General features: G+C 44.9%; 1 protein-coding gene across 4 annotated transcripts; it reads right to left on the bottom strand.

Moving 5' to 3' along the window:
• Positions 1–90363: 90363 nt before the first annotated feature.
• LOC136526405 (alpha-mannosidase-like) lies at positions 90364–137631 on the bottom strand. 4 transcript variants are annotated; one of them, XM_066519079.1, is made up of 30 exons: positions 137488–137625; positions 137177–137388; positions 137020–137103; positions 131632–131720; positions 131366–131540; positions 131061–131180; positions 130834–130920; positions 130666–130737; positions 130447–130560; positions 102623–102723; positions 102442–102535; positions 102168–102335; positions 101992–102075; positions 101669–101734; positions 101540–101596; positions 101106–101325; positions 100580–100716; positions 99824–99892; positions 99682–99741; positions 94108–94179; positions 93279–93326; positions 93044–93163; positions 92803–92868; positions 92121–92233; positions 91617–91701; positions 91400–91510; positions 91228–91323; positions 91093–91140; positions 90784–90852; positions 90364–90666 (listed from the first exon to the last, which is right to left on the bottom strand). In XM_066519079.1, exons 2-30 carry the CDS (start codon positions 137345–137347, stop codon positions 90478–90480), a joined length of 2985 nt encoding a protein of 994 aa, XP_066375176.1. In that variant the 5' UTR covers positions 137348–137388; positions 137488–137625; the 3' UTR covers positions 90364–90477. The 4 variants fall into 4 exon arrangements, with proteins under 4 accessions (XP_066375176.1, XP_066375173.1, XP_066375181.1 ...); XM_066519076.1 differs by having other exon boundaries at positions 137177–137631; XM_066519084.1 differs by lacking the exons at positions 137177–137388; positions 137488–137625 and adding an exon at positions 133553–133698 and having other exon boundaries at positions 137020–137076.
• Between the last annotated feature and the right edge of the window lie 6548 nt (positions 137632–144179).

Genomic DNA, 144179 nt, shown 5'->3' with positions numbered 1-144179 from the left:
GGGCAAGGAAGTATCACCAGAACTCCTCACATTACCACCACCCACTCGAGATTCACCGCTCCCATCGCATATCAAACCACACCTCATGGGGGTGCCTCACGGCTAAAACCCCAACCTGCCATCCACAACATCCAAACATCCATCACACATCAAATAACAAGGAATATATGTAATTACAATGGAGTAAAATGTAAGCAAGCAGATAGGCATATATCAGTGCAAGCGCGAAGCTCGGTAATCATGGTGAAGTCATTTCAATCAAGGCAAACAGGCTCAGGCAATAGCATGCATCACATATTCTAGTAAATAAATAAGTGTAAAGCGCTAGTAGTTCTACTTTGCAATGCCTAATAGAATTCTCTAAGTAAAAGGTGTTGCCATGACACCTATGATGTTGAGGTAGTAGTGGTACAAGTCTCTGTTAGTCGGTGTAGTCGATTGGCACGGACCTCCACCTCTAGGGTCAGCTCCACTCCATAGGTCCTCCTCTAGAGCTGATGCACGTCCTAACCTATATCCCTATAAACTACGAGTTATCACAAAGAGCCAAAAGAACGAAGAAGAACCAAATTCACTCATACATGGCTATGAACCTATGGCTTTGGTGGGCGCATGGTCGCTCTGGGTCTAGGTTAGGTGCAATGGTGAGACTAGGTTCATCATGGACACTAGGTTGATGGGCTCCTTATGTTGGCATTAGGTTCTCAGGGCTATAAGGGTTGGACAGCCGAAGCTAAATCAAGCTAGGTTCGGTAAAGGCAAAGCTGTCAAGTGGAGGTATGTCTAAGCCAAGGGCTAGGAATTAGGTTGGTCCTGGCATCACCACACTCGAAGACTGAGCTAGGTTGCATGGGTTAGTAGGTCGGGACTCTACTCGGTCATATTGTGGCTGAGTCTTGGTGGTGCACGTGTAGGCTGGCTTGATGACAGGGTTGTTCATGATCAACTCAGCTCCAACAACAGGACAAGCAAGGTCATGGGTACTCAGATATCATGACAAGACCAACAAAGGGCCTTAGGATTGGCTCAGCTCAGCTCAAGCTAAGTGAGTGCGATTGTGCTTGGTGTGGCTACATGGGCCAAAGGCTCACTTTGGGTAAGGGCGACAACATAGTCCCATTGGTTTGAGTCTACTATGTAAGTGCATAAAGCAGCGTCCACATGTTCGTCAGATGTGTACTCGAGTGGTCAGTGGTCTGACCAATCACCCAGAGGTGCTTCCAATGCCGATTAAGGATTCTTGGAGGGCACAACATGGAGATCACATAGCAAGATGGTCATGTGCGATGTGTAGCTCAACAGGTGGTGGTCGTGCGACTGTAGACTCACAACACTCCACAGAGGCGATAGCAGATGGGGCAAGGGTGGTGGATTAGGGCTTAGCACAACCATGACCAACAACAACCATCATGGTGGCATGACACCATGCACGGTGAGGCCACGAGTGTGTTCTATGGTTACATGGGGTGTGCAAGGCAGTTCCCATGGTCACAAGTCAAGCAATGCTAGTTTCCATAAGGCACAGCGAAGGCCACTCGACAACAAGGGCTTAGATAGCTAAGGCTTTGCACACCCGCATCCTTTAGTGTCAAGAGAGAACAGTGCACGCCATGTGCTCAATGAAATGCCCAAGGGGCTTGCTGAGAGTGCTCACCGAGAGTGCTTGGCTTGCATGCTCGACAACTAGTCTAGTGGTGTTATGCCATGCAAGGTTGCTAGTGGAGGTGTCTCATGCGCGGCATGGTCCACGGCAAACCATGGTTGTGGTTCAGGGCTAGGAGGACACAAGGGCATGGTTGGCTAGGATCAAGCCATGCAAAAGACATGACTTCAATGTAGGGCCTTAGTGGTGATGATGGTTGATAGCATCCCCATCATGGCTCTGGCAACAGTCGGTGGCCAAGGCTTGACAGAGCTCTAACAGTGATAGAGGCCATAGTGGTGGTCCAACAGCATCATGGCTAGATCCATAGGTAGCTAGCAGTGGGTGCTATGGTTAAGAGAGCATGCCAGCAGTTGTACTCACTATGGATGAAGTCCTTTGGCTTATCTCTAGCTCTAGAGGTGGCCAAGGTATGTGCATATGGTGTTACTATGTCACCCTAGGCTTGATGGTCGTGCATGCATCGTGGTGGTTCTAAGGTGCGCCAGTGGCTCTCCATTGTTGGCCCTAGGATCTAGGGGTGTGTTCGAGTAGGATAGGGTTCATAGGGTAGGTCCTAGGTAGAGGTCAGGGTTCAACGAAGTGGGAAGGATGACTCATCATGGCAACTGCCATTACCATGGTGTTCATGCACAACATGTAGATGTTCTTGGGCCATGCAACTCGATGTGGCCCTGTCTATGTTAGTGAGGTCATGATGAGGGGCTTGCGAGTGCATGGGCCAAAGCCAGTGTCTACACGTGTTTGAGGAAACTAGGGTCAAGCCTTAGCTTTGAATGCACAAGCAACCAACGCATGACCATGGTCATGCATGGCACTATAATAGGACGAGCCTTTTGGCATCATGCATGTGTTCATGGCATAGGGAGACGGCGTGGCTATGGCTGTGAAGAGCAACTATCGAGTGGGCTTGTGATTTGGCCTAGTTATGCGGATGTCTTGCATTTGGCGGTAAGGCTTGCCATGGCAACAAGTTATGTTGGTAAGGCTATGCATTGTCACAAAGTTCCAGCTTGTTGAACATCCATGAGTAGGCAGTAGACATGATGTCACGTACTTGTAGCCCAAAGGCATAGCTCGAAGATTGGCACCCGCAGGGTAGACCGATAGTGAGGCAAAAGGGTTGGCTTGGACAAGATTCAGAGTTCATGGCAACAATGGCATGGAAGGCAACAAGGCAACGCTATTGGCTTAGGGTATTGGTCTCGCATGGGCTCAACTAAGGTTCAAAAAGTGATGGTTTATCCTGCTTGCGGTGCTTGGCCTTTGCCAGTTCACAGGCATGCGAGGTTCAGGCTCAAACCAGAAGTGATGGGGAGGGCCACATAGTGTCTATGGATTGCTCAACAAAATGCCAAGGCATCCGTATGCGCAAGGTGGCACCTTTGGGCACACAACAGTGGCAAGCCAAGGTCTTGGCCAGTCTATAGTGGTGCACTGTGGTGTGTGTGGGGTTCGAGTGGAGCTGAAACATACCATTGTATGCCTCCCAAGTGGGAAGGCGAGGGTCGGCATATCATAGGATAGCGAGGGTGGGCTAGGTGTCATGGACAACCTCCGAGAGTTCGGTCATGGCTATAGGCTAGGTGGTGGCATCCTTGGTGCACTCGGGTTCATGGTGGCCACAACCGTGTGGGCTAGGTCTCACACAAGTAGCAGTGGGTGGTATAGGTGACCTATGGTTGTGCCACGAACATCAAGTCAAGGTGCTCGACAGTGCGGTAAGAACATGCTCATGCCGGTGTTGTCTAACGCATGAGTGCCATAGACAGACATAGCGAGCGCAAGGTTCATGTGCGGCGTGTCTACTAGTGCCGATAGCACGTGGTCAATGACGTCCCTATAGCAAAACATGGCTCAAAGGCTAGACACATGGAGGGCACATCAAGGCCATATCGCTAGGGCTCGACACTGCTAGGCCAGGTCTAGGTCATTGATGTCATGGTAGGCAGGGTGCTCGATAGAGGACCTCGTCGTGGGTGCCCAGTTGAGGATGAGCTAGTGTCCAGGATGACCTTGGAGCATGGTTACATCATGGTTGTGGCTGGGGCTTTGACGTGGGGTCATGGCTCGACGTCGTGGACCTAGAGTAGGGGCGCATCGATGCAAGCTTGATAGGATCGAGGTGGTGCATAGCCATGCAGGTCATGGTGAGGACATGACGTTCATCATCGTAGGATTCTAGTAGCCATGGTGGCAAGGCAGGGGTTCAATAGGGCATAGTTGTCGGCATTGTGGGCTCAGCTCAGCTACTGATGGTGAGGTGCCCACCGGCGTTAGCTTGGCCTTCAACGGAGAGGAGTAGGGGAGGGATGGGGAAGGCATGGAGGTGGTAGTAGGGAACAGAGGAAGGCACGGTGGCTGCTCCAGTTCTTATAGGAGGTGGGCTAGGGTTCCTCACCATCGGACAGCGGGTGCCTTAGCGTTTGTACTGCTATCCCCATGGTGTGGACGTCGAGGGCACGGATGGGACAGGCATGGTGGTGGCTCTTTAGGGAGCGGGTGCATTCGCCATAGGGTTCTCTAGGGCAGCGGATGCTGGGTCAGTAGGCCGCGACTTGGGCCAGTGGGGGCTTCACATTCGCTGGGCCTATAGGCGTGGGATGGGCTAGGCAAAAGGGGTAGGGCAAGCTGGGCCAAGGGAGAGGGCTCTAGAAGGGCTAGGCTAGGTGGTCTGCTCAGTGTGCGAGCTAGGCCAAGTGACTAGGGAGCTGGCTATCTAGGCTTCTAGTTTTGCCTTGGGCCAAAAGAAGTGAAGGGGGATATGATAAGGGCTAGGTTGGCTAGGAGGTTCGGCCCAAGGGTGAGAGAGGGTTGCTTTTACTATTCCTTCTAATGGATTTTCTATTTCTTCAACAACTATTTGGCCCTACAATCAAATAATAAACACCCAAAAAGAACCAACTCAAGGCACTTTAATATGCAACTAAATTATATGAGTGCATTATGTTATATTGAGAAGTCTCTTTGAAACAAGGGGAGGGAATAGATTTAGGGTTTTTATTTTAGATTTAAATCAAAATCATGTGAGAGTTGACATGTTGAATTCGAGTGGAGCTGGAATTCCACAAATGTTTATTTGACTTTGAAATATTTTGTTTTGAAAGTACCTCTTGTAATGTTGTTGACTTGGTCAACACCATGATAAGTGGCTTGTTGCAAAAATGATTTTTAAATTGGGGTTTTTGAACATAGGGTACGAAGGGAAAAGTTTGATTAGGTTTGACCTAGCGACTATATGCTACACACATTGCAAGAAAAATTATAAAAAGTTCATATTTTTGGGTTGCAACAAAATCCAGGGTGTTACAGTCGACAGTGTTCACTATGAAGTCTTTCAAAAGTTTGTCTAACAAGTTAGGGCCGCTAGGTTTCCATTTGGCAAGGCAATATAGAGCCACCCTTCCTAATGGCACATTCTACGTAGGCTATACACATAGGGACAGAGGCCACACTATACTCAGCTCAACAAGCCCCAAGCCCCTTTTGCGCCCTTTTGGGTAACCACTAACAAGCTAGAAAAGGTCTTCATACTGAACTAAATCCAGAGCCATGTAGCCCCCTCATAGTTGTACTGTAAGTCCCGGATGATCGCATATAGATAAGTGTTGAATGGTCACTAGCACCAATTATAACCTATCAACATAACCTGCATATATGCTAAATTCCATTCACCAAACATAGGTATAGAGGTTTAAACTAACAAATTCCATGAGTTTTGGTCAATCTATGTTTTCAACATGGTTTATCTAGATTACCATCAAGGAGGACCTATTTGTCAAAGTAAATCATGTTTTTTCATGGTGTAAACAACTCCAGAAGGTTCCAAAGGACACTAGAGGACTCTCCACCGACGATGACCATGAGAGGCTGACATGGGGTCCGACCGGCCCCACCTACAGGCCGGTCGGCCTGTGGGACCCATGGGTCAGCCCCTCCTGGCTATGTCAGTTTCCCACCGCCTTAAAGATCACATCTACACCATTTATTCAAGTCGGTTTGATCCAAGGGTCTAGAATTGACGCTAGCCCATATATATACAACCTTGGACTCCCACCCTAGAGCCATCCTTAAAACCCTAATTCATATCTTCAGGATCAAACCAGCTGTCAAGAGAAGATTAGTCCTCCAAAGGATCTAGCCTTATAAATAGAAATAGTGAGATGGAGAGTGAGGGAAGAGTTTGGAGGAGGTGCCGGCCTATCGGTGCCCTCTCTATGGGTTGTACCTTGGTGGATCCAAGTTCTATTTGATCTTGCTTCTGAGATTTCTCTGGTAATCAACTTCTGATTTAAGTAAGTATCTTGTTTTTATTATTCTTCAGGTTCATGATTCTTTTGAGTGCTTTTATTCCTGTTCTAGAGGGAGTAAAGTATTAATTGTAAGTGTAAGAGTGGTGCTTAGACTTGGGTTAATCATGGATTCACCCTACATTTCGGATCGGTGGTAGCTCGCAAGGGTGACTCTTATAGCCTCAGTTGAATCCTTTGTAGTCCACCTCTTGTTTTTGTAGGCCAAGTAAGACCTGGTTACTACGAAAAGCATCCTCTGCTGGTGTCTTTCCTTAAATAATGTCCCTAGTTGAATAGTAGAAGATATAGCTTACCCAAGTTAGAACTAGAGAACCTTAGTAATCCTCTCTACGCTCCTATTCATCCTAACCTTGTTGCTACCCCTAGTTAAGTTAGACCATAGTTAGTCTCACACATTTCCCTATGGATACTGATACTTGGAATACTTCTGGGTGAAAGCTATAGCGGTATCCGTGCGCTTCGGATTTATCTGTGTGCAGTTAATAAATACCAACAAGCTTTCTGGCGCCGTTGCTGGGGAAACATGTTGTTGAATTAACTATGAACCTAGCTTAACTTTGTATCTTTTATCTTTTATCTTTTTTCCTTTTCACTATGAATTCCACTCCTATCTATCAATATGCTATACCCACGAGCACAAGCCTAAAGCCACCAAAATCTTTAGAGCCTATCCTAACACCTGGCTATGAGCTACACTCGTGTTTTATAAAATTAATTCAGGAACAATCCTTCTTGGGAGAAGGCGATGAAAACACATACTCACACCTATGAGAGTTTGATAGACCTGCGCATGCCTGTGTATCATGGGCATGTCTGATGAAACCTTAAGATGGAAGTTGTTTCCATTCTCTTTAACGGGAAGAGCTAAACAATAGTATAGTCGAATCCGTAGGAAGTATGCAAGGAGAGTGGAAAACGTTATGCTCTAAATTTTGTTTACTGTTTCTTTCCCATCTCTAGAGTGGTTAGCCTTTGAAAAGAGGTTCTAAATTTTAGACAACTAGAAAAAGAATCTCTTGCCACATCATGGGATCGTTTTAATGAACTCATCATCACTGGCCTGGACCTTTCCATTCAAGACCCGGTACTTCTTCAATAGTTTTATATGGGTCTTAGCTAGGATTCTGCGCAAAACCTTGACCAAGCCTCTAGAGGGGCTTTCCTACATTTGTCTGTTAGTGAAGCAAGACTATGCTTGATAGAATTAGTGGAAAGACTCCCTACACTAGCATTCATAATGAACTCCCCGAGGAAGAGAAGGAATCATCTCTCGAACAAGAAGAAGAAGTTTTGATAGCCAAATCACAACCACTCCAATCCCAAGATTTAGCTGTCAATCCTGAACCATCACTACCCCAAAATCCTCCAAGGGAAGAAGAAATTCAACCTTTTGAAATTTCTTGTGAGGATGATCTTTTTTATGCTGATTTTGGGAAAAGCTTAAACTTTCTGCAAAAGAGACCTTCAAGTGAATATAATTTAAATCCTCTCAAGAAGGGGTCTCTTAGAAAGCGTCCTTATTCCCATGTGGGACATTAGGAAAAACCCAATGATGGAATGACAAGTGATGTCATAGAAGGAGATCTAAGCCATGTAGAAGCCAATCCTATCTTCTCCCCTTCTATGCCCACAACCGATATAAGTTTTGAACCCATCTCTAAACCCGTCCTTGACCTCGATGATTCCTCTTATGCTCTTTCCCCTGAAACTCATGATGATCCTAGAAATCCACCAAGACACTCAAAGCATAGGAGTCATGAAGGCCACAAGGAAGACTAAGAAGAGAAACAACACTGGCTGGAGGATATTAAGAACTTGTGTGTCGTTGCCATTGAATGGATGGATGATGCCTTGGACAAGATCAACCCAAGAGTCACTAATCTAAGGGAAATCTTGGACAATAAAATGACCAATGGATGACATAGGCATGCATTGATGGAGACAATGTTTTTGCCTATAGACATTATGAAGAAACAACCTTGGAGTCTAAAAAGGAAGATGGCATCGATGAGCATGGAAGTTATTTCATGAACATCTCATCAAATCCATGCGCACATGGGAAATCTCCTAAATCAATTGGTCTCTCTAACATTGCCACACACGAGATCTTAAATCCCCTTGTGCTTCATATTCACAAATTTTTTGAAAGGGTGGTTGTAGATGCAAATGTTTATCATAAATATTGCAAATCTTGTTGGCATGAATCTTGAGATAGGTATACAAAGGTTGGTGTTGGAGGGGAAACCGCTTCACGAACATAGCATGATTCAAAGGTTTCCCAAGGACGAGCTTTTTCCCCAAAATAAGCACTTACATGAGATAACATGAGCTTTCACTATTTGTTGTAATGCCCTTATGAAATGAGAACATAAATATAATAGTGAAAATATTCCTTCAGGTATTTTTGTCATTAATGATTCCAGATTTGAAGCAAAAAGAATGAAGGATGATAACACAAGGTATGTCCAACCAATCATAATGCAACATTTAATCACATCCATCCAAACTTGATTTTACTACAAAATTCAAGCTAGGGGATAGACTTCTCTAAAAACATCTCTTGCCATGTTGCTAAATTTATCTTGGTTGTCTCTACCTTTAAACCACTCTTAGTTTGCTAAATAACAATCATGCTCTTTCATCTCTATTTGAATAAATGTCTATAATGCTTTCATGCTACATTTGTTTGCTATACTATGCTTAAGGTTTGAAGTATGTTCATACATCTTTTAAATTAAGCATGGTGCTTAGTTTAGGAGTGTTGATCCTACTTTAGAAGGCTTTTTAAATTAAGCATGGTGCTTAGGTTAAAATGCTTTCCTAGATTAAATTAGATATGGCGTCTAGTTTAATTCTTGAACCAAGAGTGTGTTTTAGTAGATACTAGATATTTTGTTAGACTAACCCCTGTAGGAAACCCTCAATTCAATTTGGGTAAGTCATGAGATGAAGCAAGGCACATGATGAACTCCAATAATTTTGTAAAAAGAAAACACAGCTCATTCATCATGGAGGGAGGAACTCAAGTCTACAGCTGTAAACATGCAACTTGTCGCATCCTCACCTCCTGGATCAGATGATGCAAAGAAAAGCTAAATGCAAGGAGAGGCCTTGATCAACGGACCTAATAAGCCCTCACCAACATGAGATAATTTGTGAAAATAAATCATTGAGGTATAAAACAAAAAGTGAGGCGGAAGGTCCAACAAAGTGGCGAGATCGAAGAGTAGAAAGATGGCATAACAAAAGGATAAGAAAGGAAGGGTGCAATCTAGGCAACAAGAATCTCATAACTGTGAGGCTAGCCGAACAAGGAAAACTTCAAGCAAAAAGGGAAGGACCGTCATGAGTCATCTACCATTTGCCATGTGGTGTCATCACGCTTCAATAACAAAGGTAACATCCTAAGGTAAATGGTCTTTATTTAAAAGAGTTTCTCCTTGATTCTAATAGGTACATAAACAAGGAATAAACATATTTGAGTTACAACTCCATTACTTGATCCAACCTAATTAACTCAACATGTTTAGTTCTTTAAGCTTGTTCCTAACACCACTTTCTTAATCTCATAGTTTTAACCAAATGAGCTAAAAAGTTGCACACCTTATCTCTGGGAGATGATACTCATAATCATATAACATTAATACATTAAGTAAAGATAGACAATCCTTCCATAGATTAAGAAACTCAACCCTTTTGGCCAAAAGTACTTAAATGCTACATTTATGATCAATCTTCTGATCTTATCACCTATGATATAATTGAACATAGCACATAACATCAACTTCATCTTGTTCAAAGTTCCTAAGGATAGAGAAGAATAAAATAGGTTTTGATTCTATTGGTGTTTTCCCACCAATAGAGCCCATGCACTTGATCTCTACCTTGTCTTATGAGCAGGACACACTTCAAGCAAAGTGTGGGGAAAATTGATTACCTCATTTCTACAAGTGAAAGTCCTAAACCTATCAAACCAAAAATCTAAACTCAAAAACAAGATGGATTTGGCGGAAGAAGGTGACATCACCATTAGAAGCGTCATCACAAGAATCCTCATCTTCAAAGCGAACCGAGGTATTCAATTAATGAACTTCATAAGGAGAAGCACTGCTATGTATCTAGGTAAGTATGCTTTGCCTTTTGTTTTAGTTTTAGTTTCTTTTAAATAGTTAAAAAATGATAAATGAAAAACAAAATAAAAATTTATCTTTGCTTTAGTCAAAATGTGTGATCTAGTAAAATTGAAAACAAAACAAAAAGTGTGTCTAGTTTGCTATAATTTGTTTTTAAGAACTAAATAAAATAAAAAGGACTCAGAATAATCTCATAAATAGAAATGATGAATAGTTGCTCTGTTGTAATTCATTTTAAGTACCTAGTTTTCAGCCTTGAATTCTCCTGGGTTTTGGATACGATTGTTTTGATATAAGGATTTACTCTAAACTTGAAACTTGTGGGTAGCATATGCTTGATCTAAGTCCAGGTAATTGACGGATATGACATGAGAAGGTCTGAGCTACTATTTATCTTGTTCCTAGTGACATTATAGTTCTGGAGATTTACTTTTTAAAAAACACAAAAATGCTACATGATGAGTTCATGTGTGACAAAGCTTGAATTCCCACTAGATCCATACATGTTATTTATGCTAGGAAAACTTCCACATATATGTTGCTTGCTTTTGCATTAAGTTTTGTCAAGCTTTGTTGACCCTTATGAGAGTTTGTCATGCTCTTAAAATCAAGATCACGTACACACCACCCAAAAAGTGTTTTACTCCTACACTGGAAGTTAACACAAAAACATGCTTGAGTTTTTCTTCCACCAAATAAATGCTCCAAGTACTTATTGCTAGCTCTCAAAAGTTTTGTTGCAAGAAAGAGGCATGGGGCTATGCAAAAGTTATTCATAAAAAAGGGAAAAGAAAAAAAGGATTGAAAAAAATGGACACAAAAGTGTCCAAGATATTAAAAACAATGGGTACTTAGATGCTCACCTGAAAAAAAGAGAAAAAGGAGATGAATAAGATAGCCCCTGTTCTCTAGCAGATGTTTCCAAGTTTCAAAAGAGAGATAAGTCTTGAAGGGGGAAAGTAGAATTAGGTTAGCCACTATATATATTCACCATATACATCTATACACGTGCACATCTTGATTTGATTGTATGACTCAACTCTCTTTGGATCCGTTGTTTGACTTTACAATACATGCATTGCAAGTATGCTCTAGCTTTCTCCCTACCTATAAACTCCACATAAGCCTTAGTGGTAGGAAGTGAAAAAGGCATAACATCATTATTGCCTTGGTGAGAATCCATAAATACCACATATATTGAGAGACTTGAGAGTGTCATATAATAGAATCTCTAAGTTTTATTTTTAAAACTTATAAAAACTCTGGAACAATGTTAGAATAAAGAACTTGAGACATAGTGCTTGACTTGATCATTCTATCTTTCAATTGCTCATGACCCAAGTGAAGGCTAAGAAGCCCCAAAGTTGAAGGTAATATGGGTGAGTTTGAAAGTTAGATCAGTTTATTCTAATCCAGAGGAGAATTCTTGATTGAACGCAAGTGTACTTTTGAGGCGTGAAAGCATAGTAGCAACTCTTGATCCATTGCTAAGTTTAGCTTTGCTCAGGGGCTAGCAAAGGGTAAGCTTGGGGGAGCTTGTTGACGGTCACTAGCACCAATTATAAACTATCAACATAACATGCAAATATGCTTAATTCCATCACCAAATATAGGTATAGGGGTTTAAACTAATAAATTCCACGAGTTTTGGTGAATCTATGGTTTCAACAGGGTTTATCCAGAAAATTGTCAAGGTGGACCTATTGTCAAAGTAAATCACGCTATTCCATGGCATAAATAACTCCAGAAGGTTCTAGAGGACACCAGAGGACTCTCCACCGAAGATGACCGTGAGAGGCTAACATGGGGGGCCGCCCAGCCCCACCTACAAGCCAGTTGGCCTATTGGGCCCATGGGTCAGCCCCTCCTCGCTACATTGATTTACCACCACCTTAAAGATTGCATCTACACTGTTTATTCAAGTTGGTTTGATCTGAGGGTCCATAATTGATGCTACCCTCTCTATATATAGCCCTGGACCCCCCCTCCTTGGAGCCATCCCTGAAATCCTGATTCATATCTTTAGGATCGAGCCAGCTATCAAGAGAAGATTAGTCCTCCATAGGATCTAGTCTTATAAATACAAATAGTGAGATGGAGAGTGAGGGAAGAGTTTGGAGGAGGTGCCGGCCTGTCGGTGCTCTCTCTATGGCTTGTACCTTGGTGGATCCAAGTTCTATTTGAGCTTCCTTCTGAGACTTCTCTGGTAACCAATTTCTGATTTAAGTAAGCATCTTGTTTATATTGTTCTTCAGGTTTACGATTCTTTTGAGTGCTTTATTACTGTTCTAAAGGGAGTAAAGTATTAATCTTAAGTGTAAGCATAGTGCTTAGACTTATGATAATCGTGGATGCACCCTACATTCCGGATCAGTGGTAGCTCGTAAGGGTGACTGTTATAGCCTCGTTGAATCCTTTGTAGTCCAGCTCCCGTTTGTAGGCCAAGTAGCTCCCGGTTACTATGGAAAGCATCCTCTGCTGGTGTCTTTCCTTAAGTAATATTTCCGGTTGAATAGTAGAAGACATTACCCAATTCATAACTAGAGAACCTTAGTAATCCTCTCTACGCTCCTATTCATCCTAACCTTATTGCTACCCCTAGTTAAGTTAGACCATAGTTAGTCTGATACGTTTCCCTGTGGATACGATACTTGAAATACTTTCAGGTGAAAGCTACAGCGGTATCTGTACACTTACGGATTTATCTGTGAGTTGGTAAATACCAACAATAAGTCCATAGGGAGAGATATCTAGAACATCACAAAAACTATGCTCTAGCCCCCTTGTTTCTTATTGCTAAAAAGCATCTTTTAATGTTTATTGCATAATCCATTAATCAAGTTACAAGATCATGGTTATTTAATTGAGCACAAGCAAAAATATACCCAATGCAATTATGCCGTAAGTAGCAAGGGACAAGGTAAAAAAACTAGGAAATCCTTAAAAGTAATCATGGGGGACACGTGCTGATTAAAATATGATTAATGTGAATATGACAACAAGGATGATCCCATGCTATACTTGTCTTTTACACTTGCTTTACAACTAATGGTCAACTCCTCCTAGAACCATCAATCTTCTATTCTTTCAATCTCCAGCGCTTATGGACAACTCTTCTATTCGCATATCGTAGCACACCAACAAACATACAAGCAAACAAATAAAGACAACTAAGAGCAGTACACCACACGAGATAAAACTATGCACTAAAAGAAAGCTAGGTGCTACGGTCATAAGATCACTAGAAACGCCAATAAAGGAACCGTTGTTAAAAAGAAATGACTACCATGAGTTTTATATTTAAAAAACAACTACAAGCTTAATTTTTATTAACTAAAAAACTATGTGACTAATATTAATACAGATTTTAATCAAAACATATTTAAATTCAAAGGTCAAGTTAAAGCTAATCATGTTTTATTTATAAACATGCATGTATCATTTAATCAAATTAAACTATAACTTTGCAAAAGAAAAGTGCATCCGATAGCATCTACTCGAACTGTATATGACGTGGGTTTAGCTGGACAAATTATAATTTAAAATCACATTGATGATAGCGATTAAATCATATAAATATTTATATGTATAAAATATCAGAGTTCAACACCTATTTTGCTTTTAATTAGAAACTAGTTGCATGTATATTAATCAAATTGATATTTGACTTAATAAAGTCATAAATATGTGATATGAAGAACGTTAGTACTATCTCGCCTAGCGCGTCGCTACAAAACTAATGCTATGAGGATGACTTGGAATGGAGGCAATATTGATATAAGCGAACGTGAGAGCGGACATCTGGGAGCAAAAGGAACAGACGGAAAGGCTCACCGGCGATTGTCGACGGCAGAAATTAATAACGCTCGGTGGCGACCAAATTGACGTCGACTGATCTTGGAGAAGGTGGACAACAGACAGGTCTCACCTCCCACAGCAACGAATGCGGCATCATGGAGAAGCTCTGCGTGGCTGTGGCTTCCACGGCCATAAAAGGGCATCGGCAGCCAGTGAAGACGTGCACGTTGACGCCACGGCGACGCAAGACAGGAAACTTGGTGACAGGACATATGCTGGTGAAGAATTTCCATAGTTTAGTAAAGATGTGTTTGAACGGAGGATCCATAGGGCATGATTCCTAGCTGACCGAATAAACTAGTGCTGAAGGAACTTTTGCAGAATTACCATAGCATGCCTAGCATGGCTTCCTTCATGCATGGCCGGCTGCTGCACAATGTCCAGAAGACATGCATCGTGATCTTGCATCCTTCATAGCGGCTGGGGCTGATGAGATCTGCATCCTCAACAATGAGGAGCAGTTATTTCAGACTTGCCATCAAGGTACAAGCAACGTACCAGAGATAGGAAGAACGTACAGGAGGAGATTGGCTGCATAAGTGGTTCTTTCGATTTTGAAGAAGACGACTAGTGCTCCTGGAAGCTTGGATGGTTTTGGATGCTGGTGAGGAAACGCCAGCAGTGAACCACGGCGATTAGCGGAGTCAGACTCAGCTGCGAGGCTCTGTCAGAAGATGATGCAAAGCGGCGACAGGGCCAAGCAGATGGCTACTCGATTTTCTTGCCGGAGGTGTCCGACGACGAGAGTCCAGGGCTGCCAGCGAGGGGGCTCGGTCAAACTTGACGAAGACGGAGGTGATGAGGAAGAGAGCGACGGCGGCTGGAAAGTTGGTGTCGAGGAGATCACCGGCATATATGTATTGCTCAGATTTGAGATAAGTGGAAAAATGAGATATTTATTATTTACGGAATTAAATATTTTCACGAATAAAATAATTCAGAAAAGTCTAAAATTATTATTTAAGCCGTGAAAAATACTCCGAAACCTCCAAAAATTCAGAGAAAATTCGCAGAGATGATTTGGAACATGAGAAACTCAAATAAAGTATTTAGAGCTCGTAAAAAGATATCTTGGAGCATAAAAAATTAGATTATGCTCGTAGGAAGGTGGGAAAAGTTCCAGAAAAGGCAGAAAAATTCCCGAAGCTTATCACTACTACAGAATAGCACTTCACTACCGGTTCAAAACATCCCCATCACTGCCGAATTTTGAACCGGCACAATCATACCGGCAGTGATGAGGGTTAGCTATCACTGTCGGTTTCTATAAACCGGCACTGTTCTTCAACTTCACTGCCGGTCCTTTACACGACCCGACAGAGTTCAGTTCCACCAACACTGCAGGTTCATGAGACTACCCGACAGTGTAACCTCGAACATCACTGTTGGTTTATGTTTTTAGCCCGCAGTGTTGTTGTAACCATCACTGCTGGTTTGTGACAAGACACGACAGTGATGGCTAAGCCAACGCTGCCGGTTTGTAGCTCAAGCCGGTAGTATCATCTTGGCCATCACTGTCGGTTTGTTGCTAACAGGCAGTGATGGCCCATTCGTATTTTATTGTTTTATAATTTATTTTAATTTATATTTTTTCATGGAATCAAGTTTCGCTTTATATACACTATGTAGACGACAGATCCATCAATATTAACATTATAAATGTTACGGTTATAGTTCAAATATTCTTATCAAGATCTTGATCCCCCAAAATAAAAAAGAAATTATTCGATAAGATGAAGCATGCTTCTCAGACTTCTTACAATAATCTAGTGAGCCGCTCTGGGACCATACTGGTCCTTGAACTTCATAGATTGTGCAATAGAAAATACTCCATCTTTTTCCAATACCTCAGGAGAAGTTGAATTTTGCCACCTCCGATTGCAGTGCGACGATCTCCATGTCTAACAGTCTTTCGTGGTTGTATTTCTTGCGCTGTCGTTCAAAAAAGATGATATCCACAGAGGAATCAGAAAGTCATTTTGTTGAATTATTAACAGACATGAATGAAATGGGCATTATACACACCAACCTATCTGCTTCTTTCAATTTTTCACCGATGTAGCGAAGCATTGCCCACATTACATAAACCCGCATTCATTGTTTTCCGCCGGCTATTTTAGGTACTTCCCCTCCATTTCGACAACCTTGAGTGGGACCTACGTCCCACCGATATGTCTTCTTCGAGCACTGTGCAACATTAAAAGGAGAAATATTAGAAAAGCGGTATGTGTGATTAGAAAATAATATGTTATTAGAATCACTTACTATTTCAGCACGGCCACCAGTGCATCTAGATGATGAAATGGTTTTTTCTTCAAGTCCCACACCTCGATCAGATTTTTAGCAAGATTGACACAAATAAAGTTGAAATGGTTGCCGCAATCACAGAATCCTAATTATCGAATAATCTTAACAAAAAAAGAAGCATAATATTAAAAGCCGACAACACATACTCGCAGTTGTAGGCTAGAAGTATGTGGGTTTTATTCTTCATCTTGAATTCATCGAAAACAGCAATCAATCTCTCTTTCAGGTCCTCCACGTCACATCCATGGAGGCTTAAACATGTCTTCTCATTGACTCGCAACGGGTCTAAGAAGCCTATGTTATTCCATTTGCTTTTTAGTATGCAAAATTTTGCTATACACCTACATAAAATCATGGAAAGTGCTTAAAAGTTAACAATTTATGTCTCGAGAGAGTAGTTAATTGTAATATCGTGCGTGTAGGGTACTTACATAGTCCACAATATCAAAATTTGTGAATCGAGGGAGCGTTTCTGGTATAGCTGGAACAAGCACTCCCACTCGACAGCGAACTTCTCTTCTTCAGGATAATGAAAAACATGTGGTGAATGAATAATAACCTCAAAACCAAAGTCCTCCATCTCGGCTGCTTGAGCCATGTAATATTCATGCAATTGGAGCATATATGTTGTCAAATTTTTATACTCGTCTTCGAGAACAAAAAGATTGCCCCTTTTATACTTCATTGTCGGTGTTCTCATCCCTTGTACATCATAATAGATGTTCACGGCCTCTTCTATGGTTAATTTGGGGTTGTCTTCGACGTACTTCTATATCTTCCTTAAATATTCATTGTGTATTTCTTTGGCTCTTATTGTAGTGTACTGATTCCGTGTTTGCCTTTGAATTCGGACTTCAACAAACACTGAGGCAGTGAGGCACAGAGATTCAATAAACTAACACAATCTTCCTTCGAGATGTGTGCTATAAATTTTTCTTTCATCAAGTTTGTAACGCTGCCACTAAATGGACCTTTTTTTGTTGGTCCACTTTGGGAGCATTAGCGACTGAATCCAATGACCTTTCCTTCAATTGCGAGGATGCCTTTGATCTTGTTTTGGGCTGAGGTGGAGGAGGAGGAGGAGGAGGATGATGACAAAAATTCTGTTTTCCCACGGCTAATGAAGATGGAGGAGGAGTCTTCTCTTTTCTCGGGGCTGATGAAGATGGAGTCGGGTGTGGAGGAATAGAAGGAGACATCTGTCTTCTCAGGGGATGATGGCAAGGGATGAGGAGGGGAGTGATCTCTGTTGGGAGATGGTGAGTGATCATCGTGGGTGGGCGAAGACTCGCAGTCGTCCTCATCATCAGAGGACAATTAGGTGGTCAAGCTTAATAAAGCGCTTATGCTAGGCCACTTGATAGCCCTTGTTATGACTAAGTTTTGGCATGTCTTCAGCTACGAGGTACTCAATGTGTATCTTGTTATACTTTTTATTAAGTATTCTGTCAATAGTGACACGAGCGTACCCCTATGGAATTGGGCAGCCATTAATGGTCCCGTCTCTAGTAGGCTAGGCCTGGCTGAGCACCACCTTGTCCTTTGTCCATTCCTAATGGATGTACAGCTTGACATTGATGGGTTCAGTGATGCCATCCACCGGATGAGGCACATTCGCATCTTCTTCATTCGAGCGGGGTCGATCCGCAAGCTGTTGCGACCCCTCAACTCTGGGCTAAAGGCAGTACGAGTAGGGTTTTGTGGTACTCCTAACGCCTTGTACAGCAAATTTTTATGGTACTCCTAACCTCTTCTACAAGCAAAATTTGCTGGACCACTACTTCAATAGTCGCCTTCAATCCGTGTGTCCATTCTATCTTCCATCTCTTTTAGTCGCCTCAAACACTCTGCCTCCTATTCTGCTCTACCCCTCGAGCGGCTCTAGTAAGTGTGAGATTCTTTGGGGAATGCTAGTTTCCAAGGAACAACACCAGTTCCTCTAGTGCGACCAGTGTGCTCCTTGGTTCTGAGTGCTTGGGTGAGATGTCTTTCTCCCTATTAGAAGTGCAAGTCCCTTGCCTCACCTCCTCAGTTACCTAGGAGATCCTCTGGATGAGTTCACTCATGGGTGGATTTAGTGGAGCTAAAGCTCCCATCCTCGGCATGGCATACATTCCTACCCATACAGTATATTACCGATCTTGGCTCCCAATGGGCGGTCTCAACTTGAACGCCTTCCTTAGCAAGGCGATCCATCTTTTCAAGTTCTGCTTCAAATTCTGGCATCTTTTTGGCGTAGCCACGAGAATCGAGATGATGAGGATTCGTCCCTTCCTGTGAGTTCTTCCTTATTCTTCCTGCTCAGTTCTAAGTACTCCTCAGATAACCTATATTCCTTGAAATCCTGCCAGAAGTCCTATGCTTGCTAAACTATCCACCAGTCGAAATCTGGCTCTTTATTTTGGAGGATAAAATGCTTGTACAATGTCCCATTGAAATTCTTGAAGCCTGTCCCCATGATTGCTTTTCCTTTTTTCTTGACTACCTCCTTGTCATACTTTATTGGGATAGTGAAATACTCTGGGATCTTGATATCCCATATGTAATCCTTCTCACTTTCAGGAACCCTCCATGGGTCATTATCTTTCCCAATCCACTTCCTGTACCTAATCGGGATGAAGTCCCTTATAAGTAACCAGAGGATAGTCTTGTATTTCGACAAAACTATAGGCAGTGAGAGTGGATCCCTAAATTCATCAAACTCAGTGATGTGCCAGTGTGCATTACTACTAACAGGAAGCTTTGACATGCCTCAGCTTAGATCTAGCCTTCCTGCTACCCAAACCCTTTGGCTCCTCGGCTGGCAGGAGGCTCCTGCTAGAGAGCTCCAAGTAAGCTATGACCCTCTCAATTGATTAGCGTGTGTGTCTACATAGTCACATGATACTAAAGTTACCTAGCCATCTTGGTCATTTTGACCTAGCTCGAGCAGGCTAGACAGGAGTCCATGGCTGCTCATTCTCACCATACTGATTGACACTGTCACTGTTTGTTGGATCATGCTGGCTCTCCTATCCCAGCAATATCAGCCAGCTTCTTATTGTCGATCTGTTCTTCGGTGATGGGGTAACAGGCGACGACGAGTCATGGCTGTGACACGATCATGGTTAGTTTTGGCTACGGACAACTACTAATAGCATATGTTCATATTATATATATATAATATGTTTAATGCAAAGTCTAATAATAAGTCCACATACAACAAAGTCTAATAATAGCATATGTTCACCTAGAACAAATTCATTGTTTGATTGACCACATACAACAAAGTCCACCTACTATTCTATGAAACTAAGCCTACATCAACTTCCAAATAAGAAAAGCAATGACCATAGCCATAAATAAAAGCATGACATCTTTCCAAGACCAAGGAGCAATTCTCCTAATCTTCACATCTCTGACGGGTGGCTTCTCTTCAATCTCCAGTGCCGATGGATGGCCATGGTTTGCATTCATTGGACCATAGTAGGCCAGTTGCCCATGGTTTGCAAGGTAGGCCAGATGACTATAGTAGGCCCTCAAAGCTTCAGCTTCTGTGTTGTATTTTTTGAGCAAATTACCAGGGTAGCGATTGACTTGAGCATAGCTATCTTCCTAGGTTCGATAAATTCTAGGCACATGACCAACATGCACTACATACCATGCCATGGTTGCCTATACATTTAAGTAAATTAGGTTGTCATTCAAACATGAAGTATCAGAATATTAAGTTCACATACAGCTAATGAACAAATATTATCTAGATAAAGAGGCATGGAGCAAGCTACATTGTGAGAGGAGGTACTTGCAGCATCTAACAAATTAAATTGTTCTTCATGATTTTAGCATGAAAAAGCTTGTCCAACACTGGTTGAGATGGTTTGGACATGTCCAACGAAGACCTCCAGAGGCACCAATGTATAGTGGAATCCTAAGCTAGGATAGTAACATGAAGAGAGACAGAGGAAGACCGAAGCTGACTTGGGTAGAGGCAATAAAAGGAGACTTGAAAGGATGGAATATACCCAAAGACTTAGCCTTAGATAGGAGTGCTTGGAAAATAGCTAGTCACATACCTGGACCTTGATTGCTTCTACTGGGTTATATAGGAACCATGGAGTGGACCATGCTACCATAGTTCTAGCAAATATCACACTAAAAGTGGAGTTACCAAATACCAAGCACATACCACTCAACATGGCCAATTTAAACAGTTGCTTCCTAAAGGCAAGATCATGCTATCAAGTTAAGTTGCCAAGCAAAAACTAGGCACTCTTAAACATTGCAATACCACAATAAGAATGGCGTTTATGTGTAGAGTAATTGTGCCATCTTATTGAACCCTCATATCTGAATGATAAATTATACAACATGATTATAAGTATATGACAGTGAATGTACAGAGTTTAACCACATTAGGTACTTTTGCTAGTACTCCTGCAATGGATTGGCCTAATGTTTTTTCCCCGCTAGGTAACTGCAGTTCTTCTCATAAGTTGGCTCTCAAAAAAATTTAATACTAGCAAAGCAGGCATAAAGGTATTGATCAAGCTTCTAGATAATTTTATACAGGATTGACATTCCCATACTTTATAGGACTTTCTAAGCATTTTTTGGCCCCTACCGTTCTAAACTCAAACTTTTCTAATGCATCCAAATTTACTTCAACTACAAACAGGTTATAGTCGCTACACCACTAGCTATAGCTACAGTGCTCGTTCAGTAGCTCATTACTAACAAACTAAATAGAGCTAACAAAAAATAGCAATGAGAGTGACACATTATGGGTAGTGAGCCATGCACTCATCGTGGGGGGTGGGGAAGCAGATGTTTGTGTGCTCCTAAAGGCCTTAGCGGTGGGAGTGTAAGCATGGTGGAGGAGGGGCATGGCCAGCATCGTGGATGAGGAACGAGGGCACGGATGGCACTGGTGCTCTAGCGTGGGGCGATGGACGGCATCATGGGCACTGGCGCAGGACTAACTAGGGATGCATCGAGGGGACGCACGGCATCGATGTCGAAGAAGAGGAGCGTGGGGCTAGGAACGGTGACACGGGGGCAGGTGGACGGGTGCACGAGGGGTGGTGGTGCCCATTAGCGCAGGGTGGTGCTCCGGTGGCGTGGGGGGAGGGGTTGGCATGGGGTTGAAATGACTTTGTAAAATTTGTCCCCATGCCTTGCTTTTATCCCAATGGTTCATCACTGTCTATTGCAAGGTCTAAACCAACAGTGATGAGGCAACATCATTACCGGGCCATTCCTGGACCCGATAGTGATGGGGGTGTAGCGGTTACGGGTTAAATAGAATATCTTTTCCCTTTCTTTCAAAATCCTCTGACCAGCTCAACGGTTAAGACCGCGCAATATAGCCCTTGAGACCCGTGTTCGAGTCCCAGGTGGCCCAATTTTTTGGTTTAATTTTATAAATTAGTCAGCGCTCCGAAAGATCAAAAAGAAAAAATAAAATTAGCCTTGACAGACCTCCTATACTAGCGTCGTCCACAGTTATTTAAGGAAAACATACCCACAGTTATTTGAGTAAGCATCGTCCAAATCTCGGGGCCGAGATTCATTTTAAGGGGGTGTAGAATTGTAACACCCTAAAATTTGCATAATTTGAAATAGGAGAGAATGATTCATTATGCATTTTTGTGGGCATTTGAATTTAGGAAAATAATAATTTTATTAAATTAAAATCAAATATAGGTCAATGACCATGAGTGTGCATTCATGCTGCTGCATAATCTTTTCGTATTGCTTGATTTGAAATCAAATTCCAGGTTGAATTGAATTTGCATTCAAAATTGATTTTGAAATTGTTTTGGAAAAATTGGAAAATGAATTCTCCTTTCTCCCCTTCATTTCGGCCTGGATGGCCTGCTTCTGCTCGTGGCCCGCTTCTCCCACTGGCCCACTCGTGCCCTTGTTCTTCTAGCGCTGGCTTTCTCCCGCACAACTCCTTCACGTGGCCCAGCCGAGCGCCGACCTAGGTCGCGCTAGTGCCCCGCGCCTCCCTTCCCACAGCAGCCCAGCAAGAGCTGGCCCTAGCTTCGCCTGCCGTGCTGCGTCTCCACCTGCTGATGAGCTCAGGCCACCAGTCAGGCGCTCCTCCTTCCTCTCGCTCGTAGCCGGCTAGGGACATCACGGCAACACCACCGTGTCCGGCTCTACTACGCCCTGCGCCATGCCTCTCAAGTAATCTTTGCCTCATAAAGAGCCGACTGATCCCGCTCCTGCCTCCCTATCCCTTCTCATAGCAAGCTTTCACCCTCGCATCGTGCCACATCATGCCAACCCTAGCGGCGCCGCCATCACCGCCGCCTCGCCGAGCACCACGCCATCCCCATTATCTTAGCGCCGCGGTAAGAAACCTAGATGAGTTCGCATCAGCTCTCCTCTTGTTTCTGGTGTTTTTCAGTTTGTTTTCTCGTGGACCATAGGTCCTTAACCGCACACTCCGGTGAGCTCATTGCCGCTTGGCAATGGCACCGTCGTGCCTGTTCTTCTGGCTGGCCACCTGCCGTCACCTTCTCCGCTTGGTCTGGTTTGGCGTGTTAGATCGAGATCCAACGGCCGGTATTCAATGATACCCTTTCGGTCGGCCATTATGCAAAAAGGTCCCTTGGGTTTTTAATTATAGAACCTATTGTCCCTAGCATCTTTCTAGATTCCAGTTTTCTTTTTCTGAAAGCGTACTTTGGTTTGGTTAGATTGAAAATACGTTTTCAGCTATTTACAGTTTCGCCACTCAACTTGTTTTAGCCATAAAATCTCTATTTAACTCTGATTTGATCCGTTCAAGTTGCATTAGGTTCATAATTAAGTAATCTACATGTTTATACAGCTGTTAAGTAGGTTTTCAACTTTTAAAATTTGAGGTTAGATTTAATCTATTATTTTACTATAGGAAATCTTGTTTAATTCATAACTTCTTCGTTTTAGCTCCGATTTTTGTGATCTTTGCGTCTGTGCATTCGTAGTGAGATGTAGATTCATTTTCCAAACTTTTCATCTTGAAATTATGCTATTGGTGTACTATTCTAATCTATAGCTTTTGTTTGCTATGCATGATTGCTCCTGGATGCTTGTATGTTGCTGTGATTATCGAATATAGACGAGCAATTCGTGGGAGATCAAGGGTACAATTTTGACGAGCAGGACCAGCAGGAGTACTTTGCTTAAGGAAAGTATAGCATGGGATTATCCTTGTTTCCTATTCACTTTAATTCATTAAATTCATGTTGCATGTGTCACCTTGATAGGAATTCCTTAGAATTGAACTTATACCGTGTCACCTACGGGATATGCTTTGGGTAGCTTTGCTAGTGCTCAATTAAACCATGATCTTGTAACTTGACTAATGGTATATGCAATAAACATTAAAATATGACTTTTTAGCAACTTGGAAATAGGGGGCTGGATTATTTAGCTACTTTCTAAATGCTTTAGATTCCTCTCCCTAAGGACTTATCTATAAGTGATCATCCGGGACTTATAGTATAGCTGTGAGGGCTACATGACTCTGGCTTTAGCTCAGTATGAGGACCTTTCCTATTTTGTTAGAGGTTACCTTTATGGTGCAAGAGGGGTGTGTTCCGGGTTGGATATAGTGTGGCCTCTGTCTGTCAGTGTATAGGTTGCGCGTCATTGTGCTTGTCGGAAGGGGAGCTCTACATTCGTAGGCCACATAAACCTAGCGGCCCTAACTTGTTAGATCAACCTTTGAAAGGCTTCATAGTGACCCCTACCTGCTCACCTTGGAAGTGTTTTGGGAGTAATTAACCCAGGCATATGGGCATCACGACTCACAGTGAAAGTGTAAAACTGGTATATCAGCCATGCTCACGGTCATGACAGGCCTTGGAACATTTACGGAATAGATGAACACTAAGTACTACCTGTTTATGCTATTCATTATTCATGTTTACATTGATCATGTGTTTTGCATTAGGAATTGAAACAACTTGTTGGTACTCTTAAGCTAAAATTGTGACAACTAAAAGCTGAATGTTGTTAAACCTGTGTCAAGCCTTTTGAGCCTCATGAACCCTATGTTACACTTGTTGAGTAAGACATGTACTTATGCTTGTTTATTTTCATTATTTGGATAAAATTTTTGGAAGGGTAACAGATGGCTATGGGTATGATGATTTTCCTGAGGACTTCTAGACTTGTGGTCAACTAGTCGACATCCCTGTGAAATGGAGCTTCCAGCGAGAGATCTTTTCTTACTTTCGCTACATTTATGTGATAACTCTATCTTATTCGTGATGTAATAAATACTTGTGATGATACTATTGATAATTTGTTGGGTTATGTGTGTGACTGATCTCTAGGCGCACATAAGATTTTGCACTCCATTTCCTCCTTAAAATTGGGTGTGACATGAACCAATGCCTGCTCTAGGACAGGAAATTGCCCAGAGCACACCAGGTAGGCCAAGCATGGAGGATGCCATGTCTCTTTGGACATACAGTCCAGAGCGCACTACAACGGATGGCTCTGTGAACCTCGCGGCAGTCTCCAATCTTTGGCGTTGCTCTATCTTCAATAGCATTCTTCTAGTACCTCTTGTGTGCACCATTTTGGTGGACTATGATGCATAACAATATTTGTACATGGAGGGCTTTCTCCTATAGAGAGGCCATGTATGTGGAAACTAGCAAGCAGAGAATGATCTGGAGAAATAAACAGCAAACAAACAGACAACATATTTGCTGGTTGGTTTCTAGGCTGATAAGACCGGCTGATGCTGGTTTGTTGTGAGAGGAAAAGACTGTATTATGGCTGATAAGCCCTGGATGAAACCAACAAGCTGTGGAGATGCTCCCTAGCTGGGCACCATTTTATAGGCTAGCTGTCATGGTTGGTGGGAGTAGTGCTCGTTAAAGGAGGATTTATGTTAGGAAACATTTTGTTATCATTTTTATAGCTTAAGTTGAGGTTCATTTAATTCTGTAAAAATATAAAAAAAAGTTTGCCGCACCTGGGATTCGAACCAAGGGTGCGAGCTTCACACTAGCTGGCTTTTACCGCTATGCTATGATAGGGAGTACGTCAAGGTATGTTTTCTTTTTTGTTTTATCCTCTAAATAGGAGTTAATTAATTCAAGGTCTAGATTATAGGGCCTTAACCGCTGTGATAATATTAGGGATTACATTAGTTTGGGTTATGTTTTTTCTTTTATCCACTTAGTGCATGTAAATACATATAATTTATTGTAAAATAATACAAATATTTGTCTCTCGATTATTTAATTCCATTATAATTAATTAATGGTCAATAATTATCAAATAATAGTGTTTCTGAACATCATCTCAATATTTGATTACATAGTCAATTATTTAATTTTAGAGAAGTGCACAAAATATAAATTAGATTACATAGTTGGTGAACAACGTCCGAATAATGATTACATAGTTAACAATAATCTAACTATCCTTAAGTGCATCAACAATGAGGGCCTCATTGTGATCAAGCCGTACGTAAGCAGGTTCGTCACCCACTTGAAGAATAGGTAGGGGTACGTTCACCCCGACTGGAGGCATTTCCTGATAGCCCCTGTAGTCTTCTTCGTCTATCACTCCATTGACACCGATAATCTTCCTTTTCCCTTCTAGGACTACTTTTAGCCTTCCTTTTGTCTTGTTGCCCCTTGCTTAGAAGACTTGCATAACATCTCATGCAAGGATGAAGGGGTCGTCTCCGTATGCGGTCTTAGTGAGACCATATTATAGGTATGTCTACTATAGGTTTAGTATTTTTCCTAGCTATAGCATGTCAACACAAGACCAGCAAAATTAGAATCACAATTTTATCTCTTTCCTAGCTCAAGTTATGCATTTTACAAGATATAAACTACAATAAAAGCACTTATATTGCTCAATTTAATTCTCCTAGAAAAATACCCTAAGCAAGAGATTTCATATTTTAATCAAATAGTACTCTTCATGATGAATCCAATAAAATTTGGTTCACATCATTTGGATACTCCTAGCTCAAGATATAAATTTTGCAACTTAGTATTCAAATCTATGAAAAATAAACAAAAACAACTAAACCCTAAATGCTAGGTGCACCCGGTCTATACACCTCTCTGTGACTGACGCACAGGTCCCGCAGTCAACCTAGCCCCACATGACAGCAAAATAGAATAGAGGCAGCACTTTGACCGGTGAGAACTCACCGAGGCGAGGTCACCAGCGTCGAAGTCACCGCCGTTGTGTTCCCCATCATCACGTGCATCTACTGGTACCCTAGGTTTGGTCGGAGGATCATCAGAGCTACCTCGATGGTGATCATGGTGGCTCGGTGATGGTGTGCGGTGGTGCTCCAGCCATCACTAGCGATGACATGGCAAGGCAAGCATGGCTACAACATCCATGAACCCTAGCGAAGCTCTATGGCGTGAATCAAGACACTGTAAAGCAGTGGTGTGGCTTGGCCACGTGCATGGCGGTAGGGGAGATCCTAGAGGAGAACATGCCGATGAACCAGCGTCTTCGACACATGAGGTGAGATTGGTAACCTCTCGTCATGATGATGATCTGTTCAGACTTGCCTATAAGGTTGTTGTAAATGCCAGACTTCATCCTCTTCCTAGGTCTAGCAAGCCCTCTGATACTGCATCTTCCATGCTAGTTTCATCGTCGGATTCTTCATACTCGTATAATGGCAATGATGCCTAGCGCTTCTTCCGAGAATGGAGGATGGCTCAGAATCGTTATTCTGAGGTGACTTGGGAGAACGGTCAACTCAAGATTCATCTCGGGGTCTCTTAGGCTGCTCTTCATGCGGCTGAGGAGGAGGCCACCACCGTCCGAGCATGGCTAGTTTAGTCTGATGCCATGGTGGTGGGTAAGATGAATTCTAGGAATGCCTCATTCCAATTTCCATTGTCTTTATCTTGATATTCTTTTTGTTCCTATGATTGCCAACCCTGACAGTGTAGTTGGAATATCTCCAACTTGCAGCGAACGTGGCCGTGGACACCATCAATGCTCGGGGTTCCCCCATTGATGCTCATCTCCAAGACATCCCAGCCCACGTTCAGGAGATTTCCCTCCATGGCGTTCATCACGGTGCGGCGGTGGCGCTGACCGTGGCGCAATTCCAAACTAGGTACGAGCTCCATGCCATGGAGACTGGTTTCCCAATGGGCGATGTCCTTGAGGAACATGAGGACCTGCTCGAAGAATTTATTATGGCAGTGGAGGCCATAGTAGACATCACATCCACTTAGGATGTGGTGAACAAGGTCTTCGATTAGATTGTATCTAGGGTAATCCGATGAACAAAGACTCCTGTTGTTTTCATGAATGTGTCTCAGCGCAATGCCCTTGTGTATGACTATTTTTGTTTTTATTCTTTGCTCTGGAGGCGATACATATCGTATCAGCTTTCATGTCTTTTAAGTTTCTTCATTTTTTGAACTAAAGGTGATACCTTTCTGGTACTAGCTATTAGAGCCGACAACCAAACGAATAGGCTATCAAGTGTTGATCAAATGTTAGTCCTTTAAATATTTTGTCGTGGAACTTTTCATATCAGGGGTTAAACGATTGATCAACCTAGAGCAAGCATTTCATTAAGTGCAACAAAACTTCGTTTAAGAAATCCATCGATTCTAATCCGCACTTAGGATTCCATTTAGCATTCATACGTCGGCCTAAACCCATACTCAGAACTAAAGCTTATTTTTCCTTAATCCAATGGCCGACGTGAATACAAGACTATTCACTAAAACAAACTCTTAGAGCCGATCGCTTTCATCGGCTATTGGCTTTCATTGCTAATTTTAATGAAGCCTCCTTCCCATAACTTGCTAGAAAAAGCACTCGAAGTCTCCTAGTTCCCAAAAGATTGGATCGGCTATTGCGATGCTCACAGATTCATCAGGATGAACCACCTCGACATCATCTCCATGCCACTGAATCAAACACTGATGCATGGTTGATGGTACACAACAGTTCGCATGAATCCAATCATGACCAAAGAGCAAACTGCACAACCCTTTTCCATCGACGACGAAGAATGTGGTGAGCAAAGTCTTACTCCCGATTGTTAGTTCGACGTTTATTGCCCCCGGGGTCTTAGATGCATTACCTCCAAAATCCTTAAGCATCATGTCAGTCTCCATTAGATCTCCTAGTCCTTTGCTAAGTTTATGAAAAGTGGTGTAAGGCATAAGATTGATAGAAGCGCCTCTGTCCACCAACATCTTGTTCATCGGCTTCCTATCGACAAAACCTTTCATATATAAAGCCTTTAAGTGCCAATGCTTGACTGATTTATCAAATATTGCTTGTTGTACAACTGTCAACTTGGCAACTATCTCCTCATACTCTGACTCATCGAAATCTAAATTAACTTCTTGATCTGCTGGAGCTCTGAATTCTGATGGCAACATAAAAGCCATTTGGATATTAGCTAATCGTTGCTTTCTATCGGTTGTTTGCTTAGTACGCCATACTTGAGGTTTACTGGATACCTGAGCCTATTCCAACTCTTTATTCCTTAAGCATTGCACCCTTCTCTTCTAGCTTCTTGTCAAACCTTCTAGACACCATTGGCCTTCCTGCCAAATATATTTTCTCTTATTGCCTTCTTCTCCATAATCAGCACAGTCTTGGTCAACAACTCTTTTTCCCAATCGATTATGATTACTTTCATTTTTTAAGCGCCGATCCATGTTGTTATGATAATATGCATTTTGAGCATGGATAGACCGGTGGTTGGTTTGAGATTGCCTAAACTCCCAATATTGATTGCTACATTCTGGACAGTCATGTCTGGTAGGCAACTTCAAACCTTCATTCTAGCAATATCTAAAGAAAGGACAATTCTTATGTGATTCATCTTGTTTCCTTTCATACCTCTCTTTCTCTAGTTGACGCTGGTATTCTTGATCCTTTAACCAATGCTGATAATCCTTTTCCTTTCTGTTGCTACCACTTATTCAACAGGATCCAAGATGTAACTCGTGGCTTTGTCACCCCATCTTTTGACATTTCCCCCTGCTCATATCGGCTCTTTTGCTTAGCGTTATGTCTCTTAATTTCCCTATATTTGTCGGTCGATATTTGCATATTGGGATCGACTGTTCTAGCTTCTCTTGATTTAGGTCGATGTTAGGACCTTAGCTTTTCCTTTGATTAGCTGGCATCAAACATGTTTTGATCTCCTAGGAAAGGATTATCATCAACCTTCATTTTTCGAGGCGTATCAAATTTGAGCCTTCCTTGCTGAATAGCCCTCTATATATGATGCCGAAAGATTCTACATTCATTAGTGGAATGATAAGTGGCGTTAGGGAACTTGCAGAACTTCTTATTCTTCAACTGATCTAGGGGCAATGTAACATGGCCATCGAGCAACTTGATCTGCCCCTTCTCAAGAAAGAAATCGAAGAGCTTGTCTGATTTGGTGACATCAAAGTCATAGCTCTCCTCGACTCCTCTTCCCCAAGGATTTGGCACCATTACTATCTTTTTGCCCCAATTCCATTCAGCCATAGCAACCTCTTCCTCTTCATCTTCATAGCCATCATCAACTGAGTATGGATTATAAGTGCTGCCACTCGTTGAGCCAATTGACCCAAGTTGTCAAATTCTTGTCTCGGTAGCTTTTCTTTCCACATTGGTAGCATTCCTTGAATGGCTAAAGCAACTAGTTGATCATCATCCAAGTTTAAGGAGAAGCATAAGTTCCTAGTTTCTTAGAACCTTGAAGAAATTCAGTGCCCAATTCATTAGTCTTCTGCCTTATAGTTATCAAATCGGTTATCTTCTTTTCCCCAATTCTAGTGTAAAAATATGTATGAAACTTCTTCTCCTAGGTAAGCCCAATTGGCAATGGAATTGACTGGTAGTGATGAAAACCAAATGAAGGCTAGCCCTAATAGGGACAAGGAGAAGAAACAAACTCGATGGGCATCCTCAACTGATGCTTCACCCAATTGTGTAAGATACTGACTGACATGTTCTATCGTGCTTGTACTGTCTTGGCCAGTGAACTTAGCGAACTCTAGGAGCCTATAATTTGTGGGAAGAGCAACCAAATCATACCATTCTAGATATGGGCATTTGTACAAGAAAGTCAGCCCTTTTGGCTTTAGACCAGACTGATTCCTCATCATCTCGGTCACCTTCAGCAGCAACTCATCAGCATTTGAATTTGGATTTCTCTACACCTGCTGACCCATCTATGGATTAAAATCCCATGTGCCTTGGTACCCTAGATTTGGAATCATGTGAAGGGTGTTATAATCTATGCCATAGTGATACCCTTGTGGAATCTCTATCTGCTGGGTTCTTTGCTGGCTTGCTGCTTGAAGTCTTTGATTATAGACATAAGGATCTATATCTCTATGGATCCTTTAAATTGAGGGTGCTATTTTTTGAGCCAACAATGGTATGCAGCCTGATGTGCCAAAATTGATCACCTAGTTCTGACCTTGCCCTGCCAGCTGTTGCACATACTGTATAGACGGTCTAGGATTATACTATATCTGATTCATAGTAGTACCTTGAGCTTGTTTAGATGACCCCTAAACTGCCTAGACATCACCATTACCAACTGGTGCTGCTTCTTAATGGTTGGTACCGACTTGATTAGTCCCTTGGGCCGATAGATCTAGAATGTTGTAATAAGCCAGCCCAATTTGACCAACTGGAAACCCATGAATCGCTTCTTTCATGGCGTTGTGAAATATGTCCAAGAAAGCTTCAGTTATGGCTTGATATGGCATCACGAACAGATTTGTCTACAACTTCCGTAAAGAAACGCCTATCATTCAACTTAGTTGTATCTGTCTGCCATGTGTAATAGAACTCTTGATAGTGGAAATTTCTAAACAATTATGTTGTCACGTGTTTTGGTGTAGGACAACAAATACTTGTTCTGAAACTCTTATGTATCTTTGTTGATGACACCTTTATCTCCATTAGGTAGATCTTCATAATGTATCATAAGGATGTCATTGTTGTTGTGAACCGCCATGACGATTGTGGGGCTCGCACCGAGCATGCCAGAAACATGTGTCGACATAGGAATTTTGTCCCGTGCCGAGGACACACGAGCAAGCCAAAAGGGTCCGCTCGATGGACCTAGAGATCCGCCTAGCTTCAGCGCAGGGATGGTTAATCCTATGCGCTCCTCCCAAGATGTGCCAGTCAATTTGACCCTTCAATTGACAAGGAGAGAAAGTTTATCAGTAATTTAGGGTGGATCGTGCCGGTGTTGCCAGACAGTCCCGAATGTGCGACTTTGAGAGCCAATATGAAAGGAGATTCAAGTAAATAATCAATTCCTAGCATATTCATAAGAATAAATCAGTTAAAGCTCATGGGGTTGTATAAGAAGAATCGGTTATCATTCAGAATGAATATCATTATTTAGACAAATATTAGTCAATGGCAATAAGATGTCAATAATAATTAGTTTATACTGAAGCCAATGACTGCAAGTAACCAAACTCCTTTATAAAAGAAACAGTTCATCATCATTCAACCATTTAATAGAGATAAATCTAATGAACATATTAGATCTCATCTATCGCTATAACTAGTGGGGCATGAGGCAGAATCATGCAGGCCAGTAGAAACAACAATAGACTCGATGACCCTAACTTATTACTAATATTAGTGGGCCATGAGGCAGAATCATCTAGGTCATAATACAATAATAAGATCATGGGGCTAACACATCTTTCAACCTATCGCTACTTCCACGATCTTGTGATGTGAACTATTCGTGAAAGCGCTCGATATCGGCTAAAATAGCTGATTCAGGCATAGCGCACAGTTAAGGTCACGCCCTCTCAGGAATAGATCTACCAAATAACGATCCCCACTCTACGGTGCTAATAGTGGGGTGTGAGGTAGAATCACATAGGCCATGATAACAGGACCATGGAATAGTTTTCGCTAGCCAATAGATCTACTCAAAATCAAACATGCCTTAACCGCACGTTATGCACGATCAAGATTGATGTAAAACAGCCGATAAAACATAACTCATCATTTAAAGTGCAAATTAGATCAGTTTAGATTAACAAATGATGGGTTAAAAAAGATATAAGGTCGATCTAGATCAATCCCAATCGGGCGAAGTGATATTGCTGTAATTAAATAAATAATGGAAGCAATAAGCAATATCAGTAACTTAATGAATCTATCCGAAGGAACGCCACCCTTAGATAGAGCCGATAACTTGACCTTAATCTAGTTCGAGCAGTGGAGGTTGACTGGATCGATGCAGCCATACCTGAACTAGACAAGAGTTGATAACTAACTCATACCAGAGTCACAGTGGAGGTCGACCAGATTGATGCAGCCGTATGAATAGAGGTATAAGCCATGATGGTACTTATAGACAAGCAGTGGAGGTTGACCAAATCGATGCAGTCGTACTTGCTGAAGAACTCGCTGAGATCTACTCTACTTCTACTCCTAAGGGGTGGCCTGAGCCAGAAAAAGTAAATAACTGGTATTTGATTGATTGTGTATCTTTTACAATAGCCGGGCTTTGATATTTATACCCGGAGCCTACGAATCCTACTCAAGTATGACTTGGCACAATCTTTGGTATGAAGAAAACATTCCTAATTTAAGATAACTTGAACTCTAATCTTTCCCTTTTTGTAGAGTACAACATGTCTTGTCCTGGCGCCTTTTGTAGCCTTTGTCGTTATCTACTTGCTCTATCTGAAGAAAGTCGATTCTAGTTTTGCATTCGAATCAGCTGATACTAGCCTGCACGTGACTGATTCCTCGATGACATGATCTTGGGAGCTTCTAAGTCCCTGTGACTCTTCTCCCAAATTTTGGTGTAAACAGCAGGTGATGTCCTCATCACACCCCATGCAAGTATACTATCTGAGCTATGTAGATTTTTGCATACTGATGCGGTCGATAGTTGGTTCTCACAGGAATGAAGTGCGCAGACTTGGTCAGGTGGTCTACAATTACACATATTGAGTCGAAAACCCTTCTAAGTTGTCGGGAGTCCAACAATAAAATCCATGCTGATTTTCTCCCACTTCTATCCTGGAATAGATAAAGGTTGCAGTAATCCACCAAATTTCAAATGAATAGCCTTGACTCTACTACAATTATCACACCTAGCGACATAGGCAAGCGATCTCTTTCTTCATCTTGGTCCACTAAAAATGGGTCTTCAAGTCTTGGTACATCTTGCTACTGCCCCAATGGATAGACAACTTGGATGAATGCGCCTCATCTAGAATTTGATTTCTAAGTCCTTGGTCTTTTGGTACCACTAGTCGGTCCTTAAACCATAGCACACCTCTTTCATCCAACCTAAAATTCTTGGTTTCCTATTCTTTCATCTTTCTCTTGATGTGGAACACACCCACATCTGTCTTCTATGGTTCTATGATTTTGCTCTCAAGTGAGCAACTGACAGTGATATTGTGCAACACAATAGGATGTAACAAATTAAATCCATCTTCCAACAAGGCTTCCAAGGTGTTACAATGAGATTTCTAACTAAGTGCATCTGCTACAACATTAGCTTTTCCTGGATGGTAGTGCACTTCCAATTACGTTGTCTCATGGTCAGCTCTAGTTGAGTGAAGATGTATTTGAGACTTTTGTGGTCAGTGTATATGTGACATATGTTTCCCAACAAATAATGTCTCCATATCTTCAATGCATGAACAACTGTGGTGAGCTATAAATCATGGGTGGGATAGTTGACTTCATGCTTTCTCAATTGTCATGAAGCATAGGCAATAACTCAGCCTTCTTGCATGAGTACACACCCCAAACCTATACCTGATGCATCACAAAACACATCAAAAGGCTTTTCAATGTCGGGTTGTGCTAAAACCAGAGCTGTAGTTAACAAGGTCCTTAGGGTGTGAAAAGCAACTTCACACTCTGGCATCCAATTAAACTTCTCATCCTTCTAGAGTAGTCTAGTCATGGGCTTAGCTATCTTGGAAAAATCAGGAATGAAACGACGATAGTAGCCTTCCAATCCATAACCTCTTGTACTTTAGTTGGGTCTTTAGATATTCCATTTTTAGATAAGATATGACCCAATAAAAATACTTTGCTCAACCAGAATTCACACTTGCTAAATTTGGCATATAATTGATGCTCTCTAAATCTAGACAAGACAACTCTTAGATGCTCTGCATGATCTGCTTCATTCTTCGAGTAAATCAAGATATCATCGATAAATATGACCATGAGCTTGTCGAGCTCAGGCATGAATACCGAATTCATCAAATACATGAAGTAGACAGGAGCATTTGTTAGTCCAAAAGAATGACCAAATACTCATACAGGCCATACCTAGTGGAGAAAGCTATTTTAGATACATCCTCTGGCCTGATCTTAGTCTAATGATAGCTTGACCTCAAGTCAATCTTAGAGAATACCTTTGCTTTTACCAATTGATCGAACAGGATATCGATGCGAGGTAATGAATACTTATTCTTAATGGTTACAGCATTAAGCGACCTATAATCCACACACATCCACAAGGATTTGTCCTTCTTCTTTACAAATAAAGCTGGACAACCCCATGGAGATGAACTGGGTCGAATGAGACCTTTGTCCAATAGTTCCTATAGCTGAATTTTAAGTTTGGCTAACTCATTTGGTGGCATCCTATAGGGTCTTCTCAAGATAGGTGATGTACCCTGCACTAACTCGATCTTAAATTCCACATCCCTATCAGGCGGAAAACCCAGCAACTCATCTAGAAATACATCAGGAAATTCACAGACTACTGGAATATCGCATAGGGTAGTGGCTCGAATAGCACAAGATATGTTTTGAAGATCAATACTCTGGGGAAGTGGTACTAGAAAAGCACTACTCCCCTTTGGTTCTCTCAACATAATTGTTCTAGTGGTAGTGTTAATGAGAACTCCATGACCCCTCATCCAATTAATGCCCAAAATCACATCTATTGCTAGTCCTGGCAATATTATAATATCTATAGTGTACTCCCTCTCTTGTATAGAGATGAGCACATCTCTCACTAATTGATTAGTAGAAATAGTGGTCCTAGCTGAACTTATACTATAACCACCCTTGTCTACCTTAATTATCTTCCGATGATGCTTAGATGCAAATGTTTGGCTCATAAATGAATGAGAAGCTCCAAAATCAAATAAAACAATGGTAGGATGTTTGTTAACAAGAAACATACCGGTGGTCACAACTTATCCTACATGAATTTCTTCCATGGCTATATAATGCACATATCTAAGATGTTCTTTCGGATTGGCCTATTTCTGATTACCCTTGGTTTTGATTGCCATTCGTCTTGGGATGGGGCACTCCTTGGCCCAATGGCCCAACTGATTGCAGTTGAAGCATGGCTAGTTGTTCCTTGGTCCAGCTAAGCTTCCCTGGCCTGCATTGCCCTTAGGTATGACAATGGTGAATGCCCTACAAAATGTCTTCTGAGGGCGATTGGCTTGAGCTTTTGGCTGAGTAGGCCTATACTTAGGCGCTGGTGGACGAAATTGTGGCCTAGCCGCCACTAGAGCTCTAGCCTAAGATGATCTTGAGGCACCTGCCTTAGCTGCTCTTTTGCGGCCCTTTACTGCTGTGTGCAAGTTGTTCTGATTCTCCTGGGTTAAGGCATCACTAACAAACTCATTATAGGTGGCACACCTTGAGTTGGCCATGGTCTTCATCAGTTTCTGCCAAGGCCACTCTTGAAGCTCTCTATTTTCTTTTCCTCTATGTTGACAAACTCTAGGTGCATATCTAGATAGATTGTTAAAGGAATGCATATACTCAGGTAATGGTTTTGGTCCCTTGAGTAAGTCTCATGAACTTGGTAGCTTTCATGCGCATTCAGCCTCAAGGGAATGTGATGTCCCCAAAAGGCTAACTTGAACTGTTCCTAGGTGACCCCGTGCGTTGGTAGGTAGAGAGGACTAGAAAATGAGTCCACCATATCCCTAGCCGGTCCCTACAGTTGATGAGATGCATACTCGGCCTTCAGATGCTCTAGTTACCCTCAATAGACGAAACTTTTGCTCTATTGTGTTTAGCCACTCATCCGCATGGAGCGGTTCTTTGGCCTCTTTGAAGATAGGAGGCTTGGTGTCTTGGAAATCTTTGAATGAGCTATATTGGTTTGGTTCAGGCCCTTGATATTGCTGATGGACGTGAGTGATGTTCTGCGTAATGAGGCACAAGTGTATCCTCCATGGCTCTCTAATTACCCAGGAACTGTGCAAAGAATTCATTCACAGATGGTGATGGTGGTGGTGGTAAGTCACTATCATTGCCACCTTGGCTAGTGCCTGCCCTAGTGCGAGTGTGAGTCATCTGCAAAGTTGCAACAATAAGTGATTATTGGATGATGTCAAGAGATTGTAGATGAATTGTGTAATCATGCCAAATGGAAATTACTAGAGAGAATCTTAATTCATACAATAAAACAGAGGCACAATAATCCATTCTCACAACATAACATCACCAATTAGACCACTTAACATACTCAACGTGCTAATCATGCATGTCATATTCCACCAGTAAAACATAACTAGAATTTCGTCAAAGTTCAACCCATAATGACACAATATTCAAAGTGTCAATATTACATCGAAGTTACATCATGAGTACTGAAATTCAAACTACAAGTCCATTACACAAATAGCAGGGATACAACTAGCGCATTGACTAGTCCCTACATGGCTCCACTCTTCAACATGCTTGCTATCGAGGATCGCAGATAGTATCATCCTCATCCGATGGCACCACTTCTTCTTCCCAAACCATCATCTTCAACAAACATTTCTAGATCTTCTTCTTCTTCATCTAGGATCAGGTGTCATTGGTTGTTCAAATAATGCAGCTCATGCTAAAGAACCATCACCATGTGCTGGGTCTACGCAAGATGCTGGTGCAAGTCCCTTTTGACACGGTCCTGCTGTGCAGCTAAGGCTTCGACATTATTTCATGCTCCTTCTACCATGGTGGCATAGTTGTTTGCTTGGATTCACTGGCATGTAGCTATCAGTGCCTAGAGGCCTCCATCAGCTCCCACTAGTCCTACTAGCACTACCTTAATCATCAGCTCTTGCCACTTGGGCGGCAGCTCTCTGTTGATCGACCTATTCCATCTAAGTTTGGAGTTCTTCCAATGCTACATAAGCTGGTCGGTGTCCCATCGAGCCTCACTTGCTGCTTTTTCTGTGCTTGTGAACATGCTTCCTCAGCTTACACTGTGTAGCTTTGGACCTCATGAGCCCATCCATGCAAGTGGTATGGGCCTTCTGCCAGAAGTCCCGGGTATCCTGACGAATATAGAACATCTTCATCACGGCAAACATTGCACTCATAGCAAGACTAGAACTATCTGCCCGCTCATCCTGGTCTTGGATCAATGCATTGCGGTTGCGTTGTGCCTATACTGCTGTAGATGGATCCACCGGACAAAAAGTACCAGCAGCACTACCAGTAAGCTCATCCCTGTGTTGCTGACATATCTGGCTCAGCACCTCAAAAGCAACTACCTGGGCACCTTCCCAAGGAGTTTTTTCCTTTAGATTCTGCCTTCCACTCCTGCCACAGGGGTGCTTGGGCATGAGCTGGTATGGTTAGCTGCACCTCATACCATAGTTGTCCTTCTAGGTATACCTCATTCTAGGAATAGAGAGGCGGTTGGTATATCCCGCATAATATAGGACCCTACAAAGTAGGGCAGGGGTACCAAACATTTCTAGGAAAGTCTCACAGCTAGCTGATGCTGCCATCTGTTCCAACAAAATGGTGCAACTCTCATGAGAACAACATTATAATAGAAAAGTGTTGCTTAACCGAATAAGAAACTTATATGGGGAGGAACAATGCAAGAAGGTAATAAATGATTTATCATGATGCATGCGCGTTAGATACATCCTCACAAACTTAGGAAAATTAAAACTTATAATGGCATACATGGTGGCATACATGCGTTCTCTCATATATAACATAGCTAGTCGGGCTACATGTTTCGCTATTAATGTACCTGCATAAGAATTCCATTTTAGCCCAACCCCACAATTATATATGCAGAAATAAAATTCTAGGCTCTAAGTTGTAAGCTAAATACTTCCATATATGTATACCAATATATATACTTCTGTCTCAAAGCTACCCGAAAGTAAATACGTCCTATAAAAACATATAAATATGCATATACAGTCGTAGTCAAGCTAACCCACAATTAAATATCTCCGTATATATATGAGACATATATATACTTTAGTATCAAATCTAACTCTCCCCTTAGATCGCACGCTCACATCTTGCGGTCATGTCACTCATCATCTTACCTTAGGCATAGAGGCATTTGATCCATATATTACCACTCAAGTGAATGGCATCCATACAATAGCACGCCGTATGGATGACAAAAATAAAAAAACCCAAGTTAGTACTTAATTAGCCATCTGAAATCCTTAACTGGGCATAAAGAAAGTGATCACTAGGCACACTCTAGATTCAAACTTTATTTTTTTAAAACACCTATATATATAGCTATAAGTTGCTAAAAATGGTTTTGGAAACAAAAACCTTTGTTTTAAATACATATGTGGCAATTAATATTGAATCTTGCTCTGATACTAGCTATAGTAGAACTGTCTAATTTATAATAGCACAAGTATAATAGTAGCCCGCAAGCAATCGCACTGTCATACTTGAGCCCATATAAACCCGATAGTCCATCGAGTACCACGAAGGGACTCAATTCAACCAACATACAACCAAGATCGTACATGATTCAATATACATGTCACATGTTAATAAAATTCACAAATATAGTTCTATACATCAGAGTATGATTAAAAGTTATTACAAACCAAGTTTAGGTAAAATAGTAGCGGAAGCAAATAGAGTTTGAAACCAACAGTCTCCATCATTGTTCAAATATGGTGCCAGCTCATGATCACAATTCCACAATAGCATAAGAGAGGGACTAACGAAGAAACACCTTGCCTAGGGCCCTACTCTTCATCCACGTGCAGGACAGAAGCAGTTCTTATAGTAACCATGATACATCATATTATCTGCAACAATGGGAAAAAACCCTGAGTACAAGAAGGTACTCAGCTAGACTTGCTCAGTCATAAACCAAAAATAAAGTGACTCCAAGGATCATGCAAGGCTTTATAAGTGGAGCTAGCTTGACAATATTTTGCATAAAAAGACCACTAATTCAACTATACCTTTTATAATTCGGTCATCAAGTTAATTATAGATATTTATCTCTAGATTAGTGACTAACCTATGCTAAACATGTAGTATATTGTTAATGACAGCACAATAATAACCATAGCTATTTAATATTTAATTCTCAGAACCATTCCACTTGCCATTAACACTATGATAGAAGGAAGCTTAGTCAAGTTTCTCACTATCTAGGAGAGACGGCGATTCGAATCGATTTTAACCAGCTGGGAATTTATTCTAAACACAAACCTAGGAAGACCAGATCAACAGTCACCTTTGGAACAACTCAGGTCCATATTTCATGGGTTTGATCAGCAGTCGCACAATCAGGGACGACCAGCTGCCAGGACATTCAGGCCCAGCTTGCCCTCAGGCTCATGTCTGGCTCACCGCACATCCTTACTACCATCTAGAGTGCTTCACTCTTACACAATGGGGCCTGGCCTGAGTTGAGCTACTCGACTTCATGGTCGAAACGAGTTATCTAGGTAGCTAAGTGAGAGGCATGCGTTCAAAATGACCAAGGACCAACAACAGTACAGTCCTTAATCAGCATAGATGGAACCACATGAGTCAACCTACAACATAGACTCTAGTCTAGCCTCGATTTACAACATCCATGGTTCTTTTACTCGATAGCAAATATAGCCAACCAGTGGTTCAGTGCCCACCAATATCTCGCAGGTGACAGGAAATCACTCGACTTCTACCGATCTAAGCATAGCTAAGCATATATTCGATCCTAGACCTACACAGGGTTAAAGGTACATATTCTAGACAAGGTGTTTCTATGCATCAAGTGTTTCCAACCAACTATTATAACCTAATGCATCAAACATAAAAGACTCAAGTTATATTCTATAAAACATGGGAGCTTTAAAATACTCTAGGGCTTGCCTTTAATAAAGGAAGTTGGCCTGTGATCCGGGCACTCGAGTAGGTCCTCAAGAGCTTGATCCTTGCCTTCTGGAGCTATGGGCTGAGGTGCCTCCTGTTCTTTCTCCGGCTCTTCATCGAATTCCAATAGAGTTATCCCCTCGGATGATCCTATATGCATGAGCAGGAAATAAGATATCATGGATGCATATATAATGACATGTGTAATATGATATGATGTGATGAATGCATCCTCATAAGTGTTCTCAGCAGCATTGCATTAAGGTGATAACAAGTTATATTTTCTTTTACTGAGTAGGTGCATATCTCTTCTCTAGTAACTTAAAAAACTACTTATGTAAATTATTTTCTGGACTACAAGACAACAACCATTTGTTTTGACCATAAATGGAGTTATACACATCAAAATAATATGGTTGTGGAAATTCTAGAAAGATTATGAAATTGCCTACAACTTTATTTTAATCATCTTAATGTGATTCAGTAGTTATCTAGATCAAACAATTCAATCTTTAGATCTATCTAGAGAGCAAGCATTTCAGATAGCAGACTTCCGACCACCATAATTCTCAAACCATAAGGCATGTGACTATGAAAATTGAACACAAGGTATATAAGTAAGTTATCTATAACTTTGTTATTAACCATCTTTACAGAAAAGATTATTATCATCATGAAATCATCACCACAACAGAAACTACACATGCAGTCATCTAGTTGAATTATAAAGCAATAATTAACTAGTTGCCTATAAACAAATACTTCTAAGCCTCACTAACAGTATCAACAGATTATATGCATCACACACACCATAGAAAACATCATGGTTAAGCCTAACCAATTTATTTATATTGATTTATTAATTTCCTTAGATAATAAGGTGATTTACAGAGTAAATATTTCTAGTCCTCAATAAATTCTGAGAAAATTAAGCTACACATGACCCTAGTAGTCTACTGTACAAATTTCATTCTATTTGCATAAGTATAACTACCTCTACAAAAATGACTAAGTTACATATGCCTATTTTAGCAAAAAATAGTTTAGCATAGTGAAAAGTGTCAATCAATAGATTTAATATTTTTCTTACTTTCCTCCTAGCATGAGAATACTTTGTAAAAATTTGTATGATCATGTGTTATGTATTTTTACCCCAATTAATTTCACTAGAATCTAGCAATTAATTAAGATTAAATAGGAAGACCATATTACAAGTATGTCTACTATAGGTTTAGTATTTTTTCTAGCTAGAACATGTCAACACAAGACCAGAAAAATTGGAATCATAATTTTATCACTTTCCTAGCTCAAGTTATGTATTTTACAAGATACAAACTACTTTAAAAGCACTTATCTTGCTCAATTTAATTCTCCTAGAAAAATACCCTAAGAAGTAGATTTCATATTTTTATCATATAGTACTCTTCATGATGAATAAAATAAAATTTGGTTCACCTCATTTGGATACTCCTAGCTCTAGATATAATTTTTGCAAAATAGTATTCAAATATGTGAAAAATAAACAAAAACAACTAAACCCTAAATGCTAGGTGCACCCGGTCTATACACCCCGCTGTGACTGACACGTGGGTCCCATAATCAACTTGGCCCCACATGATAGCGAAATAGAATAGAGGTGGCGCTTTGACTGGTGAGAACTCACCGACGGCGAGGTCACCGTCATTGTGTTCACCATCATCATGTGCATCTACTGGTACCCTAGGTTTGCTCAGAGGATCACCGGAGCTACCTCGCCGGCGAGCATGGCGGCTCGATGGCAGTGCAGTGGTGGTGCTCCGGCCATCTCCGGTAACAACATAGCTAGGCGAGCGTGGCTACAACATCCATGAACCCTAGTGAAGCTCTACGATGCGGATCAAGACACTATGAAGCAGCGGTGAGGCTTGGCTGCATGCATGGCGGTGCGGTAGCATAAGCACATCGGTGGCGTGGTGATGTTCCAGCATGATGGCAGGTGGTAGCGGGGAACTAGGATACGGTGTGAGCACCTATGACCTAGGGCGATGGATGGACCGATAGAGAAGAAGGTAGGAGCTACGCTGGATAGGGCTGGCCATAGGCGAGCTTGGAGCTTGGCAGTGGTCGGCGATAGCCACGGGTGATGGCGACATGACCTGAGGCTATACCTAGGCTCGAAAGGTTGCAATGGTGAGTCAGTGAGGTAGAGCAAGGTATGACAGAGCTGTCGGTGCGAAGAGTCAAGCAATGGTGCGGCGGTGGTAGCGGCACAAGCATGGCAGAGGTCAGCGGCGATGGCGTGGCGCTTGGCTTCGCTCAGGTGCGACAAGAGCGAGAGCGAGGCGAGGTAGAGAGAGTGAGCGAGCACAACATGGCACCCTTTTTTGCCCGCTCTAGCCGAATCAATGGGTTCATCGCTGGTGGATGGCCTCCACGCAGTGGACGTGGCCTGGCGCCGGTCGGCCACGATGGCACGCAGCGCTCCGTTCAAATTCGGCCATTAGGCCAACTAAACAGCGTGACTTCACGCACCTATAACTCCTAATTCATGGCGAATTAGTGAAAACTTTGTTAATAGAATTTGTTGAGCTATGTGAGTACTACAACTTTACTTTAAGGAGCATGGTCCAATTCGAGCTAGTTTTCAAACTACAATGCTCCAAAGTAGGCTACTTTGAAACTAAAAACTAGTGAGCTCTATTTGACCATGTTAGACGCTGAATTAGCTCATGACTCTTAAATAAAGTTTGTTACCCATGATGTGAACTACAACTGTTATTTAGGTCACACAGCCATGCAAACAATCTGAGCTACTATTCAACTTTGGTCAAACTAGCATCATGAAAATAACATCACAAAGTAAACCAACACTTAGAAGCAAAATTGGCTTAAGTCATGAATATAAACATTGTTCCAAATATCATTCTAGATGTGTCTAAGGTATTTTTATGACCTCACAACCATCTCATGCATTGGTCATATATGATCACAAGCATAATTAAGTATATGAGCAACATCACATGTGATAAAGAGAAGGTAAATGAAATGAAACTTCATATGCTCATGCTCATGAATGCTTGTATGATGCTTGTGCTTATGAAATGCAAATGCCAAATGCAATGCTTAACACTAGGGTGTTACATTCAACTATGGCTGATGAAGGCCCATGACTGTCATGTTATTATGACTCAGCTACTCCCTGTTTCCCTATGTGGTATCCTCCCCCAAAAGGTCAGCGCCCCAATCATAAAGTTGTGCTCATTCTTCAACACGATCTCAAAAAAAGGTCATTGATATGTCCATGCTAGACCAACTGCAATGGGACATAGCCAAAACTCTTTGTAGGCTTGAGATGCATTTCTCATCGACTTACTTTGATATCTCAATGCATCTACTCGTCCATCTTGTTGACCAAATTAGAGCCCTTGGCCCAGTGTACCTACATTAGATGTTCCCTTTTGAACGGTTAATGAATGTTTTTAGGAGGTATGTTAGAAACAGATTCAGGCCAGGAGGGGCATGGTTGAAGGATGGTCAACGGAGGAGTCCATTGAGTTCTATACATACTATTTGGACATCAATAGGGTTAAAGTTCTAGAATCTCATTACGAGGAAAGACTAGGTGGCAAAGGAATGATTGGGGACAAAATCTATCATAGTAGACGACCTCATTTCTTTTAGGTAGGCATAGTTCATTGTTCTCCAACAAGCAGAGGATGTGATACCATACATTGACGAGCATAGGCAATCGCTACAAACTTTGTATCTGAGCAGGTCATAGGCTTGGCTAGATAAAAAAACATAAGGAGGAATTTGTCAACTGGTTGCGACTCCGCTTGATTGGAACAACATTGGGTAATCAGCTGGATATCTTAACTAAGGGACCTTCGAGTACATTGCTTAAATACCAAGGTATGAGATCAATGGATTTACATTTTACACAAAAAACAAGATGGAAAGACCACATACCAAAAAAGTGTTTTTCGTTTCGATGCTCACGACGAAAATGGCAACGTGTAGGTGACGTACTATGGTTTCATAGAGGAGATATGGGAGTTAGACTATGGTCGGTTGAAGGTAGCACTTTTTCGCTGCCAATGGGTCTAGTTTGAGGAAATCACCACCGATAGAGAAGGGTTCACTACCATTGATCTCACTAAGACCACATACAAAGATGACCCCTTCATCATTGCAAAAGATGTTATGCAAATCTTCTATGCTAGGGACAATAAGACAAAAGGAAAGCTAAAAGTAGTCCTAGAAGGAAAAAGGAAGATTATCGGTATCGATGGAGTGACGGACGAAGAAGACTACAGAGGCTATCAAGAAATGCCTCCATTCAGGGCAAACGTAACCCTACCTATCCTTGAAGAGGGTGACAAACCTGCTTACATCCGGCGTGATCACGATGAGGCCCTCATTGTTGGACCCACTATAAATAGTTAGATTATTATTAACTATATAATCATTTTTCAGACGTTGTATCAGTAATTCACACTGAATATCTAATTCATATTTTGTGCGCATCTCTATAATAAAATTATTGACTATGTAATCAAATATTGAGATGAAGTTCACAAACACTATTATTTTATAATTATAGACCATTAATTAATTATCATAGAATTAAATAATCAAGACATAACTTTTTGTCTTATTTTACAATAAATTAATTGTATTTACAAACAATAAATGAATAAAAGAAAAACAAAAGCAAACCTAATGAAATCACTACTCTAGCGTAGTGGTTAAGGCACCAGACTTCCAACATCGAGCCTCAGTTCAAACCTTAAGCGGGACAAATTTTTAGGTTTTTTTAGAATTAATTAGCTCTATGTTCAGAGAATAAAAGAAAAAACAAAATGAATCCTAACCCTAAGCCCCTAGGTTTGAATCCCAGGTGGTACAAATTTTTAGATTTTTTTAGAAGTAATTAACTCTCAGTTTAGAGAATAAAAGAAAAAAAACAATCCTAATGTAAACGCTATCGTAATGCTGAGTGTAAGGCACTAAACTATGTACCTCGAGACCCGGATTCGAATCCCAGTCATAGGATAATTTTTTATTTTATATTTCGAATTAGTTAACTTTCTATCCAGAGAATAAAAGAAAAAAAAATACCCGTAGGCACGAGAAATATTTTTTATTTTAAAAAAATATTTCTTTCAAATCCTAAGCGCGGCAAATATTTTTTATTTTTTTAAAAAATGGTTGCGACCGAATCCTAGATGTGGGACAATTTTTAAAAAAAGCCACGATAGTATGCATCCTCGCTGCAGCATGGCAGCATGCCAGGGCCGATCACTGTCGGTTTAGGTTAAAAACCGATGGTGATACAAGCTCTCACTGATGGTTCCCATAACCAGCACAGATGTGCACCTTCACTGCTGATTTTTGAATCAAAACTGAAAGTGATCTAAAGATGCTACTCATGGGCCAGCAATGCTCTCGCTGACCACCACAGCCGGAGCACTGCTCCCACCTACTCCTACAGTTTTACTTCAAAAAAAACTAACACAACTGCTAGCCTCTATAAAATGGCCCTCGGCCGGGAGCCTCCGTTCAGTCTCTCAAAGGCGTACCTCGTCAGCCATCTCCAACATTCTTTGGTGGCTATTTGATCCTAGTTGGGTGCTAGAAGAATGCTTATAAGATGGTTATCTTATAATGTGTTTGTATAATTCGATTGTAACATTAACTTAGACGGAAATAGGTTTTTATTATCGTATATTTATTTTTAGTGGCAGGTCTTTGTTATCGTATATGTAAATTTATTTTAAGGTTTTTGTTATTTTATATTATATTTTTGTAGCCAAAATATATATATATTTATGTTTGTCTTTTCAAATGGCAATGCATGTATGGATATTTTACATATATTGTGCCCTAATAATTAATTATCTAGCATTTTTGGGTGGATTACGGTGTTTTTGTATCCATATGAAATTATGCAATTGATATAAAATTTTTGGACATTATTTGAGCATTAAATAAAGATCACAGGTTTAATATTTTTTTGTAAGTAATGACCCTTATTGCAGCATGCATGTAATGCATTTATTAATGCATGCATAGAAATACGTGGTGTTTTTTTCATACAAAACGGACAGTGATAGGGTCACATCACTGTCGGTTTTATTATAAAACCAGCAGTGATGTACACCATTAGTGTTGGTTTTGTTTTAAAACCGGTAGTGATGTGTCTGCCCCCTATAAAAAAACTAGCAAGAACATACACACACGCACGCACCCTCATTTGACTCTCATTTCTCAGTTTCACATAGTCTCACTCTCACTCTTTTCACTCTACGTGATTTGGTCATAGCTCCTGATATTTCATTGCAGGGGGTATTATATATATGTTCTCCTCTTCCATATTCTAGCTATGTATATATACATTGATCTATATTTATTTAGTTTGCGACATTTTACTTAGCATATTTTATGTAATGCAATATATATTTTTATTCATATTTCTTTCATTTTATTAGGTATAATGCAATATATATTCCCCTCTTCCATAATCTAGCTATGTATATGCATCGATATATATTTACTTAGTTTACGACATTTTACTTGGCATATTTTATATAATGCAATATATATTTCTATTCATATTTCTTGAATTTTATTAGGTATAATGCAATATATATGTACTCCTCTTTCACATTCTAGCTATATGTTTATGCATTGATATATATTTATTTAGTTTGCTACATTTTACTTGGCATATTTTATATAATAAAATATATATTTATAGTCATATTTCCTGATTTTTTATTAGGTGGGATGAATGGACCTCCCCTACCACAAGAACCAGATTTCCACCCTGGCGATGATCCACTCGATCCTGATGTGGCCATTCCAAACCACCCACTTCCAGCTATCGTATGAAATATTTTCTAATATCTTATTTTTGGATGCTAATTAATTAATAATTATAGTATAATTTCCATAATAAGTGTTGTTTTGAAATATATATGGACTCATTCAAATAATATCATTGTTGCATATGTCATAGACGATAGCCCTGATAGAGTGGCTGCAAACAACACTTAGCTTGCTCATTGTGTTGGACATCGTTGAGAACACAACAATTGCTAATAATGGTCAAACTTGGACGTGTGAACTATGCTTCTACATCCCTTTGAGGTTACCATCAAGGCATCAGGAATTTATCCAGTGAACAGGATCATGGATGCCGTGCGGGAGAAGCGTCCAGTTCTCTGCCGTGCACAACTATTTGGAGGCACTTCAGCATATTTGCTATAAGGTGCCTGATTTCTCGCACTTCAAGATAGAAGCTTTGCGTGATGGTGATGTCCCCGTTTTGCAAGTAAGCGAATACTAGGTGAGCTACAACCAAATGGATGTGGTAAAGTCGATGTCACTGATACCTAAGTCATGGTTAGTTATTGTTGTTATTGTAATAACGATCTCTCATTTTTTTGTTTTACCTGTTTCTAAGTTTTGCTCCATAATAGTACCTATGCTGCATTGGGCTTGTCGGCCATTCTAGACCAAGCTATGGAGAGACTCAGGTATAACTAGGAGTACTATACTAGGAACCTCGGCTAGCACACTACTAAAGGATGTCAGTTCTACATAAGAATTACTAACAGGGCCAATGGTCGTTCAGTAGGTTAAATCTATGGACAACCATGTCACCAGTCTTTTGAGTTCATACGGGCATTGACCTTCATCGATAGATGTGGTTATAGAATCTGTGACATCAATTACTATGCTTGGATCCAAATGTATGGTATTGTGCATCCACCCCTCGTTAGTGTTTGTTTCGGTGTAATTTGTAAGGTTTAAGTTTAATTCGGCTTGTGTTTATCATGTAATTCATGTGTTGTGCAACAAGAATTCTAAATTCCGATGTCATATTGGTCTACAACTTTTTCCTAGGCTTGCACGTGCCATGGGTGAATGAAACACCAAGTTTGGGATTTTTCTAAGATGGTTTCATACTTTCTCTGGTTTAATTGAATTTCTGCGCGACATCATCGATTAATTAGAGGTTGAACTGAGCCTACCCCCAAAATGGTCCAGAATAGTGCCAAACTTTTCCATAGGGTCTTATGTGCCCTAGGGACCAATTTTAGGTCAAGGTGGATGCAAAATTCCAGTGTGTCCAACATGTAATTGGGCCTCTTTTGTCCTGTTTAGCACAAAGAAAAATATAATAATAAAGAAAATTATCAAAAAAAACCTTAAGATCCTGTGTGGGGCCATAATTTGGGTGTACATGCTTGTAAAAAAAATCAAGCTATTTGGACATAGGCGGTACATACCTGCTTCACAAACCCATATAAGTCGTCTCATGTTACAATGACTAAACACCAAGTGTCGGTGCAGAAAGTGACCAACAAGTAAATATTTCTAGTTTTGCCGTATATTGTGATCGGAGGTGGCCTAGTGCTCAATGACACAGGGTTTATACTAGTTCAGGTAATGTGCCCTACGTCCAGTTTGAGTCGGTCGATGGCTTTATTCCGGAGCCTAGGTGCTCGAAGTTTGTAGTGGGGTTATAAACGAGAAGGAGAAAGATGGGGGGTATAAGAGGCCTAGTCGGCTCTAGTCAGAAGGGTGGGGAGTGACAGGAGCTCTGCTATGAGCTAAGTGTTCAAGCGTGTGCTTAAGGTCTAAACTTGGCAGTTCTGTGGTTGTGAGCTAGTGAACTTGATCAATCTAATGAATCTAGAATCACTTGGTTGAACTTGAATCTTATGAGTCTCTTGGGAGAGAGAGTGTCCCCTTTTATAGATGAAGGCAAAGGCCTTACAAGTGAAAGGGAGAGAGTACGCATGCTTCTAAGCCTTGCTGCCCATGCCGGTGGGTACTAGATGATGGTAGGCGCTCACAATACTGTTGAATGTCAGATGCACGTGGGAGGTGGTGTTGTCTTCTTTGGGCATGGCAGACATCGGCACCTGCCACACTGTTGATACCTGAGGCATGCAAGGGGTTTTTACCATGTTCGTCTGGTACAAAGAAAGCCGGTGCCCACAACACTATTGATGCCCAAAGGCATGTGGGGGGACCTTACTATATGGGAGTTAATGGCGCCCACAATACTGTAGAGGAAAATGTCGGCGCCTACAACACAATTTGTCTTAGGGAGGTTGCAGAATACTGTTTCTATAGGTGTACAGGGTACGGTCCCTAGTATTGTGGTTTGACTTGTGCTCCTTGCCTTGCTTTCTCCGTTCGTTCCTCAGTCCCTTATGAGCGGGCATCCCTAGTTGGTTGGTCCTAGTCGGTTCTGATCATGCTAGTCGAAGACAAGCTATGAGCAGGGTTTTGGTGTATCCCCAGTCGGAGACGCGGGTCGGAGTCAGAACTAGTGCTTTTGGCCTGGCCTTTCAGTTGGAGAGGATGTCTGGAGGCAGACTAGAGATCTATGCCAGCCCTCTAGTCGGAGAGGTGGGCTAGAGTCAGAAAATGGGCATCGCTCCTCCTCGGCCAGACCTTCTGGTCAGTGATTGGATCGCCCTTCTAGCCTATTGTTCCGATACTTGGGCTAGCCCATGAGTTGCACGTTGTCTGCTTGGGCCAAGCCTTTGTTGGGAAGCCAGTCCATGAGGGCCCCCAATCGTTTTGGGCAGAATCATCTGGGGAATTTTTTGTCTTTGACGGCGGGTGCGCACGAGCACACCCGCGGGTGTAGCCCTCGAGCCCCTGGGTGATTCAGGCAGAATCATCCATGGGGTTTTTTGTGTTGCCAGCGGGGGAGGTTTTTTTGTTTTGTCAGCGGGTGCGTGTGAGCGCAGCCATGGGTGTAGCCCTAAGCCCCTAGGTAATTCAGGTAGAATCGTCTCAGGGTTTAGTGGGCATGCATGCGAGTTTTTTAGTCGAGACAGAATTATCAACCAAGGCGTCATTGCGCAGCTGAGGCATTTTAGTTTTTAGGGATCGGGCGAGTCGGAGTTGTGGATCCTAGGCATCAGGTGCACGCTGTGGGATCGGGCTAGTCAGAGTCATGGATCCTAGCATCGGTGCACACCGTGGGATCAAGGCAATTTTTGTTTAGGGGCCAAGCAAGACGGAGCTCGTGGATCCTGGCGTCGGTGCGCGCCGTGGGATCAGGCGAGTCAGACTTTATGGATCCTAGTGGGGCGAGTTAGGGTCATAGACCTAGGCTTTTAGTTAGTTAGTTTAGGGATCAGACGAGTTAGAGCTCGTGGATCCTGATGGGGTGAGTTTGGGGTCACAGACCTAGGCAGTAAGTTTTGGAGTGCAGTCAAAGCATAGCCGGATAAGACGAGTTTGGGGTCACAGACCCAGGTAGTTTTGGAGTGCAGTCAAAGCATAGCCGGATGGGACAAGTTCAGGGTTGAGGACCTAGGTAGTTTTGGAGTGCAGTCGAAGCATAGCTAGATGGGGCGAGTTTGGGGTCACAGACCCAGGTAGTTTTGGAGTGCAGTCAAAGCGTAGCCGGATGGGGCGAGTTTGGGGTCGTAGACCTAGGCATTTAGTGTCTTCAGCCCTTGAGCCCTGTTGGGCCTTAGTAGGGGTCGGTTTGAGTTATGTGCGTTACCCCGTCCTCAGTTTCTCACAACTAGGGGGCTGAGTTTTGTCGCTTGTCCTGATCGCTCGGGCTCGAGTGACACGCTCAGTGAGTTTGCTAACGGGTATGATCGAGTGGAATCTGGGTCCATTGTTCATGATGAGGTCGGCATAGCCCTCTTTTGACATTCTACTACTCCTTTACCTGCAACCCGGTAGATGCCTAGGTCATTCTGGAGATCGACCCGGGTGGCCTAATGGCCTCCCCTCGATGGAGATTCTATGGGCTTAACAGAGGTTTAGGATCAAATGAGAAGGTTGAGATGACCCTGTCTGCCATACTGGGCGAGGGCCGCAAGGGGCTCATCTGCGTTTTTCTCCCCTGGCTCCGTTGTTGCTCATGTTGAATGAGGCAACTGCCGCTTTTGATGCAACACGGAGCGTTGTGATGCATTTCGCTGCACGTGCGATGCCTAGTTCTTGAGCACCCAGGCGGTTCAGGGCCTAAATCATCTAGGGACTCAGGAGTATGGAATGAATGCGCATATGGATGTATGAAATGATTATAAAAATTAGAGGGGGTCGGTAGTGTTACCTTGATGACTCAAGTGATGGGGTTTGATGAGCTCTAGTCGGAAATGTCTGACCAGGACCCGTGCTCGTTGTTTGTGATAGAGTCAGCATGGCCTACATGGGGTGTCCCTTCACTCCCTTCCTGTCTCTCGGTGTGTTTTTCTGAGCCGTTCGATCGACTTAGGAAGCCTAATGGTCTCTCCTAGCGAAGATCCCGTTTTGGGTTTTCCATGTCCGCCCTAGGGATGCGCTCATCTACATTTTTCTCCCCTGGCTCTGTTGTTGCTCATGTTGAATGAGGCAACTGCCGCTTTGTGATGCAACACAGAGCGTTGTGATGCATTTCGCTGCACGTGCGATGCCTAGTTCTCGAGCACCCGGGTGGTTCAGGGCCTGAATCGTCTGGGGGCTCGGGAGTATGGAATGAATGCGCATATGGATGTATGAAATGATTATAAAGAAATAGAGGCGGTCGGTAGTGTTACCTTGATGACTCGAGTGATGGGGTTTGATGAGCTCTAGTCGGAAATGTCTGACTAGGACCCGTGCTCGTCATTTGTGATGGAGTCGGCATGGCCTACATGGGGTGTCCCTTCGCTCCCTTCCTGTCTCTCGGTGTGTTTTTCTGAGCCGTTCGATCAACTTAGGAAGCCCGATGGTCTCTCCTGGCAAAGATCCTGTTTTGGGTTTTTCCATGTTCGACCTAGGGATGCGGATGGCCACCTGCATGCGGTGGCACTTTGGTTCTTATGCCCATCATGTGGTAGTGGTGGGCCATGCCCAGGCCATGTCTTGTCTGATCAGGAGCCGTTCCATCGGGCAGGGCGCGTCTCATTGGTCAGGCGTGTTTTATCTGCATTAAATGGGAAAGAGAGAGGGTTTTTCGTTCTTCCATTTCGACTTTCCCGATCGGTGTGCCCTCCCCTAACTGCTGTAACCTTTTCCTTAAGTAGGAGAAGGGGGTAGGTTTTTGCCCTGTTCTTTTGCCTATTCCTCATCTGCCACGTCCTTTTCTTTTCCTTCTTGCCGAGAGCGTTCTTAAGAGCCACGGCGGTTTCTAGGAAAGAAAAAGGGAGAGAGTGAGGTAGAAGAGAAAAACTCACAAATCCTTTTGTGATCCTGAAGTGAAATGTTGGACTGGAGGTTGTCTACTGTGAGGGTGTCGAAGGGGTTTTTGCCGCCGAAGGAGGTGGCGCACTAGAGGGATCCTAAGAGGGAGGAGTTTCCACAACCTCGGCCTAGCAAGGTGGTTTCCTTTCTCACCTTCCATGAGCGTGGGTTAGGATACCCCACGCACTGGTTCCTATGTGGACTCCTTAATGAGTGGGGTCTAGAGCTACAGCACCTCAATCTGATGGGGGTGCTGCACATTGCTGGCTTCGCACTGTCTGTGAGGCTTTCCTCAGGATGGAGCCACACGCGGACTTCTTCCGGTGTCTGTTCTCTGGGAGAGCCTTGAAGGTGGGGAATCCACCCAAGGTCGCGCTGGTGGGGGGTTTCACCCTACAGAGAAAACCGAGCATGGGAGGCTCGTATCCCATGTACATCCTTTGTGACTCCATCTGGGGGTGGCATGGGGACGGCGGAGGTCACATCAGAGGTAACTCTCGTGGCCCCTCCTCCACCAAAATAGGTGGAAGAGGCAGAGGAGACCAAGCTCCCTGCTTCACCGGGTGTAGGGCTGCATGGCTCACCCTCGTGGTTGGAGCTGAAGGCGCTAGGGGGAGACATGGCTGGGACAGAGTCGGAATGCCCGGCGGTGGCCCACGCAACTAAGGTGGTGGATATCCTGTCCGACGACGAGGCGGATGACATGGTGGGGCTACCAGTGTCATCGTAGGAGCTGGCAGTGGTTCAGCCGGAGGCTGGGCCCTCTGGTGGGCTGTCGGATGGTGACCTAGAGTGGCCCTACCCCAAGGACTCGGCAAAGGTGTGGTTCGTCCTTCGGGATTCCTAGGAGTGTCAGCTCTAGGGCATCTTGGGGGGAAAGGACGTACGACGGTGTTCGAATTCACCAACCTGTCCTTGAAGCTCGAGGACGCCTAGGAGTGGGTTATGTCTGCCCAGCAGTTAGTCCAGGTTGACCTGTAGCTCACCATGGAGGTGAGTTTCCCTTATTTGTCCTTGACCTCTGAATCTCTTGTTGGTTGCCTCAACATGCTTGCTTTTCGTAGGGTCTAAAGGAGATGTCATCCCGCAAGCCCCGCTTGCTCCGGATGGAGCATGCCCGGGTGGCTGAGCTAGAGTCTGCCCGCCGTGAGTCTTAGGACTGGGCGGCCAAAGTGACCGTGGTGCGGGCGGAGGAGCAGCATGCAGCGGAGCGGGCGACCACCGCCGAGTAGGGGCTTGAGGCGGCGAAGGCCCGCCAGGCAGATGCCGAGATGGGGTTGCAGAAATCCTTGGCTGACACTGAGGCGGCACCCCAAAAATCCCTAGAGGCCCTCGAGTCAGAGTGGGATGCCTTGGTGTCGGAGCAAAACGTCCTAGAGTCAGCGTAAAAGGCCATAGAGTCGGAGGCGAAAGGCCCTATCAGAGGCAGACCGGGAAGTGCTCACCCTTCGGGGCCAGGTGATGGGGACGGAGGAGGCGAGCGCCCGGCTACGTGAGCAGGTGGCCCGGCAGGCGGAGGAGTTCTCCACCCTTGAGAACTTCTGCCTCGGTATGTACCTTTTCTGTTGTTCATCGTGTTGGTTTCTTCCTTCAGCCTATTTCTGAGCTTGTCGCCCTTCCTTCAGAGCTGGGTGGAAAGGTGAAGTCACTGGAGCGGGACCTAGAGATGGTCAAGGTGACTTTTGGGTAGAATGCAAAGGAGCTGGCCAAGTCCCATGAAGAGCGATGCGCTCTCGAGGGGGAACTTGACTAGATCCGTAATGTTGCCCAGCTTGTTGTCTCGGAGGTCTTCAGGTCGGCGCCAAGTACTAGCACGCCCGCCGTCCAACTGGCGGAGGTCTTGGGTGCGGTTTGGGACCTTATCACAAGTGGGTTGTTCTATGGAGGGTTGGGGGTGTTGACCTCGGTGGCAACGTACCACCCGAACCTAAACTTTGCCACTATCTACAGCAGGTATGCAGACGGCTTGAGCACGGAGGACATCTAATCGCTTGGGGAGAGCTTGCTACCGCACGCAAGGTTGGTGGTAGAGCAAGTCTCTGCGCAGTGGGTGATGGACGTCTACCATGAAGACATGGCTAGAAGCATGTGTCGGGGGGGATGTTGCCTAGCCTACGGATGACATGGAGCCTAGGTCAGAGGTGGACATCGCCCTATCATCGACCGAGCCGAATGTCATCCTGTCGTGGAGTGAGCAGCTCGTGCCTTCGCCAGTCGTATCGATAGCAGATGTCGCTAAGCCGCCCCAATAGCTTGTAAGGTATAAGTAGTTTAGTAGATGTAAAAAGATTAAGTTCGTGGGGGAGCCCCTGTGTAAACGTTCTTGTGTACTTAATGACTATAGTTGGTTTCGTTTATTGTGATGGAGTCACTCCATTTGGTGCAGCTTGTCCCTTTCGTTCCTTAGTTTTCCCTTAGCATAATTTTGTTTTTTATTCTTTCTTTCTCGTACTTGCCCATTCGTCCCATAGGCTGCAACCTTGGGAGCCCGTGGCATAGCCTGTGAGGTTTAGCTACTCGTAACCATAGGGAAAGGCGGGGTGCGATTGGTCGGAATGTTTTAAAGCAAAGCTACATAAGACAAATTAAAGGAATGAACTACCCTTTTGTTTGGGTAAGGAGTTTCAGCATATGATAGTAAACAAAAAAGAGAGGTAGTAGTGTACCCTTGTGGAGCCCCTAAGCGACCCATGTGGCAGAGCCACCCAAAATAGCGTACTTACAGAGGCGCTCGTCTACCACCAGACACTAAGCACCCCGAAAGCAAGCTACCGCGAGCGGTGTTCGTCGGGCGCACCCCGAGGGAGAACCCAAAAGATCCACATTTTTCCCAAGGATCCAATTATGAGAATGAGTTACAATACAAGTCCATTTCATACATCTAAGTTTCTCAAAAAGTACATTACTACAATACCAAATACCAGAGTGTGGAATGATAAACAGTGGAATTTAAAAAGATAACATCTAGCGATATGGGGCGAGGATTCCGTCTGAGCCCACCAGAAGGATCCTCCACACAAGGTACTCTTCAAGCATCACCTGCAACAGGGGTAAACAAACCCTGAGTACACAATGTACTCGCAAGACTTATCCGACTAGTGGGAATAATTTCCCGACTCCAAGGAATATGATAAGCTTTATGGCTTGCTGGTTTTCTTTAGTAGAAAGCAATACTAATAGTGAGTCCTTAGCTATGTATTATTATTATCATCTATATTAAGTTATCATCTAGCCAGTCTATATAAGCACCTATTCTACTTTCAAGCAGGAGTTGAGCAATCAATTCTGTTTCTTCTCCTTTCCACTTTCAGTTCTTACTATGGTGCTAAACATGAGACAAGCCACACCGGATCGCCCGGCGATTCGTGAATCAATATGCCCAGCTAGGTGCCCCGAAAACACACGCCCTACTTGTACCCCAGGCACAAGTAGGACTAACCCATCACCCTCCTATCCTGGGTGTCCAGGTCCCCATCCAAACTTGGACTCCAAGCCCCCACATCCTGAGTCCTGGACTCAGTGTGGTGCAAGGACCTCCACCACCTCCTCTTCCCATTAGTCGGTCCGGAAATAGCCGGATCTGCGACAAGAGAGCAACAAGTCTTCCCTACGCCCATACCCAAGTATGTGCTCGGGACAATAAATATGTGACTTGCCCACGATGCCTTATGCAATGACCGGTCCTTAATCGACATAGACAGGGAAAAAATGTAACCGAGCTATGCCCTGTTGGCCGCAGGACACAACCCTTTACACCCACCAATACCCAAACCATATCCCTACCCGGTCACCATTTACCTTTCCATCATTTTATAATGAGTGTTCATATTTTATTACCTATTTACGAGTAACGGCAAGTTACTCACGCTACCGATATCCTGAGCATAACAGCTACTCGACTTGTACTAGTAGGACTCATGGGTGGATATATTTATGCATGTAGTTTCCATGAAATGCCTGTAACTTAAATGCACATCACATATATATATTCAGTGATCATAAAAATATGGGTTATGCACCGGGGCTTGCCTTGGGCAGGCGCGGGGTCAGCAGGGTCAGCACCAACAGGCTCCTAGGCTTCCTCCTGTGCGAAGATCTCCTCATGTACTCCTCGATCACCTCGTCGTACTCCGGCTCACCGACGGGCACGAAATCTACTAGTTCGTGATCTACATGAAACGATGATGCAATGCTTAGTAATATAACAACAGCAATTATTAAAATAACAGTACATCAATTTAACTACTAAGCTAGTGCTACCGACCACGATGCTAAGCTATCTGATAACAAGTTTGAAATATGACATTCGTTATTGTTATAGCAACTACCGATATTCTTACTCCTAATGCTGACTTACGATATATTCGATAAAGCAAGGGTAATAACTACTTTATTTAGCAACTCATTCTACGGCTATCAAATTTACAGCAAGTACCTAATATCCTATTGAACCTACTATAAACCTTTCAAAACTAAAACTATTACCGATTTGCCACACGAATTCCTATAAATATTAATCTACATAATACCAAGCTTTCTAATTGGAATTTATGAGCCTATCATCATAACGGCTAACTATGAACTAACTACACTAACAAATAGAGGGCATTTTGTGAACCTAACAAACTTGGTTTCACTATTTTTGGACAACTACACAATTTACTACAATTTATCAAAGTTCAGCTTGAAAACTAAATTGAATAATCATTAACCAATTTACTGAAAACATGAACTGAATCTACTTCGCGGCCCATGGTCTGGCTTGGCCCAGCAACGCGCGGCGCAGCCCAGTAGGCGAGCGCGAGCGCAGCAGGCACACAGCAACGGGCGTGGCCCAGCGGCGAGCGGTAGTGCGGCCCAGCAGCGAGCGCACGGGCACGAGCGAGCGCATGGCAGGCACGCAGCAGCGGGCGGACACGAGTGCGCGGCGTGCAGGCGCGGCCCAGCGCGGCTGGGCACGGCCCAGCAGGTGGCACGGCGCACGCGGTGCAGGCAGGACGGCCCACGGTGGTAGTGCTGCAAGCACGCGGTGCAAGCACAGCAGCGAGCAGGCGGGCGTGAGCGCGGCTGGCCCAAGCGCGGATGCGAGTGCGCGGACGCTGTGGCGTATTTCTACCATATTCAACGATTTACTTTCCAACACGAAAATGGCCACAAAACATGTGTGACTTGGGGGTGACATCAGGATGATGTCAACAAGCTTATAATGCACCGCTGCTGCTCTATTTGCTTTGCTCTGCTCGGGCGTGGCTCCACTGGCCGTGGAGAGGATGCTATTGGGTAGTGGAGCTTAGAATGAGTGGGCAGAGCGATACACAGCTGGAGGAGAAGCTAGCAGCACGGTGGATTGCAATGGCAAGCTTTGGTTGTGCGGTATGTCAACGACGCAGACCACTTTGGTCTTATGGAGCCAGCGGAGCTACGATTCCAAATTTGAAACACAGTGAGGCGCTACGATCGGCGAGGTGATGTCAATCGAGCTGCTGGCTGTCTAGCGGAGCCAAGGATGCGACGAATTTGATTGGATTGCTGCAGTCATGATGAATTGAATGAAGGAGGTCCCACTGGTCATGGCTATAGCAAGGACATGGGCTCTGGCACGGCATGGCTTGGCACAGTCGTGGTCATCAACGCAACATGCCCATGCACAAAATGACGAAGGCAGCGATCGTTCCGTGCGCGTGCAGCCAAGGCGAGTCAATGGGAGAAGTACAGGCTTGGCGATGGGCGGCGTATACCACGACCAAGGTACCACGTGAAGCGACGGTGAGGCAGAGCTGATAGGACCCATGCGCAGTGTGCTTGCATGCGGTGGCAAGCAGCCAAGGCCTCTGTGGTGACCGCGGTCAGCGTTGGCTTGTCCAAAATAGGTGACGAGCACAATTTTAAAAGCGGTCGCAAAACTCTCTCCGAAGGTCCAAATGTCGAACCAATTCTTTTAGACGCAAGAAGGTACATAGGACTACCGACCCATGCCACGACACCATGCTACTTCTTAAGCCGATTTTTCTACAAAAATTACCAAAAGTGGCTTCGTCGACCCGTTTTTAAATTACGCGAAATGACTTAAACTTCGAACGGTTTCGCGTCGAATTCCAATTCTGACCTACTTGTTTCATTGTCGACTACTGAGTACATAGTAAAAATTTTATTAAAGTTCACATACACGGTCTACATCATTTTTATTCGATAAAAATTCGTTTAGAATACCAAACAACATAAAGCGACATGAAACTTAACATTTATTTCTTGTTTTGGGCAAATGTTTCAAATGCCGTATATTGATTTATACTCCAAATTACACACATGTACAAACAAGCATGATGCTCATGCAGCATTTTAGCAAACACAGTACAATGTAACACCAAGGGTGTTACAAATCTACCCCCCTAAAATAAAATCTCGACCCAAGATTTCATGTGCCTAGTGTGAGAAAGAGATAGGGAAATACATTTTTGGCGCAACAACTAACTATCCGAGCCAGCGAGAAGGTGGGGGTAATGCTCTAATATGTAGCTCTCTTGTTCCCAGGTGGCTTCGTCTTCTGAATGGTTTTGCCATTGCACCTTGTAGAATTTTATCACTCTGTTCCTAGTCACTCTCTCCTTCTCATCCAATATTTTGATAGGGTGCTCCACATAAGTTAAATCTGGCTAGAGGGGAAGTCCTTCTATTTCCACCGCTTCCTCAGGAACCCGCAAACACTTCTTCAGTTGTGATACATGAAACACATTGTGTACTGCAGATAGAATATCTGGAAGTTGTAGACGGTAAGCCACTGGACCACATTTCTCCAACACCCGATATGGACCCACATACCGAGGGGCTAGCTTGCCATGAATGCCAAACCGATGCACCCCTCTCATAGGAGACACCTTGAGATATACATAATCTCCAGCTGCAAACTCCAAGGGCCTTCTCCTCTTATCAGCATAAGTTTTCTATCGGCTTTGAGCTGCCTTCAAATGACTCCGAATGATGCTCACCTGATCCCAAGCCAATTGGATGAACTCAGGCCCAAAGTATCCGTGGTCTCCCACTTCAACCCAGTTGAGTGGCGTCCTACACTTTCTTCTGTATAGAGCTTCAAATGGCCCATGCAGATGCTCTCCTAATAGCTATTATTGTAAGAGAATTCAGCTAATTTCAGGCAGTCATCCCACTTCTCAGGAAAATAAATGGTACAAGCTCGCAACATGTCTTCGAGCACCTGGTTCACCCTTTCTATTTGACCATCAGTCTGGGGTAATAAGCTGAACTGCGAAGGAAACTTGTCCCAAGGCACTCCTGGAGTCGCTCCTAGAAATGAGACATAAAAACCAATCCCCTATCAGAGATGATAGTTAGAGGAACTCCATGTAGGGTCACAATCCGATCAAAGTATATCTCCGCATACTTCCCGGCAGTATATGCAGTCTTCACCGGAATAAAATGAGCCGATTTGGTGAGGCGGTCCACAATGACCCAGATAGAGTTATAACCTGTGGACGTGCGGGGTAAACCCACAAATGAAATCCATGGAAATATCCTCCCATTTCCAAACCGGAATGGGCAAGGGCTGCAAATATCCTAGGGTACGCATATGATCTGCTTTAACCCTGCCACAAGTGTCGCACTCCGTGACATGCCGGGTGATGTCCTACTTCATGTTAGACCACTAGTACAAGTGGCGCAGATCATGATACATCTTGTTACTGCCAGGATGAATAGACAACTTCGAATGGTGAGCTTCATTCAGAATTTTTCTTTTCAGCTCTTCATTGGATGGAACCACCAGTCTATCCTTGTATCTCACGACCCCCTGCTCATCAATGCTAAAATGAGGGCCACGCCCTTTAGCCATCAATTTCCTGATGTGAGGAATCTCTTCAGGGTCTTCCTTCTGCTCCAGCAATTCTGAGGTCAACGCAATATGACCTAACACCTCTGTGTGGTGGAGAGACAAAGGTATTTCCTCAACCTAATGTGACTTATGACTCAAAGCATCAGCTACCACATTGGCTTTCCCTAGATGATAATGGACTTCCAAATTATAATCCTTTATCAATTCTAACCATCTCCTTTGCCTCATGTTCAGCTCAGACTGAGTGAAAATATACTTGAGGCTCTTGTGGTCTATAAAGATATACACTTTGTTGCCCAACAGGTAATGCCTCCAAATCTTTAGAGCGTGGACCACAGCAGCCAGCTCTAAGTCATGAGTGGGGTAGTTCACCTCGTGCTTCTTCAGTTGGCGTGAAGCATAAGCTATCACACACCCCTCTTGCATAAGCACATAGCCCAACCCTATCTTCGAGGCATCACAGTATACATCAAAGGGCCTATCAATATCTGGTTGAGCCAACATAGGAGCAATGGTCAGAAAAGTCTTTAGAGACTGAAAAGCTTCTTCATAAGCTGGGCTCCAATCAAACTTAGCTTCTTTCTAGAGCAGCTTGGTTATGGGCTAGGATATCTTGGAGAAATCAGGAATGAAATGCCGATAGTATCTAGCTAGACCAAGGAACTGACGGATCTGGTGCACAGACTTGGGAGACTTCCAATCCAATACATCTTGCACCTTGTTGGGATCTACAGAAATGCCTTTAGGTGTCAACACATGCCCCAAGAACTGCACTCGATCTAACCAAAACTCGCACTTGCTGAACTTAGCATACAACTTGTGCTTCCTTAGTCGAGTTAGTACTATCCGGTGGTGTCGGGCATGCTCTTCATCATTCTTGGAATAGATCAAGATGTCATCAATGAAAACCACCACAAACTTATGTAGCTCTGGCATGAAAACTGAATTCATTAGGTACATGAAGAAGGCAGGAGCATTGGTAAGACCAAAAGACATCACCAGGTACTCATACAGCCCATACCTAGTAGAGAAGGCTGTCTTTGGTATATCATGTGGCCTGATCTTGATTTGATGATAGCCTGATTTGAGATCAATCTTCGAGAACACCTTGGCACCAGCTAATTGGTCGAACAAAGTATCTATGTAGGGCAAGGGATACTTGTTCTTAACTATTACCGCATTAAGGGGGCGGTAGTCCACACACATCCGCAAGGTACCATCCTTCTTCTTCACGAAAATAGCCGAGCAACCCCATGGTGAAGAACTCAGATGGATGAAGCCTTTGTCCATCAATTCTTCTAGTTGCTTCTTCATTTCTGCTAGTTCTCTCGGAGCCATGCGGTACGGGCGTCTGGAGATGGGAGCAGTACCAGGCTCAAGCTTAATGGAGAATTCTACCTCATGGTCTGGTGGCAATCCAGGAAGATCTTTAGGGAAAACATCTAGGGACTCACATACTACCGGAATGGAGGTAAGATCAGGAGCAGCTTCAGCATGGGCAGCAACAGGTAAGACTGGTTTTGAGGGTATAATAAGAGACATCCTATCCTCAGAAGAAGGAAGCCATAACTCCACACTTCTCCTCTTATACAATACTACCCCATACACCCGCAACCAGTTCATTCCAAGAATAGCATCAATGCCTTGCCCAGGCATTATCATGACTATAGATGGTAAGTGTGGGTGGCTAATACCAAACTTACTGTATCCATGCGGGTATTGATGAACATTTCTGAACCCGTAGTATGGATCTTATAGGCATACGGTATAGCCATAAGTGATAAGTTGTGCCGCTCTACAAACCCCATACTCATGAAGGAATGTGATGCACCAGAATCGAACAACACCAAAGCTGGATGAGAGTCGATTGTAAACATACCAGCCATAATAGCCTCCTGCTGCACAACCTGCTGAGCATCCATGAAGTGCACCTAACCAGACCTGCTGGGCACTTTCTTCTTAATGATGGTCCTCTTAATAAGCCTAGAATTTGCGGACGATTGAGCTGACTGAGCTGGCTGGTTCTGGGGGTAGGCCCGGGCATAGTGGCCATCTTTGCCACACTTGAAACAAGCCCCTGGCCTGTTCCCGAACCCCTGACAAGGTGGGACCTGCTGTCCCTGAGACTGTTGTGGCTGCACCTGCTATGGAGGTGCACGGTACTAAGTAGAGGAAGTCTACGACATCTGCTGAGGTTGCTGGAATGAAGGCCCGCCGGATGGTTGATAGGGCCACTGCCGGACAACCTAAATCTTCTATGTGTGAGGGTGGCTAGAAGACCCTGTGTCCACCCGCTTCCTCTTCTAATCAGCCTGAGACACCCGCTGAAAACCCTCAATGGCAATGGCGGTGTTCATTAGAGCCCCAAAGGTCTGATAGTTCCCCAGATATAGTTTCTCCTGAAGGAGAGGAGCGAGACCCCAGAAGAAACGTTCCCTCTTCTTGTCATCCGTATCCACCTGACTGCCAGCATACTGAGCCAAGTGATTGAACTTGTTCACATATTCCATCACTGTCCTGTTCCGCTAGCGTAGCTCTAGGAACTCAGTCACCTTCTAGTTGATGACACCAGCAGGGATAAAGAACTCTTGGAAAGCGGTGGAGAACTCTTGCCAGGTTCCTGGATGATCTGGCAGCTCCATGGCCTAGAAAGTTTCCCACCATGCACCTGCGGACCCCAAAAGCTGCTGGGCCGCAAAGTACACCTTCTGCTTGTCGGTCACTCCGAGCAACCGAAACTTCTGCTCCAGCGTGCGAAGCTAGTCCTCCACCTCCAGAGGCTCATCAGATGGGGTGAAGGTGGGTGGATGAGTCTTGAGGAAGTCCTGGTAAGAGGACTATCCCTCAGGATGGCGGGCACCACCCCCGTGACCACCGTTGCCCCTAGGGCCTCCACGGGCAAGGCCCATGATGGCCTGTGCCATAATCTCCATGGCACGAGCTATCTCCTGGCCAGCAGTAGCTGACTCCCGGCGAGCAGCCAACAGCTTTGCCATTATCTCTGCGGGAGTCATCGGTGGAGGCGGTGGCGGCGGTGGGAAAGGATGAGGAACCAGAGGTGGAACCTCCTGACCTCCCCCGTTGCCATGCTTAAAGGCCTGGCCACTGTCACCCTGGCCCTCGTTAGCCGCCCCAGAACTGGTGCTCCCACGTCCAGACCTTAGGTTCATCTGTAAGAGATAGGAACCATCCATTAGAACACCCTTTCGATCAGAATCAAAGGATTAGAGAGATGACAGCACAATTATTAAAGCATTAATTTAGTTAGTCCTATCAATTTACTAATTCCATTATACGTGAAGGGGGATTTTTAGTTCAAGTAAGATGCTACTATTAGGATGCATGCTTCGGCCTACACGTTCACTCGAGCCAGAATATAGCGCATTCGTAAAATTTTCGTCACATCGCACACTCACTTTCCGTATACCAAGCGATTTCTTACGCAACGTAAGTCAGTGTACCTGCAAAAAACTGATTAGATAAAACCAGTGCTGCTATCCTAGATAGACCATATTGCTAGGGCTTATACTTATTTACCTAATATAATCGCATCCTACTTTTTGCTTGTTGGTCAAATCTTTAAAGTAGTTGAAAAGAGTGATGAACTCATAACCATTATTGGCTCTGGTACCAACTATGGTAGAACCACCCGAAATAGCGTACTTACGGAGGCGCTCGTCTACCACCCGACACTAAGCACCCCGAAAGCAAGCTACCGCGAGCAGTGTCCGTCGGGCACACCCTGAGGGAGAACCCGAAAGATCCACATTTTTTCAAGGATCTAATAATGAGAACGAGTTACAATACAAGTCCATTGCATACATCTAAGTTTCTCAAAAAGTACATTATTACAATACCAAATACCAAAGTGCGGAATGATAAACAGCGGAATTTAAAAAGATAACATCTAGCAATAAGGGGCGAGGATTCCGTCTGAGCCCACCAGAAGGATCCTCCACACAAGGAACTCTTCAAGCATCACCTGCAATAGGGGTAAATAAACCCTGAGTACACAATGTACTCGCAAGACTTATCCGACTAGTGGGAATAATTTCCCGACTCCAAGGAATATGATAAGCTTTATGGCTTGCTGGTTTTCTTTAGCAGAAAGCAATACTAATAGTGAGTCCTTACCTATGTATTATTATTATCAGCCGTATTAAGTTATCATCTAGCCAGTCTATATAAGCACCTGTTCTACTTTCAAGCAGGAGTTGAGCAATCAATTCTGTTTCTTCTCCTTTCCACTTTCAGTTCTTACTATGGTGCTAAACACGAGACAAGCCGCACCGGATCACCTGGCGATTCGTGAATCAATATGCCCAGCTGGGTGCCCCGAAAACACATGCCCCGCTTGTACCCCAGGCACAAGCAGGACTAACCCATCACCCTCCAGTCCTAGGTGTCCAGGTCCTTGTCCAAACTTGGACTCCAAGCCCCCACATCCTGAGTCCCAGACTCAGTGTGGTGCAAGGACCTCCACCACCTCCTCTTCCCATCAGTCGGTCCGGAAAGAGTCGGATCCACGATAAGAGAGCAACAAGTCTTCCCTGCACCCATACCCAAGTATGCGCTCGGGACAATAAATTTGTGACTTACCCACGATGCCTTATGTAATGACCGGTCCTTAATCGACACAGATAGGGAAAAATGTAACCGAGCTATGCCCTATTGGCCGCAGGACACAACCCTTTACACCCACCAATACCCAAACCATATCCCTGCCCGGTCACCATTTACCTTTCCATCATTTTATCATGAGTGCTCATATTTTATTACCTATCACGCTACCGATATCCTGAGCATAGCAGCTACTCGACCTGTACTAGTAGGACTCATGGGTGGATATATTTATGCATGTAGTTTCCATGAAATGCCTGTAACTTAAATGCACATCACATATATATATTCAGTGATCATAAAAATATGGGTTATGCACTGGGGCTTGCCTTGGGCAGGCGTGGGGTCAGCAGGGTCAGCACCAATAGGCTCCTGGGCTTCCTCCTGTGCGAAGATCTCCTCCTCGTACTCCTTGATCACCTCGTCGTACTCCGGCTCGCCGACGGGCACGAAATCTACTAGTTCGTGATCTACATGAAATGATGATGCAATGCTTAGGAATATAACAACAACAATTATTAAAATAATAGTACATCGATTTAACTACTAAGCTAGTGCTACCGACCATGATGCTAAGCTATCTGATAACAAGTTTGAAATATGACATTCGTTATTATTATAGCAACTACCGATATTCTTGCTCCTAATGCTGACTTACGATATATTCGATACAGCAAGGGTAATAACTACTTTATTTAGCAACTCGTTCTAAGGCTATCAAATTTACAGCAAGTACCTAATATCCTATTGAATCTACTGTAAACATTTCAAAACTAAAACTATTACCGATTTACCACATGAATTCCTACAAATATTAATCTACATAATACCAAGCTTTCTAATTAGAATTTATGAGCCTATCATCATAATGGCTAACTATGAACTAACTACACTAACAAATAGAGGGCATTTTTGTGAACCTAATAAACTTGGTTTCACTATTTTTGGACAACTACACAATTTACTACAATTTATCAAAGTTCAGCTTGAAAACTAAAATGAATAATCATTAACCAATTTACTGAAAACATGAACTGAATCTACTTAGTGGCCCACGGTCCCGCTCGGCCCAGCAACGCGCGGCGCAGCCCAGTAGGCGGGCGCGAGTGCAGCAGGCGCGCAGCAGCGGGCATGGCCCAGCGGCGAGCGGCAGCGCGGCCCAGCAGCGAGCGCGCGAGCGCGAGCATGTGGGCGCAGGCGAGCACGCGGCAGGCACGCAGCAGCGGGCGGACACGAGCGCATGGCGTGCGGGCATGAGCGAGGCGCACGGGCGTGGCCAGTGCGGCGGGGCGCGGCCCAGCAGGCGGCGAGGTGCGCGTGGTGCGGGCAGGCCGGCCCACGGCGGTAGCGCTGCAAGCGCACGGTGCAAGCGCAGCAGCGAGCAGGCCGGCGTGAGCACGGCTGGCCCAAGCATGGATGCGAGCGCGCGGACGCTGCGGCATATTTCTACCGTATTCAATGATTTACTTTCCTACACGAAAACGGCCACAAAACATGTGTGACATGGGGGTGATGTCAGGATGACGTCAACAAGCTAATAACGCACCACCGCTACTCTGTTTGCTCTGCTCTGCTCAGGCGTGGCTCCGCCGGCCGCGGAGAGGATGCTATTAGGTAGTGGAGCTTCGAATGGGTGGGCAGAGTGATACGCAGCTCGAGGAGAAGCTAGCAGCATGGTGGATTGCAATGGCAAGCTTTGGTTGTGCGTAATGTCGACGACGCAGACCACTTTGGTCTTATGGAGCCAGCGGAGCTGCGATTCCAAATTTGAAACACAGTGAGGCACTACGATTGGCGAGGTGATGTCAATCGAGCTGCTGGCTGTCTAGCGGAGCCGAGGATGCGACGAATTTGATTGGATTGCTGCGGCCACGATGAATTGAATGAAGGAGGTCCCGCCAGTCATGGCTATAATGAGGACATGGGCTCTAGCGTGGCATGGCTTGGCACAGCCGTGGTCGTCAACGCAACGGTTTTGTGTCGAATTCCAATTCCGACCTACTTGTTTCATTGTCGACTACTGAGTACGTACTACAAATTTTATTAAAGTTGACATACACGTTCTACATCATTTTTATTCGATAAAAATTCATTTAGAATACCAAACAATATAAAGCGACATGAAACTTAACATTTATTTCTTGTTCCGGGCAAACGTTTCAAATGTCGTATATTGATTTATACTCCAAATTACACACATGTACAAACAAGCATGATGCTCATGCAGCGTTTTAGCAAACACAGTACAATGTAACACCGAGGGTGTTACAACCCAGGCCGAAAAGTGTTCGTGTCATGGCGCTCTTATAGGAGCAAATGCTAAGTAAACAATGGTAAGACTGAAATTTAGAGAAAGAAAAAATGACATAGTTGTTCCAAGCGTTCGGTGAGAATGTCGTCGTTGTCGTCCTTCAGTCGGTAGGCGTCTAGTTAGATTATTTCAACCTTCAGTCGTTCGGATCCTTGCCCGCTACGCCCCCTTTCTTGGCCGCTACTTCTTCGCCTTCTTCTGCCTTTGGCCCGCTGGCCTATCGTAGAAGGCGCTTGAGGAGCTCGCAGTCCTTATAGAGGTGTTTGATGGGGTAGTTGTGGTTGGTGCACGGGCTCTCCATGAGCTCGTGGAAGTGGCCCGGAGGGTCCTGCTGGGGCTGCTTGCCCTTGTGATCAGCCATGGCGACCAACACGGAGTTGGCCGATCGGTGGTGATCTTTTCTGTTCTTTTTTCCCTTCTACGTGGAGGGGCCCTCATCCTAATCCTAGCGCTTGGCCTTGCCTTTACCTTGGCCTCCATTGGAGCGTGGCCGGAGTGGCGCTCGCTGGAGGTGTTGGACAAAGGTCCGTGGTCCTGGGCCATTAGGGCTGGGACTCCGGTCGCTGCTGCGTGTGTCTCAGTTTGGCCCGAGCTACACGTATATAGGCAGTTGGTGTGGAGCGGTTGTCAAGTCAAGATGAGGTGCCGATGTGGCCTCTTATGCTGTGCTTGGCGATTGTAGCGGTTAGTGGGTGGAGCGACTCCTATGCTGCGTCTCCATTTCCTTGGTGGGGAGCGAGGCCACGAGTCAGTGTCGCGATATGGAGCTCTCCGCTTGTTGAACGGTGGCGGTCTCCACTAGTGCCCAAAGGTTCTGGTGGATCGCCTGTTCCTGAGGGTTGTTCGGCTCAGGAAGGCCGCATAGAAGCATTGCCACAGCAGCGATGTTCTGATTGGCCCGAGCGAACTGTGGGGATCATTCCCCCTATCTATGGTGTTGCACTAGACCCGATGGGCATGACCCCGGGCACCGCTCGCCGGTCTATGTGCACGGGGTGCAGTGTAGTGCGCCAAGTGCGCAGGCGCAATCGGTGGCTGGTGTAGCCACTGTTGTTGTAGTCCTCGCCGTGCTCCCGTGAGAGCGCAGGGATCTCCATATGAGGGTCTGGAGGGGTGTGAGTCTGCAAGGACTCCATTACCACCGGTGGCTATCCTAGAGTGTCCGCCATAGCGCATTCTCGGGATGGATGATGGCTAGGCACCACATCGCTAATGCTGGAGCCGTCACTCTCAACATCATCAACCATGAGGCTGAGGAAACAGGTGGGAGCATAGCTCGCCATCCCCATGAGTTCGGACGTGAGAGGGGGTGGCACCGGCATCCATCAGAGCCCCTGGGCGCATGCGTCCATGGGAGACATGAGGCCATAGGGAACCGGTCGTATGGCGGTCACGGCGGGGACAACAGGGTCCCTCCGGGTAATCAGCGAAAGATAGAGAGTAGCAAGTAAATAACAGCATGTACATTACTCACAGTGGGGTTTGAGCAGAGAGTTTGCTCAGAATGAAGCATAGATGCCATGTCGTTGAAGTTGTCGTGCGTCCCGAAGCTGATGGAGGGCGCCCCTCCGATTAGCGCCAGAACGAGAGTCTCCTCACGGAGGTGTAGTATGCCGAGCCGGTCGGCAACGAAGTCCAGGCTCCCAAAGAGGAAGGCCTGGGATGGCTCGAAGACTGGTGGAACCCACATCCCAACCGGTGGGAGTGCAGGAAACTCTAGTGAGCCAAAGTGAGTCGTATCGCCTGAGTCCACCATGGCAAATGTGGTGGAAAAGTGGGTTATCCGATGACCAAAAAGTGTTGAACGTATAGCGTCTTCCCCACGGACGGCGCCAACTGTTGGTGCAGAAAGTGACCAACAAGTAAATATTTGTAGTTTTGTCGTACATTGTGATCAGAGGTGGCCTAGCACTCAATGACATAGGGTTTATACTAGTTCAGGCAACGTGCCCTATGTCCAGTTTGAGTCGGTCGGTGACTTTATTTCTGAGCCTAGGTGCTCGAAGTTTGCAGTGGGGTTACAAATGAGAAGGAGAAAGATGGGGAGTACAAGAGGCCCGGTCGGCTCTAGTCAGAAGGGCCGGGAGCGACAGGAGCTCCGCTATGAGCTAAGTGTTCAAGCGTGTGCTTGTGGTCTAAACCTGGCGGTTCTGTGGTTGTGAGCTAGTGAACTTGATCGATCTAATGAATCTGGAATCACTTGGGTGAACTTGAATCTTCTGAGTCTCTTGGGAGAGAGCGCATCCCCTTTTATAGATGAAGGGGGTGGCCTTACAAGTGAGAGGGAGAGAGTACGTATGCTTCTAAGCCTTGCTATCCATGCCAGTGGGTACAGGACGATGGTAGGCGCCCACAATACTGTTGAATGTCAGATGCACATGGGAGGTGGTGTTGTTTTCTTCGAGCATGGTAGACGTCGGCACTTGCCACACTGTTGATACCTGAGGCATGCAAGGGGTTTTTACCATGTTCGTCTGGTACGGAGAAAGCCGGCGCCCACAACACTATCGATGCATAGAGGCATGTGGGGGGCCTTACTGTATGGGAGTTAATGGCGCCCACAATACTATAGAGGAAAATGTCAGCGCCTACAACACTATTTGTGTCAGGGAGGTTGCAGAATACTGTTTCTATAGGTGTACAGGGTACGGTCCCTGGTATCATGGTTTGACTTGTGTGCCCTGCCTTGCTTTCTCTGTTCTTTCCCTGGTCCCTTCCGAGCGGGCGTCCCTGGTCGGTTGGTCCTAGTCAGTTCTGATCGCACCAGTTGGAGACGAGCTATGAGTAGGGTTTTGGCATATCCCCGGTCGGAGACGTGGGTTAGAGTTGAAAGTCCTTCTGGTCGGAGAGGACGTCCGGAGGTGGGCTGGAGATCGAAGCGAGCCCTCCGGTCGAAGAGGTGGGCAAGAGTCAGAAAACGGGAGTCGCTCCTCCTCGGCCAGACCTTCCGGTCGGTGATTGGATTGCCCTTTTGGCCTATTGTTCCAATACTTGGGCCGGCCCATGAGTTGTGCGTTGTCTGCTTGGGCCGAGCCTTTGTTGGGAAGTCAGTCCGCGAGGGACCCTGGGTTTATGAACTTAACACCTAGGTTCCCAAGGTTCCTGTGGTTCATATGCATTCTGATGTCATATTAGTCTCAAACTTTTTCTTAGGCTCACATGCCATGGGTGAATAAAACACCAAGTTTGGGATTTTTCTGAGATGGTTTGGTACTTTCTCCGGTTTAATTGAATTTCCGCTCGACGTCACCGATTAATTAGATGTTGAGCTGAGGCTACCCCAAAACGATCCAGAATGGTGCTAAACTTTTCCACAGGGTCTCATGTGCCCAAGGTACCAATTTTTTTTCGAGGTGAATGCAAAATTCTAGTGTGTACAACATATAATTGTGTCTCTTTTGTCCCGTTTAGCACAAAGAAAAATACAATAATAAAGAAAATGATTAGAAAAACCTAAGATCTTGTGTAGGGCCATAACTTGGGTGTACATGCTTGCAAAAAAATTCAAGCCATTTGAACATAGGCGGTACATACCTGCTTTACAAACCTATACGAGTTGTCTCATGTTACAATGACTAAACACATAGGTTCCCAAGGTTCTTATGGTTCATATGCATTTCGGTGTCATATTGGTCTCAAACTTTTCTCAGGCTTGCACGTGCCATGGGTGAAGAAAACACCAAGTTTGGGATTTTTCTGAGATGGTTTGGTACTTTCTCCGGTTTAATTGAATTTCCATGCGACGTCACTAATTAATTAGAGGTTGAACCGAGCCTACCCCCGAAACGACCCGAATGGTGCCAAACTTTTTCATAGGGTCTTATGTGCCCTAGGGACCAAATTTTGGTCAAGGTGGATGCAAAATTCTAGTGTATCCAATATGTAATTGGGCATCTTTTGTCTCGTTTAGCACAAAGAAAAATATAATAATAAAGAAAATAATCAGAAAAAACTAAGATCTTATGTGGAACCATAATTTGGGTGCACATGCTTGCCAAAAAAATTTTAAGACATTTGGACATAGGTAGAATAGGAATATAAATGCGTGAATTTATTTAGTTTAAAAAGAAAAAAAATTATATATAATCACCATTGTCAGTTTAAAAAAATCGGCAGTAATGGGCAGAAACCGTATTTCATTTTGAAAACCGACGGTGATAACTATACTTAAAAAATCTAAAAAAATTATGGCCATCCTCGGGTTTGAGCCCAGGTCTTAGGGTATAGAGCAGTGTGCCTTAACCTCTGCGCTATGATAGTAGTTGTATAAGGTTTAGTTTTATATTTTGTTTTATTTAGTGTAGCATACTTAGTTAATATTAAAAAAAATTGCCCCGCCAGGGGTTCGAACCTAGGTCACGGGCTTCAAAGTGTATAGACCTAACCGCTCCAATGAGTGCAAACCATGGCCATCCGCCGACACTGGAGATTGAAGAGGAGCCACCCGCTGGAGATATGAAGATTAGGACAATTGCTCCTTGGTCTTGGAAGGATGCCATTCTTTTATTTATGGCTATGGTCATTGCTTTTCTTATTTAGAAGTTGATGTAGGCTTTGTTTTATAGAATAGTAGGTGGACTTTGTTGTATGTAGCCAATCAAACAATGAGTTTGTTCTATATGAACTGTATGTGGACTTATTATTAGACTTTGCATTAAATCTCTATTAGTTGGGTAATGTAACAACCCAAAAATCCACACACTGAAAATACCAGCTACAAAATTTTTCTTAAAAACTTCCATGAGATGATGAGTGTCATGTATAGTAACCCAACCTAAGAAATGCATTAGGTCTAACCCCAACCCAAGTTAACACATAAGCATGGCATGACATTAGTTAATTGCGTTTATTTAAATTCTAACAAATAAGTGTTGCATACATTGAATGTGATTTGGATTTCCATTTGAGTTATGATATGCTTAACAACTCCAACAAATTAGGTGCACCAATTCGGAATTCAAATTTTAGAACCAAATTCGAATTCAAATCAAGGAAGAAGAAAAAGAAAACAGAAAGAGGAAAAGAGGAAGAAAGCCTCGCAGCTCAGGCTGCTTGGCTTCACGGCCCAGCTAGCCCAACCGTGTCCACCTTGCACCGGTGCACGCACGTACGCGCCCACGAGCCGGCCTAGCTTGCGGCCCAGCGCATCGTCTGCGTACCCGTCTGCCTCGCTCATAGCCACTAGCCGCTGGACCCCGCATGTCAGCCGCACCCCATCTACAGTGTCGTCTTCCTCACCTATGCCTCAACCGCCTACGCGACCGGCGCCCGACAACGGTGGCAGGGGCGGGCTAGGGGGTCACGCCCAGGGCATGACCCTGTCCCCTTGCGCCGTGCCCACGCAACCCCGCACCACCGTCTGATGCGATGCATCCGCCTCCACCGCACGATGCCATCCGCCCTGGGAGGCATGGAGCTCGGCTATAAAGCCAGCCCACACGCCGCTCATGCCCGGCGCCCTAGCTTCCCCCTCAGCCTCGGCCACCGCTTGGTGGCCCAGCAGTCGCACCACATCAAGAGTAGAGGGCCGAGAAGGAGATCGTGAGAGGGGAATCGGAGCCCCCGCACGCTGCCGAAGTCGCCGGAGCCGAGGGCAACACCATCATCGTCATCATGATCGTGGGTCGGCACTGCACAGCACTACTTCCGGAGCTACACGGCCGCAACTCGACACTGCACCGCCATCCTTTCTTCCACAACACCTACGGTGAGCCCTGGTTCATCCCCTGCTTGCCGCTGGACCTTGCTACTCCGGCCATGGTGCTCCATACCGTGAGCGCGTAGGCCAAGGCCATCCCTAGCCTCTAGGCACACCAGCATAGCACACTCACGTTGACCGTGACCATCCCCAAGCCCTTGGATGCTGTAGGCCTCTCCAGGTTCCCCGGACGCCATAGCCGAGCATGCATGCTGTGCTCGCAACGCCGCCGCCATGACGCAGCCACCACCAGAGCATCAGACCACTGGTCCAAGCACCAGACCATAGGTCCGAGCACCAGACCACTAGTCCGAGCACCAGACCACAGGTCCGAGCACCCGACCACCAGTCCAAGCACCAGACCATAGGTCCGAGCACCCGACCACCAGTCCGAGCACCAGACCACAGGTCCGAGCACCCGACCACCGGTCCGAGCACTGACCGTCGTGGCTAGTACCGCCGGGAGCTCCTGGCGCCTCCTTGATTCGCTCGTTCCGTTCGCCGAAGCCACGGGTAAATCACGCGCACGCCGTGACCACCCCACAGGAGCCCGTAGTGACCCGCGTGCCTCACCGTCGTCACCATGTCGCTGTGGCCACCGGGAAGACCCTATCGGCCACCTAGAAACTGAAAGTCCTGCCCTGAGCTCTGGACGCCCTCGCCGCATCCACACGGATCCGTAGGAGCCTACACGCCCCACTATGACGCCCTCCGAGGCCATAGCCACCACACCGACACCGCCGACATGATCGGAAGGCCGTCCGCCGTGGCCAAAGCCACCGGAGGCCCTGGAGGACCCCTCGACCTACCCAACATGCCCGCTGGAGCATTGTGACGCCCATGCGCACCATAGAGCCGGCCAATGCTGCTGCACCCGCGCCATTCCCGCACGCAAGTTGTGCTCGAGCCACCGTTCGCTGTGACTAGTGACTTAGGATGCACCATCCGTCGCCCGGACTCCACCATTGTAGTCGCCATGGCACAGGGAGGCTTTTCCCCACCTCTATTGGATGCCTGAGCCATTGTGGAAGCTCGCCGGTGAACACGTCACCGGTAGGAGCGCGCCGTGGAAGAAATAGAGGAGAAAGGGGCAAGGTGAGCAGCACAGCCCTACACCCGATGCACATGAGCCGAGCTGAGGAGAAATGACGATGGGCTCGGTCCATCATGGACCCTGCCTTAGGACCATGGACCAGGAGCATGCCATGTGTTCGGCCTGGCTCGGCCCACACCGGCCCGACCTGAGCCCACCAAGGCCCGTTTGAGACCTAGCACGTATTGACCGTTGACCGATCAATGTTGACCATTGACCTGGCCCCACATGTCAGCAGCACAGACACGCTGGACCCACACGTCAGATGCTGACGTCATGATGACGTCGTGAGGGACCCACATGTCTGCGACCCAAGAGCCCCCGGACCCACCTGTTAGCTCGGAACCGAGACGATGACGTCATGCTGATATCAGCATGCCATGTTGACCAGTGACACCGTGACACGTGTTAGCCCAGGATTAATTCAGCCTTTATTCAATTTCAGAAAGGATTTAAACTTTAGGAATTCATAACTAATTCATACGACCTCGGAAAAATACGAGACTAGGACCAAAATTCATCTAAAATCAAGCTCTACGCAATGAACTCATGTTCGAGTGCATTTGACTCTTTTGAATTTTCATTGCTTCTTTGTGCTACTCTATAGACGTCGCTAACGCGACTATAATGCAAACGTTGCAGACTCAGAGGAGAACCTGACAGACGAGGACCGTGAGTACCATGAGGAGAACGGAGATGACTACACTGAAGGTGCCACATCCCACCCAATCTCGTAGCACCTATTACGCATGGCTAATATAGAACGGCTATTGCTTTACTATACTGTTATAATCATACTATGATAGGACTTGCATGGTAGTATGCTTGCCTGAAAGCCTTTACCTTGGCGCAACCTTACCCCTGCATACCCTGCTATTAGGCTAGACACACGCTTACTGCCATACATTTCATTACTCATACTTCTACTACGCTTATACTATGTGCGCGGTGGATACTGGTGTTATCTGGACCATGGGGAGAGTGCTGCGTGTGTGACTTGGGTGTGTGGAGGGTGAGGGTTGTGTCGACCAAGTTGGAGTATACGATGAGCCTAGGGCAAGTCTTGCTATGGGATGCTACCTGGGCACCCCTGGAAATGGATACCTATGGTGGGTAAATGGTATATGAGGTGGACCTGGGTGTGAACCTGTGATGGGTGGAGCCCAGGATGGAGGTGTTGTGGTGGCACGGTAAATGGAAACCCTGATGGAGACATTCTGGCTTGGTCATCCCTAAGGACTTACTAGTACTCAGATTCACCGGGAAGCCTTACGTACCACTCGCCCTATATGGTGTGGGACGGCTGGACTACTTGGTAGGATATTGCCACTACTGCTAGGTTGATAGCGGACAGTGTAAGGAGGTACGGGGCGCGGAGCATTTCCCCCCACACCCTTCCGAGACTTCATGGAGACCTTGTGGACTCGGCTCATGACTCACAGTTTCAGCCACCCCAGACTTGACTTGGGGTGAACCAGGGCTGAATGGTAGAGTGTCATTATCCTAGGCTAGCAAGCGGTCGGAATCAGCCTAGTTGACGATGGTCAGCGAGGAAGGCGGATCTTGTGGTTATGTAAAACCTCTGCAGAGTGTATGGTTGATCGATCGATACATGTGCTAACTTGTCGGCTATGGACCTTTCCTGGGTTTCGCTTAAACTAGATAGTGAGATGAGTCCTTCTCTTCTTTCCCCGTGAGAGAGTGTCGGTCGTAGCTAGGGGCTATGGGCCTTGAGACAGTGCCGAGCGGGAGTTGGCCTATCGACTGAGCGAGGGTATGGTATGGTATGGTATGGTGATGGTATGGAGATGGTGGTATGTCGATCCCAGGATCGAAACCTGGCTCGGAAAAGGGAATAGAGTGGAATGTGTGTGGAAATGGTGTTAAAACTTGACAAACTATTATTTACTTGATATACTACTGCATAGGAAACCCCAGCCTTATAGGTTCATTTTGCTTATACCCAACTTGCATCCAATTTCCACAAAGCAATGCTCATAGGGTTGGGAGTGGCTAGTACAAATCGTACTGATAAATTTTGGCACATAGGTTCTGCTGTGGAGTATAGCTCCGAGGAGTTTGATGGATGAGGGGTTCGTGCCTACGCTCGAGTTTGGCGATCTTATCTTCAAGCTGTTCTGAATGAATGCTACTTTTGATTCTGCCAATGCGGTGATGTAATAAATTATGTAATTCCGCACTATTTGTACTCTGATATTATTGTTGTATGGATGTGATATTTGACTAGAATTTGGGTAATATGATCTACAACGATCTTATTACACTTCGACGCTGTGGATTTCCCCTCGCGGAAATTGGGGTCGTTTCAATTGGTATCAGAGCCATACTTGACCTTAGGATGAAACCCTTAGAAATGGACGATAGAATAGGACGTGAACAGCCCTTCTTTCGGTTATATACCAACCTTGCATTTACTTTTATGCAAGGCTTATCTATTATTGAACTGCTAACACCTGTCCCCTTGAAACATGCAGATGGCAACGAACGTTGACTAGCCGCCACTAGGACCGCTACCTCTGGACCACCGAGCCAAGGTCGCTGACTTGCAGGACAAAGCAGCCGACCTAGGCAATAGGAACTGCTACCTCAACAGCAAGGTATTGGAGTTGCAGAGTGAGTTGGATGACAAGAAGGCTGAGTTCAACCACAGAGGAGACAGAGAGAGATCCAAGGGGATTGATATGCTAAAGATCCAATCTCGGAACAAGACCCTGACTCAGGAGCTAGAGGAGTCCAAGAAGAAGGCCATTCGCAACCAGGGTCACCTGATCGAGGCACTCAGGCAGACTGAGTACCTACAAGACAAGTGTGAGAGAACATGGCAGGCTTGGTAGAAGTCTGACAGGAAGCGCCTCAGGGAGATGAAGGGATGTGGGATCAGCTACCCAAGGAGGTTTGCAGTAAGACGAAGCCTAGGATAGAGGAGTTTGAGATAGCCCTGACTCGCCTCAACCTAGACGCCTGCCCTACCCTACCGGGAGCCAAGCCTACTGAGGAGCTCACCGAGGCCTTGAAGTATGTGTCCCAACTTCACAAGTCAGACGAGGAGATCGAGATCGAGAACAGTCGTATTCCGACTGCGGTGTACGAGTTAGAGTAGAATGACCCTACATGGACATGAGTAATGTCAGTAGCTTCCGTAAGTTGTACCCCATGATGTACCCCTTATGAGATGTATTATGAGACACTATGTGTAGAATGATTCTCGCACGTCTTCAAGTGTAGCTACTAGAGATGATGCTATGTCATAAAAACCATGTAATGAATGTTTCGAATCTTATTGCATCTTTATGAATCTTATTGCTTCTTTTGTAATGAGTGTTGGATAGCATAAATGTTTTTCTTTAAATCGTCAAAATCATGTAATCATATTGAATTATAAGCACTTATGGCACAAGCACTAAACTCTCTATGATCCATGTTGCAGATGCCGAACCGCCGTTCTAATCGCCTAATGAATCGAGGACGTGTGCCCACCCCTAAACTAGTTGAACCCAATGGGGGACGTGGTGGCAACAACCGTGGTCGTGGCCGTGGATGCGGAGGGATACCCTTCCACCTAGAGAATACTCCACCGCCTGAGGAGAACATTCCTCCACCACCACCACCGAACCTGGCAGAAGTGATGGCACAACAGACCCAGCTTCTTGCAGCTCTTGTTGAAGGAACAAACCATTGCCAGGGAGGTCAGCAGTATGACTTCCAAAGGAAGCTAGAAGGATTCCTGAAGCTAAGGCCACCTACCTATGATGGCACCAACCCTGACCCACTTGTAGCCAATGACTGGCTCAAGGAGATGGAGAAGAAGCTTGACCTCACTACTTTCACCGACGATGAGTGTGTTGGACCAGCCGCACACCAGCTCACAGGTGCAACACATGCCTGGTGGGACAGTTTCAGTGATTCCCATGAGGACCCTACCAACATCTCATGGGATGAGTTCACCGAAGCCTTCACTGAGTACCACATTCCTAAGGGTATCATGGAGGCCAAAGCTGAGGAGTTCCACAACATCAAGATGGGAAAGGACAGGGTGACTGAGTACACTACTCGTTTCACCAACCTTCTTCGCTATGCCGCTTCCTATGTTGTGAACTCTAAGAAGGAGAAGCTGTACTACTACCGCAAGGGACTTAACCCGCACATCAAGCTGAAGTTTGGCGGTATTGAGAGCAACACATTGCGTGCTCTGGTGGATCGCTGCATCCAGATTGAGAAAGACCGTGTTGAAGCGGGAGAAGAGTATAAGGAGAGGAAGCATAAGCCTGAGGAGTCTCTCCATGATCGTGATCACAAGAGGTTCTGTAGAGATGCACCATCCAGGGAACGCTCTCGCCACAACAGGGAGGACAACCCTGGATCGAGTAAGGGAAGTGGGGGCTACACCGCCAAATACTCCTGCCCTGCTCAGGATCGTTACACCAGGGACCGTTATGCTCAGGACCGCAACACTCAGGATCGTTTCAACCGTTCCCACACAGCGAATGAACACCCAGCACAGAACCGCTCCGCACCAAGCACTGGAAATTGGAAGGCACCCGCATCAACCCCTATAGGCGGTACGCCTTTCACCTGCTTTGCTTGTGGCCAACCAGGTCACAAAGCCGCTGAGTGCCCTCAGAATTCAGCTGCATAGAAGTCTTAGATCAAGGGATCAGCTACTCGTGGACGTCTCAACCATCTAGACGCCGAGGAAGCACAAGCTGCCCCTGACGTTGTGTACGGTATGTTTTTAGTTAATGGCAATACTGCATCGGTTCTATTTGACTCTAGAGCAACTTGTTCTTACATATCATCCAAGTTTGCATGAGATCATGACCTATCTGTAACCCCACGTGAAGATCCTATCATCACTAGCTCACCTTTAGGAGACCTAAAGTGCACCCACATCTGTAAGGGAGTGAGTCTTACCATTGAGGGTCTTATCTTTAGAGCCGACCTAACCCTGCTACCTTCCACTAACCTAGATGTCATCTTAGGTATGTATTGGTTAACCATTCACCGAGGTATCATATCATGTTCACCTAGATATGTCCAAGCGACCCACCCATCAGGCCAAGTCATTAGATGTGAACCCCAGTCTGGAAAGTCCACCTCTATCCTATGTGCCCTTAAAGCAAGTTCAGAATCACGAAAAGAGGAGAAGACAGTTCATGATGTGCCAGTAGTCAGAGACTATCCCGATGTATTCCCTGAAGAATTACCGGGTATGCCACCAGACCGTGATGTCGAGTTCATCATTGATCTATTACCGGGAACGAGACCCATTGCCAAGAGACCCTATCGCATGTCAGTTGATGAACTGACTGAGCTCAAGAAATAGCTTGATGAGCTCATCTCAAAGGGATATATCAGGCCCAGTGCTTCACCCTGGGGATCCCCTGTTCTGTTTGTCAAGAAGAAGGATGGCTTAATGAGAATGTGCATTGACTACCGGAACTTGAACGCGGTCACCATCAAGAACAAGTACCCCCTGCCAAGGATTGATGATCTGCTTGATCAGCTTCGAGGTGTCAAGTATTTCTCCAAGATTGATCTCAGATCAGGCTACCATCAGATGAAGATTCAAGAAAGTGACATCCCGAAGATAGCTTTTGTGACTAGGTATGGTCAGTTTGAGTTCACTGTGGTGTCCTTTGGACTCACGAATGCTCCCGCGTACTTCATGAACATGATGAATAAGGTTTTCATGGATGAACTGGATAAGTTCATGGTGGTATTCATTGATGACATCCTTGTCTATTCATCCACCGCTGAAGAACATGAACATCATCTAAGAACGGTGCTTGAGAAACTAGCCCAACATCAGCTATACGCAAAGTTCAGTAAATGTGAGTTTTGGCTACAGGAAGTTGCCTTCTTAGGTCATGTACTATCAGCTGAAGGTGTTGTAGTTGACCCAGCCAAGATTGAAGCCATGAAGGAGTGGGATCAACCCCGTAATGTGATACAAATCAGAAGTTTCTTGGGATTGGCTGGATATTATCGCCGATTCATCGAAAACTTCTCCAAGATAGCCCGTCCAATGACCGATCTTCTGAAGAAGACCAAGGAGTTTGAATGGACACTCGAGTGCAAACAAGGCTTCTAGGAATTGAAATAGAAGCTTACTACAACTCCTGTGCTATCATTACCTGATATCAGCAAAGATTTCATGGTTTATTGTGATGCATCCCGTCAAGGACTTGGTTGTGTATTGATGCAAGATGGAAGAGTAATAGCTTATGCTTCTCGATAGTTGAAAGAACACGAGAACCATTACCCAACCCATGATCTGGAGTTAGCAGCAGTTGTGCATGCCTTGAAGATCTGGAGACACTACTTGATAGGCAACAAGTGTGATATCTACACCGATCACAAGAGCTTAAAGTACTTTTTCACTTAAGAAGATTTGAATATGAGGCAACGCTGATGGCTTGAGTTGATCAAGGACTATGACCTAGAAATTCACTATCATCCAGGAAAAGCTAATGTAGTCGCAGATGCTCTTAGTCGCAAGAGTTACTGTCATGCCTTGATCACTGAATCCGTACCACCTGAGCTCAAAGAAGAGATTGATGATTTCCAACTTGAGATACTACCGCATGACTTGTTGAATGAGCTCCGCATATAGTATGATCTCACAGATCGCATCCATCAAGCTCAGAAAAGTTGTGAAGAGATTGAGTATCTCCGTGGTCTGATGAAACTGGGCTACAAGACCAACCATCAGGAAGATGAACAAGGAACTATCTGGTTCAAGAACAGAATATGTGTTCCATCTGACCCAGCACTATGAGAGGAAATTCTGTCGGAAGCTCACAATTCCAAATACTGTATTCACCCTGGAGGGTCAAAGATGTACCAAGACCTGAAGAAACACTTCTGGTGGAAAGGCATGAAGACAGACATTGCAGGATATGTGGCACGTTGTGACACCTGCAACAGAGTCAAGGCTGAACATCAAAGGCCTGCAGGATTGCTAAAGCCTCTTGATGTTTCCAAGTGGAAATGGGAGAACATATCCATGGATTTCATAGTTGGATTGCCCCGTTCACAGAAAGGCAATGATTCTATCTGGGTGATTGTCGATCGCTTGACCAAGATTGCTCACTTTGTACCAGTAAAGACCAAGACCAACGCCGATAAATTAGCAGATCTATATGTTGAGCATATTCTCAGACTGCATGGAGCTCCCTCTAGTATTGTATCTGATCGTGGTCCTCAATTCGTGTCCCGATTCTGGGAAGCTCTGCACAAGTCTATTGGAACCAAACTTGATTTTAGTACCGCTTACCACCCACAGACGGATGGACAGACAGAACGAGTAAATCAGATCTTAGAAGACATGCTTCGCGCTAGTGTACTAAATTACGGCTCTAACTGGGAGAAATGCCTACCCTATGCAGAGTTCTCTTACAACAACAGCTACCAAGCCAGTATCAAGATGTCGCCATTTGAAGCTCTGTATGGCAGACCTTGTAAGACACCTTTGATGTGGTCCCAACCGGGAGAAAGATCATTCTTTGACTCCGCTAAGATTCAAGATGCAGAAGAAGGAGTTGCTTAGGTAAGAGAGAATTTGAGAATTGCTCGAAGTCGATACAAGAGCTATGCTGACAAAAGAAGAAGAGAACTGGAGTTCAATATGGGGGACTTCGTCTATCTCAAGGTATCCCCGCTACGTGGAACGGTCAGATTCCATGTGAAAGGCAAGCTTGCCCCTAGATTTGTTGGCCCATACAAGATTTGCAAGAGAATTGGAAAGCTTGCCTACAAACTTGAGTTACCTGAGGAATTGATGGGTGTACATCCCATATTTCATGTATCCCAGCTACGCAAATGTTTAAGAGTACCCGATGAAGTAGTCCCAACTGGTACACTTGACATTCAAGATACACTTGAGTATAAAGAACATCCTATCAGAATTCTGAGTAGAGATACCAAAGAGACCCATAGCAAGACTATTCCTATGTGCAAGGTTCAATGGAGTAATCATACTGAGAGAGAAGCAACATGGGAAAAAGAGTCTGACCTCCGGCTACGATATCCCTACCTCTTCGAACAGTACGTTATGCTTTAATCTCGGGGACGAGATTCTGTTAAGGGGGTAGGACTGTAACAACCCAAAAATCCACACACTGAAAATACCAGCTACAAAATTTTTCTTAAAAACTTCCATGAGATGATGAGTGTCATGTATAGTAACCCAACCTAAGAAATGCATTAGGTCTAACCCCAACCCAAGTTAACACATAAGCATGGCATGACATTAGTTAATTGCGTTTATTTAAATTCTAACAAATAAGTGTTGCATACATTGAATGTGATTTGGATTTCCATTTGAGTTATGATATGCTTAACAACTCCAACAAATTAGGTGCACCAATTCGGAATTCAAATTTTAGAACCAAATTCGAATTCAAATCAAGGAAGAAGAAAAAGAAAACAGAAAGAGGAAAAGAGGAAGAAAGCCTCGCAGCTCAGGCTGCTCGGCTTCGTGGCCCAGCTAGCCCAACCGTGTCCACCTTGCACCGGTGCACGCACGTACGCGGCCCACGAGCCGGCCCAGCTTGCAGCCCAGCGCATCGTCTGCGCACCCGTCTGCCTCGCTCGCAGCCACTGGCTGTTGGACCCCGCATGTCAGTCGCACCCCCATCTACAGTGTCGTCTTCCTCACCTACACCTCAACCGCCTACGCGACCGGCGCCCGACAACGGTGGTAGGGGCGGGCCAGGGGGTCACGCCCGGGGCATGACCCTGTCCCCTTGCGCCACGCCCATGCAACCCCGCACCACCGTCTGATGCGATGCATCCGCCTCCACCGCACGATGCCATCCGCCCTGGGAGGCATGGCGCTCGGCTAAGCCCACACACCGCTCACGCCCGGCGCCCTAGCTTCCCCCTCAGCCTCCGCCGCCGCTTGGTGGCCCAGCAGCCGCACCACATCGAGAGTAGAGGGCCGAGAAGGAGATCGTGAGAGGGGAATCGGAGCCCCCGCACGCTGCCGAAGTCGCCGTAGCCGAGGGCAACACCGTCGTCGTCATCATGATCGCGGGTTGGCACTGCACAACACTGCTTCCGGAGCTACACGGCCGCAACTCGACACTGCACCGCCATCCTTTCTTCCACAACACCTATGGTGAGCCCCGGTTCATCCCCTGCTCACCGCCGGACCTTGCTACTCCGGCCATGGCGCTCCATACCATGAGCACGTAGGCCAAGGCCATCCCCGGCCTATAGGCACACCAGCATAGCACACTCACGTTGACCATGACCATCCCCAAGCCCTTGGACGCTGTAGGCCTCTCCAGGTTCCCCGGACGCCGTAGCCGAGCACGCATGCCGTGCTCGCAACGCTGCCGCCATGATGCAGCCACCACCAGAGCATCAGACCACTGGTCTGAGCACCAGACCATAGGTCCGAGCACCAGACCACTAGTCCGAGCACCAGACCATAGGTCCGAGCACCCGACCACTAGTCTGAGCACCAGACCATAGGTCCGAGCACCCGACCACCAGTCCGAGCACCAGACCACAGGTCCGAGCACCCGACCACCGGTCCGAGCACCGACCGCCGTGGCTAGTACCGCCGGGAGCGCCTGGTGCCTCCTTGATTCGCCTGTTCCATTCACCAAAGCCATGGGTAAATCACGCGCACGCCGTGACCACCCCGTAGGAGCCCGTAGTGACCCGCGCGCCTCGCCGTCGTCACCATGTCGCCGTGGCCACCGGGAAGACCCTACCAGCCACCTAGAAACCAGAAGTCCTGCCCTGAGCTCTGGACGCCCTCGGCGCATCCACACGGATCCGTAGGAGCCTACACGCCCCACTATGACGCCCTCCGAGGCCATAGCCACCACACCGACGCCGCCGACATGATCGGAATGCCGTCCGCCGTGGCCAAAGCCACCGAAGGCCCTGGAGGACCCCTTGACCTACCCAACATGCCCGCTAGAGCATTGTGACGCCCATGCGCACCACAGAGCCGGCCAATGCTGCTGCACCCGTGCCATTCCCGCATGCAGGTTGTGCTCGAGCCGCCGTTCGCCGTGACCAGTGACTTAGGATGCACCATCCATCGCCCGAACTCCACCATTGCAGTCGCCATGGCACAGGGAGGCTTTTCCCCACCTCTATTGGATGCCAGAGCCGTTGCGGAAGCTCGCCGGTGAGCACGTCGCCGGCAGGAGCGCACCGTGGAAGAAACAGAGGAGAAAGGGGCAAGGTGAGCAGCGCAGCCCTACACCCGATGCACATGAGCCGAGCCGAGGAGAAATGACGATGGGCTCGGTCCACCATGGACCCTGCCTTAGGACCATGGACCAGGAGCGCTGGTCCACCATGAGCCACATGGTGTGAGCCGTGCTGTGGACGAAGCCCAATAAGAGCCCACGGCCGTGACGTGGCTGCGCCACAGCACGCCACATGTTCGGCCCAGCCCGGCCCACACCGGCCCGACCCGAGCCCACCAAGGCCCGTTTGAGACCCGGCACGTATTGACCGTTGACCGATCAATGTTGACCATTGACCTGGCCCCATATGTCAGTAGCACAGACACGCTGGACCCACATGTCAGATGCTGACGTCATGATGACGTCGCGAGGGACCCACATGTCTGCGACCCAAGAGCCCCCGGACCCACCTGTTAGCTCGGAACCGAGACGATGATGTCATGCTGACATCAGCATGCCATGTTGACCAGTGACACCGTGACACGTGTCAGCCCAGGACTAATTCAGCCTTTATTTAATTTCAAAAAGGATTTAAACTTCAGGAATTCATAACTAATTCATACGACCTCAGAAAAATACGAGACCAGGACCAAAATTCATCTAAAATCAAGCTCTACGCAATGAACTCATGTTCGAGTGCATTTGACTCTTTTGAATTTTCATTGCTTCTTTGTGCTACTCTATAGACGTCGCTAACGCGACTATAATGCAAACGTTGCAGACTTAGAGGAGAACCTGACAGACGAGGACCGTGAGTACCGTGAGGAGAACGGAGATGACTACACTGAAGGTGCCACATCCCACCCAATCTCGTAGCACCTATTATGCATGGCTAATATAGAACGGCTATTGCTTTACTATACTGTTATAATCATACTATGATAGGACTTGCATGGTAGTATGCTTGCCTGAAAGCCTTTACCTTGGTGCAACCTTACCCCTGCATACCCTGCTATTAGGCTAGACACACGCTTACTGCTATATATTTCATTACTCATACTTCTACTACGCTTATACTACGTGCGTGGTGGATATTGGTGTTATCTGGACCATGGGGAGAGTGCTACGTGTGTGACTTGGGTGTGTGGAGGGTGAGGGTTGTGTCGACCAAGTTGGAGTATACGACGAGCCTAGGGCAAGTCTTACTATGGGATGCTACCTGGGCACCCCTAGAAATGGATACCTATGGTGGGTAAATGGTATATGAGGTGGACCTGGGTGTGAACCTATGACGGGTGGAGCCTGGGATGGAGGTGATGTGGTGGCACGGTAAATGGAAACCCTGATGGAGACATTCTGGCTTGGTCATCCCTAAGGACTTACTAGTACTCAGATTCACCGAGAAGCCTTACGTACCACTCGCCCTATATGGTGCGGGACGGCTGGACTACTTGGTAGGATATTGCCACTACTGCTAGGTTGATAGCGGACAGTGTAAGGAGGTACGGGGCGCGGAGGATTTCCCCCCCACACCCTTCCGAGACTTCATGGAGACCTTGTGGACCCGACTCATGACTCACAGTTTCAGCCACCCCAGACTTGACTTGGGGTGAACCAGGGCTGAATGGTAGAGTGGCATAATCCTAGGCTAGCAAGCGGCCGGAATCAGCCTAGTTGACGATGGTCAGCGAGGAAGGAGGATCTTGTGGTTATGTAAAACCTCTACAGAGTGTATGATTGATCGATCGATACATGTGCCGACTTGTCGGCTATGGACCTTTCCTGGGTTTCGCTTAAACTAGATAGTGAGATGAGTCCTTCTCTTCTTTCCCCGTGAGAGAGTGTCGGTCGTAGCTAGGGGCTACGGGCCTTGAGACAGTGCCGAGAGGGAGTTGGCCTGTCGACTGAGCGAGGGTATGGTATGGTATGGTATGGTATGGTGATGGTATGGAGATGGTGGTATGTCGATCCCAGGATCGAAACCTGGCTCGGAAAAGGGAATAGAGTGGAATGTGTGTGGAAATGGTATTAAAACTTGACAAACTATTATTTACTTGATATACTACTGCATAGGAAACCCCAGCCTTATAGGTTCATTTTGCTTATACCCAACTTGCATCCGATTTCCACAAAGCAATGCTCATAGGGTTGGGAGTGGCCAGTACAAATCGTACTGATAAATTTTGGCACACAGGTTCTGCTATGGAGTATAGCTCCGAGGAGTTTTACGGATGAGCGGTTCGTGCCTACGCTCGAGTTTGGCGATCTTATCTTCAAGCTGTTCTGAATGAATGCTACTTTTGATTCCACCAATGCGGCGATGTAATAAATTATGTAATTCCGCACTATTTGTACTCTGATATTATCGTTGTATGGATGTGATATTCGACTGGAATTTGGGTAATATGATCTACAATGATCTTATTACACTTCGACGCTGTGGATTTCCCCTCGTGAAAATTGGGGTCGTTTCAGGTAATATATATGCACAAATGCTACTAGTAGTTGTATGCAGCCAAAACTGACCACGATCATGTCACAGTCATGACTTGTCATCGCTCATTAACCCATCGCCCAAGAACCAATAGGCAACAAGAAGCGGTTGATATTGCTGGGACAGGAGAGCCTCATGATCTGACAAGCGGTGGCAGTGTCAATCAGGACAGTGAGAACAAGGTACCATGGAGCCCTACCACTTGTCTCTAACTGGATCAAGATGACCAGGTAACTTAGGTATCATGTGACTAGGTAGCCACACATGCTAATTAATTGAGAGGGTCTTAGCTTACTTGGTGTCTCCAGCAGGAGGTTTAGCCGACCGAGCAGCTAGATGGTTCAGGTAGCAGCAAGGCCAAAACCAAGCTAGGCGTGTCACACCTTCCTACTGGTAGGAATACACACTAGCACATCAATGATTGTGACCAATTTAGGGAGCCATTCAAACCGCATAAAGCTTTGTCCAAATACAAGACTGTCATCGAGGCACTTGTAAGGGACTACATCCCAATTAAGTATAGGAAGTGGATTGAGAAAGATGATGACCCATGGAGGGTTCCCAAAAGTGAGAAGGATGACATATGGGAGAACAAGATCCCACATTATTTCACTTTCCCATAGGACTATGACAAGGAGCTAGTCAAGAAAAAAGCAAAAGAAATCATGGGGACTTGCTTCAAGACTTTCAAAGGGATATTGTACAATAAATTTATCCTCGAGGGTAAAGAACCAAATTGGGATGTTGGAGAGTACACCAAACAGAAGGACTTCTGGCAGGAATTCAAGCAATGTAGGGAATCCGATGAGTACTTGGAACTAACCAGGAAGAATAAGGAGAACTTGCTTAAAGCAACGAATCCTCATCATCTCAGCTCTCGTGGCTACGCCAGTAAGATGGATGAATTTGAAAGTGAACTTGAGATGTTGGAACGACTTGGCGTTGAGGCTGAGACTGCCGATTGGGAGCCCAGATCAATATATTTCTATATGGCGAGGGGGTACACCATGACACGGATGGGAGCTTTAGCTCGACAAATCCAGCCCTAAGCAGCCTCGATGGGAGCTTTAGCTCGACAAATCCAGCCCTAAGCAGCTTCATCTAGAGGATCTCCGAGGTAAATGATGAGGTGAGGCAAGGGACCCGCACTTCTAATAGGGAGAATGACATGCTCACCCAAGCACTCGGAAACAAGGAGCACCCTGGTCGCACTAGAGGAGCAGGTCTTATTCCTTGGAAATTAGCATTCAAGGAAAAATCTTCCACTTATCGGAGCCGCTCGAGGGGTAGAGCGACACAAGAGGTAGAGACACTGAGGCGGCTGCAAGAGATTGAAGACAGATTCGAAAGACGAATTGATGTGACTGTTCAACAATGAGTCCAACAAGTTATGCAGTCCATGGGATCAGGAGTACCACCAGACCCTGTTTCGACTAGCTTTAGCCCACAGTTCACGGGTCTTAGCAGCTGCGGATCGACTCCACTCGACGAAGAAAGAGGCGAAGGCGTCTCATCCGGTGGACAACATCACCGAACCCGTCAATGTCAGGTTGTACATCCATCAACAATGGACAACTGACAAGGTGGCGGTCTACTAGGCCTAGCCTGCGGGAGACAAGACCATTAATGGCCGCCCAATTCCACCGGGGTATGCCCACGTCAGCATTGATAATATACTTGATAAGAAGTATAACAAGATACACATCGATTACCCCGCACTGGAAGACATGCAACGCCTTGTTCAGAACTCATTGTGTGTATCTTGTTATACTTCTTATCAAGTAACAGAGATGGACCAAATGGGTTTGGAAGTTATTATCCGCCACCCACTTGTTTTTCATTATCCTCTTGAAGAGAAGCACTTTGTCGGTGTGGAATGCTTGTTTCAGCTATACCTGAGGCGTGATCTCGATACATAAATATTGATGTTGTGGACTATGTAAGTACACTACACGCACGGTATTATAATTAACTACTCTTTCGAAACACCAATAGTTAACTTTTGAACATTTCCCATGATTTATGCATATGTGTAACAAAATATTGCTTAAACAGAAAAAACGCTCATATAGCCTTCTTGGACCTGAGCTAGTCAACGAGAAAACATGCGGAGGTATGGAAGGAAATAAAGTGGAAGATATGAGTAAGTGAACCTAATAACATATTATTTTATAATTGCACATAGCACATTTTAATGTTGCCCCTTTTTCACACTTTATGATGTGGCACAGTGTCCAGGGAAGAATGATCGGTGGGACGAAGGTTCCATTCTAAGTAGCACTGTCATCGGAGCTAGCAACCTCCATCCTATCTGAGTGCTTGGAATTTAACAGAACGTTCTCCATTGCACAGTCCGTGAGGTATAAGGAGCAGTACGAGATAGAGCGGCCCGCTAGAATATTATAATTTCTTTTTTATTTTGAGGGATCGAGATCTTGATAAGTACATTAGAAATGTAACCATAACATTTGTAATGTTTAATGTTGATGGACCTGTCGTCTACGTAGCGAATATAAAGCGAAACCTGATTCCAAAAAAAAACAATAAAAGACGAAAACAAAATCATTGTCGGTTAGCACAAAACCGGCAGTGATGGTGAAGAAGGCATTGTCGGCTTGACATACAAACCAAGCAAAGCCACCAGCTGGCAGTGATGGCTCGACCAACACAGCCGACTTGAGCCATCAACAGACAGTGTTGGCTTGCTCAACACTGCTGGTTTAAGCCACCAGCCGACACTATAAGCTTGCTCAACACTGCCGGCTTGAGCCACCAGCCGATAGTGTTGCTTTGACCATCACTGTCGGTTGGGACTACAAACCGACATTGTTGTTCAACTTGAGACTGCTGGGTGGAGCCAGAAACCGACACTCTTGTCTGTAGATCAATGTCTGTTTTTAGGAACCGACAGTGATGCCAACCCCCATCACTACCGATATGCCACTATCGGTTCAAAATCCGGTAGTGAAGGGGGTTTTTGAACCGACAGTGATGTGAAGATGTGGGGCAGTGATATACAGCTAGACATGGCTCGGAGTACAAGTGAATTATACAAATCAAGTCATGTACAACTATCTCTCTAATACCATCTCCTTTCTTCCTCTTTCTCATGGCAGAAAAGATGCAACAGGTTGTTTCAATTGCATTCAGTGTGAGCTCGGGCCAAAGCTTGTCTGCCTAGAGGTGCACATTTCACCAGCGACAAGGGCTGCGATAGGCAAACTGACATTGTTGGGGATCACAAGGATGAATGATGCTGCGGGATTTGAGGAGGCTCTTGCCACGGGAGGTGGTGAGGCCGTCGCGACGATGCTGGCTGACAACCACAAAACGGTGGAGGTGGTGTCATTGTCGTGGAGGTGTGGTGGAGGTGAGGGGATTCCAACTATCGCACAAGCCAAGCTTGCAGTAGCTATCAGTATTGTTCAATGCAGCCAAGTGTGCGCTTTGACCTTTGAGGACTGTGCAAAATCGCATGGCATCCAACATAGCTTGCAGTATCCTGCATTTCGTAAGCTTAGATGCATTCTAATGTGAACAACCAAACAAAAACTACATGAAGTATGGTGTGCATGGGTGTGTACCTCCATCAAGCAAATTTAACAACTATTTGAACCCAGATTTGGCTACTTTCTCCTCTTCTTTTACATATCTAAATATTGGTAGCAAGTTCTCCATTTATTATTACAAACACAGTAAATGCAATTAAAATTTCAGCAAGAAGGTGCGTATCTCCATGGGTCCCAGCGCAACGACTAGAGCTCGACAATCAACCGGGCCACCTTTTACTGGGGCAGGACCACTTTCAGTGTCCCCAATAACCCTCCAATTGAGCTTCTTCATCTCTGACTTCTTTTGATTTGCGGAAAGGTTCGTCTCAGTCAATTCCTTGATCTGCACATACATTGGAACAACATTAACATTTAATGGAATTGGGACGTCTAAGTTCTGATAAAAAAATGTTAGAAGACCTGAGCCTGAACTCTGAGCTGCAGCAAATTTTCTACTTACAGTTCTCTTTCCAAAGACCTTTTTAAGATCAACCTCTGCTACCTCTGAATATTTTGGGTCCTCACCAGCCTGCACATCCGTAAATATTGATCAGTATCAATGATTTTTTTTTGTAGAATATGAGGAGAGCTGCGTACCATTGCATTAAGAAGGATAAACCAAACAAAATAATTACAACACATCATCACACTCACACAAACACACTCTCTTACAAACTCGTACCGGAAACAAACCCGCCTTTCACAACAGACCATGGCCCGATCAATGGTTAATTATCAAGGAGAAATTTTAAATAAACTACAAACATACTTGAAAAAGATGGGCCAAGCGGAGTAGTGTGGTGCCATCATCAAGATTCTGAAATGTTAAGACATGCTCCATTACGGAAAATATATAAATAATCAGATGCATGGGTAATAGGTGGAGTGGGGAATACAGTGACACCTGTAAAGTGACAATTGCAACATTATCAGGAAGACTGTAATTCACATCCATCATACTAGCTTTGGCCACATTGTAGGATTTCAAGCTTGTCGCGTCCTTTAACAAGAATAATTGTTAACTTCGACAGCACGAAAACACACAACAGAACGGTTCAGAGGGTAAGTAAATGTACCTCATGAGTAAAAGCAAGGAGAAAGGGAGAATAGACTTGCTGGCCATATGTACGACGCCAGTGAGCTCCATGCCCTAGCTTTTCGACGTTGATATAGTAAGTGCCCCTGGCCTATGATTTTTTTTTGAGGAAGAATTACAGTAGCTATTAGTAATTGGATAGCAGGATAATACTGGAGAATATAGAGGCGGCTTAAATATTGTAACTAAATGTGTACCGTAAGCCCTTCACAATCTTGATCCACGCAAACCACTTCATCAAGTGGCTCAGCAACACCTCTCCCATCATCTTTAAGTAAACGCCTGAAATTGATAACATTTGTGGTTAGAGAGAGCTTCAGTGTGCAAGAAATTCATAAAACGTGATATGCATATTTGTGGTGAACATCAAGAGGGTTGCGGCAAATTAACGTTCTCAAAAAGAAAAAGAGGCTACAAAACTAAACTGGAAATGCTTGGAAAGTCTGGAAGAATCTGATAAATCACTGATTTTAATAGTATGCATGGCTAGCTGCTAATGGGAGCCACAGTTACACAATATTGCTCTTCTAGATTGGAATCTGACAAGGCACAGTTCAATCACTGAATAAATGAACCTCCCTTATCAGATTTAGATACAGAAAACAAACTAGAACTACCATAGTGTGTGGCAGTGTGGGAATGGAACTTTTTGTTAAGAGAACCATGGTCTTGGAACGAGCACAGGCCACTTTAGCTAATACCTGTGTAACATAATCTCTAGCTGACCATCCTGAATGCTTGATGCTCCGACAGCACGGTCCACAAGTACAGATAGTTCATATTTCTCATCTGTTATATACACTCCAAGATTGACCTGGAAAGTCAACATGTCAGAAATCTGCCAGGCTATAAGATTGCATATTACAATCTAAAAGTTAGAGTCATGATGATGTATAGGAACTAATTGTGTTTCATTATACAAAGGGACGGAATTAATTGGCCTAAAAGATGGAAACCTGCTAAAAAAAAGCCCAAAAAAGTAGGCCCACAAAACTTTTTATACATGCATAATGATTAATGAGAGATAAGAAAGCCCACAAAAATTGCCCTGATCCTGAAACATTAAATTAAATCAACCCAAGCCCAAGGGCCCAAAACTAATCAGCCTTTCATTCAGAGGCCTGGCCCAGCGCTGCCCAAACAAGGCTCAGCTTCCACAAAAAGCAACGGAAATGCAATAATTGGTTCAGGTATTTTTAGCTACAGTACCAGATAGCCCTCGCTAAAACCAACACTGCCAGACATACACATGAACACTGTGTTGTTCGCCAATAATTTTGCCCATTGCAAAAATATTTAATAAGGAGAACAAGTTGCTGGATGTTACTGGCAATCTGCAAATGACATCACTCTGTTAGTCTGTTTATGTGAACTTTCGCTTACCGGGTAGTAATTTCCTGCAACTGGTTGAGTCACTTGAAGATTCCAATCCTCCCTGTAGTTTCTCACCTGCAAATGAAAATCTCAGTGAATCTGCAGGTAAAAGGAAACTAGACAAACATTTCAGATGGGCTCCCACATTTGCATAAAAGCTGGGAATGATCTAATCAATAGTATACCAATGGTGTGATTTTTAAACAAGTAATAATAGCAAATATCTAAAGTATATATTATATATCATTACCCTTTTGAGGAAATCCCTTCCATTGGAATCTGTATAAAATGTACTGTTTGTACTCATATTTGCAGTCAATTGTGTGATAACCTCCTTTCCTACATCATCATCAACAGGGATTGGCCCAATCTATGTGACAAACCAGAGCAACAAAATAGTAAGTTTCATTTTGAATAATAGATGTCCCAAAATATGCTACATCACTGTAATATTATATTATCCAAAGCCGAAAGTAGTTACTAACCGTGTATTCAACTTCAGCATGCTCCTTATTCTTGTAGAGTCGTGTAATCTATATAGAGAAATGTTAATCACAAGTTCACTGCTGATATAAGTCTTCCTGTAACTTTTTTAGTGCAGAGTGTAGTATAATTTGACCAATGAAAACTACTCTCTCCGTCCCAAAATAAATAGATTTCTACGGTTTAAAATCTGTCCCAAACAAAATAACATTCTACAAGGTGCATGCAAATGATAACTGCCAAATCTAGGAGATATTCTCCAAGAAAGGAAAGGAGAAGAGGGTACATACGTTTTTACCAGCGTTCTTAATCTGTCTAAATGTTTCCAGAAAATTATTTACTTTGGGATGGAGTGAGTATATTCATGGAGTGAGCATATTCAAATGATGCATTGACAACCACTTGCCAAGAAATGATATCATGAGACCATACATACTCCAAATCTATAACTTAGTTGAAAGTCTGGATGATAGAAAATACAACATATTCTAGTACTAAGGTACAGAAGACAGAACCAAATCATGAGGGTGGTTGGTAACTAAACATATAATAATGAAGTGTTATTGAAATTGTAGGATTTACATGTCTTGCAACAGGGTAGTACAATTTAATGCTTTAAATAAAATTCAAGAATCCCATGATTTCCTCCTGTGATTCCTATAAAAGAGATGTCTGTACTACTATAAATAAATAACTTTTAATGACCCCCCTTTTATGTATGTTAGAATATCAGCAAAATGTTCTTAATTATGTTATGCTCCATGAATTATGTAAGATATATTACATTTAACTATGATTTGGTTCTGAACTGGAGTAAATTTTGGATCTGACCTGATAAATCCACGAGCTGAATTGTTGATGCACTTCATCAAACAGAGGACCATGGATAATTTTGAGAGTCACCTAAAAGGAATAAAATTGAATCAGTTCATTGTCATTGAAACACGACTTTAAGTTTTGCTTAGTTTAGTTATGCCCAATGTTATTGTGTAATGATATTTGTAAAATAAAGAAGTCAATTTTTGGCCATCAAAACTATTAACTGTGTCTGATTTTGGCCATAAAACTCTAAAACTGGATATCTTTAGGCCATCAAACTATTAAAATTGAACAACATTGTAAAATAATAAATTTCCTAAAAATAATATGGTTAAATATTTAAAAGTTCATAACTAATTCATTTTAAACCTTAGAACATGCTTTGAAAAAAAACGCCCTAGGAGTTTATCCCCTTTTTGTGGCTTGTCTACTTATGGCCAAGGATTTCATGTCATTCAGAGTACTGTAGCTGACCAATGAATTAAGTATATGACCAATACAACTCTGATTACTATTACTTCCAAAGAGGTTTCTGATAGACAGTTGGAAAAAGAATTCAAAGTGATAAGTGATAACAGGTTTCAAATGAGGTTCCCCAATGCAAAAACCATAGCTTCACTGAAATGAGAAAGATATTTTTAACTTTTGTGCCCTAGATGTGGCATGGATTAGGATAAAAGGGATACCTTATGAGAATAGATCCTATCCTAATGTCTTCCTTTGTAGCTTCTAAGGTTGAGCTTCCTTTGGAAGTGGACAAAGAAAACATAACCAAGGATGATTTTGTCAACGTTAAGATTTGTTGCAGGGATGTTACAAAAGTTTTTGCTGTGGTGGATGGATTGCTAGAACTTTCACTTTATTGATTATCATTTCTAGATGGAGGTGGCCCAAGACAGGTATACCAACCTAGCTGGTAACAAATGGATTAGGGTGGAAGTGGATAAATCAATAATAGAGGATAATCCTTAACCAAAAAAGTTGAAGCTCAGCAGAAACAGTCAAGGAAAAAATGATAATGTGGCTGGCACAAGCAAAGGAATGATCCAGGGAAAGGAAACAAGTGGCTGGAAGTAAAGCTGGAGTTCAAGCTACTGAAATTGTTGGGAATATGGATGAAGACAATGAGGATGAAGTGATGCCCATTGAGGACCTAATTAAACATGAAAGGGAAAACCTGATCTTTGGAAATTTAAGAGGGATGAGATCAAAAAGCTTAGTTGTATGCAGTTCTCAAAAGATGCTGCCACTGTAAATGAGGATGGCTCAAACTTCACCAAATCAAAACTTGATGCACTAGCTGCTATACACAACAACAACAACATAGCCTTTCAGTCCCAAGCAAGTTGGGGTAGGCTAGAGTTGAAACCCACCAAGAGCCCCAAGTCACGGTTCAGGCACTTCAATAGCTGCTTTCCAAGTACTCCTATTCAAACATAAATCTCTAGGTATATCCTAAGCTTTCAAATCTCTTTTTATTGCCTCCCCTCATGTCAATTTCAGTCTTCCTCTACCTCTGCTCATATTATTAGCTTGGCTTAGGACTCCACAATGCACTGGTGCCTCTGGAGGTCTTCTTTGGATATGGCCAAACCACCTCAACCGATGTTAGACAAGCTTTTCTTCAATTGGTGCTACCTCTAGGCGATCATGTATATCATTGTTCCGAACTCGGTCCATTCTTGTGTGACCGCAAATCCATCGCAACATATGCATTTCTGCAACACTTAGTTGTTGAACATGTCGAATCTTTATAGGCCAATATTCTGCTCCATACAACATAGCCGGTCTAATCGCCGTTCTATAGAACTTGCCTGATAGCTTTGTTGGTACCCTCTTATCACAGAGAATGCCAGAAGCTTGTCGTCACTTGATCCACCCTGCTTTGATTCTATGGCTAACGTCCGCATCAATATCTCCATCCCTCTGTAGCATTGATCCCAGATACCGAAAGGTATCATTCTTAGGCACTACTTGACCTTCCAAACTCACATCTCCCTCCTCCTGTACAACTCCGCCAAAGTCACATCTCATGTATTCGGTTTTAGTTCTGCTCAATCTAAAACCTTTAGACTCAAGGGTCTGCCGCCATAACTCTAGTTTCCTATTTACTCTCGCCTGGCTTTCGTCCACTAACACTACATCATCAGCGAACAACATACACCAAGGGATATCCCCTTGTTGTTCCTGGTAACCTCATTCATTACTAAGGCAAAGAGATACGTGCTTAAGGCTGACCCTTGATGAAGTCCAATTTTAATCGGGAAGTAATCTGTGTTACTATCGTTTGTTCGAAAACTAGTCACAACATTGTTGTATATGTCCTTGATCAGGGTCACGTACTTTGATGGGACTTTATGTTTGTCCAAAGACCACCATATAACATTTCTTGCTATCTTGTCATAAGCCTTCTCCAAGTCAATGAAAACCAAGTGGAGGTCCTTCTTCTGCTCTCTAAACCGCTCCATAACCTGTCTTATTAAGAAGATTGCTTCTGTGGTTGACCTTTCGGGCATGAAACCAAATTGGTTTGTTGATATCTGCGTCATTCCTCACAGGCGCTGCTCGATGACTCTCTCCCATAACTTCATATTGTGGCTCATCAACTTAATCCCGAATAATTAGTACAACTTTGGATATCTCCCTTATTCTTGTAGATTGGTACCAATATGGTTCTTCTCCACTCCTCAGGCATCTTGTTTGATCAAAAGATATTGTTGAACATCTTGGTTAGCCATACTATACCTATATCCCCGAGACATCTCCACACCTTGATTGGGATACCATCAGGGCCCATCGCTTTGCCCCCTTTTATCCTTCTCAAGGCTTTTATGACCTCCAATTCTTGAATCCTCCGCAAAAAGCGCCTGTTAGTATCATCAAACAAGTCGTCCAGCTGAATGGTGGTGTTCTCATTCTCACCATTGAAAAATTTATCAAAATACTCTTGCCATCTATGTCTGATCTCATCCTCCTTCACCAAGAGCTGCTCCCTCTCATCCTTTATGCACTTGACTTGGTTGAAGTCCCTTGTCTTCCTATCACGAGCCCTAGCTATCCTATAAATGTCTTTGTCCTTCCTTCGTACTCAAACGTCGGTAAAGGTCCTCATAGGCCCACCCCTTTGCCTCACTCACCGCTCGTTTTGCAGTCTTCTTTGCCACCTTGTACTTCTCTATGTTGTTTGCACACCTGTCATGATACAAGCGCTTATAGCACTCCTTTTTCTTAATAGTCTTTTGCACATCTTCATTCCACCACCAAGTGTCTTTCGAGTCGCATCCGCTCCCTTTGGTCACTCCAAGCACCTCTGAAGCAACCTTCCGAACATATGTTGTCATCTTCTCCCACATGTTGTTTGCATCGCCTTCATCATTCCAAGGGCCCTCTTTAATGACCTTTTATTTAAAGACCTTTGATGCCTCCCCTTCTAATTTCCACCACTTCGTTCTAGCAACCTTAGCTTATTTGATCCCACGAGCTTGCACCAAAAAGCGGAAGTCAGCCACCACCAGCTTGTGTTGAGCGACCACACATTCTCCAGGTATCACCTTACAGTCCACGCATGTTCGTTTATCCCTCCTTCTTGTAAGTACGAAGTCGATTTGACTAGAGTACTGGCCGCTACTAAAGGTCACTAAATGGGATTGTCTCTTACGAAAGAAAGTGTTAGCTATCATCAGATCAAAAGCTATGGCGAAGTCTAAGACTTCCTCTACCTCCTGGTTCCTACTACCATATCCGAAACCCCCATGAACTGCCTCAAAACCTGCACTTGATGTACCTACATGGCCATTAAAATCACCTCCTATATAGAGCTTCTCGCTACTAGGGACAGCTCTAACCAAGCGATCTAAGTCTTCCCAGAAAAGCCGCTTAGCACTCTCATCATGGCCTACTTGGGGGCATACGCACTAATTATGTTTAAGACCATATCACTAATGACAAGTTTAACTAAGATGATTCTATCCCCTTGCCTTCTCACCTCCACCACACCATCCTTGAGGCTCTTATCAATCAAAACTTCTACTCCATTTTTATTTGAAGTTGTCCCTGTGTACCAAAGCTTGAAGCCGGTATTGTCCACCTCCTTCGCCTTTTGCCCCTTCCATTTCATATCTTCGACGCATAAGATATCTACACGCCTCCTAACCGCTGTGTCCACTAACTCTCTTAACTTACCTGTAAGGGACCCTACATTCCAGCTACCTAAACGGATCCTAGTTGGCTCGACTAGCTTCCTTACCCTTCGCACCCACCGAGGTAGGTGTGAAGACCCTTGCTCATTTTGCACCACACCCGGATGCCGATGTAGCGCTCCACTAAGGATGCGACGACCCGATCCTCGCTCACTTGACACCGTGTCCAGATCGCGACACAGCATGTCACGGGGGTGACATCCTGGCCCTTGCTCATTTAACACCATACCCGGGTTTCGACATGGCACGTCGCTAAGAGGGTTACGCCCCAACGGGATTCTTTTGGGTTTCATGTCCATTAAAGTGGCTAAGTTTTTACATTGGCTCGCCGCACCTACCACAACCCTCCTCCTTTACCAGGGCTTGAGACCTGCTATGCTGGGACACCAAAGGAGCCCCACCATAGGCGGAGTTGTGCACTAGCTGCTTGGATGTCTACTGAATATACTCTTAATCAGAAACAGCAAGAGAATAAGTGTTGATAGCAAAAAATGTACCGACACGTGGAATGGACTCCACCATGAAGTTTCTGGCATCAAGGCGATCAAAAAGACACTTAGATCATCGCTTTTCGAGTCCAAATGAAGAAAAGATGGTTTTGGGCCTAATCTGACAAAACCAGCCTAGCTGCATTTCCAAACCGGCTAGGCCGGTTTCTCTGTAATGCCCCAGCAAGGCTAACCGGCCCCAAGGAAGCTTGTTTCAGGATCTGGATAAGCCGGTTAGTTCAAGTCCGGTTTGAGTTTAACTCAGTTCTGGCTTGTGTTTTGACGTGAGAAACTTGCAAATTACATCTTCGATACTATATATATCGAAGGACCAGGACCGATTGAGGGATCCAACATTATCGATAAAAAACTGCTCTATTATCTCTTTTACCCTAACTTTTCCAACCCCTGTTGTTTGGTGTCTCTCTCGACAAGATTCGTTGGCGTTCTAGTTTTGGTCAAGGTTGAGACCTGGAGTATTTCTTTAAACTTTGTTGGTTTGTGGTTGCCCTTAGCCTATGATCAAGGATGAGGTTGGAGGTTGGTGGTTTGTTTTGTTCTTTCGTGCAGACATATGAACTTTATAATTTCGTTGCTTTAGTAATGAAAATTGGGTACCCTATTGTGGAAAAAAAACTCTAGTTCCAATCTATATCTTTTTATGTCATTGGCGCTAAAATGCAACAAAAAAATATACTGCAGTACTGTTAATAACACTAGTGTCCATGATATTTTTTAAGCCACATTTTTGTGCAATATTATTGTGGAAAATACATCAAGAACCAACAAATTGAGTCACCACTAACAAGAAATTCATTCTTATACAATTTAAAAATATGCCAATGAGAAGATAGATAGATCAATTGAAATAGAAACATTGGTAGCCTGTAAGTTCTTACCGATGATGAAACAATAGTTGGTGTATTACCATCTGGTCTAAATATATAAGCTCCAGATGTCTAGCATAAAATACACATAAGAGCTATCAAATATGTGTCCATATTTCTTTTTTAACTGAGAAAAGTCCATGTTTAGTAAAACCTGTGGGTCCAAGGCATCTCCTTTACTTGACCTATACCAAAGGAAGCTTTGTTGAACTGGTAAGTCCACCTGAAACAAATTATCAAAGAATAAATGTATTAATTTTTCCCTATAGACAAATGGTATGCATTGTTTAGGTAAGTAAAAGCCTCCATACTACTACTTTTGTTTAAAAATACTGGCCCTTCACATATAGCAAACCAAAAAATTGAGTAATATTTAATAGAACCGTATCATACTTGGACTAGTTTGATAAAAAATAGTGCCTATGTATATACGATTATATCTAATAGCGGTATCAACAATCTAGTTTTACTATATTATATACCATCTGCACTTCCTACAATGCGCACAAGACTAACGATGTGCAACTGAATGAATATCATGGAAAAAGAGAACTTTGATGCATGTTAATCATCCTTGAATAACATAGGTAGATATAAACCATAAGAAAGAGTATAAGTACTAAGTAGTTTAATAATTATTCTATTCTTTATTATATTAGAGTTTATAGCAAACTAACATGACAAATTTCCAACTAGTACAAATGCGTAAAAAGTTAAAGGTCGAATCCATTGCAAATAACAATATAATGGATCATTTATAAGCTGGCCTTCATAAGTTGGGAAACTGGATAAGACACACCTATTGATAAATGGCAGTTTAAAGTTTATTTGTATCCATAGATATGTAACATGAAATATTATTGCATTTTTATCAACTCATTTAAAATGAGAGATTTATTTGGAGACTCACTCCTGAGGCAGAATTGATTATCCTCTCTAGTTGTCCAGATGCTGAAGAAAAGGACATCTTTAGATGCCCTGGTCCAACTTCAATTGTGCTGTTACTTGGAGAAACCACGGCTGGGACATGCTCAGTATTGTTGTATCCTAGACAGGTGGTAGGAAAAATTTATGTATCTTAACTTAAAAAAATGATGAAATTTAAAATCTATCATCTTAATCAAATATTACTATAACCAATCCTGTTGGGTAAGGATTTTTTTTTCAATTTTATATAGTGACTAAAGCTGAAGTTGGTGTAAATAGCCAAAATAAAGTTTGCATGTCCTTATGGTAGTTTGATGTGACAACTTAAGCTAGTTATGAGACATGTGAATATGTGATATACCATGCCTTACTCTGTTATATCATAACTCTGCTATTGATTAAGCAGTTTCATGCTTCAAAAAGAATGATATTATTTACTGGCATAAAAAACAATAGTATTTTCACATGAACTTGCAGACGAAAATAAATATTAAAATGAAATCATTCACCAGCTCCAGTTGATTTCAGAATGAAGTAAGAATTCCATCCCATTGGTGGTACAGAAGCTTGAAATGTTAGCCAATACTTAGGGGCCTTGTCTGTTACGACTCCAAGATAAGCCTTCACATATAACTTTCTTAAATTGCCTGTCACATTATCAACCTCAACTATTTGTGACACAACAATATTTCCATCAGAGCTTTTGACAACCAGGTTTTCATCATTGACCTGAAAATGTTTAAAGGACATGTAACTTATACAAGTAAAGATGCTCACGAAGCAAGGAATAAAAGGAGTCACACAGCAAATTTATCCTGGTATTTTTACAAATTTAGGGTATATATTTCCTCTATAAAATGACCATGATCCTTGATCCAAATGTTCTTTTGGTCAGTGTCCCAAATTTCTGAAGAAGTGTTGAGTGAAGTTTTTAGTCACTTACGGGAACCCTTATGAAGTCACTACGTTCCCATCCAAGAGGATTGTAAGCAACTACAACCTGCAATGACAGACCATGTAAATATCTAATATATTAATTGGTATACAAAATGACAAAACATGTAGTACTCACTAAATGCTTTGTTGCTGAGATTGCTTCCTCAGTCGAAGGGCAGTAGCTTATATTGAGAAGTGGACACTACATGTTCAATTACCAAGGGAGACAGCTTGATGAGGTAAAGCTCTTTAAGAATTACACATGAAAAACTTGTAATTTATAACGAGTTAATATAGTGTAAAATAGTGTATGATATATCAGCAAACAGTAAAAGTAACAAGAGGCTATAAGGTTCTGTCCTTTTGATAAGAAAATTTACTGCCCATGGGGAAATATGGAAGAAACATTAAAAATTCTAAAAGAATGGACCATAAAATAAAGATCACACATTTTCTCACCTGACTAAATTTTACTACAGAGGATACACATGTTTTGTTGGAGTTGGTTAGACAAGTCAGAGCAGTGTTTACACCTTTTTCGGCCTGATTGAGAAGAATAGCTAATATATCAACATTTCTTTAACAAACGTAAAGACATTTTAACAAAAAAGGTGTCTGCAAGAGAAATTGTGAACCTTTGATGCTCCAATAGCAATCCGTTTCGAGTAGTCATCAGTTGTGTGCTGTTTTGCAGTACCTGAGATTGCATCATGATGCTGGGCAATACCCATTGCATCTTCTAAACTGGAAGTGAACAATCCTAAGGAACTCCTACCCATCAAAAATTCTATTTGACGTGCAGCCTGCAGTCACCCATTTTCCAAGGCCATTTAAAAATTTCTTGATACATCGTTTAGATAGCAGCACAATCCATGTACTGTAGTTTTTGAATAAAATATTATATTATACCTGGTAATATCCACTGTACACTCGAATGTATCGCTTGAAAGTTGGACGGCTTGTAAAATACCCAGTCCAGTATGCATTTGTTGAATCAGCGTAGCTGCAATTTGCAGTATAACAATAGCATCAAGTTTATTTTATTTAGCATAAGAATTTTCATGATATACTACTAGGTTTGAGAACTCACGGGAAATAATCATCATATTTTACTGGCCAAGATTCGTTTGATGCATGTTTAGCATCTGTGTAGATGGACGGAGTAGAATATAACGCATGCACTCGGCCATCCTGCAGTATTCATGACATTGTTATCTTGCTTTCAAATGCTGTTGAGATAATATATAGTTTACCATAGCCGGCATGTCACGGAACTATGTTGAAAATTCACATTTATCGATGTGTTTAGGCAGATGTTAAATGTTCACATATATGGATTTGTTTTCGTAGGATGCTACTCTCATTTCAGCCTACCAAGAGTAAACACGGTGAATAATTATATGGTTACACTTTGAAATATATATTGGTGTAGGATTCTTGGGTTGTTTCACCGGAGCTTAGAGGCGCTCCACTAGCGCGTTGAATAGCTATTCAATATGCTGACTGTTGAAAGTGTGTGTGTATGTGTGTGTTGTCGAATGAGATGCAGTCTGCATGTCTCTAATCAGCAGAATTTTTTTTTTCTCGAACACGCAAAAGAGCTGTGTATCATCGTATTAATAGAAGAAAAAGAGAGTCATACATAGACCCGAACCCCCCCCCCCCCACACCACTACATAGACACTAGATCACCGGTTAATAAAGACAAAAAGACGACCCTACAGTAGTCCATTAGACTGATCCTCCAGCAGAGAGCAGGGAAATTCCCTTGGCTCCTGCTAGACTCCACCAATGAGCCTCTTCCCTAGCCAGAGCCAGAGCCAAGTTAACATTTGGGGTTGCCCTATTAAAAACACAATCATTTCTATGTCGCCAGATGCTCCAGGCTCCCAAAATGACTAGGGAATTCAAACCCACCCTATAATCTCCACTAGCAGCACTATCAACTTTTCTCCACCAATTATCAAAGGATTGGTCAGAAGGTTGAGGAGCAAGTGCTGCAAAACCAAAGCGCGATAGGAGGGAGAACCAAAAGTCTCTTCAGAATACACAGCCCACAAGAAGATGTTGAATGTCCTCCTCCTCTTGATCACATAGAAGGCACTGATCTAGATGAGGGAGCCCCCTCTTTGCCAATCTGTTCGCTGTCCAACATCTATTATGAGCGACAAGCCACATGAAAATTTTGCGTTTGGGGGGGGGGGGGGGGGTAGGATTTCCATATTCTCTCATAAGGTTCAAAGAAGATTACACCCTGAAAAAGCGTATCATAGGCGCTCTTTGATGTATATTTTCCGGAAGTAGATAGCCTCCAGATGTGCTTATCAGGAATTTCCTCATTTAGCTCCACACCATTCAGGATATCCCAAAGTTCAAGATATTGAATCAAGGCAGATGAACCGATCTCACATTGTATGTCCTCTGTCCATTTTTCCCGAGTTAGTGCTTCCAACACAGTACGTCTACTTGACCTTTTAGGAACCAGTGCATATACCAGAGGTGCGATGTCCTGGATTCTTTTGCCATGTAACCATTTGTCCTCCCAAAAGAGTGGATTGGATCCATTTCCAACTTCAGTTATTACAGCCACAGAGATGAGGCCAGCTACCTCTCTACTAACTTGGATAGGTAGATTTGCCCATGGTTTGCTGGGCTCACTCCGCTTGAGCCATGGACCATCGTGCTTTTAAGGCGATACTCAAAGCCTTCAGATCAGCAATCCCAAGACCACCTAGTTCTCGGGAGGGGCCCACTTTAGGCCAGGCAATGAGACAGTGACCACCCTTTGCCTCTTTTTGGCCTCTCCACAGGAAGGCCCTTCTGATCTTGTCAATGGCTTTGCAAGCCCAAGGTGGGAGATCTGTTGCCATGGCCACATAAATCAAGATTCTTGTGAGAACATACTGCACTTGAATAACTCTACCAGCTTGGGTCATCAAATCAGCCTTCCACCCAGGAAGTTGATCTGCAATTCTGTCAATGATGGGTTGGACCTGCTCTTTAGTCAGCTTCTTGATGGTCAGGGGGAGACCCAAATACTTGCAAGGGAAATCCAGCATCTCACAGGGCAACAGATTCTGAATGAGGGCTAGATTTTCATCAGCACAATGGATTGGTAGCACATTACTGTTTTGAACATTGGTCCTAAGGCCAGATGCTTCATCAAATAAATCCAGTAGCTATAAAGACAAATTGATATCTGCTGCATTAGGCTGAAGGAAAATGGCTACATCGTCAGCATATAAGGAGATTCTGTGCTGGATAGGCCTACTGGATAAAGGCTGTAGCAGCCCAACTTCAGAAGCCCTTGTGAACATCTAATTTAACACATCCATAACAAGAATAAAGAGCATAGGAGATAGCGGATCTCCCTGTCTCAGTCCCCTTCTGTGCAAAATACCTTCTCCTAGGATGCCATTCAACAGAACTTGGGTGGATGAAGATGATAAGAGGCCACAAATCATGTCACACCAGCGAGAACCGAAACCCAATTTTCTAAGCACCTCGAAAAGGAAGGCCCAAGACACTGAGTCAAAAGCTTTGGTAATGTCAAGCTTCAGGAGAATTCCGGGCTGCTTTTGAGAGTGTAGGAATTGAACTGTCTGCTAGACCATCATGAAATTATCTTGAATGAACCTTTTTTGATGAAAGCACTTTGACTGGAGGACACTATCTCATCCAGCCGACCTGCAAAGCCTATTAGCCAGGATTTTGGTCACAAGTTTGGCGAAGCTATGAACCAAGCTAATTGGCCTATAATCCTGGACTTGAACAGCATTAGTCTTTTTTGGAATCAGAGTAATGTATGTAGAATTCAGTTTCTGGAGGTTTCTAAAATTTCCAGTCCAAATAAAATGAACTGCTGCCATCACATCATTCTTGATAATTGTCCAACAACTTTTATAAAATCTGCCAGTGAACCCATCTGGTCCAGGAGCCTTATCAGGTGGCATCTCCTTTATGGTGTTCCACACTTCTTCTAAAAAAGGCAAATCCAAAGCTTCAAGATCAAAGCCAGGGCTGCCAAGGGTGTCCAGATTGATAGTTCTCCCTCTAGCGCACTCAGTCCCAATGAGACTGTCATAAAAATCTAGAACAGCAGCTGCCTTATCCTCATGCTTTGTGATAACCTGATCTCCAGCATGCAATTTGGGGATGAAATTCTTCTTTTTTCTATATCTTGCATGTTGATGAAAAAGCCTTGTGTTGGCATCCCCATCCTTTAGCCAATTTATCCTGGACCTGAGTCTTGATATTGTTCTCAGCAGGGAAGATAGCGCCAGTGAATGCTTCTTGAGATTATTACGTAGCCATAATTCATTAGGTTGAAGAGGCCATCTTTCTTGAGCAATATCAAGTTGGTGGACGATTTCTTTTGCCAAAAGAAATTGGGAGTTGAAGTGACCAAATTTCTTCTGACTCCAGCTCTGTAACCCTCTAGTAGTTGCCTTGAGTTTCAAAGCAAGGGTATCAAGTGGACAGGTTCTAGGCTGTACAGTGTCCCAAGCATCCTTCACTACTTCTAGAAAACCATCCAGAGAGGGCCAGAAAGCTTCAAAATGAAATCTTTTCTTGCAGCCAATGATATCCTGCAGCCTAAGGATTAGGGGGCTGGAGTCATTAAAAGCAGCACACTGTAGGAGACAACCTGGAAACTAATCTTCCCAATCTAGTGTACAGAACAATCTGTCCCACCGAACAAGAGTAGGGGAAGCATTAGTGAAGGAGCCGGTCCATGTATATTTACGTCCATGAAGAGGAATTTCAGAGACCCTGTCGGTGTTTCAAACAAACACCAACTAGTAAATTTATATTTGTTGTGCATTAGGCTCGGATGGTGTACTAAAGAACACAAATTTTATACTGGATCGAGCAGAATGTCCCTACGTCCAGTTTGATGCTGCTCGTGTTATTAGTACCGAAAAAGGTTTGAAGTAGGGGGTACAAACGGTCGAGAGAGGGACAGGGCCCAAGTCTCTGATGAAAGGGTCGAAAGGATGCCGAGAGCTTGGTTGCTGCTTGGCTGTGTGTTGTCTATCACATCGATCCATCTCTTCTAGTGGGGCTCCCTGCCCTCCCTTTTATAGACCAAGTGAAAGCTCTAGTTTGGTTTTGGTGAATTGATAAAACCCTAAGTGCTAACCTAGTTAATCAAGTGATCATGAGATAGGTATCACACTCCAAGTGGTGAAGCAAATGAAGATCATAGCATGATGATGATGATGCCATGATAATGATCAAGTGCTTGGGCTTGGAAAGAAGAAAGAGAAAAACAAAAAGCTCAAGGCAAAGGTATAAACGATAGGAGCTATTTTGTTTTTGTGATCAAGACACTTAGAGAGTGTGATCACATTTAGGTTTGATAGCCATACTATTAAGAGGGGCGAAACTCGTATTGAAATGCGGTTATCAAAGTGCCACTAGATGCTCTAACTCATTGCATATGCATTTAGGATCTAGTGGAATGCTAACACCCTTGAAAATGTTTGTCAAAATATGCTAACACATGTGCACAAGGTGATACACTTGGTGGTTGGCACATTTGAGCAAGGGTGAAGAAGTTAGAAGTGAAAAGGAGTTAGTCTTGCTGGTCACAAGGTGACCGGACGCTGGTCTCAGGCAGACCGGCGTGTCCGGTCAATTGTAACAGCGAAGATGCTGGTGTCGATCAAACGACCGGACACTGGGTCGCTCAGCGACCGAATGCTGGAGAGGTGTGTCCGGTCCTATTGTCGGGCAATGCTCAGAGGCTAGGGTCTCTGACCGGACGATGGAAGGGTCCGGTCATGCTTGACCAGACGCGTCCGGTGGGCAAGATGTGTTTCTGGAACCTTACTAGAAACGACCGGACGCTGGTGGCTCAGCGTCCGGTCAGTTATAGCGCAGCGTTTGGTGAAATCAAGTGACCGTTGAGATCGGGACACGTGGCTGTCGTCGGGCGACCGAACGCTGAGGTCCAGCGTCCGGTCAACATGACCAGAGCGTCCGGTCAGCCCGCGTTGTGCCCAGTGAAGGGGTACAATGGCTCTATTTCGTGGGGGCTTCTATTTAAGCCCCATGGCCGGTTGAAGCTCACACCTTTGGCCATTTTCATTGACATAGCAACCTTGTGAGCTTAGCCAAAGCCCTACCACTCATCTCTATCATAGATTCATCATCTTTGTGAGATTGGGAAAGAATCCAAGTCCATTGCTTGAGTGTTTGCATCTAGAGGCACTTGGTGTTCGTGTTTCGCTGTTGATTTCGCTTGTTACTCTTGGTGATTGCCGCCACCTAGACGGCTTGGAGCAGCAAGGATCGTCGAGCAGAGGTTGGTGATTGTCTCCGGCTCCGATCATGGTGATTGTGAGGGGTTCTTGACCTTTCCTCGGTGGAGAGCCAAAAGGTACTCTAGTGGATTGCTCGTGGCTTGTGTGATCCTCATCTTGTGTTGGTTGTGCAACACCCTATTGAGGGTTTGGCGTGTGAAGCCAATTAGCGCGTGAACCTCCAAGTGAATGAATCGCCACAACGAGGACTAGCTTGCTGGCAAGCAAGTGAACCTCGGTAAAAATCATTGTGTTCATCATTGATTCTGAGGTGATTGGTCTTCATTGTTATTCATCCTTGTGATTGGTTGGTTCCTTCATCTACACGGCGGTATAACCTTCTTGATCACTCTCTTTACATTACCGCAAACTAATTGTCAAGCTCTTTAGTGTAGCTAGTTGTGAGAGCTTGCTTGGTTGGTTGGTGTGGCTCTTTAGTTAGCCTTTGAGAGCACACTAACATAGAGTAGTGTCATAGCTATTGTGTGAATAGATACTATCTAAACTAGAATTGTGGTAGGTGGCTTGCATTTTGTGTAGGCTAGCGCAACACTTGCTTCGCCTCATAATTGTCTAACCTTTTTGTTAAGTGTTGTTGTAGAAATTTTTATTAGGCTATTCACCCCCCCTCTAGCCATTAGGACCTTTCAAGTGGTATCAGAGCCAAGGTCACCGTGATTTGAGGCTTAACAACCTTCGGTGTAAAAATGGCTTAAATCAACAACACAAAGAAGCCACCCCAATTTGATGGCTCCAACTATCCCTATTGGAAGGCCAAGATGACAACTTATATCAAGTCAATCAATAGGAAGGTTTGGAAGGTGGTAGAAACCAAAATTGAGATTGAAGATCCAGAGAATCCCACCATGGCCGAAGAAGTGCTTCTCCAAAACAATGACATTGCTCTAAGTGCTATTCATGATGCAATTGATGAAAGAACATTTGAGCAAGTCAAAAATATTGAGATGGATCATGAGGCATGGAAGAAGTTGGAAGAGTCATTTGAGGGCACTCAAGCCGTGAAGGGTGCAAAGGCATACATCCTCAAAGAGAAGTTTGCAAGCTTCAAGATGAAGGAGGATGAGAATGTGCCGGAGATGTTCCATAGACTTCAAGTGCTTGTCAATGATCTTAAAGCACTTGGTGAAGAGGTGAAGGACAAGGACTTCTCACACAAGTTCTTGAGATGTTTGCCTTCAAGATTTGGTACATTGGTCACCATTCTAGTGAGAAACGGTTTGGACACCATGATACCAAACCAAGTATTGGGAGATATAATGACCGATGATACATATAGAGATGATGATGAGAAGGAAGAAAAGAAGGAGAAGAAAGATGAGAAGAAGGATGATAAGAAGAAGAGCATGGCATTCAAAGCCACATCATCCAAGGGCAAAGCTAAGCAAGAAACATCAAGTGAAGAAGATGAATCTTGGGATGATGATGATGATGAGAAGATGGCTCTCTTTGTCAAGAGATTTGGCAAGTTCATGGTGAAGAAGGGCTATCGTGCTAGAAGAAAGAAGTCTTCATCCAAGATCAAAGAGGAGTCAAGAAGGTGCTTCAAGTGTGGAAGCAAAGATCATCTTGTTGCTCAATGCCCATACAATAGCGACAATGATGATGACAACAAGAAGAACAAGAAGAAGGACAAGAAGGAAAAGAAAGAGAAGAAGGACAAGATGGCATTCAAGAAGAAGAAGGGTGGTTCATATGTAGTCACTTGGGATAGTGATGCTTCCTCAAGTGATGATGATGATGATAGTGATGATAACAAGACCACCAAGAAGAAGGTTCTTGCAAGCATTGCTATCAATGAGAAACCTTCTCTCTTCGAATCTTCATCATGCTTCATGTCTAAGGCCACAAAGGTACAATCTTGTGATGATGAAAGTGATGAAGAACATGATGATGAAAATGAACATGAAAATAACAATGATAGTGATAGTGATGATGATGAACCCACTAAAGATGAATTATTTGACATGCTAGGATATGCTAGAGAACACTTTGACATCAAGAGAAGGGAATGCAAAAGCTTGCGTAAGGAACTAAAAGACCTTAAGCAAGCCTTTGATGAGCTCAATGCATCTCATGAGAGGCTAGAGGGAGCCAATGAGAAGCTTGGCAAAGCTCACAAAAAGCTTGAAAAGGCTCATTCCTCTTTGCTTAATGAGCAAAATAAAAAGGAGCATGTTGAAACTTGCAATGTAGGTTTAACTTGTGATATAATTGATGAATCATTACCTATACCTATCATTGTTGCTCCCACTACCCCTTCTTGTAGCACCTCCACTTCTATCTCATCTAGTAGTGATGGTCTCACTTGTGATGCCTCACTAGTGGTTGAGAATGAGAACCTCAAGAAGGAGGTCAATAAGCTCACTCACACCTTGGCTAAGGCCTGTGGTGGTGAAGACCGCTTGCTTATGTGCTTGGGTAGCCAAAGAGCTTCTCTCTACAAAGAGGGATTGGGCTATACCCCCAAGAAAGGCAAAGCGGCCTTTGCTCCTCACAAGACTAGTTTTGTGAAGAACAATGGTTGGTTTTGCACTAATTGCAAGCAAGTGGGTCATAAAGAGCAAGAATGCAACAACAAGACCAAAAATGCTAATGTATCCTCCATTAATCTTAATTCTTTCTATGTGCTTACTAAGGGCACAAATGGTGTGAAGGCTAAGTTCATTGGTAAACCATGGATGGGCTCAAAGAAGAAAGCCATTTGGGTACCAAAGAGCTTAGTGACTAACCTTCAAGGACCGAAGCAAGTTTGGGTACCTAAAAAGAATTGATCTTCTTTTGTAGGTTAATTACAAAGCCGGAGGAAGGTATTGGGTTCTTGATAGTGGGTGCACTCAACACATGACCGGTGATACAAGAATGTTAAACTCAATCAACACCAATGGCAATGATGGTTATGATAGTACCACATTTGGTGACAATGGCAAAGGCAAGGTCAAAGGACTTGGTAAGATTGCAATATCCAATGACATGAGCATATCCAATGTGTTGCTAGTAGAGAGCTTGAACTTCAATTTGCTATTCGTGGCTCAATTGCGTGATCTTGGATTCAAATGCATATTTGGGGTAGATGATGTAGAGATCATAAGTGTAGATGGCTCTAACTTGATCTTCAAAGGCTTTAGATATGAGAATCTATACATGGTAGATGTCAATGCTAGTGAAGCTAGATTAACTACATGCTTGTTCACTAAGTCTACCATGGGTTGGTTATGGCATAGAAGGCTTGGTCATGTTAGAATGAAACAATTGAATAGATTGGTTAAGCATGACTTGGTTAGAGGCTTGAAAGATGTTGTGTTTGAGAAGGATAAACTTTGTAGCTCTTGTCAAGCCAACAAACTAGTTGGAAACACCCATCCTAAGAAAAGCATGATGAGCACTAGTAAAGCATTTGAGTTATTGCACATGGATTTGTTTGGGCCAACACAATACACTAGCATTGGTGGTAACAAATATGGCTTTGTGATAGTGGATGACTACACTAGATACACATGGGTATTCTTTCTAGTGGACAAAAGTGATGTATTTGCAACATTCAAATCATTTGTCAAAGGCATTCACAATGAGTTTGAAACAACCATCAAGAGAGTTAGAAGTGACAATGGTAGTGAGTTTAAGAACACTAGAATTGATGAGTTATGTGATGAATTTTGAATTAGACATCAATTCTCGGCCAAGTACACTCCACAATCAAATGGCCTTGTTGAGAGGAAGAATAGAACACTCATTGATATGGTAAGGTCTATGCTTAGTGAGTACAATGTGAGTCAATCCTTTTGGGCCGAAGCTATCAACACAGCTTGCTATTGTAGCAATCGCCTCTATTGTCACCGATTGAAAGAGAAGACACCATATGAGCTCTTGAATGGTAGAAAGCCCAACATTGCATATTTTTGGGTCTCTGCTTGCAAGTGCTATATCTTGAGGAAAGGCACTAGATTGGGCAAGTTTGACAAGAAATGTGATGAAGGATTCCTACTTGGATATTCCACTACAAGCAAAGCATAGAGTTTGGAATTTGGATAGTGGTACTCTTAAGGAAGTTCATGACGTTGAATTTGATGAAACCAATGGTTCACAAGAAGAGAATGAGAACTTGGAAGATGTTAGAGGCATTCAACTTTCAAATGCCATGAAGAACATGGATGTTGGTGAATTAAGGCCTAGGCAAGTGAATGATGATGAAGATGATCAAGTGCAAGTGCTCTCCAACTCAAACGTGCAAAATGATACAAATCAAGTTAGTGCAAATGGATCTCATGATAATGAACAAGATCAAGTGGCTAGTACATCATCTCAATCCAATGATCAAGCAAGTGCAAGCAATCAAGTTCCAATCCTCCAACCAACCAATGTTGCTAGAGATCATCCATTGGACACTATCATTGGTGATATTTCAAGAGGTGTACAAACAAGATCAAGATTGGCTTCATTTTATAAACACTTCTCATTTGTGTCATCCATTGAACCAAAGAAGATAGATGAAGCATTGAAGGATGTTGATTGGGTAAATGCTATGCATGAAGAATTGAATAATTTCACAAGAAATCAAGTATGGGAATTAGTTGAAAGACCAAAGGGACACAATGTTATTGGAACCAAATGGGTCTTTAGAAACAAGCAAGATCAAGATGGGATAGTAGTGAGGAACAAAGCAAGATTGGCAGCACAAGGCTATACACAAGTTGAAGGTCTTGACTTTGGAGAAACATATGCCCCGGTTGCTAGATTGGAAGCAATTAGAATCTTGCTAGCCTATGCTTGTGCCCACAACATAAAGCTCTATCAAATGGATGTTAAGAGTGCATTTCTCAATGGCTACATCAATGAAGAAGTATATGTTGAGCAACTTCCCGGTTTTGAAGATGACAAGAAGCCCAACCATGTATACAAGTTGAAGAAAGCATTGTATGGATTGAAACAAGCACCTAGAGCATGGTATGAGAGATTGAGGGATTTCCTACTCTCTAAAGGGTTCACAATGGGCAAGGTTGACACCACTCTTTTCATCAAGAAGATTGGAAAAGATCAATTTGTGTTGCAAATCTATGTTGATGATATCATATTTGAATCAACTAATCAAGATTTTTGTGATGAGTTTGGAAAGATGATGGCTAATGAGTTTGAGATGTCCATGATTGGAGAGTTGAGTTACTTCCTTGGTCTTCAAATCAAGCAAGAATGGTACCTTTGTAAGTCAAGGCAAGTACATCAAGGACATGATCAAGAAGTTTGGAATGATTGATACTAAAGCCATTAGCACACCAATGGGAACCAATGGCAACTTGGATAGTGATGAAAGTGGAAACATGGTGGATCAAAAGTTGTATCGGTCTATGATTGGAAGCCTACTCTATGTGACCGCATCAAGACCGGATGTCATGTTTAGTGTATACATGTGTGCAAGATTTCAAGCCTCACCAAGAGAAAGTCATTTGAAGGCTACAAAGAGAATATTGAGGTACTTGAAGCATACACCAAATGTTGGTTTGTGGTATCCCAAAGGAGCAAAGTTTGAGCTAGTTGGTTACTCCGACTCGGATTATGCGGGATGCAAGGTTGAAAGGAAGAGCACCTCGGGCACATGTCAATTATTGGGAAGATCACTTGTTTCATGGTCATCAAAGAAGCAAAATAGTGTTGCATTATCAACTGCCAAAGCCAAATACATATCCACCGGTAGTTGTTGTGCACAAGTACTTTGGATGAAGGCTACTTTGAGTGACTTTGGAATCAAGTTCAAGAAAGTGCCATTGCTATGTGACAATGAGAGTGCAATCAAGTTGACCAACAATCCGGTTCAACATGCAAGAACAAAGCACATTGATGTCTGTCACCATTTCATAAGAGATCACCAACAAAAAGGGGACATTTGCATTGAGAGTGTAGGCACCAAAGATCAACTTGCCGATATATTCACCAAGCCATTGGATGAGAAAAGGTTTTGCAAGCTAAGGAATGAGTTGAACATATTGGATTTCTCGAATATGTGTTGATGCACCCCCCACTTATATGACATGCCTCTCCTTCAAGCAATCCAAGGTAAAAGTTGATTGGCATGACATACATCCTTGCTAAGGACATGTTTAGTGCATCTAGCCACATTTTCAATCTTATTAGGACCTTTCAAGTGGTGCAATTTTATTAGGCTCATTCATGAAAATCAAATGAATTTGATGTTTATATGGTATCACTATTGCTTCTATGCTTGACTTGATCTAGTGATAGCATATGACATGTTTATGGGCTTGTAAACCTAGTGTTTGATCTAGAAAATGAACTCTAAGTGTTTAACTCAACATGGTACAAGATAACCCTTATTTGGAGGTGTGAAGAAGCTTGTCCTTGGATCAAACCGAGTTAAATATCTTTGGTAAATAATCTAGATTGGACCAAATTTGGAAAATGATCCTCACCCCATTGATTGACATTGATAATCTTGACCCTACAAGTGGTACTATCTATATTTTAAGTCTTTGTGGTCATTGATGACAAAGGGGGAGAGAGACAAAGATATAAGTGAAACAAAGACATAAGTGACAAAGGGGAGAGATAGTGCACAAAGATAAGTGAAAAGACAACACAAAGGGGAAGAGAAATAAAGATACAAGTGATAGGGGGAGAACTTGACATAAGAGGAGAGATATGATAAAAGGAAAGGGATCAATTAAAACTTTGAGCACACAAGTAGGGGCATCAAGCTCATGAACTTGTTTAATGCATTTGAATGAGCATTTCATATGTTTGCTTGCATGGCACAAGTTTTAAATTTCAATATCCATGCTTGTGTGGTGTATGCTAGTTGTAGGTTTGAATGATAAAATGAAAAACTAGCATGCATAGGATATCTAATGATTTCATTTCCAAGTATTTCCAAGTGGTATCAAGCTAACCATGGTGCTAAGGATGGTATAATAGTGCACTCCGATTGGTATCACGCTTCAAAGGTCCATCTTTTATACCTTAGTATCATTTGGTAGACATTGACTCCTATATTTCCTATCTAAGCATATGTGCAAGCTTCAATCCAAACTCTTAGCACATATGTAGGGGGAGCAATTGCTACCATTTAGGGTTCATGAAACTTGTCCATATCCTTTTACACATGGTAAATATGCTTGGGCAAGCAACATGGATTCAATTGAATTTTATTTCATATCTTTGTATAAGGGTTGTCATCAATTACCAAAAAGGGGGAGATTGAAAGCTCTAGTTTGGTTTTGGTGAATTGATGAAACCCTAAGTGCTAACCTAGTTAATCAAGTGATCATGAGATAGGTAGCACACTCTAAGTGGTGAAGCAAATGAAGATCATAGCATGATGATGATGATGCCATGATAATGATCAAAGTGCTTGGGCTTTGAAAGAAGAAACAGAAAACAAAAAGCTCAAGGCAAAGGTATAAACCATAGGAGCTATTTTGTTTTTGTGATCAAGACACTTAGAGAGTGTGATCACATTTAGGTTTGATAGCCGTACTATTAAGACGGGTGAAACTCGTATCGAAATGCGGTTATCAAAGTGCCATTAGATGCTCTAACTCATTGCATATGCATTTAGGATCTAGTGGAATGCTAACACCCTTGAAAATGTTTGTGAAAATATGCTAACACATGTGCACAAGGTGATACACTTGGTGGTTGGCACATTTGAGCAAGGGTGAAGAAGTTAGAAGTGAAAAGGAGTTAGTCTCGCTGGTCACAAGGTGACCGGACGCTGGTCTCAGGTAGATCGGCGTGTGCGGTCAATTGTAACAGCAAAGATGCTGGCATCAGTCAAACGACCGGACGCTGGGTTGCTCAACGACTGGACGCTGGAGAGGTGTGTCTGGTCCTATTGTCAGGCAGTGCTCAGAGGCTAGGTTCTCTGACCGGACGATGGAAGGGTCCGGTCATGCTTGACCGGACGCGTCCGGTGGGCAAGATGCGTTTCTGGAACCTTACTGGAAATGACCAGATGCTGGTGGCTCAGCGTCTGGTTAGTTATAGCGCAGTGTCTGGTGAACTCAAGTGACCATTGAGATTAGGACACGTGGCTGTCGTCGGGCGACCGGACGCTGAGGTCCAGCATCCGGTCAACATGACCGGAGCGTCCGGTCAGCCCGCGTTGTACCCGGTGAAGGGGTACAACGGCTCTATTTCGTGGGGGCTTCTATTTAAGCCCCTTGGGTGGTTGAAGCTCACACCTTTGGCCATTTTCATTGACATAGCAACCTTGTGAGCTTAGTCAAAGTCCTCCCACTCATCTCCATCATAGATTCATCATCTTTGTGAGATTGGGAGAGAATCCAAGTGCATTGCTTGAGTGTTTGCATCTAGAGACACTTGGTGTTCGTGTTTCGCTACGGATTTCGCTTGTTACTCTTGGTGATTGCTGCAACCTAGATGGCTTGGAGCAGCAAGGATCATCGAGTGGAGGGTGGTGATTGTCTCCGACTCTGATCGTGGTGATTGTGAGGGGTTCTTGACCTTTCCCCGGTGGAGAGCCAAAAGGTACTATAGTGGATTACTCGTGGCTTGTGTGATCCTCATCTTGTGTTGGTTGTGCGGCACCCTATTGAGGGTTTGGCGTGTGAAGCCAATTAGCGCGTGAACCTCCAAGTGGATGAATCGCCACAACGAGGACTAGCTTGCCGGCAAGAAAGTGAACCTCGGTAAAAATCATTGTGTTCATCATTGATTCCGAGGTGATTGGTCTTCATTGTTATTCATCCTTGTGATTGATTGGTTCCTTCATCTACATGGCGGTATAACCTTCTTGATCACTCTCTTTACATTACCGCAAACTAATTGTCAAGCTCTTTAGTGTAGCTAGTTGTGAGAGCTTGGTTGGTTGGTGTGGCTCTTTAGTTAGCCTTTGAGAGCACACTAACATAGAGTAGTGTCATAGCTATTGTGTGAATAGATACTATCTAAACTAGAATTGTGGTTGGTGGCTTGCATTTTGTGTAGGCTAGCGCAACACTTCCTTCGCCTCATAATTGTCTAACCTTTTTGTTAAGTGTAGTTTTAGAAATTTTTATTAGGACCTCTAGCCATTAGGACCTTTCACCAAGGGGAGCAGGGATTACAAATGGGAGAAAGAGGAAAAAACCAAAGGTAGAGAAGGTCCTTTGAAGGTGCTAGGTCTTCCTTTTCCCTTGAGCCTACCCTGCTGACATGGCAGACCATGCCAGGGATAGCATGTTTTGCGGATCCTGATAGGGCTAGGCTCTAGCTTCATTTCAGCTAGTGGTCAGGTCCCATCCTCCCTTGACAGACAGTGCAGTGTGTTAGGGTGCTGAGGCGTGACTCTGCAGGGAGTAGACAGAGAAGTAACTATATGCCTATTACTGTTGATGATGTGAGTTCCCTCTTGGATTGTAGTGGTTGTTGTATGCTAGTGTTAGGATCCACGCCTGAGGGCTGATGCGGCGCCCACAACACTGTAAGATCAAAGTCAGCACTTACAACACTATTCGGGCTCTGCCATACCTAGAACGGCTTAACGCGCCCGTCCCATCATATCCTGACGGTACTTTTCTACAAGCATGCAGGGTATGGTCCTCAGTACTGTGATTGACTCGAATGTCCTGTCTTACCTTGTGCTCGTCATCATGAAGGAGCAGGGTGCAGTCGTCGGGTGAGGCGGAGACAACCCTCAGCCATTGGGCAAGGTGGAGCCTGCCCTCAGCCATTGGGCAAGGCGGAGCCTACCCTCAGATGTCGGGCGAGGCAGAGCCAGCCCTCGGACATTGAGCGAGGCGAAGCCAGCCCTCAGACGTCAGGCAAGGTGGAGTCTAGCCCCCGGGGGTCGAGCGAGGTGGAACCAATCTTCCCCCGTTCAGGCAAGAAGTGTAGTAGCGTTCTTGTCTGACCAAAAGCATCAACGTTCGATGGTTATTAGCTCCACCTCATTGGGTATCCCGGTATTAGGTCCCCGATAGTAGCCCCTGAGCCCCGAGGTGATTCAGATAGAATCACCTGGGGGGATTTTGATTCGCCAGAGGGTGCGCGCGAGCGACCCATAGGGTGTAGCCCCCGAGCCCCTGGGTGATTCGGATAGAATCGCCCGGGGGGTATTTTGGACCCTTTGCGTGTATGACTATGATATTTGGTGTTTTGACAACTGGATAGCTTAAAGGAAACCCTGGTATCCCATTCATGGGGATTCATCTAGGGTCATCCTGGTTAGGACTTGATTGCGGATCGAGGCTCCCTTGAGGCTCGTGCGCCTAAGTTCTTGCTGCTCGCGGGCCCATCCCTTGTTGGGATGGCCGTCAAAACTATTGGGCTAGCCCTCGAACTCCTGGGCCCGGGCGGGCCAGAGAAATGTTTCTTGACCCGTATCCCCTCTGCGGGAAAAGAGTCCTAGTCTGCCTGGGAAGGTGAAACATCTAGCATGACTCTGGTGGGAAAGGATAGGGATTGCAGGCGCATATCCTATGACGTGATGAGGTGGTGCATCATGGCAGACATGGAGATCTAGGAGGACGGTTTCCCTTCTCGCATTCATCACCCCTATAAAACCAAGGGGTTCGCCCCCAGGGTTTCGTACTTTGCCCTCTCGCCTTCGCATCTACCACTTCCACTGCCAATTGCCTGAGCCTCCCGCACCCGCATCACAGCCACCGTCAAGCTTGCATCCACCCCCTCCTATTCATCCAATGGAGCTGTGGTGCATATCCAACATCACCCCTCAGCGCCTGGAGGGCCTCGTTCGCCGTGGCCTCCTTCGCCCGCTGACCGCCGCCGAGGAGTGGTGGCTGCCCGGCAATGAGGACGAGCCATCACCGCTCGAAGGTTATGTCGTGTCCTTTGCTCGCTTTCACGAGCGGAGATTTGCCACCCCTGCCCACAAGTTCCTTCGGGGGTTGCTGGATTACTACAAGGTGGAGTTGCAACACCTTACTCCACCTTAGGGGGTAGTTAGTCGAATGAGCCTGATAAACATTTATCTATAATCTGTGGACAAGTGTTGGTACTTTTGTGTCCGAAAACAAATTTGTAATTTTGTTTCATAATTTTGTTTTGTTTGTTTGAACTTGTTTTCTTCCCTTTTGCTTTTGAGAAAAAAAGTTTATGCGATCCGACCCTTCCGTTCGTTAAGACCGTAGGGCCCGAGGTGTATAAGAGAGAAATTTTGATTATGCTGGTGAGCAAAGTTACCATAGCCGTCGGGGCGTGGGTTTTTCATAGCCTTACTAGGCATGCTTGTTTATCTGTTCCCATAAACCTTGCTGCTAACCTTAATGTGAGGAAGAGGTCTGATGCAACGACTGTTTTAAAAAAGGAGGTATTTATACCTTTATCAGCCTCGAGTGAGATCTGACCCCTTGCGGTCACTGGGGGTGGATGTTACTGGAGACCGAAGAGAGGGTAGCGAACTTACTCTTGTATTCGCACGTACCCCTTACTTAGGATTTTTAACGATCATTCAGTGACCATGCGTTTGGTCTCATTGTTGGCCCGGCCTTCCCTGAGCCCTCGCGCGTGGTGGGGATTCGGTCAAGGGTTGGCTCGTTTTGTGACTGTCGCCCCATCCATGGTTTTCGCAACTAGAGGGGTTGAGGCGATGCCACTTGCCTCGACGGCTCAAGTGAGGTGCTTGATGAGCTCGCTATCGGGGATGTTCGAACAAAATCCGATCCCATTGCTTTGCGACAGGGTTGGCAAAGCCCTCAGGTGGCGTTCCGTTGCTCCTTGACCTGCCTTCCAACAGATTCCCCCTCAATGGGGATTCTATGGGCTTGGCTAAAGGCCGAATTGTAGTAGGAGGTTGAGATGACCCTATCCGCCTCAATGCGGGTTGGGCAAAGGCCGTTGAGGCTCATCTGCGTTTTCTCCCCTGGCTCTTGTTTTGCGTGAGGTGGCCTTGGACCCTTCATGGGCCAGCCTTCGAACCTCGATTTCTTGATCTCGGATCGAGCGGCTTGAGCCCCCGAGCCCCTTGGGGTCTGATAGGGGTTGGCCATGTCTCACGCGTCACCCCGTCCTCGGCTTCTGCAACCGGTGGGGTTGAGCTAATGACACTTGCCTCGATGGCTTGAGTGTTGCGCTCAATGAGCTCGCTAACAGGCACATTCGTGTGGAATCTGGGTCCGTCATTCACTGATGGGGTTGGTAGAGCCCTCATGTGGCATTCCACTACTTCTTAACCTGCCTCCCGGCAGATGCCCGAGCCGATCGATAGGCTTAGGTGGCCCGTTGGCCTCTCCTTGTTGGAGATTATATGGGTTTGGCTCAAGGTTATAATCAAACGAGAAAGGTCGAGATATCCCTGTCTGTTTCTAAGCGGGGTTGGGCAAGGCCGCTGGGGCTCATCTCAGTTTTTCTCCCCTGGCTCTGTTTGACGCGAGGCGACCTCGAGCCCTTCATGGGCCGGCCTTCGAACCTCGGTCAGTTGCCGCTCATATCGAATGAGGCGACTACTGCTTCGTGACGCGACACGAAGCATTGAGATGCAGCAATTGCATATGATACGTTTTGGATGTATGGGATTAATGTATGATTTAATTAAAATGAAAGCAGGGGTCGGTGATGTTACCTTGGTGGCATGAGTGACGAGAAGCTCTTACCGGACATGTTCGTGCGGGGTTCGAGTCCAACGTTCGTGACAGGGCCGGTGTAACCTGCACGAGCATTGCAATTTTTTGTTTCTATCTCTCAGCAGTGATTCGAGCCATTCGATCGATTTAGGCTACCTGACAACTTCTCCTTGAAGGTGATTTTGCAGGAGGACCCCTTCGAACCCTTCTTGAGAAGGAGGATGCCAAAACTTTGGGTGCGGGGAACTGTGAATTCGATTATACTGGTGAACAAAAATGTCATAGCTGCTGGGGTGTAGGGTCTAGCGGTTCGTCCAGCTTTACTCAAAGTTTTACACCTGCACACTGTGTCTCTAGTTTTTATACGTAAGGAGGGGTTGGGCGAAGAGAATGTCTAAACATGTAGACACTCTCGGTAGCCCCCGAGCGATATCCGCGCCCCTGCCATTTCTGGGGTCGGAGGCTCGGTAGTAGAATTGACACTCAAAGTAAGTAAACAAAGGTGCTTATCTTTCGGCGGCCATTTGTTTGGCATTCCCCTTGGCCGTCTGATCGACTCAGGAGGCTCGTTGGGCTCCCCTTGATAGAGGTTCCGTCGTTGGGTCATTCCAGGTCCTGCCTGGGGAAGCGGAGAGTCGCCTACATGCGGGTGCGCCCTTATTCTCGTGCTTAGCATGCGGTAGTGGTGGGCCATGCCCAGGCAACATCTTGTTTGACCAGGCGATGTCTTATCGATCAGAGCATGTCCCGTCAGTCCAGGCGCGTCCCCTCGAATTCTAGTCAGCATTGATTTCCCATCTGAATTGAATAGGTGAAGGTAGAGGGTTTTTTGTGCCAACCTTTCGACTTTCCTCCGCTACTGCGTCTCCTCCTTAAACAGGGGGACAAAAGGGGTTCTTATCCCCATTCCTTTGCCTATTCTTGAGCTGCTACCTCCTCTCCTTCTTCCTTTTCACCGAATGTGTTCGTGCATCGCAGTGGTTCCTAAGTGAGAGAGGGTAATACCAGGGAGAGAAAAACTCACAAATCCGCTCATGAATCCAGAGCGCGATGTTGAGCTGGTGGTCATCCAACATAGATAAGATGGTGTCGACTGCCTTCGCCAAGAAGGGACCGCTTCTGCCGAAGGAGGAGGCGCACTGGAGGGTGCTGAGCGTCGTCGGTTTTGCCATTGTTCACGAGGCCTTCATCGGGATGGAGCCGTATGGGAAGCTCTTCCGACGAATCTTCTCTAGGCGAGTCTCGTCGGTGGGGAAGCCGCCTAGGACTATGTCGATGGGGGGCTTTGCCCTTGCAGCCGCTAAGATCGGCCAGTTCATGAAGCTTGATGAGTTGTCGACATCCATCAGCCATGGTGACCACTCTTCGGTGGGCAGTTCCCCCTGTCCAGGTGCCATTGTCAGGGTTGCAGCTGATCACGATGGCATAGTCCCTGGATGCCCTGGCGAAGGTGCCATGGTTACCGACGTGGTGCTCGACATTGTAGACGACGACGCCCTCGAGGATCCCATGGAGCGGTAGGACATCACCGATGGAGAGCGTGGCGTGGCGACCGTAGTAGTACTTACAGTAGAACTAGTCAGAAACTGTAATCGAATAAGTTGTGGGGGAGCCCCCGTGTGCACAGTCTTTTGTATTTATGAATACATTAGTCCCTTTTTGTGATGACATCACTTTGTAAGCGATGAATTTGTGCAAAAAATGAACAAGTTCTCAAATTTTGTTATGGCAATTAGCTTTTCAGCTCTTCTCCCCCTTTTTATAAAAGAGGTTCAGTGCCTTCTAGCCCTTCCCATAGCTAAGGTCGCAAAAAGGTTCAGAGTGCAGGAGAGCCAATTCTGATTACGCTGGTGAGCAAAGAGTAGCCGCTAGGTCATGGGTTTCTTGCAGTCCTACCGGTTATACTCAGATTTTTGTTCCTGCAATCCTAGCCCTTAGGACTTACCATGAGAAAAGAAGGAAAACATAGAGAATGTTTGCAAAATAACTCAAAGAAAGTTTGCAAGATAAACGTAGTCATACCAGCCCCTGAGTGAGGTCCGACCCCTCACACTTTGTAGGGGTCGAATGTCACGAAAAGATCGGGGATTTTTATGACAAAAATTGATAAGAGAAAGTATGTGTTTATTTAAGGGTAAAAATGATGTAGCTGCTCAATGTTCCAGGCGTTGGTGAAGACCTCGCCGTCGATGGTTTTCAACTTGTAGGCGCCTGGCCAAAGTACTTCTGCGACGATGTACAGCCCCTCCTAGGGTAGGAAGAGCTTGTGACGGTCCTTGTTGCTCTGCACGAGGTAGAGAACCAGGTCCCCGACATTGAAGGCTCAGTCTCGCACTTGTCGGCTGTGGTACCGACGTAGTGCCTGCTGGTACTTGGCTAAGTAGAGGAGGGCAATGTCACGAGCTTCATCTAGCTGGTCCATGGCGTCTTCGTGGGATGCCTTAGCTCCCTATTTGTCATATGCTCGGATCCTTGGTGCTCCATAGTCAAGGTCAGTTGGGAGGATGGCCTTGGAACCATAGAACATGAAGAAAGGCGTGTAGCCAGTGGCTCGGCTAGGAGTTGTCCTTAGGCTCCAGAGCACCATAGGGAGCTCAGCGACCTAGCGTGTGCCGAACTTGTTCAACCAGTTGAAGATCCTAGGCTTGAGGCCCTGTAGGAGCATGCCGTTTGCACGCTCGACCTGCTCGTTCGTTCGGGGTGTGCGACGGTGGCCCAATTGATCCAGATGTGTTGTTTATCGCAGAATCAAAGGAATTTCTTACCGGTGAACTATGTGCCGTTATCCATGATGATGGAGTTTAGTACTCCAAAGCAATTGATGATGTCAAGGAAGAACAACACAGCTTGCTTGGACTTGATCACAGAGATCGGCCGAGCTTTGATCCATTTTGTGAACTTGTCTATGGTGACAAGTAAGTGGGTGTAGCCCCCGGACGCCTTCTTGAGAGGCCCAACCAGATCAAGCCCCTAGACCACGAAGGGCCATGTGATGGGGATCATCTAGAGTGCCTAGGCCAGGTGGTGAGTTTGCCGAGCATAGTAGTAGCACCCTTCGCAAGTGCGTACGATCTGCTCGGCATCGGCTACTCTAGTGGGCCAGTCGAAGCCCTATCGAAATGCGTTCCCAACCAAGGTTCTAGGTGCGGTGTGGTGACCGCAGACCCCACCGTGGATATCGCTAAGCAAAAGCTTCCCCTGTTCGATGGGGATGCAAAGCTACAGGATCCCGATGTGGCTTTGTTTGTATAGTTTGCCTTCTACAAGAACAAAGGACTTAGTGCGACGTGCGAGCTGTCAGGCTTTCATCTTGTCCATCGGTAGCGTGTCACAGAGGAGATAGTCGAGGTAGAGCGTTCTCCAATCGATCAGAGGGTTGGGCTCTGTCGCTGGATCCTCTTCAAGCTCCATGACCTCAGGGTCGGATGAAGCCATCGATTGGCTAGCCCCTGAGGCTAGATCAGATGGACCATTGTTGGCCCATTCTGATCCTTTGTAGCATACCGAGGGCTTGTGTTGGTCATTGGCGAAGACACCCATTGGTACTAGCTCTCGACCAGACGCCGCCTTTGCCAGCGCGTCGGCCGCCTCATTGAGGCGCCTTGGGATGTGATTGAGTTCGAGGCCATCGAATTTGTCCTCCAGTCATCGGACTTCTTGGTAGTACACAGCCATCTTGGCATCATGATAGCTTGACTCCATCATGACTTGGTTGATGACCAGCTGGGAGTCGCCCCAGATGTCAAGGCATCGGATGCCCAACTCGATGGCGATGCGTAGGCCGTTGATGAGTGCTTCATACTCGACCGCATTATTAGGTGAGGGGAAATGGAGATGAACCATGTACCTCATGCGAACCCCGAGGGGTGACATGAAGACCAGCCCTACATCAGCGCCCTTCTTCATCAGTGACCCATCGAAGTACATCGTCCAATAATCTTGATCGACGACCGCTGGTGGTGTTTGGACCTCAGTCCATTCCACGATGAAGTCAGCCAACACCTAGGACTTGATCGCCGTTCACGAGGCATACGTGATGCCTTGATCCATCAACTTGAGTGCCCACTTTGCGGTTCTTCCCGTGGTGTCCTGGCTCTAGACGACTTCATCGAGGGGGAACGATGTCACGATTGTCATAGGGTGTGACTCAAAGTGGTGGCGTAGCTTTCTCTTGGTGATGAGGACAGCGTATAGGAGCTTCTGGATTTGGGAGTTGCGGGTCTTAGAGTCGGATAGTACCTTGCTGATGAAGTACACAGGGCGTTGCACCTTGAGGGCGTGCCCCTCTTCCTCCCGCTCTACTACCAGGGCGACGCTGACCACTTGTGTGGTGGCCGCTATGTATAGCAAGAGGGATTCTCTGTTGCTTGGAGGAACTAGGATCGAGGCCCTTGTTAGAAGTAGTTTGACCCTGTCAAGTGCCTCCTGGGCCTCAGATGTCCACTTGAAGCGGTCAGCTTTCTTCAAGAGTCGATAAAGGGGGAGACCTCATTCGCCGAGGCGCAAAATAAATCGGCTGAGTGCGGCTAGGCACCCTGTGATTCGTTGAACCCCCTTTATGTTCTAAATCGGGTCCATCCTTGTGATGGCTGAGATTTTCTCTAGGTTGCCTTTGATGCCACGCTCGAAGATAATGAAGCCGAGCAGCATGCCCCTTGGGACCCCGAAAACACATTTCTCGGAATTGAGTTTGATGCTATTCGCTTGGAGTTTTGCAAAGGTTTGCTCAAGATCGGCAATGAGGTGGTCAGCCCATTTGGACTTAACCATGATGTCATCAACGTAGGCCTCAATGGTCTGCCCGATGAGGTCCCTGAAGCATTTGAGCATACAATGCTGGTATGTAGCCCCAGTGTTCTTCTGACCGAAAGGCATTGAGATGTAGCAGAATGATCCGAAGGGGGTGATGAAAGATGTCGCGAGTTAGTCGGACTCTTTCATCATGATTTGATGGTAGCTGGAGTACGCATCAAGGAAGCAGAGGGTTTTGCACCCCGAGGTAGAGCCGACTATTTGGTCTATGGGCGGCAAAGGAAACGGATCCTTTGGGCATGCCTTGTTCAGGCCCATATAGTCAACACACATCCTCCATTTCCCACTCTTCTTTCACACAAGAACGGGATTAGCTAACCACTCTGGGTGGTACACTTCCTTGATGAATCTTGCCGCCGAAAGTTTGGCTATCTCCTCACCGATGGCCCTGTGTTTCTCCTTGTCGAAGTGCCGTAGGCGTTGCTTCAACGGCCTAGAGCCCAAGTGGATTTTCAAGGTATGCTCGGCGACCTCCGTCGGAATGCCTAGCATATCCAAGGGTTTCCACGCAAAGATGTCTTTGTTGTCGCTGAGAAAGTCAACGAGCGCACTTTCCTATTCGAAGGAAAGTGTGGTGCCAATGTGTACCATTTTTCCCTCGGAGTTGTTGGGGTCTATGAGGACTTCCTTATAGCCCTCGGCTGGTTCAAACGACCCGGTCGACTTCTTGGCATCGGGCGCTTTTTTGGTGACCTCCTTGAGGGCGGCGAGTTCCCTAGAGGCGATGATCGCTGCGGCATGGCCATAGCACTCGACCTCGCACTCATAGGCCTGCTAGAAGGAGGTGTCGATGGTGATGATCCTGTGGGGGCCCGGCATCTTCAGCTTGAGATATGTATAGTTGGGGATAGCCATGAACTTCACGTAGCATGGACGTCCCAGGATGGCATGGAAAGTTCTGGGGAACCCAACCACCTCGAAGGTGAGGGTCTTAGTTCTGTAATTGAACTGATACACAAAGATGATGGGCAGATCGATCTGCCCGAGTGGCATGGCCTACTTTCTGGGCACGATGCCGTCCAAAGGCTCTCGGGTTGGTTAGAGGCATGTCCGGTCGACGCCCATCTCATCGAGCGTCTTTGCGTACATGATGTTGAGGCTGCTACCACCATCCATCAGTACTTTGGTGAGTCACTTTGGGCCAATGATCGGGTCAACCACGAGCGGATATCTCCCTGGGTGTGGGACGCTATCTGGATGGTCGGCCTGATCGAAGGTTATGGCAGACTCTGACCACTAGAGGAAGGCAGGCGTGGCCGGTTCGGTCGTATAGACCTCGCGGCGTGCAACCTTCTGACGACGTTTGGAGTCATAGGCCACCGATCCTTTGAAGATCATAAGTTAGTCATCCGACGTTGGAAAGTCATCGTCCTTCTCCTCGGCGTCATCTGTAGTGGGGGCAGGGTCCTTCCCTTGCTCCCCTTTATTGGAGCCTCCGGACAAGAACCGCTGCATGAGGCTGCAGTCCTTGAGCAGATGCTTAACTAGAAAGGCATGGTTCAGGCATGGCCCCTCGAGTAATTTTTCAAAGTGGTTTGGAGTGCCCTACGTGGGCTTCTGACCACCCTTGAGGTCAGCAGCAGCCACGAGCGAGTCCTCATGCCGTTGCTTCTCGTTCTTCCTTTTGGCGGAACGATTGGAGGTGCCTTCGCCAGCGCCCTCATCTTGCCTTGCCTTGCCTTCGATACGATCAAAGATTGCTCTGACCGCCTCTTCTCCTAAGGCGTGGCTGGTGGTGATGTCTAGGAGTTCCTTGGTGGTTCGTGGGCCCTTACGTCCTAGCTTATGAACCAAAGACTCGTAGGTCATCACGGACAGGAAGGCTCCTATCACGTCGGCGTCGGTGATGTTAGGGAGCTCATTGCACTGCTGGGAGAAGCGCCGGATGTACCAATGAAGGGTCTCACCGGCCTTCTGACGGTAGTTCTTGAGGTCCCATGGGTTCCCAGGGCACTTGTATGTGCCCTGGAAGTTCCCCACAAAGATCTCCTTCAGATCCACCCAACTCTAGATCATGTTGGACGGTAGGTGTTCCAACCATGCTCAAGCCAAATCAGCAAAGAATAGTGGAAGGTTGCGGACAATGAAGTCATCATTATCTGTTCCACCGGCTTGGTAGGCAAGCCGATAGTCTTTGAGCCAAAGTTCGGGGTTTGTCCCCCCAGAGTACTTAGGGATATTGGTAGGCGGTTGGTACCTTGGTGGGAAAACCAGCGTTGAGGATGTATCGGCCAAAGGCCTAAGGGCCTGGCAGGCTGAGGATTGGGCTCCGGTCCTCGCCGTTGTCATAGCGTCCACCGTGACGAGGATGATAGCCATGGTGGGCTCCTTCTCTCGGGTCACTGTAGGTGCATATGCGGGCGTCGAGGGTGCTGCATACGTCGTGGTTGCGGCCAAGGCATTGATGCACCGGGACCGCGACGCGCTGCCTACCGCCTTGTGGTGCCTGATGGACTGACGTGTCCCTGGTGGGGCGCGCCAAGGTTGTGCATTGGCTAGCATCGAGCTCACGTCGTCAAGACAGCGAGCTCTCAGCCTACTGCGCCTCCGCTCGCTCGAGTAGCGGGCGAATCTCGCGGTGGGCCTGACGATCCTCGGGCATCATGGCCTCTAGAAGGCCATGGAGCAAGGCCATCTCAGTGGCGATGTTTTGGCTTGCCCAGGCGAAGCGAGGAAGGGCTTCATCATCGGCGATGATCCTTCGATTCACATCACGGGCCCTGGCGTGCGCGCCCACCGTCTCCACGGCGTTCGATCTCCCGATCGACCTTCGCACATTCTCACACAAGCTGGATTCTAGCTTCCTTGATCTCTCGCTTTCGAGCTCTTAGCTGCTCCACCCCAACATGAGGCAGGGCCACTGTCCCCCTTATGTTCCATCGCCAAGGTTTCCTGCCGGGGTAGCCTCCTCCATGGAGATGCTTTCGACATGTCCCTCGGGGGTACCTACCATGAAACATTCCCAGGAGGGTTGATGGCTCCCCCTGCTAGAGTCAGAGCTAGAGTCCGACCCTGGCTCCTCCACGAGGAGGCCATGGAGGGATTCCATGATGCTTTCAATCATCCCCACGAACTCGTTGTTCGCGGGGGACGGGATCGTGCACTGCGCCACAAGGTGGCTAATGGTCACCGCGTCGTTGTGGAGACCAAACGGAAGCGTCGTCGAGGCACTCCATGCGGAGTGTTTCAGAGAGAGGGTGAGGCGGCGTGGGTCCTCCCTGAATGGCTGGGGTCCAAGGGAGACGCTAGGCTAGCGCTCAAGCCTCCCGTAGTTGAAGCGGATGGAGGGGAGAGATTGGATGGTGGCATGGGCCAACGCCAACTCTCCTCCCACCGTGACGATGAAGTCTACGTCACCAAAACGCACGTGTGCCCCCGAGACCCAGCTTGATTTGGAACACGCAAAGGCACCTACCTAGCGTGCCAACTGTCGGTGTTTTGAACAAACACCAACTAGTAAATTTATATTTGTTGCGCGTTAGGCTCGGAAGGTGTACTAAAGGACACAAGGTTTATACTGGTTCGAGCAGAATGTCTCTACGTCCAGTTTGCTGCTGCTCATGTTATTAGTACCGAAAAAGGTTCGTAGTAGGGGGTACAAAGGTCGAGAGAGGGATAGGTCCCAAGTCTCTGATGGAAGAGTCAAAAGGATGCCGAGAGCTTGGTTGCTACTTGGCTGTGTGTTGTGTGATGTGTTGTCTATCAAATCGATCTGTCTCTTCTAGTGGGGTTCCCTGCCCTCCCTTTTATAGACCAAGGGGGAACAGGGATTACAAATGGGAGAAAGAGGAAAAAACTAAATGTAGAGAAGGTCCTTTGAAGGTGCCGGGTCTTCCTTTTCCCTTGAGCCTACTCTGCTGACATGGCAGACCATGCCAGGGATAGCATGTTTCGCTGATCCTGATAGGGCCAGGCTCTGGCTTTGTTTCAGCGAGTGGTCACGTCCCATCCTCCCCTGGCGGACGGTGCGGTGTGTTAGGGTGCCGAGGCATGACTCTGCGGGGAGTAGACGGGGAAGTGACTATACGCCTGTTACTGTTGATGATGTGAGTTCCCTCTTGGATTGTAGTGGTTGTCGTATGCTAATGTTAGGAACCGCGCCCGAGGGCTGATGGCGGCGCCCACAACACTGTAAGACCAAAGTCGGTGCCTACAACACTGTTCGAGCTCTGCCATGCCTCGAAGGGCTTAACGCGCCCGTCCCATTGTATCCTGATGGTACTTTTCTGTAGACGTGCAGGGTATGGTTCTCGGTACTGCGGTTGACTCGAATATCCTGTCTTACCTTGTGCTCGTCATCATGAAGGAGCAGGGCGCAGTCATTGGGCGAGGCGGAGACAACCCTCAGCCATCAGACGAGGCGGAGCCTGCCCTCAGCCGTTGGTCTAGGCGGAGCCTGCCCTCTGCTATCGGGCGAGGCGGAGCCAGCCCTCCGACGTCGGGCGAGGCAGAGCTAGCCCTCAGCCATCGGGCGAGGCGGAGTCTAGCCCTCGGGGGTCAGGCGAGGCGGAACCAATCTTCCGCCGTTCGGGCAAGAAGTGTATTAGCGTTCTTGTCTGACTAAAAGCATCAACGTTCGATGGTTATTAGCTCCACCTCATTGGGTACCCCAGTATTAGGTCCCCGACAAACCCCCAAATCATTTATCCATCTTCTGAACCTTCCCATCATTGCTCTATTAAGATTGGAATTGTTTTTGTCCTCCTCCTTATAAATAACATTGAAGTCCCCGATTACCATCCATGGCCCAGAGCACTAGACTCTAAAATCCCTCAGCTCTTGAAGAAATTGGATCTTGTCTTGATCTTGTTGGGGGCCATATACACAGGTCAACCACCACGCACTACCATCAGACGGGCAGAATTGAACTGAGACACTGTGAGCATCCACCCTGGTAGCTCCAACAGTGCCCAGTTGAATCCGCCAAGCCACCAAAATTCCACCACTGGCTCCATCGAAAGGAAGGTAAATGAAATTATTATCAAATTCACTTCCTAACATGGACAGGACTAGACGCCTGGAAACCGTACTCATTTTAGTTTCTTGTAGGCAAACAACATCAATCTTGGAGGCATCCACCATGACTCTAACGGCATCCTGCCTCTCAGCAGAATTAAAATCATATCTTTTAGGAAATTAAAATATAACATTTTAGCAATAGAGTTTGCAAAAATAACAAACACGAGTCTAGTACATGAAAACTATGCATCAAAACTTGGCATGGTTGGATAAAACTAGCAAACCTTGTTCACATATTGAATAAGTTTGTCCATATTGTGAAACCAGGATTCAGCATACTGGTAGTTAAAATCATCCCCCATGGTCCACATTATGTGGTTTGTACGTGTAACATTTGCCTGAGTATCAAAACATCGCATCATAAGAGAGTTGCAGTTTTTAGTTGGAAACATAAATTCAAATCGCTCTAGCCGACCAAGAGCTATCACAGGTTGGAGTTCTACCTGTGCTATGGCTGTAGCAACAAAATCATTTACACGTTCTTGGACATTATAGTCAAAGAGTGACATGTCATCCTACAAATGGTTGTATTGATTGAAATAAATGTAAGGTTCCATAAGGAACATCAGTAAACTTCAGGAGCATGAAACTTGTTATGTATAAATATTTACCTGAACGGGTATGACATTTTCAGCCAAAACTTCGAAGCTGAAGCCATCTGGTGCATTATAATGGTCAGGAAATACATTCGTGAAGATCTGCAATTTAATTGTATAGTTAAATGGATTTTTCTAAAATTCAAATTAGCCACTCATGCTAATGAATATACATATAGTGATGTACAAAAATATATGTTTTTTAGATAATGCATGTACAAAAATATATGTAGGGTAAAAACCTGTGAAGATGAACCAAAAGATCTTGAGCCACGCCATATAACCTCTAGGCCTTTATCTGCTTTTCGGGTTGCCCTATCTTGGTAATCGATTCTTGCGAAATGTACAGAATCGAAACCAAGCTAAAATTGCATTAAAGCAAACATTGTTAAACATAAAATGGTTCACCTTTTGTTTTATTAAATAAGAAGGCAAGAGCAGTTACAATGCTTTTGTAGATTTCTATCTTCTAGGTTGGTCTAAGTTTTTTTTTACTTTAGTTCCTTCAGGAACTTTTACGTCATCCCAAATGTGATTTTTACAGTACCTCTGCTCCAAACAAATAAGCTTGAACTGCAGAATGACCAAAAGGATCAATTTGCCAGCCAGCTCTTGGGATCTTTTCGAACTGTTTCTTGATCATCCGGTGACCAAGTGTGGTCTGATCAATCATGTCAATGTAATGCACAACAGCTTCATCATGCATACACCACCCACCATTTCTGAACAAAATATTCATAGAAAAATTTGAGACGAGAAAATAAATCTGAAGCCAAGATCAAAGGGAAGAAGGACAACCAATAAATTCCATACATGAACTCTAGCTGACCGGAATCGACCAGTTTGTGGACTATGGCCTTGATTGTCAGGCTTTTCTGTGCCCACCACCTTTGGAAGAAAGCCTGACAGCAAAAGGACAAGTAAATTACCAAAAAAACAAGAGATACAGCAAAAGTTACATTCCACATTTGAAAATTTTGGGTGACATACTCCTGCTCCCTCCATCCCAAAAGGAGAGTCACATAGGGTTTAGTGGTGATCAAACTTTATCAAGTTTGATTAGATTTATAAAAAGAAGAGATTTATTACTATGCTTGGAAGGAACCACCGGTTCCTCCGTATGGAATTATTTGCAGCCGTCGATCACAAAAAAAATTATTTGTAGTAAAGGATACTTTAGTAATTCCCAGGGGCCAGGACTCGCCACCGCCCGCTTGCAGCCTTGCAGGTGATTTCGCACGCCCTGCTGCAGGCTCTCGCTAAGGGGAGCAGCAGCGGCGATTTCCTATTGCCAATTCCATTGTTCCCATTAGGGAGAGTAGCCACGGCCTCAGTATGCTCCTGCACAATAACACCAAATCTGCTGTCTGCTACAAGAGCAGCACCTCCATGATCGCCCAGGTGCTCTTCTGTCCAACACCAGCACAAGCAGCAAAGAAAAGGTGAAGCATGGGAGGAAGACTAACCAAACTTGACATCTGGGGTGACGCAATTCTGTTGCTGCAGCTAGCATGATTGGAGGACGGAAGGGAAATAGAGAGAACAACACCTGATGGAGTGATGGTTGGGAACTTGGGATTGGAGGAGACAGGGGGCGTTCGTCCGTGTCCGCGAGGCCGACGTGCTATCGGGGTTCAGATGCTAGAGTTTCCTAAATTTCCGTCTAATCCTTAGTTTTTAACAAGACGAGAAAAAAACCCTCCCAATAACTCCTAATACATCCTCTAATCTTTTAGCGCTTCGGAAAAACTCCCTCAATCCACGTAAAGTTACGCGCCATAGACATGGCGCGTATTGTCGCCTCCCGCGCAGTCTCCCGTATTGGTGCGGTCTTTTGGCGCGGACGTTCCCCTTTGCGTGCGAAGTAGAGGGTCGCCGCCGCCGTCTACTGGAGAGGAGTTCGTCGCAACCGTCGTCGTGTGGAAAGGAGAGTAGTCCAGAACCATGGCGGTTACGCCGCTCTGCACGGCAGAGGCAGCGGAGGGCCACGACTGCGTAGATCCAGACCCCATCTGGAAGAGCTCTGAAAAGGCGTCAGCAGCGTTCTCGGTCGCGTGGCCTGCGCGCTCGCCCCTGCAGCTGGCTCTTTTGGCAGCGCCGGCAGCTGCCGTCACGGCGCGTCCGGCAATCTCGCCGGGATAGGCGAGATTGTGGACGGCGGCGTTGGCGGGCCTGCGGTTGCTAAATGTACCTGTGTTCTGTGAATTTGGTTTGTTCGTCTGATGCTAGCTTGTTTTGGTGGCCGGTAGCCAGCAGCTTTATTTGCATTGGACTAGTTGCCTGCTGCTTGATACTGTGCTACTGATTGCCTGCATGCAACTGTGCTCTGCTGATGAGTACATGGCCGGTAAATACTGCTGCTCTGCTGGTCATACTAGATGACCGGCGGCCTGTGGCTGGGGAAGTGCTGCCGGCCTGCTGGGAGTTGACCACAACCGCCTCTGATGTGGCCACGGCCTGCTGGGAGGAGGCCAACTCCGCCTGGGAGGTGCAGGGCTGCGGCAACATGAAAGAAGGAGGCGGTGGCGGTCGATGTATGCGCGATCACGAACAGTTCCTCACGGAAAAAAGTAACGAAAAAAAACTCAAGTGAGACCAAAATTTTATTTTTTAGAAGTGAAATATTAGGAACTATTGGAGATAGCCTTCTTTTTTTCTCCCAATACCTTTTTAGGAGTTGAAAAACATGATGTTTTTAGAGAAATATTTAGGGAACGCTCAGAGATGCTCTAACCATGGAAGGCTGGTGTCCTGCCCAACATCAACGTGATTGTGGAAGAAACGAGAAGGAGAGCACCGGCAGTGAGGGAGACGGCCGGCCGCCGCCGCCGCCACCGAGAATACATCGATTCCATCGTCCCAGCAAATTCACCGGGATAGCTGTGCATTTACATTGGGGTTGGGCCAAATCAGAGCCATGAAAAGTACAATTACACGAAGTAACCTTTAAAATAAATTTTTAATCAGTTTCTGGTCCACTAATTTTTGGTTCTGTCCCACAACTTAAGTTCTTCCTAATAGATTCTTCTTATTTTGTAACCATTAGATCTCGTTATATGAATGGTTGTTATTTTTTCCAAGGATCGCAAAATTTCTCTTGTAAAATCTCCAAATAAGTTTGTTACAGAAATATATTAAATGATTAACCTAATCTTACTTATTATACACAGCAAATATTAATAATTTCTTATATATATTTGGTTAAAGTTAAAAATATTTGACTAATTGGAAGTGAGAATGAGACGCTTTGCAAGATGGATAGAATACTTTTCAACTTTTTTTTGTACCACCTGTCTGCTGGTCACAGACATCAGTAACTTAGAATGCAATTTGACTTGTGGTCCATGTATTAACTAAGGCCATTTCTAGTCTAGTACTACATTTTTATTACACTGTTTCCAAGAGTGTGTGCGTGATGAAATAGAACACTCTAGGTGAAATCAAACTTCATAGAGAGAGATCATTTTGAATTTGCTTTTCCTTGAGCACCGACCAAAGGGAGAAGACTCACGCACCTCCTCTACCTCCAAATCTCACGTCGTGCTGAGAGATGGGACCTCCATGACCTCTTGGCTATTGTGTATCGCCACCTCTCACCACTACTCCCATTGTCATTGGTTTGGTTTGGTCAAGCATGAATTTTGAATTTGGCTTGGGACATTCCCTAGCGAAATGACCAAGCCCACCACAATTGTAACAAGTGCCATTCCTGTAGCAAGTTGACCATGTCTCCCTTAACTATATTGACACCAAAACTTCTTGTAATTCACAACACCAGAATTTTGCTTAGCTGGATTGTTGATGGTGGGGAATTCATTGACCGACTTGGCCTTGATCGATGATCCATCAGCACACAAAGCATAGTTTCATTTCACACTTTTATCTATGTATTTTAATTTAATATTGCATAGTGTTATAAAATGAAATGCTTGTAGTGGAGTTTCACTCAGTTCCAACATGTGGGGATGAAACAAACAGTCACAGTAGAGTTCCACGCCTACTTTCCAATACGTTGGAAACGACGTGCACTAGTTTTAATCTAGATGAAGCTCATCTCCTCTTTGTCCTCATAATTTCTATGCCACACATTTTTGCTATTGTGTCATTATTATATGGGCACGAAATTTACACTAAACTAGACTAATAAGATCATTCTCAGTGGAGAGTTTCATAGAGTTGTTTTTAGTAACATATTTTAGAATGCAATGAAACATGGAAACAATCAATCTCAATCAAAGTTTCATTCTTTTGTTTCGTATAGACATTTAATTCATAAACATGGAACCGGTATATTGGGACATCCATATCTATGAGCATATTCATAGTCGTTAGTTACTGGTAGTTAATCAGGTCGTTTCCATTTCTATAATTTTTGCAGCAATGTTATCTACGAGCATAGGTTGTAGGGAAAAGATATATATGAGGGAGACAGTCTGTTTGGCTATTAATTATTTTCTCTAGTTTGTGTTCTCCTTTCTCTTATTTTGAGGTCAAACGATGAGCTGAAATTGATGTTAGCAGAGACCGAAACTATTTATTTTTTCTGAAATATCTATGACCATATATGTCATTGTCATGTATAAGGAGCCCTTACTAGTAATTGGGCCAAGAGATGGCTAGGCATTATGGGCTGGCCTTTGGACTCGTACGGTGGAGACAGGTATAAGCTACTAGGCTACAAGCCTAGTTGTACAACAAAAAGGAGAAAGACAACACGATACACGACGAACAATCGGTGGTCTTGCCGTTCCTCCACCTTGGCTCCTTCCTTCCTTCCCCGGCTTCTCCTCTCATCTCCCTATCCTGGGTCGTCGTCCTTGCTATCCTCAGAATCCTCCAATGCTTATCTAGATTATCTTGTGGGGTATCCTTGTGTCCAGTACTCGCAATTTGAGAGACAAACTGTACCACTTGTGTCAAGCTTTGAGTGATTATGACATGGTGGTTTTGCAACTTGTGTCCATGTTTTAGCACTAACTAGTACGACTGTACATGATAGGAATCCATGACCAAGGTAGGTAGATATGGGTGCGTTTTAAAATAAGGATTCATCAAATTAAGCCTCCTAAATTTTCATTATTTCATATATTTGCCCTCTGAGGCTGTCAAAATTTTATTTCATTTTAAGCAGACCATAGATACTATATATTGTATGGTAACTATATATTGCAGGGCGAGTAATTATCTGTGTGTTTGGTTTGAGGAATCAACTTACCTTAGATGGAGTGATGCATCCTGAGTCCATTTCTTAAATTTGGTGGAATGACCACATTCCTTATACTAGTACTAATTATTAGCTTATGAGGAATGAGGTAGTTATAGATCAACTCGTTCTATTCCACAAACCAAACAAAAAAACTAGAGAGTGAGATGATGTTGGACCACGTCATTCCACCAACTAAACACTCCATATATTAGCCAAGCCAGAAGCACACTAGTTCCATCACCCAGATAATAAAGGGAATCCAATTGAAGTTGAAGGACGACTAACTCAATTCTATATATATATATATATATATATATATATATATATATATATATATATATATATATATATATATATATATATATATATATATATATATATATATATATATATAAGTATTTCCATTGTGTAGGGGATGGGATGGAAGGTGCACATGCGGTGCGGCCAAGCTAGGCTTCTGTAACATCAAATTGGTGCGCAATAATGCATAATTGCATATCGTCTCATACTAATAGTTAGTACGTACACTTCTGGAAACATAGATTGAGAGCTTTCAACGAAGATGGTGACTTTATTGGACATGACTCATGAGGTTGGTAGTAGTAGGCAGTAAAAAAAATTCAGTTGAGCTTATCAATCTTTGATGCATTCAGGTTGCAGGGTGAAAAAGTGGCCCACGTGTTGAATTGGGGGCAAAACCAAAAACCAGAGGGAGACATGGAACACAAACGTACAGTCAGCAGATAGCACACAACGGGTGGTTAGTGGTGTACCCCTTCTGTGTCTTTCTGTACCTGTCAGTATCCTGACATCCAACTGGCGTGCAATAATTACACTGTTTCTCTGCTCTTACGACTACAGCAAAGACAACTTTGGAACTATTAGTGGCACACAAAGACAAGAACGCCAAGGACTAGGAAAAGTCGTGGGGCAGAAAGCAGACGAGGATGGGAGGCGATGGAACACGTACGAGCAGGAGAAGTGGTGCTTCTTACCTGCTCGACGATGATGAACTTGCGGGCAGGGTCCTTGGCGAGCGCGTCCACCACGGAGTCGAGCGTGTTCATCACACACGCACCCTGCCAGGAGCTAGCCCCGGTGAGAATGAACTGACAAGCTAGGAAGGCGGCATGGTGTGTTGTGTTACAATACCTGGATGGAGTTGTTGGATCCGACGTAGTACTGGTCGATGGTCATGAGCCACCCGACGTCGTCGTGCGAGTGCGGCACCAGGTGCACGTTCAGCTTGTTCCCCACCACCGTACCTCCACCACCTGGGGTGCTCCTGTTGTTGCACCCCACCGCGAACGCCGATGCCTCCATGACTGTAGTCGTCGATGCTGCCACCGCGAGCGCTACAAGAGCTACCAGCACAAGCGCCGGCGCCATGGTCGATGGCTTCTTGTCAGATGGATGGATGCCTCAGCGTCCGGCCCCGACCACGACGAGCGCAGAACGGTCACCTGTCAGTGGAGTGGGAGCTCGCCTACAACGCGGACGCGCCGTTGGGTGTTGGTTTCATGTAGTTGGCGATTGTTTTGTGATGAGTACCGGGCCCTGACCTCACGGTGGCCTCCTTCAAAAGCAGCTGTGACCACCTGTTTGGTACTAGGCTGTTTATGACAAAAATAAGGTAGAAATGATATACTGCTTACCACTTTTTTTTTGGCCAACGCTTCTTCCCAAAGCCTTCATTTGTACTAAAATGTAAAATTTGGGTCAGAGTAGTTTAACCTGATCACATTTTCCCTTTATCTGTACATCTCCTTCAGAAAGCGCTTTACTAACTGGGGCCCTTGTATCTTCCGCTAGACTAGAGGCTCCAACAAGGCCTCATATTAATCATCACCGGACATGGTAGAAAAAAAATCCTAAAAATTATAACAAACTTACTATTATTATTTGGAAGTTCCACGTATATTCTCATGAGACGTAGTACAAAAGAAAAATCTATATCCTCACAGAATGAAAAAAAAAATCATTATTGATAATAATAGCCATTGGATCTATCTGTTTTTTTTAAATTATCCATCTCTACTATTATGAAAAACAACATGAAGTAACCCCTAAATCTACATCTAAATACCAATTATGCCTTTGTGCTATATGATATAAAGTAATCCATAAATTTACATACAAATTATCCATCGTAACATTGTGATAAAAAAATCAAAATCACCCCTTAAATTTGTATCTAAATTCCCTTCTTCCATTATGTAACATAAAATAATATATCCTCTCAAATCTACATCTAAATTAACAATATTAACTGATATGGAAAATATGGAAATAGCCTAAATTATATCTATATATGTTTCCAAATTATCCACAACTATTACTATCAAAATACACACATATTTTTTATAATAAAATTCAACATCTCGAGTAGTGGACATGATTAGTAGACCAAATGTTTCTAGGATATCTTATCTTGACCTTGATATCTTTTGTCTAGCTCTTGATACAAATGTTGTTGAGGAATTTATTTTTGTCAAATTGTCCTCCCAAGTCGTTAGATGGCTCTAGTATCTTTATGGATCTCTGCCTTTCCTTCCATGCACTCAGTTTATCTTACCCCTATCTGTAGTTTAGTTAGTATATAAATTAGTGAATACCATTCTCTTTCATTTCTCGATATTCTTCACTTACCTCCCCATACAAAATTACAATACTCTAGAATACTCTAGGATGAAATGTCACAATGGTGTTCCAATCATAAAATACACCAACAAGTATTTTTGTTGCCATTGCTAGGGAAGCAATTTGCTATAGATATCACTAAATAAAAATAAAGTTCCACTATATTTATTTACAACTAACTATAGCAGTTTTACCTTGCTTTTTTTTATTTTTTTGTGGGAAAATAGAGTGGTGCATGACTGATTACCAACTATATACCAGAGAATTACCACAACAATCTGTAGCCTGTTCGGGAGGCCGTAAACGATCGTGGATTATTTACTGCTGGCTGGTTTAGTGTGAGAGAAAAACACTGTTCCTGGCTGGAAATTTACGATCGTTTACGAGCAAGCGAACAGGCTCCTGATGGCTCTTCTGAAGAGATTAGACCCTTGATCATTCCAACCTAAGGCAAGGTTCTGACACCTATTTTGGTCACCTATGAAACCGCAAGTGTCGACTGTACGGGTCTCGGTTTTCATCATCAGGGCCTATGCCAACATGCCAGCAGGGGCTGGGCCGGGCTGACCAATTGGAGGGGGAAACGACTTAGGATGCCTCATCTTACAAGGTGGACAAGGCATGCAAGATGTCACGACTCAGTCATGCCACATCTTGATCATCATAAACATTGTGAGCATCATTGACCAGAGTCTAACATACGGGTATGTTAAGTCCCTAGATTAAGGACACGATCGTCTGGCTAACCCCCCCCCCCCCCCCCCCCGCCCGACTAATTCTTCAAATCAGTCAGGGGGCTTGAGGGCTACACCCATCGTGTATGCTCACGCGTACACTTTGGGCCACCTATGGATGGCTTGATGGGCCTCCAAGGGCCATCTCCCGAGAAGGCCTCTAAAACGATCCCGATTTTCCATGAAGGGAAAATCCACAGATACGAATAATGTGATAATCCCAGAAAGACCAAGCTATCACATTATCATTATTTAGCTGATATCACAGTCATACATCGCGAAATTACAAGATTACAAGGCATTACATCACTTGGTAACACACCTAAGTACATCGTTATTCTAGTGGAAACACACACAAATCTTCATCAGAGTCGACGTAGCGTGTCGTCGGGTGAAGGCTCCTCCTTCATGGGCAATCATCAGAGTCGGCGTAGAATGTCAGTGGGCGTAGTCTTCATCTTCTCAACCAAACTTGAGCGTAGGAACGAGACCATCTAATCCTTCTAATCTCTGTTATTGTCGTCGTAGATGACATCCAAAACCTGCCAAATATCTTTCAGTATGGTTTGTACTGGCCACTGGCTCCCACCCTATGCTTTGTAGTAAGTGGAATGCAAGGGTAGAACAAAAGGCCTATATATGGCTATAGATTTCCTATGCAAGTTCATCGATATTTTATAATAGTTCATCAAGTTTTAACCCATCTTATCCACACGTTCACCCATCCCATCACACACATCTCACCACACTCTCACTCTCTAGGTGGCAAGGACGACTCCTACTCGTACCTTGCCTCAACGGCCCAAGCCGGAAACCAACACCAAACCCAGGGGAGAAGAAGAAAGGACACCTCTCACTAGTCAAGTAAAGCGGTAACACAAGAAAGGTTCATAGCCAAAAGGATGGCCAATGTATCAATCGATTAACCATACACTTTGCAGAGGTTTACACTACCCATAGGATACACCATCATCGACGGTGGCCCCCGTCTAGGCTGATTCGGGGCTGCCTTCCAACTAGCACGATGCCACCCTACCACTCAGCCCTAGGGCACCCTGGAGTCCACTGGCATGTTGAGACTGTGAGACATAGTACCAGGCCCCAGAGGTCACTACGTTGTCTTAGGAGGGTGTTGGTCCCATGCCCGTACCTCTATACACTATCCGCTAACAACCTAGTAGTAGTGGCACCACCCTAGCTAGTCGGTCATCTGTCTTTCCCCTGATGGAAAGTGAGTGGGGTGCAAGGATTCCTATGAACTGGTTCCTAGAACTTATAAGTCCTTAGGGTGACCGAACAAGACATCTTCTCGTGAGGCCAACCAATGCCTCGTGCCTCAATGGCACCTCCATCCTAGGGATTCATCCCACAAAGACACTCCACCCTGGGATCTCCCCATCTCACATGTACTCGCCATAGGTACCTCTCGATGGAAATGCCCAGGTCGCATCACCCTGGCAAGACTTGTCCAAAGACTCGTCGTAGAATCCTACTCGGTCGACTCGACCCTCACCACATATCCGAGACGCACGCCAAAAATCTCCCCAAGTTGTTACCAGTTTTAGTGGCACCACGTGCCTTAGCCACTCACAAGCAATCCTCCACCAAGCATCACATCACAGATATAATGCATAGTAGAAGTAAGTAGTAAGTAGTATGTGAGCATCTATCCTAACAGCGGGTGTGCAGGGGTAAATGTTGCGTTAAGGTAATGGTTTTCAAGCAATTCTACCATGCATCCTATCATAGACCATTTGCATAAAAGTAAAGCACTAGCAGCTACATTGTTGCATGTCTAATAGAATTCTACTTGGTTGGGTGAGACATGGCACCTGTTGACTGGTCACCTTCGAGATCATTAGTGTACTCGTAGTTGTTCTCCTCAAAGTCCTGCTATCATCCGCATTTCCTTCCTCCAATAGGTTTCGGTCCGATCAACGCTATCCTCAATGCAACTACCTCGATAGAGCGGCAACAAGACAAAAGAACAATCAAACCTCTAAAAAGGCAACAAGACATGGAAGAACAACTACACTGAAAGAACACCAAGGGAAAAGGACTTAGCCCTCTTGGCGAATGTCCGATCGCTGGGCCAAAAGAAATAGAAGTGGTTGTTTGCTAAGCACAAGCTTAAGTCTTAGCCTAGCTAGTACTTCCCAAGTTGATTGTGTCGACCTATATGGCCTCAATAGAAATGGCATAGACCCTAGCTCATCTTAAGCGAACACCATAGCTCACGGTCTTCTGATCTGGGCATCATTGAGATTGACGGGAATCGAAAAGAGTGGCTAAAGGGGAAAGGAAGCAGTTCCGGTCTCTCTCATTCCATCTGCCATTATAATTGATGAGAACCAAGAGAGGGTGGAATAGGGGAGAGAAGAGAAGGGAGGTGGTCTACTCCTTCCAATCCACATGCCATGGCAAGAGGTGGGTCATCGAAAGGAGCAACACACAAGAGAACATGAGTGCCCAAACTACTTGTAGGGTACCACAACCTAGGTGCACTAAATGCACTAAGACATCCCTAGGGTTCTTAGCAGTGCGGTTGTCACCGCAAGAACCAAAGAAGCGCTATGGTCTAAATAGGTACAAGCATACAAGGGCTTAAGCATGGTAGAACCAAAAGAGGGGACATAGGATTCACCTTCCTTTGATCCACTCACCATAGCAACAAATGGAATTGAAGGAATGTAATCAAGATAGCTATAAACACCAAACAAGCGAAGGGCTCAATCCACATCTTACTGGATCGACGAGGATTGAGAATAGGAGAGGAGAGAAGAATAGAATCCGCACTCTTTCGACCAACTCATCATGGAATGGATGAAGGTTGGAAGAAAGGAGACATGATCCCACGATCCCAACCCACTTGTAGGGCACCATGACCATGCAATTAAATCGGCACAAGGCTATCCCTAAGGTCCATAGCGGTGCGGTTGTCACCGCTAGATCTGAAGGAACGCTAGGGTCTATGTGTTATAAGCATACGATGGTCATGGTGAGGCAACTCACGACCATGAGCTTCACCCACACGAGTCGGCTTCGTAGTTTTGCGATTGTCGTCCCCCAATTCATATCCCACTAGAGTTGGTCACGGAGGGCTCGATATGTGCTGGTAAGAACCGCATAGATATTGACATCAAGTCAACAATGGCCATGTTCTAGGGATGTGGATAGGAGCTAGCGATCGTAGTACTACAAAGCCAACTACGAAGCGAGGGAATAGTTACCCTTGGCGTTATGGCCACTGCGGGACGAACCCACGACCAAAACGATCGAACGAAGTATGATCCCTCGACCGGCTCGAAGGCATGGTCCCGACGACGACAAATGACACACAACCAGCAACACAACACAAGAACAAGAGCTAAACCGACACAACGATGACTAGATGGAGTAGCACATATCCATAGCACAAGAGATAGACCGGCACGAAGGCATGGCACATGCATAAATATAGAGATAGGTCATGTATATGACAGGTATATGAATGAGTATGTGAAAAGCAAGAGCTTTGTCGATGTCGAGGATGGCGTCGACGAGGTTCAAGGACTCGACCTTAGTGGTGAAGAAGATGGAGGTCTACTGCGGCACACTCCGGTAGGCTACGGATAGCGGCTGGCCACCCTTGGCTGCCTGCGGCTCACTGCTGGCTTGCTGTGGCTAGCCGGTGGCTTGCTGCTGCTTGCTACGGCCTACTGGAGGTAGCTGGACATGGCTCTAGCATTGAGGAAGGGGTCCGGCGAGGTCGGTAGCGATGTTCGGCTCCTGAGCGGTGGCGCAGTAGGGCTGTAGTTTCCCTGCGATGGTGTAGGACAGCGGCACGAAGGCTGGTTCAGCAAGGGTAAAGATAGGAAGGGGAAAAAGGAGGAGACTTTGGGCTGCTAGTGGCTCACCTGAGATGAAGGGGAGGTGGTCATCGGTGGTGGGGTAGGTGTTGAAGTCCGACAGCTGCTGCTCCTAGCGGGTGTACGAGGTGGAGGTCGTAGAGGCGCTGTGGGACAGCAGCGTGGAGCAGAGGCACGTTGTGGTCGAGGAGTGGAGGTGCGCCTTTCCTATGGTAGCGAGGAACGATGGCACAAAGGCCGGGCTTAGGCAAGAACAATGGCGAGGAAGGGAAAAAGGAAGGAGCTTGGCCTTAGGAGCTCACCGGCGGCAGGGGAGAAGCTCCGGCAAGGTACAATGAAGGTGGCGGCACCTTCTCAGTGTTAGGGGAGGGCTCCTGTGAGGTGGCAGTCCCTAGTCTCCATCAAGGCATGGATAGAGGAGGAGGCATGATGTGCCAGGCTCAGAGCAGGGGAGCCGATCTAGCGAGGCAGAGGCAGGGCGCGACGTGGACGGCGTCGGGTCCCGACGAGGAAGAAGAGGTGGACACGTGTAGTGTCGAGATGGCGACTAGAGGTGGGGTGAATAGTCGTTTCTAAATTTAATCACGTAGGCTAACCGAAACAAATGCGGAATTAAAACAATCGGTCTAGCCAAGACTAAACTCCTCTATCTAAGTTCACAAACACCTTATAAAGATCCTAATTAGACAACAAAGGTGCCCGGCTAGCTAGAGCTCACCTAACCAATTCTAGAAGCAAGGTCACACAAACCTATGCCACTAGTACTTCAAGCAACCAGGGAGCTCCTACACATGCTAGTAAGCAAAAGCACAAAGCCACCTAAGCTCACTAGCAATGCTCAATAACAAGGCAACCAATGCCAAATTAGAGAGCACAAATACTTAGCTACTCAAACTAAGCAATGTGACTAACAAGGTTACACAAACCAAATTA

The sequence above is a fragment of the Miscanthus floridulus genome, chromosome 2 (assembly GCF_019320115.1).
Source record: "Miscanthus floridulus cultivar M001 chromosome 2, ASM1932011v1, whole genome shotgun sequence".
Classification (NCBI taxonomy): domain Eukaryota; kingdom Viridiplantae; phylum Streptophyta; class Magnoliopsida; order Poales; family Poaceae; genus Miscanthus; species Miscanthus floridulus.
The sequence above is the reverse complement of the archived record's forward strand: the minus strand, read 5'-3'. Positions and strand labels throughout refer to the sequence as shown.

Excerpts from the sequence above, each read along its gene's own strand:
- LOC136526405 (XM_066519076.1), bottom strand. The coding sequence starts at position 137,413 with ATGGCGCCGGCGCTTGTGCTGGTAGCTCTTGTAGCGCTCGCGGTGGCA. Across the intron at positions 130,738-130,833 it reads AAAATGTCATACCCGTTCAG|GATGACATGTCACTCTTTGA; the intron begins GTAAATATTTAT and ends AACCATTTGTAG. Across the intron at positions 101,326-101,539 it reads GTGACTTCATAAGGGTTCCC|GTCAATGATGAAAACCTGGT; the intron begins GTAAGTGACTAA and ends AAACATTTTCAG.